The sequence below is a fragment of the Cololabis saira genome, chromosome 13, assembly GCF_033807715.1.
Source record: "Cololabis saira isolate AMF1-May2022 chromosome 13, fColSai1.1, whole genome shotgun sequence".
Taxonomy (NCBI): domain Eukaryota; kingdom Metazoa; phylum Chordata; class Actinopteri; order Beloniformes; family Belonidae; genus Cololabis; species Cololabis saira.
The window spans coordinates 46065214-46209392 of NC_084599.1; the positions used below are offsets into that span (position 1 = coordinate 46065214).

Genomic DNA, 144179 nt, shown 5'->3' on the forward strand with positions numbered 1-144179 from the left:
AAGACTGAGTGTCAGAAAGACTGAGTGTCAGAAAGACTGAGTGTCAGCGTAAACTTTCAGTTTGAGCAACTGGAAAAACATCTAAAATGGGAAAGAGAGAGATACACTTCAGGTAGAGCTTTGACAGGACTATTGCACACACACACACACACACACACACACACACACACACACACACACACTCATGTACACACTCACATATACATGCATACATACATACACATAGCCACACAGATACACTTCCACTTCTCTGTCACTCCAAACCAAAGACTCTGGTTCATCTTGGAAGTAACTGGAAGTTACTCGTGTCATTTGTTGATGTTTTTTTCCAGGATTCTGATTGGCTAGCATGACTTTATCTTCTCGTTACACTGCCCCCTGTAGGTTTGGCTGCTCATAGCACCTTAACAGATATTTATGCAGGTTCCTGGAAATGATGGGATTTTTAAAAACGTAGACGGAGAAATATCCGTTTTTAAGAAATTTTGAGAAAAAAGATGAAATTTTAAGAAAAAAGTCAAAATTTTGAGAAAAAAGTTGAAATTTTGAGAAAAAATTCAAAATTTTGAGGAGATTCGAAATTTTGAGAAAAAAGTCGAAATTTTGAGAAAAAAGTCAAAATGTCGGTAAAAAAGTTAAAATGTTGATAAAAAAGTCAAAATGTTGAGAAGTAACTCCACCTCTCTGTCACTCCAAACCAAAGACTCTGGTTCATCTTGGAAGTAACTGGAAGTTACTCGTGTCATTTGTTGATGTTTTTTTTCCAGGATTCTGATTGGCTAGCATGACTTTATCTTCTCGTTACACTGCCCCCTGTAGGTTTGGCTGCTCATAGCACCTTAACAGATATTTATGCAGGTTCCTGCAAATGATGGTATTGTTATAAACGTAGAGGGAAATATCCGTTTTTGGAAACGTGGCCTCAGTCTTTCTGACGCTCAGTCTTTAACCCGCCGTCAAGTTGCATCTGTGACGTCATGAACATTCCCTCTCTAGAAACATGAGCAGCAGATTCATTCCAGACTGTGTTTCCTCCTGCAGCTGGAGAAGGAGCTGACGGCAGAGCGGCTGCAGGAGTGGACGCTCCGGGACAACATGGACGTCCACTCGGAGGTGCTGGTCCACCTGCCCCGGTTCCGGCTGGAGCAGGACTACGAGCTGAACGAGCCGCTGGCCCGGCTGGGCGTGACCGACCTGTTCTCGGCCCGGGCCGACCTGTCGGGCATGAGCGGCGACGGCGGCCTCTACCTGTCCACCGTGGTGCACAAGGCCTTCGTGGAGGTGAACGAGGAGGGCACGGAGGCGGCGGCCGCCACGGCCGGCATGGTGGCCTTCTGCATGCTGAGGGAGGAGCACTTCACCGCAGACCACCCCTTCCTGTTCTTCATCCAGCACAACAAGACCAGGACCATCCTCTTCCTCGGCAGGTTCTCCTCGCCCCAGTAGAACCAGAACCAGAGGAACAACAAGACCAGGACCATCCTCTTCCTCGCCCCAGTAGAACCGGCCGAGGAAGACGCTGGATAGAAAAACTTGCAAGGCTGCAGTTTATTAACACATAAAGCTGTCACTGTGATGCTTTGTCAGTAGGAAATCACTTTATATTTTGTCTGCTTTTGCACTGGTAAGTAATAGCTGTTTATTCAAATAAACACTTGAAATGACTTCCTATTGTTTGTGTTGTTTGTTGTTCAATTTGACAAAGATAATTAATTAAAACAAAGGATAACTTACTTAAAACGTGCGCCTTAAGCGGGAATCGAGTGGTATGACTTTTATTAGCGATTGGTGCGCACGTTTTTGCGCAACGCGCGACAACGTGCGCTTTTTCGACCATTCCGGAACGCATTGGGAGAACTTTGGGGCCTCACTACTCGCACACTGTTGCTCAAAAAATTCTAAACCGATTTAGAAAGTTGTAGGCCCTGAATTTAACTACAATCCTGTGAATTTTCAGAGCGATCGCACAAAAAGTACAAAACTAATGGGGAGATTTTCCCATGTATGTGTGTGGCGCAGAATGTCACACTGTGGGCGGGAGGAGGTAAAAAAGCCAAAATTCACCTTTTTTCTGAGTCAAGTATCTTTCTCATACTTGCACGTAGAAATGTCATTCAAACTTCAAAACATAGGAAAATCTCTCTTCTCTCTCCAAACCTGAAACAGTTTTTTCCTAAGATGTAAACTTTTCAAAATATGAGCGCTCAAGCGAGGACTGGAAATCACTTTTTTGTCAAATCTAGAGTGCGGATGTCTGTTGCTAGAGTGTGAGAAACAGTAAAAAATAACCCACATTTTTATTTGTAACTCGAGCTCACGGCCAAACCGTAAAAAGGAGACCAATAATTTTTGGTCAGAATGTAGACATAGGTGTTGGGATTCATAAAATGTGACTTTGACAGGCGGGGTATGCACAACATTTAAACGGGGGCGGCTAAAGTGGCACCAATATCTGTCTCAGTCCCCATTGACCGCAATGTAATCAAACGTTTTCTTCAAAAGAATCTCACTCTGTCTTTGCACTGAACTTACTCACTCATTTTAAGGAATAACCAGGGGTGAAAGTAGATTAAAGTTCTTGCTGGTCCTACAACCTTCACCTTGTTCTCCTCTCACCACCAGCTTCTTCATCCCTGAACACGCATTACAGTTTTTAACGCCTGTACGGTGTAGAAATTAGAAACACAACACTGTGTAGGCCGATAGTAAATGATTGATTTAAATGGTGTAAATAAAGGCCAGTCTGGACCAAGGATTGTCACAGAATCATTTGTAAATGTTGACAAAACTTTCAAAATCATAACAATTTGTTTTGTTTCAAATTAGAATAAATTTACAGTTAAATTCATCAGGAGCTGAACAGTTAACAAGTCTGTCTTTGAATTTTCAGAACATTGGGCACATAAATGAAAAAAGAGTAAAAGATGAGTAAAATATATCTAACAATGTGTGGATTGAAATGGAAAATAACTTCTTAAGCATTTTTTTTATCAAAGCAAAATACTTAAAATATTTAAAAAAAAACTTCAACATTTTTGACGCTTTTTTCTTTTTTTCCTGAAACGAGGAATGAAAACCAATCACAAATATCATATTTGTGATTATTTGGCGTGTGATTATTTACCAGCACGGCAAGTATTCATTTTAACTTATACCTCTGCAATTTCCAACATATGAAAATAAATAAAGCAAGTCTTTCTTTCAACTTATATTTTTGCATATTCCAACTCTGTTAACTTATGTTTCTGCATATTTCTACAAGAAATAAAGCAAGTCTTCTTTTTGTTTTCCTTATCATATGAAAATGAAATTAAATAGGAAAGCATCTCCTGAATGAGTGTAATGTCACTATCGTTCAACTTAATGAACATTCCATCAAATGAAAAGTAACACAAAACAAGTATGCAAGTGCTTCCTACAAATAGATGAAATAAAATACAGGAATACAAAATTAAATTATGCATATGCATTTTTCTGTTTCATCCAAACTGCACTGAGAAAAGCAGTCGCTCCTTTTTTTGTATTTGTTTTATTTTTTTACTTTGTGTAAAACCATATTTGAGGTGAAAACGACGGCTGCATTTTACTTTTGGCCACCAGGGGGCAGTGACAATGCAGAAATACATACATGTAGTATCATTTCATATTAATTATTATTAATAATTATATATTATTATTATTATTATTATTGCAAATAGCAGTTCAAATGACTTGATCTTTGTCTATTTTCTGCCTGAACTGAAATACACAGTAAATTATAAGTGTTATCTCAGAACAAGCTACGGCAGGGGTCACCAACCCTGGTCCTCGAGGGCCGGTGTCCTGCATGTTTTAGATGTTTCCCTGCTTTAACACACCTGATTCTAATTAATCATCGTCATCAGCTTGTCATCCAGGGCTGCACAATTCTGTTAATGACACAGTCACTTGTATCATGGTGCAATGAAGCAGAAACATCTAAAACCTGCAGGGACACCGGCCCTCGAGGACCAGGATTGGTGACCCCTGAGCTACGGTATATGCAGATTTGGGTCAGAATTACAAATATAATTAAAACACGTCGTCTTTGCTAATTAATGAAAAGATAAAATCCCAGACAGGCAAAAAAATAACTACATCAAAACAAAATTAGACATAAAGCAGAAGTTGATTAGAAAATGGGAAAATGCAGAAATACAGATAACCAGAAGGAGACGGAATAAAGAACATGACACAGACTTAAAGGTTTTTATCTTACAGCTGTAACAGAACAAACTGTAAATGATATGAAGGATTGTGTGCATGTGTAGGCTATTTTTTAATGATTTATTGGTTTTAATCAGTTATTTGTTTTATTTTATGTTGTGTGTAAATGTTTTATATACTATAATATTTATCTATTTATCTTTTAACACTGACTGATGGCACTTTTAATATCATTGTTAAATAACAATGACAATAAAGATCTAATCTAATTTAAGTAGTGTTTAGTATATCCTTATACTGCCGTTTATAACATTATACAAGTATTTATTAATTTATAAATATATTCAGTAGCAGAGAAAAGATAAGTTTACATTTTAAACACCACCGAAATGTGGACACTAAAAAAAAACATAAAAGATTGAAACTCAATTCAGCAGAACGACAAAACTGCTCCAGGTAGAAATGTATAAATAACTAAATATAATATAAATAACTAAACATGGATGCAACAAGATGCAAAACAAACAAGCAACTGATCCACCAGAAGAAAAAAGCTAACTTTTTTTTGGTAAAAAGGCTCGGCGTCATAATCTTAGGCTTCAGTCTGACCTTTTGGTCCTTGGTTTTTAATTGTATATATATATATATATATATATATATATATATATATATATATATATATATATATATACCAAAAATTATATCTTTTTTTGTATTACACTCACTATTTACGCTTGTACTTTGGGTTATTTGTGTTTTGAAAATTGAAATGACCAATAAACTAAACTAAAAAACTAAATAATAAATAAGCTTAACAAAATAAAAATAAGGTGACAAGGGCTGATGCCAAGATACACTTGGAACATGCAACAAAACATCTCCGTGTTTTTGACTTTTTGACTGTTTAATGGTCTTACATTTCAGGACAAAAGGAGAAAGGGACATAAATTGAAGAGCAAAATCGATTCAAACATTAAAGATTTATTTTTTTATTAACATATAGTACAAACAACAACAAAAGAGAACATTTTAGTTACAATGATGTGTATCTAGGTGTGTGTGTGCGTGTGTGTGTGTGTGTGTGTGTGTGTGTGTGTGTGTGTATATAATATAATGAAAGTAAATAAATAAATTAAGAATGTTAATTTGAAAAATAAATAAATAAATATATCATTATCATATATATAATATAGCACGATATAATATAAAGTAATATATGTAATACTATAATAGCATATAATAATATAATAATATCCTAATATAACATAATAATTTTTATAATATTGTAACATATAACAAAATTATATCACCATACTATAATATATAACAATATAATAATATAGCATCCCATGAGATCTCATCACATTATATAATAATACACTATAAAACAATATATCATGATAATGCCAAGAATAATTATTAGAATTGTTCATAAAGCGAACATTAAAGATAATGCGCTTGCCAAAATAAAATACCTATGCACCGCTCTTATTCTGGAGGGCCGTACCGGAAGCCGTGTTTCACAGAGGAAACATTTTCCACCTTGACACCGGTGTTTTACTTCCGGTCTGAACTCCGCTGATTCCGGTGAGAAACTGTTTCTTTCTTCCTCTAATTTAACTCAGAACTGCGGTGTTTTATCGGTTATTTTAGGAAAGGAAACCGTGACTGTGAAGTTGTCGGTATTTTAGGTATAAAATGTGCTGAAGTTGGTTTAAATGACGGGGAAACTTGGTGGTTTAACTGGTTTTACTGGTGAAGATTCCTCTGGTTTAAGGTCGAGGTTTGTAGGAAAAGATTATTCAGGATGGGTTATTATTATTAATTATTTTAGGAGGGGTTAGACTGTTTCCACCTCTCTCTGGTGTAAAATGTTTTCCTAATGGTGCAACTTTACCTGAGAGCTGCTGTGCAAACATCAGGTGGAGGTGACTACTCACCTGTGGTCACGTGACGACTCACCTGTGGTCACGTGACCCTGCAGGAGATCAAAACCCGTCCTGAAAGAGATTAAACTACCACCAGACTGGTGTGTTTAGAATAGAATAGTAGACTTTATTGATCTCCCAGAGGAGAAATTCAGTTGTGCAGCCAAAACACACACACTTTATACAAAAAAATTAAAATAGAAATAACCAATAAATAGTTAAATAATAAAAAGAGCAATATAAAAAGTAGAAAAAGAGTATGTACAAGAGAGAGAAAAAATTGTAAACACCAAAAAAATGGATAATATTTACAAAAAATGTACAAATATTTTAGAAAATATTTGAGGTTTGTGTCCATTTGTTCCTTCTGTGTGTAAATGTTTGTTAGTAATTGTTTCTGGCAGGTTAAATTACCAAAATGAAACTATTTTATTATGTATTTTTCTTTAATTTAACCTTTATTTAACCAGTAACAGCCCATTGAGATCAAGGATCTTCCACCAGGGTGACCTGGGGCCTGTACTACGAAGCGGGATTTGGGGTTAGCGAGGTAACTTCAGGTTTAACCCTGGGTTTTCAGGACTACGACGGTGGTTCACTTCTTATCGGGGTACATCGCCATGGTAACTTATGCTGAACCGCTAACCTGCTCCGGAGCAGGTTATGTTCCAGATACAGATCGCCGGGTGTAAAAGCACCGCCCACTGACCAATCAGCTCTCTTGGAAAATGACATGCCCTTTCGAAGAGAATGCAGTGGAGCTCGGTGCGCGGATCGTGAGAGGATCCCTCCGAAGAGAACGCGTATTCAGGGACCGCCAAAACCCCTTTGCTTTCCCTGATGAGTACCTGTATGAACGATCCAAAAAAAAAGGAAAAAAAGAAAAAAGAGGTGGAGGAGAAAATAAAAAATAAATCAATCAATGAATAAATAAAACAAATCATCACCCAAAATCCGATGTACAGTCAATCCAAAACTAATACCAATTAAATAAATAAATCAAGAAGAAATCAAAAAGAAGATGCATTTGTAAGGGGATAGCAAAAAAGGGATTTTCAATTTCGTCCCTCGAACATTCTGAGAAGTCACTTTAAAATACTAAACACCCCCCTCCTGAAAAAATAAAAAATTAAATAAAATAAATAAAAAAACCCAATTCTTTGGTACAGCATCAGCACAAGTTATCGGTCAACAACAATAGTTATAGAACCAATATATACAGGACTGTCTCAGAAAATTAGAATATTGTGATTTTCTGTAATGCAAACACAAAAACAAAAAAATGTCATCCATTCTGGATTCATTACAAATCAACTGAAATATTGCAAGCCTTTTATTATTTTAATATTGCTGATCATGGTTTACAGTTTAAGATTAAGATTCCCAGAATATTCAAATATATGTTTATATCCCTATGAATTTACGCATTTATACAGTCAGCGATCTTTTGCCAGCTGTCTTTCCTGCATTTTGCAGCTGCAACTGTGTTGCTTTTTGCCTATACTCATCATATTTCTGTAAAATTATTGTTTGCTCTTCGCTACTGAAATAAGCGGCTCTGACAGCGGACTTCTCCATGCTTGCGATTGGTCATGCGCTGAAAACACCGCCCCTTTTATGTGCACGCGCTCATATCCAGATTGGAGAAACCTGGGTTGATATACCGAGTTGATAACCACCGTCGTGTGACCGCTTAGCGTGATTGCAATTGTCCCGCTTAGTGAATCTGGATAAGGAAAAGATATCCTGGATATGTTGAACTTGCTTCGTAGTACAGGCCCCTGGCCAGGAAGCAGCAGCATGTCCAAATAAATAAAATCACAAGGTTTAAAGACAGAATACAAAACAATAACAGAGGAACAAAGTAGCAGTAAAATGATAAAGTGCAGATGTTTAGGAGTCACAGTTTCATACATTTTTCATATATAAATACCGTATTTTTGCGACCATACGGGCGCCGTGTGGAAAGGAGTACCCTCAGTTGTGTCTGTCATTTCTGTATTTAAAACACAGACACGGCGCACCGAACGTAAAGGAGCCGTCTACACACACACACACACACACACGCGCCGCAGAACACACACACAAGCACACAAGTGTGCGTATTTAAAAATAGAGCGGGAGTAAAACTTAGTTTGATTGTACTTTATTTCAGTTTTTACATTAATCAAACCCATCGAAGTCTCATCCTCTGTTTCTGCATTAAAGAGCTCCGCTAAATCAGCTGTGCCAGTCCCAATTCCTCGCTGTCAGAGTCTCTTTCTGTGCCGTGCGGCGCCTCGGAAATGCCGGCTTTTGCAAAAGCTCGCAAAATAATCCCAGCAGACACGTTAGCCCACGCATCAACAATCCACCTGCAAACTGTGGCATAACTTGCCCGGCGCTGCTTTCCACTCTTGGTGAAACTGTTCTCCCTCAGTCATCCATCTCTCCCACGCCGCTGCAGCCGTAAGGCTGATTTATGGTTCCGCGTTAAACCGACGCAGAGCCTACGCCGGAGGGTACGCGGCGACGCGCACGTACGGTGTGCGTCGTACCGTACCGTACCGTATCGTGCCGCGTACCCTACGGCGTAGGCTCTGCGTCGGTTTAACGCGGAACCATAAATCAGGCTTCACTTTGAGCGGCCGGTGTTCTGCCAATTTCTGCTACCTGCCGAGAAATGCTACTTTTTGGTTCTGCGCATGCGCACAGTCGATTTTCAAAGTTTGCATCATTTCTTGCACGATGTAAAATGGATAATATGGGATGTTGAGTATTTGATCCTTCAAAATAAACTACCCATGACATGAATGCATTACACTTTGTGAACATTATACGATAAAGAGAAGAAAAACAACAATTCTATGGTTTTATTTGATATTCATTCAGCCATTGGCCTTTATTTAACCAGGCAGGTCATTAAGAACATTATTATTTACAATGATGACCTGGCAAGAGACAAGGAAGTGGTTTAGGGAGTAAAACACAGTAAAATTGTAGCTCTACAAAGGTAGAAAACCCTTAGGTAACATTTTTTGGCAAAGCAGCAGAAATTGGCAGAACACCGGTTCACACCGGCGTCCAGCGGGTGGAATTCCTTCCTTCCTTCAACTGGTTAGAGTTGAAGTTGAAGTAACATTTATTTATTGTTCAGGGATAAAAGCCAATAAATAGGTTTTGAAAGTTACATTTGCTGTCAAGTTGTCATTTGTGTACGCCGTACATTTACGCCGCCGCCGCCCGCCCCCCAGGAAGCATGCCCCCACTGCTGAAAAAGTTCCTAGAGGAAACACAAAAGAGAAGACAAACGGCTAAACCAACAAATAAAAACATCAACGCCAGGAACACGTTAATGATCTTAAACACACACGTCCTGGAGCTGAAACTACACCCAACAAACAAGTTCACCCTCAGAAACACCTGCAGGAACTAAGTCTACTTTTACCTTTTGGTGACTGTTTAAAACAAACTCAAACTCCGGGCCACGGTGCAGATGTTTAAAACAAACTCCGGGCCACGGTGCAGATGTTTAAAACAAACTCCGGGCCACGGTGCAGATGTTTAAAACAAACTCCGGGCCACGGTGCAGATGTTTAAAACAAACTCCGGGCCACGGTGCAGATGTTTAAAATAAACTCCGGGCCACGGTGCAGATGTTTAAAATAAACTCCGGGCTATGGTGCAGATGTTTAAAATAAACTCCGGGCTATGGTGCAGATGTTTAAAATAAACTCCGGGCTATGGTGCAGATGTTTAAAATAAACTCCGGGCCACGGTGCAGATGTTTAGAATAAACTCCGGGCCACGGTGCAGATGTTTAGAATAAACTCCGGGCCACGGTGCAGATGTTTAAAACAAACTCCGGGCCACGGTGCAGATGTTTAAAACAAACTCCGGGCCACGGTGCAGATGTTTAAAACAAACTCCGGGCCACGGTGCAGATGTTTAAAACAAACTCCGGGCCACGGTGCAGATGTTTAAAACAAACTCCGGGCCACGGTGCAGATGTTTAAAACAAACTCCGGGCCACGGTGCAGATGTTTAAAACAAACTCCGGGCCACGGTGCAGATGTTTAAAACAAACTCCGGGCCACGGTGCAGATGTTTAGAATAAACTCCGGGCCACGGTGCAGATGTTTAAAACAAACTCCGGGCCACGGTGCAGATGTTTAGAATAAACTCCGGGCCACGGTGCAGATGTTTAAAACAAACTCCGGGCCACGGTGCAGATGTTTAAAACAAACTCCGGGCCACGGTGCAGATGTTTAAAACAAACTCCGGGCCACGGTGCAGATGTTTAGAATAAACTCCGGGCCACGGTGCAGATGTTTAAAACAAACTCCGGGCCACGGTGCAGATGTTTAAAACAAACTCCGGGCCACGGTGCAGATGTTTAGAATAAACTCCGGGCCACGGTGCAGATGTTTAAAACAAACTCCGGGCCACGGTGCAGATGTTTAAAACAAACTCCGGGCCACGGTGCAGATGTTTAAAACAAACTCCGGGCCACGGTGCAGATGTTTAGAATAAACTCCGGGCCACGGTGCAGATGTTTAAAACAAACTCCGGGCCACGGTGCAGATGTTTAAAACAAACTCCGGGCCACGGTGCAGATGTTTAAAACAAACTCCGGGCCACGGTGCAGATGTTTAAAACAGCCCGAGCCTCCGCGTTTTACATGATTGGGTAAAGAATTCCATTCTTTCATTCCTCTATACAGGACTGTACGTTTTATGGCATTAGATCCAACCTTAGGTTTGTAACATTTACAAGTGATGCTTTCAGAAACAGGGTCTTTGTTGACAGATGGTCTGAGTTGTCGGCACATGGTCGTCTAACCGTGGTCTGATGATGGTGATGGTGATGATGATGATGGTGTGATGATGGTGTGATGAAAGTCGTCGTCTAACCGTGGTGTGATGATCATGATGTGATGATGATGATGATGATGATGATGATCATGGTGTGATGAATTGTCTGTCCAGATGAGCCGTCAGGGTCCGATGAAGGTTCTGGTGACGGGCGGGTCCGGCCTGGTGGGGACGGCCATCCAGCAGGTGGTGAAAGAAGAGGGAAGGGATGGAGAAGAAGAGTGGATATTCCTGTCGTCCAAAGACGCCGACCTCACGTGAGAAACCCCCTCCGTTTATACGTGAAGCTTCTGCTAGTGCTAGGTTGTATACCGGTTCATACCGGTCCATACCGGTTCATACCGGTCCATACCGGTCCATACCGGTTCATACCGGTTCATACCGGTCCATACCGGTTCATACCGGTTCATACCGGTTCATACCGGTCCATACCGGTCCATACCGGTCCATACCGGTCCATACCGGTTCATACCGGTTCATACCGGTCCATACCGGTCCATACCGGTCCATACCGGTTCATACCGGTTCATACCGGTTCATACCGGTCCATACCGGTCCATACCGGTCCATACCGGTCCACACCGGTCCATACCGGTTCATACCGGTTCATACCGGTCCATACCGGTTCATACCGGTCCATACCGGTTCATACCGGTTCATACCGGTCCATACCGGTTCATACCGGTTCATCATACCGGTCCATACCGGTCCATACCGGTCCATACCGGTTCATACCGGTCCATACCGGTTCATACCGGTCCATACCGGTTCATACCGGTTCATACCGGTCCATACCGGTTCATACCGGTCCATACCGGTTCATACCGGTTCATACCGGTCCATACCGGTTCATACCGGTTCATCATACCGGTCCATACCGGTCCATACCGGTTCATACCGGTTCATACCGGTCCATACCGGTTCATACCGGTCCATACCGGTTCATACCGGTTCATACCGGTCCATACCGGTTCATACCGGTTCATCATACCGGTCCATACCGGTCCATACCGGTCCATACCGGTCCATACCGGTCCATACCGGTCCATACCGAATACGGGTGTTTATTTTTCTTATGATATGAATGTTTCATATACCGTAATACCGGTGAGTTTGTACAGTAGCTACACAACGTTGGGAACGTAGCGCTACACTACGCTAGCGCCGCTGGACACGTTTGTGAGGGGACTGTTTAGCAGCAGTGATGACCGATTGTTCGGTAACCGAAAATGGAAAAAAAACACTTTGGATGTTCGGTGGAATAAGTGGGAAAAAAACGAACAATTAATAACGGCGTTGTAAAATAAGGAAATAGACTGGCCGCTCCCGTAACGGTTGCACCACAAACATAAATCGTTGGCCAACCAAAAAGTAACCCCATAAGAATTTTACCAACATTCACCAGGAGGTGGAACCAAAACAACATAATGCTGGAAATTAAAACATGTTCAGTTTTTTATGTTCAATAAATATTTTCTACCTTGTAATTTTGTAAAAGATTTTTTTCTTTGAAAAGCCTAAATCACATTTATTTGATTTATGCATCCTCCTCATGACAGTAAAATAGGCCATTCTAAGCCAATTTACTGCAGCAATTCCTTTCCAAATCACCCAGTTGTGCATGAAAAAAAACATACCGTGATATACCGTGAAACCGATATGATTTTGAAAAATACCGTGGTATACATTTTTGGTCATACCGCCCAGCACTAACTTCTGCACTAAACCTGTTCCCCACTTCTTTGAACCAGCGCTGGGGATCCATTCAAGTGTCAAGAATCAAGAATCAATTCAACTCTGATTCTTAAGATTCAGAATCCATTATCAAGATTTGATTGATAATGTTATTAAAACAGTTTTTTCAGCTTATAAACATATTTAAAGGTAAAAACATGCCGCTAGTTATTCTGGTGTCCAACAAAACATTCCCTTTTTTTTGGGCATAAACTAAAAAATACCAAAAGTTGTAACGATGAAAAAGAATCGATCTTTAGACAAACGAATGGATTTAGAAAACAGATGTTTCTCAACACAGTCCTCGTGCTGCTTTCCCCCCAGGAACTGTGAGGAAACGCTAGCCGTGTTCCACAAACACCGGCCCACCCACGTCATCCACCTGGCCGCCATGGTGGGGGGTTTGTTCAAGAACATGAAGTACAACCTGGACTTCTGGGTAAGAAATGGACTATTATTATTATTAGTATTATTATTATTAGACTTCCCCTGGGCCGCCCAGCCGCTCCCTGCGGTTGAGTTTACAGTTTTTCACAATAGTTTAAACACATTTCCTGATAAACTACCTCACTTTCTCAAAACTCTAAACACAAAATGCTAAATCCTACACAAAAGCACACTCTACCCAAAAACAGTGTTAACTCTTCACTAAATGGTATTTCCTTCTCAAACACAAACACATACATCATTTGAGTAGACATTTCTAAGCACCCACTGAACACTGATGTGCAGAATGGAAGACACTATAGTATGAATGGAAAACACTAGATGAATGAATGAATGAATGAATGAATGAATGTCTCAGTAGAATCATTCATTTGTATGTTCAGTGTTTCACCTTCAGCTGTTGGATGTAATATATCACCATATATTAGGGCTGGGCGATATATCAAGATTTTAATATATATCGATATATTTTCAAACGCGATATGGTACGAGACAATATCGTTTATATCGATTTAAATATATATATTTTTTTTATGATTTTGATATAGCTTATTTTGTGACAAATTGACTTGAATGTTTTATTTGAGATTGTCACAAATGTTTTGTTATTTGCACAACTGTCAACCTCAGTGGAAAAGTCTGCCTGTTACTGTCTACATTGTATTAATTACAGTGTATTTTAATTTAATTGTTATGCAGGAAAGGGATATTTGTTTTATTTTATTCAAGAAGCATTTTTATTCTATATATGCAGGCAGTTTATTTTTATTTAATTAGTTTTATACATGTTGATATTGTGCAGACCTCTGTTAATAAAGGAACCTGTGTGACATTTGGCACGAGGCTTTGTATTAAAACTGACTGTTTTTTTAAGAAATGAAGCTAACAGAGATGCTAACAGAGATGCTAACAGAGATGCTAACAGAGATGCTAACAGAGACGCTAACAGAGACGCTAACAGAGACGCTAACAGAGATGCTAACAGAGATGCTAACAGAGATGCTAACAGAGATGCTAACAGAGAAGCTAACAGAGATGCTAACAGAGATGCTAACAGAGATGCTAACAGAGATGCTAACAGAGATGCTAACAGAGATGCTAACAGATATGCTAACAGAGATGCTAAGAGAGATGCTAACAGAGAAGCTAACAGAGAAGCTAACAGAGATGCTAACGGAGATGCTAACAGAGATTCTAACAGAGATGCTAACAAAGATGCTAACAGAGATGCTAACAGAGATTCTAACAGAGATGCTAACAGAGATGCTAACAGAGATGCTATGCTATAATGCTTTGGGGGAAACCACAATTATGTCACAGAAAAAATATCAATATATATCGAGTATCAACATTCAGCTAGAAAATATGGAGATATGACTTTTGGTCCATATCACCCAGTCCTATATATATATATATATATATATATATATATATATATATATATATATATATATATATATATATATGAATGTCTCAGTAGAATCCTGCATTTGTATGTTCTGTGTTTCACCTTCAGCTGTTGGATGTAATTTATCACCATATAGTATTCTTATGTATAGGCTACTCAAATAGAAAACAACACAATTCTTTACTGTAACAACAAATACGTAATATTTTACTGTATTTGGACTCTAAATGTGTAAGATCCCTCCTCCTCTTACTCTCACTCCTCACCCTCCTCCTCCTCCTCACCTCTCTCAATATTGACCATCCATTGTTCTCCAAACAAACCAAACCTGTGACCCTTTTATGGCAAATTGCTGATTGCATATCTCACAACAGCCTTTGGAGTTTAGAAATGTGATTGACTGTGTGTTCTGTGTGAACAGCAAGAGAGGGAATTCAGGAAGAGTGTGCAGGATATTGGGAATTGTGTGTAGTGTTGTGAGAAATGTGTGGTATGGAATGGGGACTTGAGTCTAGAGCAGTAAATGTGTTGGAGTTCAGCAGGAGGTTCAGCCACCTGAAACATGAGTTTCAGGTTGTGCACGTTGTGTCTGATGTTCCAATAAATGTGTTTAAACAATTGTGAAAAACTGTAATAACGTCCTCCTTCCCCCAGAGGAAGAACGTCTTCATCAACGATAACGTGCTGCAGGCGGCGCACGAGGTGGGAGTCGTCAAGGTGGTTTCCTGTCTGTCCACCTGCATCTTCCCGGATAAAACCTCCTACCCCATCGACGAGACCATGGTGAGATCCCTCATGAAGCCTTAAATAAACGGGAAATTACCTTTCTTTTTTTTTAACAATATCTTTATTGATTATTCACACACAGGATATTATTATAAAGGACATTTCACAACAAATTTTGACTTAAAGGGGACTTATTATGGCATTTAATGTCTATTTCAAACAGGCAATCATTGTCTTAAAAACAAGCTTTTGGTTGTTTTTTCTAAATAAATTAGAAATTCAGTCTCTGATCCATGTCTTTATTTTCCCAGTCTCTAACCTCATTATCTATGCAGGATTCTGAGTGGGCGCATCCTATGGAGGAGGAGCGCCTCGTGAGCAGGCTTATTATTTATTCTTCCGTATAAACTTCGGCGTGTAACTAGTCCTGCAGCTTTGAGAAAACGTGAAAAGTAAAAACGTAGAAACGTGCGCCCTAATCGGGAATCGAGTGGTATGACTTTTATTTATATGGTGCGCACGTTTTCGCGCAACGTGCGAAAAAGTGCGCTTTTTGGGCCATCCGGAACGCATTGGGAGAACTTTGGGGCCTCACGACTCGCACACCGTTACTCGAAAAATTCTGAACCGATTTAGAAAGTTGTAGGCCCTGAATTTAACTACAGTCCTGTGGATTTTCAGAGCGATGGCACAAACAGTTTTCGCACGAAGTGAAAAAACTTTTCCAAATTTCCAAACTAATGGGGAGATTTTCCCATGTGGCGCGGAATGTCAATTCCGAAGTAAGTGGCTGGTTTATTCCGATTTTAAATCCGAATAGAATAATTCCTTGATCATGCATACACACATTCAAAGAAAAAATAAATACAAATTCAGAATCACTATTTCCATGTAAACTCCAAGGAAAATAGTTTAATTCTGAATGATTTAATTGGGAATTATTAATTCCAAATTAAAAAACATCATGTAACTGTGGCCGTTGTGCCATAACTTTGATCCGAGCAGCGATTGTAGCTGCATCCGTTTTCTTCCAATTAAGAGCAATAATCGTTTTCTCGTCAGATCCACGACGGCCCGCCGCACCAGTCCAACTTCGGCTACGCCTACGCCAAGAGGATGATCGACGTGCACAACAGGTGAGCCGTCGCCGCAGGGCTTACTTCCATCTTTGTGTCCTGCAGGGCTTACTTCCATCTTTGTGTCCTGCAGGGCTTACTTCCATGGTTGTGTCCTGCAGGGCTTACTTCCATCTTTGTGTCCTGCAGGGCTTACTTCCATCTTTGTGTCCTGCAGGGCTTACTTCCATCTTTGTGTCCTGCAGGGTTTACTTCCATGGTTGTGTCCTGCAGGGCTTACTTCCATCTTTGTGTCCTGCAGGGTTTACTTCCATGGTTGTGTCCTGCAGGGCTTACTTCCATCTTTGTGTCCTGCAGGGCTTACTTCCATCTGTGTGTCCTGCAGGGCTTACTTCCATCTGTGTGTCCTGCAGGGTTTACTTCCATCTTTGTGTCCTGCAGGGCTTACTTCCATCTTTGTGTCCTGCAGGGCTTACTTCCATCTTTGTGTCCTGCAGGGCTTACTTCCATCTTTGTGTCCTGCAGGGCTTACTTCCATCTTTGTGTCCTGCAGGGCTTACTTCCATCTTTGTGTCCTGCAGGGCTTACTTCCATCTTTGTGTCCTGCAGGGCTTACTTCCATCTTTGTGTCCTGCAGGGCTTACTTCCATCTTTGTGTCCTGCAGGGTTTACTTCCATCTTTGTGTCCTGCAGGGCTTACTTCCATCTTTGTGTCTTGCAGGGCTTACTTCCATCTTTGTGTCCTGCAGGGCTTACTTCCATCTTTGTGTCCTGCAGGGCTTACTTCCATCCTTGTGTCCTGCAGGGTTTACTTCCATCTTTGTGTCCTGCAGGGCTTACTTCCATCTTTGTGTCTTGCAGGGCTTACTTCCATCTTTGTGTCTTGCAGGGCTTACTTCCATCTTTGTGTCCTGCAGGGCTTACTTCCATCTTTGTGTCCTGCAGGGCTTACTTCCATCTTTGTCCTGCAGGGCTTACTTCCATCTGTGTGTCCTGCAGGGCTTACTTCCATCTTTGTGTCCTGCAGGGTTTACTTCCATGGTTGTGTCCTGCAGGGCTTACTTCCATCTTTGTGTCCTGCAGGGCTTACTTCCATCTTTGTGTCCTGCAGGGCTTACTTCCATCTTTGTGTCCTGCAGGGTTTACTTCCATGGTTGTGTCCTGCAGGGCTTACTTCCATCTTTGTGTCCTGCAGGGCTTACTTCCATCTTTGTGTCCTGCAGGGCTTACTTCCATCTGTGTGTCCTGCAGGGCTTACTTCCATCTGTGTGTCCTGCAGGGTTTACTTCCATCTTTGTGTCCTGCAGGGCTTACTTCCATCTTTGTGTCCTGCAGGGCTTACTTCCATCTTTGTGTCCTGCAGGGCTTACTTCCATCCTTGTGTCCTGCAGGGCTTACTTCCATCTTTGTGTCCTGCAGAGCTTACTTCCATCTTTGTGTCCTGCAGGGCTTACTTCCATCCTTGTGTCCTGCAGGGCTTACTTCCATCCTTGTGTCCTGCAGGGCTTACTTCCATCTTTGTGTCCTGCAGGGTTTACTTCCATCTTTGTGTCCTGCAGGGTTTACTTCCATCTTTGTGTCCTGCAGGGCTTACTTCCATCTTTGTGTCCTGCAGGGCTTACTTCCAGCAGCACGGCCGCTGCTTCACGGCCGTGATTCCCACCAACGTGTTCGGCCCCCACGACAACTTCAGCATCGAGGACGGACACGTGCTGCCGGGCCTGATCCACAAGGCCTACCTGGCTCAGAGTGAGTCCCTCGGACCTGAATACAGTCAGGTGCATGTGCCATACGGGCCGTTAAAGAACAGGAATACAGTGAGGTGCATGTGCGATACAGGCCGTTAAAGAACAGGAATACCGTGAGGTGCATGTGCGATACTGCTCTCATATACTTGTATTCGCTAAAACTCTCCGATACCACACACTACTTCATTGTTGTTGTAGTTACTGATTAGCTCCTCTAGGGGGAGATGTTGAGCCGCAGTCAGCGGTGATGAGAAGAGATTGATACATGAGGGAGACTGGCAGCGCCGTTTCAGGCAAGATAGCTACAATTAATGCAGCCGGACGTCAGCAATTGGACATATTTCAGAATAAGAGACGACGACAGAAGCAAGGCAGACTGAAGCTACGTGCTAATGCTAAGGTGTCAAGAGGAGGAAAGGAGAATACGTCGTTTAATACCAGCAACTTGATAAAACATCTGAAGACGCGTCATAAAGCTGAGTATACAGAGTTTGCTAATGCTACTGCAAGACACAACAGCAACATTAGCTCAGGTTCTACAAAAGAGACAGACAAGAGACAACCGTTAAAATAACGGCGGCTTTTTTTTGAAAATTTTATTGTGTTTCCAGAGGAGGAGAAGCCCCTGACGGTCTGGGGTTCTGGTACCAGTACCGGTACCAGACCCCCACACCGTGGTTCTGGTTCTGTTTCCAGAGGAGGGGAAGCCCCTGACAGTCTGGGGGTCTGGTACCGGTACCAGTACCGGTACCAGACCCCCACACCGTGGTTCTGGTTCTGTTTCCAGAGGAGGGGAAGCCCCTGACAGTCTGGGGGTCTGGTACCGGTACCAGTACCGGTACCAGACCCCCACACCGTGGTTCTGGTTCTGTTTCCAGAGGAGGGGAAGCCCCTGACGGTCTGGGGGTCTGGTACCAGTACCAGTACCGGTACCAGACCCCCGGACCGTGGTTCTGGTTCTGTTTCCAGAGGAGGGGAAGCCCCTGACGGTCTGGGGGTCTGGTACCAGTACCGGTACCAGACCCCCACACCGTGGTTCTGGTTCTGTTTCCAGAGGAGGGGAAGCCCCTGACGGTCTGGGGGTCTGGTACCAGTACCGGTACCAGACCCCCACACCGTGGTTCTGGTTCTGTTTCCAGAGGAGGGGAAGCCCCTGACGGTCTGGGGGTCTGGTACCAGTACCAGTACTGGTACCAGACCCCCAGACCGTGGTTCTGGTTCTGTTTCCAGAGGAGGGGAAGCCCCTGACGGTCTGGGGGTCTGGTACCCCGAGGAGACAGTTCATCTACTCCCTGGACCTGGCCCGGCTCTTCCTGTGGGTTCTGAGGGAATACCCGGAGGTGGATCCCATTATCCTGTCTGGTGAGTCCTGGTTCTGGTTCTGGTTCTGGTGGGGGGACGGTGGTCCTGCCATGGGGGGGTTTAATCTCCGGTTTCTCCGGTTTAATCCGCCGGTTTCTCCGGTTTAATCTCCGGTTTCTCCGGTTTAATCTGCCGCTTTCTCCGGTTTAATCTCTGGTTTCTCCGGTTTAATCCGCCGGTTTCTCCGGTTTAATCTCTGGTTTCTCCGGTTTCTTCCGCCGGTTTCTCCGGTTTAATCCGCCGGTTTCTCCGGTTTCTTCCGCCGGTTTCTCCGGTTTCTTCCGCCGGTTTCTCCGGTTTATTCCGCCGGTTTCTCTGGTTTAATCCGCCGGTTTCTCCGGTTTAATCCGCCGGTTTCTCCGGTTTAATCCGCCGGTTTCTCCGGTTTAATCTCCGGTTTCTCCGGTTTAATCCGCCGGTTTCTCCGGTTTAATCCGCCGGTTTCTCCGGTTTAATCCGCCGGTTTCTCCGGTTTAATCTCTGGTTTCTCCGGTTTAATCTGCCGCTTTCTCCGGTTTAATCCGCCGGTTTCTCCGGTTTAATCCGCCGGTTTCTCCGGTTTAATCTCTGGTTTCTCCGGTTTAATCCGCCGCTTTCTCCGGTTTAATCCGCCGCTTTCTCCGGTTTAATCCGCCGCTTTCTCCGGTTTAATCTGCCGCTTTCTCCGGTTTAATCCGCCGGTTTCTCCGGTTTAATCCGCCGGTTTCTCCGGTTTAATCTCTGGTTTCTCCGGTTTAATCCGCCGGTTTTTCCGGTTTAATCCGCCGGTTTTTCCGGTTTAATCCGCCGGTTTCTCCGGTTTAATCCGCCGGTTTTTCCGGTTTAATCCGCCGGTTTCTCCGGTTTAATCCGCCGGTTTCTCCGGTTTAATCTCTGGTTTCTCCGGTTTAATCTCTGGTTTCTCCGGTTTAATCTGCCGCTTTCTCCGGTTTAATCTCCAGTTTAATCCGCCCCTTTCTCCGGTTTAATCCGCCGGTTTTTCCGGTTTAATCCGCCGGTTTTTCCGGTTTAATCTCTGGTTTCTCCGGTTTAATCTCTGGTTTCTCCGGTTTAATCGGCCGCTTTCTCCGGTTTAATCTCTGGTTTCTCCGGTTTAATCTCTGGTTTCTCCGGTTTAATCCGCCGGTTTCTCCGGTTTAATCCGCCGGTTTCTCCGGTTTAATCCGCCGGTTTCTCCGGTTTAATCCGCCGCTTTCTCCGGTTTAATCCGCCGGTTTCTCCGGTTTAATCTCTGGTTTCTCCGGTTTAATCCACCGCTTTCTCCGGTTTAATCCGCCGGTTTCTCCGGTTTAATCTGTGGTTTCTCCGGTTTAATCCACCGGTTTCTCCGGTTTAATCCGCCGGTTTTTCCGGTTTAATCCGCCGGTTTTTCCGGTTTAATCCGCTGGTTTCTCCGGTTTAATCTCCGGTTTCTCCGGTTTAATCGGCCGCTTTCTCCGGTTTAATCTCTGGTTTCTCCGGTTTAACCCGCCGGTTTTTCCGGTTTAATCTGCCGGTTTCTCCGGTTTAACCCGCCGGTTTCTCCGGTTTAATCCGCCGGTTTCTCCGGTTTAATCCGCCGCTTTCTCCGGTTTAATCCGCCGGTTTCTCCGGTTTAATCCGCCGGTTTCTCCGGTTTAATCCGCCGGTTTCTCCGGTTTAATCCGCCGGTTTCTCCGGTTTAATCCGCCGGTTTCTCCGGTTTAATCCGCCGGTTTTTCCGGTTTAATCTCTGGTTTCTCCGGTTTAATCTCTGGTTTCTCCGGTTTAATCGGCCGCTTTCTCCGGTTTAATCTCTGGTTTCTCCGGTTTAACCCGCCGGTTTTTCCGGTTTAATCTGCCGGTTTCTCCGGTTTAACCCGCCGGTTTCTCCGGTTTAATCCGCCGCTTTCTCCGGTTTAATCTCTGGTTTCTCCGGTTTAATCCGCCGGTTTCTCCGGTTTAATCCGCCGGTTTCTCCGGTTTAATCCGCCGGTTTCTCCGGTTTAATCCGCCGCTTTCTCCGGTTTAATCCGCCGGTTTCTCCGGTTTAATCTCTGGTTTCTCCGGTTTAATCCGCCGGTTTCTCCGGTTTAATCTGTGGTTTCTCCGGTTTAATCCGCCGGTTTAATCCTCCGGTTTAATCCGCCGGTTTAATCCGCCGGTTTCTCCGGTTTAATCCGCCGCTTTCTCCGGTTTAATCCGCCGCTTTCTCCGGTTTAATCCGCCGCTTTCTCCGGTTTAATCCGCCGCTTTCTCCGGTTTAATCCTCCGTTTTAATCCGCCGCTTTCTCCGGTTTAACCCGCCGGTTTCTCCGGTTTAATCCGCCGGTTTAATCCGCCGCTTTCTCCGGTTTAACCCGCCGGTTTCTCCGGTTTAATCCGCCGGTTTCTCCGGTTTAATCCGCCGATTTCTCTGGTTTAATCTCTGGTTTCTCCAATTTAATCCGCCGGTTTCTCCGGTTTAATCCGCCGGTTTCTCCGGTTTAATCCGCCGGTTTCTCCGGTTTAATCTCCGGTTTAATCCGCCGGTTTCTCCGGTTTAATCTCTGGTTTCTCCGGTTTAATATCTGGTTTCTCCGGTTTAATCCGCCGGTTTTTCCGGTTTAATCTCTGGTTTCTCCGGTTTAATTCGCCGGTTTCTCCGGTTCAATCCGCCGGTTTCTCCGGTTTAATCCGCCGGTTTCTCCGGTTTAATCCGCCGGTTTCTCCGGTTTAATCCGCCGGTTTCTCCGGTTTAATCTCTGGTTTCTCCGGTTTAATCTCTGGTTTCTCCGGTTTAACCCGCCGGTTTCTCCGGTTTAATCCGCCGGTTTCTCCGGTTTAATCTCTGGTTTCTCCGGTTTAATCTCTGGTTTCTCCGGTTTAATCCGCCGGTTTCTCCGGTTTAATCCGCCGGTTTCTCCGGTTTAATCTGCCGGTTTAATCTCTGGTTTCTCCCGTTTAATCCGCCGGTTTCTCCGGTTTAATCCGCCGGTTTCTCCGGTTTAATCCGCCGGTTTCTCCGGTTTAATCCGCCGGTTTCTCCGGTTTAATCTCTGGTTTCTCCCGTTTAATCCGCCGGTTTCTCCGGTTTAATACGCCGGTTTCTCCGGTTTAATCCGCCGGTTTCTCCGGTTTAATCTCTGGTTTCTCCGGTTTAATCCGCCGGTTTTTCCGGTTTAATCTCTGGTTTCTCCGGTTTAATTCGCCGGTTTCTCCGGTTCAATCCGCCGGTTTCTCCGGTTTAATCCGCCGGTTTCTCCGGTTTAATCCGCCGGTTTCTCCGGTTTAATCTCTGGTTTCTCCGGTTTAATCTCTGGTTTCTCCGGTTTAATCCACCGGTTTCTCCGGTTTAATCTCTGGTTTCTCCGGTTTAATCCGCCGGTTTTTACGGTTTAATCTCTGGTTTCTCCGGTTTAATCCGCCGGTTTCTCCGGTTTAATTCGCCGGTTTCTCCGGTTCAATCCGCCGGTTTCTCCGGTTTAATCCGCCGGTTTCTCCGGTTTAATCTCTGGTTTCTCCGGTTTAATCTCTGGTTTCTCCGGTTTAATCCGCTTGTTTCTCCGGTTTATTCCGCCGGTTTCTCCGGTTTAATCCGCCGGTTTCTCCGGTTTAATCCGCCGGTTTCTCCGGTTTAATCCGCCGGTTTCTCCGGTTCAATCCGCCGGTTTCTCCGGTTTAATCCGCCGGTTTCTCCGGTTTAATCCGCCGGTTTCTCCGGTTTAATCCGCCGGTTTCTCCGGTTTAATCCGCCGGTTTCTCCGGTTTAATCCGCCGGTTTCTCCGGTTTAATCCGCCGGTTTCTCCGGTTTAATCCGCCGGTTTAATCTGCCGGTTTCTCCGGTTTAATCTCCGGTTTCTCCGGTTTAATCTCCGGTTTCTCCGGTTTAATCTCCGGTTTCTCCGGTTTAATCCGCTTGTTTCTCTGGTTCCAGTCGGGGAGGAGGACGAGGTTTCCATCAGAGAAGCAGCAGACGCCGTCGTGGAGTCTCTGGGATTCACAGGGGAAGTGGTCGTATCCTTTCATCAAGTTTCCTGCTGCTTTATTCTCTGATCTTGTTTCAGATTCAACATCACGCCCTCAGATCCAGCTCAGCACATTTAATACATTTAATACAGCTGCTACTGCTAATACTATTACAGCTACTGATGCTACTGCTAATACTATTACAGCTACTGATGCTACTGCTAATACTATTACAGCTACTGCTACTACGATACACGATACTGAGGTCACGATAACGATACGATATTATAGCAGTATTTTTTTAACAACCTTGAATGAGGAACATATGACTGGAAAAAATGGTCTTTTATTTGAAAGACACAAAATACAAAACAATACTGTGCGTTTGCCGTATTGTTACAGTTTGTAATGCTTTATAACTGTTTAAGTTTTAAAGAGAAAGCCAGGCCAACCATTTTCCACAAACTGAACTAAAAGTAAATGTCAGGTTTGCATTATGATCTTCAGTTTCAGACAAGTACAAATATTTAGACACAAACTGAATAGTTTCTCTCATGTATGATTTGACTTTTTTCTTTTCCAGAAATTGAACTAAAATTAAACTATGAAAAGTCCCAAACTGCATGTTGCTAGCGTTAGCCGCGGTGCAGGGCAGGGTTCTCTTACAATGTTTGCAGATTGTTTGCGTCTTGTCAGCCACTCGGTCGCCGTTTCTATCCACAATTGGAAATCCAAAAAGCCGCCGTAGCGGTGACTTAAATGTGGCGGGGGCGTCTTCTATAGTCCAGCGGTTTAGCTATAAAACGTACAGGAATCGTTCAGTTTGTGATACAAGCATGACATTTGGTACAAATAGCCAAAGGTTTCCCCAAAAGATATGGACGTGGAGACATCGTGAATTTTCAACATGGACACAACTGTTTTCTAATGAGTCTACACTCATCTTTCTTTCTCTTTTTCATCTTTTTCTCCTTTCTCTCTTTTTTTCCTCTTTTTGCCATATTTTTTTCCTATTTTTTCATCTTTTTCTCCTCTTTTTCTCCTTTTTTCAGCTTCTCTTTTTTCCCTATTTTTTCCATCTTTTTTTCTCTTTTTTTTCCTCTTTTTTCTATACCCAAAAGATATGGACGTGGAGCCAAGGAATAGAGGAAAAAGAGGGACAAAAAGATGAAAGATGAAAAGATGAAAAAGGAGAAAAAAAGAGGAAAAGAAGAGGAAAAAATATGGAAAAAAGAGGGAAAAAAAAGAAAAAAAAGAGCCAGGGCAAACTGGTAACAAATTTCAACTAATCACTCATTAGAAAACACTTGTTTCTGGCGGCCATTTTAAAAAATGGCTGCCATGGGCGCCATGTTGGAAATTCACGATGGCTCCACGTCCAATTATTTTTGGAATGCCTTTGGCTACGTGTGTACCAAAGTTCATGCTTGTATCACAAACTGAACGATTGTTTTGGTTCTCTCCTGCACTACTATTGCTACGTTGTTCTCCGTTCTCCTTGTAAATCCTACACTCCACTGAAACAACAAGCGTTGGAAAGAAGGGAGAAGGTTGTGCGGCGCAGATTAACCACTCACGAGCTCAGAGCGCCCTCTGGTGTTAAAACAAAATCACTACATTGAGAAAGAAATCAGCGTCTGCTTGTACTGACCGGATCAATTTGTCCCAATATCGCGCTGCAGTTTGTAGCTCCACGACACGTATCGTGATGTTTTGGTATCTTGAAATTTCAATATATTGTTACACCCAGAGCTGGTATTAACGAGTTACATTTACTCCCTTACATTTACTTGAGTAAGTTTGGGGAAATGTTGTACTTTTAGGAGTAGTTTTGAATCACTATACTTTTTACTTTTACTTGAGTAGATTTGTGAAGAAGAAACTGTTCCTCTTACTCCGCTACATTAGGCTACGTTGAGCTGTTACTTTTCTTTTATCCCTTTTATCCGCGTACGCGTCAATCTCATGACATCACTGGGTGATTCTTTGGGAAAAATGTTTTTTTTGCATGTTTTGTCACATTTACACATAGTGCGGGAGAGAACCAAAACAATCGTTCAGTTTGTGATACAAGCATGAACTTTGGTACACATTAGCCAAAGACATTCCAAAAATAATTGGACGTGGAGCCATCGTGAATTTTCAACATGGCGCCCATGGCAGCCATTTTTCAAAATGGCCGTCAGAAACAAGTGTTTTCTAATGAGTGATTAGTTGAAATGAGTTACCAGTTTGCGCTGGCTCTTTTTTTCTCTTTTTTTCCTCTTTTTTCCATATTTTTTTCTCCTTTTTCATCTTTTCATCTTTTTGTCCCTCTTTTTTTCCTCTTTTTCCTTGGCTCCACGTCCATATCTTTTGGGGATAGAGGGAAAAAGAGGGGAAAAAAAGATGAAAAAATATGGAAAAATAGGAAAAAAAGAGAAAGAGGAAAAAGAGAAGCTGGAAAAAGAGGGGAAAAAAAGATGAAAAAATATGGAAAAATAGGAAAAAAAGAGAAAGAGGAAAAAGAGAAGCTGGAAAAAGAGGAAAAAAAATGAAAAAATAGGAAGAAAAATATGGCAAAAAGAGGAAAAAAAAGGAGAAAGATGAAAAAAAGAGGAGTGTATACTCATTAGAAAACAGTTGTGTGTCCATGTATCTTTTGGGGAAACCTTTGGCTATTTGTGTACCAAATTTCATGCTTGTATCACAAACTGAACGATTCCTATACATTTTATAGCTAAACAGCTGGATTAACAGACTCAAACACACACAGAGTTTCTATGAGTTCATGTTTGTTCTAGTTCTGGTTAAAAAAGAAAAATACAAAGGCTGGACATTTGGTGCTACTTGTGCTTAATTTATTTTTTTATTCTGTTATTATTTATTAAAGTACTTGAATTTACTTTAAGATTATTTTAATTTAAGCTATTTTTTATTTTTTATTTATTTTATTATTTTATTGATTTTATTTGCCTGAAGATGATTATTTTGTACTTTTGTCTGTTTGAATGGTTGTGTTAAAAAAATAAATCAGACGTTACTCAACAGTTACTCAGTACTTGAGTAGTTTTTTCACCAAGTACTTTTTTACTTTTACTCAAGTAATTATTTGGATGACTACTTTTACTTCTACTTGAGTCATTATTCTGAAGTAACAGTACTTTTACTTGAGTACTCTGATTACACCCCGACCGTAGAGGAGGTTTGGTTTTTATCCGCTAGCCTTCAGGTCGACGCTTTCCTTCACCGTTGTGTTCAGTACGACACCAGCAAAGCAGACGGCCAGTTCAAGAAGACGGCTAGCAACGCCAAGCTGCACCGCTACCGTCCAGACTTCCAGTTCACGCCCTTCAGACAAGGTGAGATCAGAACTCCAGGTTCACCACGCCCCGGGTCATGGGCCAGGCTTCCATTTCAGTTAAACACTCCCAAGAAAACTACAGGACACACATGATGCATTTTGTTGTGCCACTGTTTCAGTTATCAAGAGTTATTAATAAAGTAGATTACTTATCAAATTGAATCATCAAAACTACTTAATCAAGCATCCATGACCGTTCATGGCGTTGCTCAACGCTGAGCTTATCTCAGGGTGCTTGCGCAAGTCTTAATAAGTATGGAAGTATGGAATTTTGAAACATTGTTTTCCAGACCTTGAAAAGTCTTGAATTTTGTGTGAAAGTCTTAATAAAGTATGGGGAAAAAATGTATGGTAGAATTTTACAGTATGCTCAAAGGCATTGTGAAATGAGAAATAGAAAGGTAGGCTATAAAACGTATAATTTTACTAACTAGTCACGTACTCTCTTCGCCTAATGGAATGATATCCAATCAACGCTTGCTTAGCCTACTCTGGAACATTTCGTGATGTCACTGCTGAGGTCGATTGACACAGCTAGCCTAGTAGTCAACAGAAATGGGTCGTTGCGTGTTTTCGAATTTATGGCTACAACACCTGAAATTTAAGGACTGGATTGCACCGGACCCTAAATCAAACACAAAAGCATATTGCAAATATTGCGCAAAGAGCCATCTTTGGTGAGCCAAATTCATGTACTTGTGATTTTCATGTTTTGAAACGTTTTCATCAGTAAAAACATAATTTACTGTGAATAATGCATTCGTTCATCGAATACTAGCCTATAAAAAATTCTAACAAACATTTCTAATAAACACAATTGGTACAATCTCAACCAATGAAGTAGGCAGTAGGCACACAAGTATACAAGTACGTAAAGTTAAGGTCTTGGGGAAATAAATATCAGTTTTAAAAAAGTCTGGGAAAAGTCTGGAATTTTAATTTGGAAAAAGAGCAAGCACCCTGTATCTGACTGGAGCTGGGTTTTGTAACTAAGCACGTCTGAAAAGAATAGTACCAGTAGTACCAGTAGAACAAAGTCATTACGATCCAGTGAAGTGGATGCAGCAGTAGACAAAGAAGAAGATAAACAAAAACACTTAAGCTAATAACACAGTTGTGAAGGGATCAGCAATCCAGCTCACAGCGTAAACTAACTTTTAAAGTGTGTTACTAAGTTTTCTCTGCCCAGAAACAAAACAGCTTCTTATGGGGATCTTTGTAGTTGAAGAAAAAAAAAGTGGTTTGGTCTGGATGAGGGGACGGCGGCCGGGTGAGGGGACGGCGGCTTGGCTTCCTTCAGGTCCAGGTCGGTCCAAAGGCGTTCACCTCAAGGCTGCAAGGTCCCTGGTTCGGCTTTCTGGGCTCGGAACCTCGTGGGTCACTCGTGCAGCGCTGCAAAACGGACGCTCCTTCGGTCACGAAAGGAGAAAGCCGGCCCTTGGCTGGTCCTGGTGGTACAGCAGACCTGTAGGGAAGAGGAAAGGCAGAGAAGAGAGAGAGAGAGAGAGAGAGGGGGGTCTTCTCTTTTATAGCTTCACCCAGGAAGTCCATGCTCCTTCCTGCAGCTTGGTGTCCTTGTCCAATCAGAGTTTGGTCCCTTAGAAGCCACATATACAAATCCTGGCTGAGCTTGTGTCCATGGGCTTTTTCCGTTGCTCCAAGCCGTGTGGCCACTGTTGTGATCGAACTGATCACCCCGGGTTTGTTGATTGAGCTGGAAAAGTTCAAGAAAGACACAAAGACTGGGATATAATTAAAGAGGTTCCTCTGCAGAGGGAGACCAGCAGAACAGGCTCCGCTTCTACAATCGTCCTGCTAGATCTGCCCGCTCGGTGTGTGAGGCTGGTTTATTACTCTTAGAGAAAGGGGGGGGGTATATAGGGGTAGACTACCCTGACACCCGTTGGACCCGCCCAGGGGATTATTCTGCCCCTATGTTGGGCTCAGGTCTGATGTCCGCTGCTGCGCCAAATCCAGCCGGATCTGGGGTTCTGATCTCCGTGGGGGTCCGGTGTTGCCCACTGCGACCAGTGACATCACGTGTCACCTTTCCTGTGGAGTCGGACGACGTGGGAGGTCCGTTCTGGGTCCTGTCCACCTCGGCCCCGAGCATTTTCCCTCGATGACTCTCAGGAGAACCCCCTCTGTCTGTGCGGTCGGTGTCCGTCCGTCCCCGACCTGTTTGAAGTAAGCAGAGACCAAACTTTGCAGTTCGGAGAAGTAAGCTTTCCGACCAAGTTGGTATTAGTCAGTCTCCTTCAAGTAGGGCGCGTTCTGCGGCCCTAGAAACAGTTGTCCAGTCTGTAGTTCGTACGGGGTCGGTCCGTGGCCCGTGTTCACCGAGATCCTCATGGCCGTCAGGGTCAAGAGTAGCACGTCCATCCATGTCATTTTGGTCTGTGCACAGATTTTTGCCAATTTAGTCTTCATATTTGCATGTCCCATCCGGCGTTTTCCAAACGCCTTCATGATCTCACCTACTGCACAATACTCAACTCCAGATGATTCAATACATTATTTTATAATTTTATACAGATAGGTGTGGAGCAATAATTGTTTCTTTACGAACATTAGTGATTTCTTTCCCCTCGGGCACTGTATGTACACCCACTTCAACAATCCAGACCTGCAAATTACTCTGTTAAATCCTTTACGCGTTCAGGGGGTACTTAGGATTGTCCACTCAATTAACATTTCCTTTGTGGAAAAAAATGGCATTTCTAGGCAACAAAAAGTAAAAATCATTAGCTCACACGAAACTACGGCATATTGGCCCCAAAATACTAGCCAATGATCAAATTAATTATTGCAAAAAATGAAAAACATATTCCTTCTTGTTAAGCTCCTTCGTAGTTCACTGTTGAATGTTACATAAAGACATATCTTCGCACAGAATAAAGTTGAAATGCCTCATCAGTAACAAAACAAACAAATGACACCTTGAACACTTTTTGTAGAGGAATAACAGCCGTCTGACTGATCTCTCCTGGCTCTCTCACAGCTCTGAAAGAAACCTGCGATTGGTTCGTTGCCAACTACGACTCGGCCCGGAAGTGAAGTCTCCGCTGGGCCCAAGTCTCTTTGTGAAGGTGGTGGAGGAACAAGACGGTGGTGGAGGAACAAGACGGCGGTGGAGGAGGAACAAGACGGCGGTGGAAAATGGTGGAGGAACAATACGGTGGTTCATCTGCTCCGAAGATGAAGGAATCTCCTGGTTTAAACCTTGAAATCACTGTTTGCTGAACAAAAACTGGTTTTAGACCGAGTCTCCAGTCGTGACCAGAGCTGGTGGACCAGAACCATCTCAGCTGCTGGACCAGAGCTGGTGGACCAGAACCATCTCAGCTGCTGGACCAGAGCTGGTGGACCAGAACCATCTCAGCTGCTGGACCAGAGCTGGTGGACCAGAACCATCTCAGCTGCTGGACCAGAGCTGGTGGACCAGAACCAGAACCATCTCCTGCAGCTTCCCCTCCGACTGTAATCTGTTACTATTTGCCTTAAATCAGGTGTCTGAGCAAATTAAAACCCCAGTAATCAATATTTCCTTTTCTAGACAGCTGATATGTTTGTTCTCTTGATCCTCTGGTTATAGATAATCAGATTACATGGTTATCGACGTCATTTAAACTTATTTAAAACTAAAGCTGGTATGTGCTGGTGCTTTGGGTTTTTCTACGAGGTCAATGTTTTGGTCTGAAACATCGTGGGTTCTGAACCTGGAGGAGATGTGGGGAGTTGGTGAAGAAATAATTTATTTAAAAACAACAAATAACTTTACAAATTAAGAGCTTGGTTAAAAAAAAGCAGTAAGTGCATAAAAGCAAAGATGAGGAAGTTTCTGCAGAGACGTCGGTGGAGGGACCAGGTCTCAGGTCCGGTCTAGTCCAGGCCCGGCCCGGGCTGGTGGACCCGGGCTAGTCCAGGCCCGGCCCGGGCTGGTGGACCCGGGCTAGTCCAGGCCCGGTGGACCCGGGCTAGTCCAGGCCCGGCCCGGGCTGGTGGAGCCGGCAGAACTCCTGGCCCAGAACCGCCCTCTTCTTGCAGGCCTTGCCGGTCTTGGTGAGGCCGTTGCAGAGCTGGCGGCCCGACATGGAGCTGCAGACGAGACGGAGACGGTTTAGTCCTGGTTCTGGTTCAGGTCGGGACTGACGGGTTTATTCAGACACGTTTACAGAAGGTTCTACTTTAACTGTGTGGTGTTTAACTCGTATCACTGTCACTTTTATACCTTTTCTTTCAAATAAAACAAGTTTGTTCCTAAATCCTGACTCTTTTCCTTTAAGAACGTTGATGAGTTTACAGGCGTTAGCAGCCGTCGCTACATCACCCACGGGTTCTGGTCCAGGTCTACAGCAGAGTTATTATCGTTCACAAAAACTAACGAAATAACGAAAACTAAAACTTAATTTTCGTTTTTATTCAGTTCAGTTAACAAAATTGTTTTCTCAAAGACAAAAACGATAACTAACTGAAACTATATTGCGTGTTTAGAAAACGAACTGAAATTATAGATATAATTTCCTCCGTTTTCATCCCTGTCAATATAAGACTCTTGGTTTGATCAATTTATTCTGCTCTGGCCGTTTATCTCCAACTGGCAGCTACGGCACCTGAACGCCTCCCGGTCCGTGACGTCAAAACTAAAACTAAGCATTTTTGAAAATATAGAAACTAATAAAAACTAGCAAACCCACACTAAAAACTAATTAAAACTAACTGAATTGAGGGAGAAAGTGTCAAAACGAAATAAAACTAAACTAAAATGAAAAATTAAAAACTATTCTAACCCTGGTCTACAGGACTTTGTGAACATTGCTGATTAGGGATGGGAATCCAGAACCGGTTCTCAGTGTTTCAATTCCTTGGAATCGTTTGCCTTTTTCGCAAACGATTCCCTTATCGATTCCAGTCGGCACGAATTACGTCACCAAACACGTTGCGCAATGTGTGCATTCGCGCCCAGCAGGAAAACGTCTTGCATCCCTGCTGAGACAGGCACCGGGGGAGTGGATTCGACTTCCAGCCCCTACAGAGACAAAACCATATATGGACTTCCTGATCCCTCAGGGGTGGTCCCAAAGCTTAAGGATCACACCTCTGACTGTCTCTCACTGGGCTGGTTTATTCCTGTCATTGTCTATTGAACTTTTGTATAAAAACCCTGTGGCCAAATCAATCTGGGTCGGCATATCAACCAGACTTTGGTCTGTGTAGATCCGCCCACCGCCGGATTGCTGAATAAAAACTCACTATACCACAAAGCGGACTTCTGAACTGGTTTGATAAATTCCTCAACACCTCATCAGCAGGGAAGAGAATCAGGCCAGAATAGATGAATGTCACCAGCAGTTACTAAGTTTGTGATGTTGAACATGTTACTGGACATTCTTGTGTAATTGCCACAAAATAATTTATTGTATTTAGTTAATTTCTACAGAAGAATATTTATTTTATTGTTATTTTATATTAAATGCATATTTTATATTACTAATAATTTTGTGGGGACCCCCTGGCACCATGGAGGAGCCCAAGGCAAAGTTGATACTAAAAGTTTATACTAAAATTGTTTGTTCTCCTTTTTTCCAAATGAGAATCGATAAAGAATTGAATCGTTAAGCAGAATCGAAAATGGAATCGGAAAAAATGGTATCAATTCCCATTCCTATTGCTGTTAACGTGGACGTGAGCGGCTCTACGTGTAGAACTGGACCTTCACCGACCCGTTGCTGAGCACCGACAGCACCGACGGCGCCGGGCTGGCGCTCCTGGAGTCGCAGGTGAAGCCGTGAGAGTCGTTGACGGCGTCAAAAACTCCCCCCAGCATCTTTGTGGGGACGTCGTCCCCCGGAGCCTAAGATAACGGATACAGATCATTCCCAGAGTTAAACGATAACAGATACAGATCATTCCCAGAGTTAAACGACGACAGATACAGATCATTCCCAGAGTTAAACGACAACAGATACAGATCATTCCCAGAGTTAAACGACAACAGATACAGATCATTCCCAGAGTTAAACGACAACCGATACGGATCATTCCCAGAGTTAAACAACAGATACAGATCATTCCCAGAGTTAAACGACAACAGATACGGATCATTCCCAGAGTTAAACGACAACAGATACAGATCATTCCCAGAGTTAAACGACAACAACAGATACGGATCATTCCCAGAGTTAAAGATACAGATCATTCCCAGAGTAAACCCTCCAGATCTCCCCGTAACAAACGATCCGATTGGCTCACCCCGGGGAAAAGGGGCGGGGCCGTAAACCTGGGCGTGGAGTGGTTGAAGGAGACGAGGAACCGCGGATCCTGCAGCTTCCTGGGCGGGGGCGACACGGCCGACACGCTGAAGTCTCCTGGACCAGGAAACGGTAGAAACTGCTGTTATCTTACTGGAATAAGCTTTTAAAAGCGTTATTTTACTGGAATAAGCTTTTAAAAGCGTTAATTTACTGGAATAAGCTTTTAAAAGCGTTAATTTACTGGAATAAGCTTTTAAAAGCGTTAATTTCCTGGAATAAGCTTTTAAAAGCGTTATTTTACCGGAATAAGCTTTTAAAAGCGTTATTTTACTGGAATAAGCTTTTAAAAGCGTTATTTTACTGGAATAAGCTTTTAAAAGCGTTATTTTACCGGAATAAGCTTTTAAAAGCGTTAATTTACCGGAATAAGCTTTTAAAAGCGTTATTTTACCGGAATAAGCTTTTAAAAGCATTATTTTACTGGAATAAGCTTTTAAAACAGTTATTTTACTGGAATAAGCTTTTAAAAGCGTTATTTTACTGGAATAAGCTTTTAAAACCGTTAATTTACTGGAATAAGCTTTTAAAAGCGTTATTTTACTGGAATAAGCTTCAGATAAAACTCTTACCTGATAGAAAGTCGTCTTTCTCCAGCAGGTCGTAAACGGTTTCCTTCTCCTCTCTGACAAGAAACAGGACAGTTTATTTATCCACCGTATCAAACCAGCCCCCGGGTCTGGCAGTCAGAAGGCGCGCCGATTTTTTCCAGTGTCCAGCCGCGGTACTGCAACAGAAAATCCCATGCGGCCCAGAAAGCTTTTTTCCCATAGGCCGCAATAGTAAAAGAGAAGCCTCTAAAACTGTTCACAGGAACCTCCAGCTGTAATCCCCGGCAATTACTAATCTTTGTATTCTATATTTTTAAGTCATGGACTTTATATCCGTCAAAAATGTTTTATAACGGCCAGAAAAGTCAAAGAAAAGTCTCTTTCTGGGCGTGACGTCACGGATGACGTCACAGCCGTGTCCGTGCATTCCACGGATGTTTATATTAATATATATTATGTAATTATATTATATTAATACATTAATCATATATGTGATGCTATACATGTAATAATATACATTAATTAAGATATTATATTAATACATATTATATTAATACTCGCGTCATTGCCCCGGGGCATGATGGGAGGCCCCAGAGCATCATGGGAGGTGACTCAACTGCGCATGCTCTATGGGCCGCTGTATGCGGAAGTAAACCCGGAAGTCAGAGATTTTTTCGGCTTATGCGCTGGCTGAGCAGAATGCATTGAAATGAATGGGCGGCCATTTTTAGTCTCCAATCCAGTTTCTATAATACATCCATGTATCAAACTCACAACCAAACATGCTGCAACATAGAAACATGTTCTGCTTCAGATCACTGAATGTAACACTTTGGTTTCTCATAACTTTTCCACCAAACCGGTTCCAGTTCTAGTTCTGGTTCAACTAGGAACCAGCTGAGACCGGTTTGTTTTTCCACAGCTCGGGTGCTAAGAGGAGCTACGTCAGTTACGTCTCCGCTAACGCCACTCACGCCTCCGCTAACGCCACTCGCGCCTTCGCGTCTCTGCTAACGTCACTCGCGTCTCTGCGTTAGCGTGAAAGTTTTAGCAACAACCAGGTATCTGCTTTAACTGGACCACGGAGGAGCTACGTGAACCAACATCTCTAAAAGACAGCTCGTCTCCTCCTCCCATGATGCTTTGCTGCATCCAGATTCATTCTGATTTGAAAATGTCTTAATAACTCCGCCCCCTCCGCTGACGTAAGCGGTTCTTTCCTCTAAACCAGTAAAGAGTTGGTGCTAGCTTGGAATAGGGTCGCCACCCGTCCCGTAAAATACGGAATTGTCCTTTATTTGAGAAAAAAATGTTGCGTCCCGTATTGAACTAATACGAGACGCGATTTTCACTAACGCCCCATACACACGTCTGTCACACACACACACACCTCAAACCTAAATGTATCAATAATGAACAAAATAAAACACAGGAAACATTAAGGCCAGCAAAATCTTAGTGGCGGGACAACAGGACCTGCTGCGTCTGTGCCCAGATCTTTCTATGTTATTATTATTATTATATATGTGTGTGTGTGCCAGACAGCGCTGCGGGGACTCGGGCTTCACCTCCAGGTAGGAGTTGGGAATTAAAAGTTCCGTATTGAACCAATACGGACATATATTATGCCAGGCCCGGTTCTACGATGGTGCATAAGCATCAGCATTGCACCCTCAGTTTGTGTTTGCTGCTCAGTTGAAAAGACGAAAAGAAAACTGACAAATGCGCCCGCGTTAAGCCTGATTTATGGTTCCGCGTTAAATCGACGGCGTAGGGTACACGTGCGACACGCACCGTACGTTAACATCCCCGCTTATTATACGCTCTAAGCTCTAAGTGTCATTCACTCATCTCTGTGCAGCAGTTCCTGCACCAGCAAGACGCTGATCTCTGATTATGGCTCACAGTTTATGAAAACCCCAAATAAAAAATAAATTAGAGAATATTTTATGAAATCAATAAACAATTCCATCATCAAAATTATAACAAATAAAGGTTTAACATATCTTGCTTTGCATGTAATAAGACTATGTAATATATTAGTTTCACCTTTTAAGTTGAATTATTGAAATAAATGAACCTTTACACCATATTCTAGTTGAATTATTGAATTAACTTTTACACCATATTCTAGTTGAATTATTGAAATAAATTAACTTTTACACCATATTCTAGTTGAATTATTGAAATAAATTAACTTTTACACCATATTCTTCACCTGAAACAATATTCTACACCTTGGCTGATGTTACATACATAGCATAGCTATTTCAGCTGCTATATGGTTGTCTGTCTGTACAGTCATGCAAGTTCAATGCTATTAAAGAACACGTTTTTTCATATAAAATAAACACATTTTTATTCAGTTTAGAAGTTTTGGGGCTTTTTTTTGGCTCCTGCGCTGCTGAAATTGGGGCGTCCTTTATTTCAATTTTTTGGAGGTGGCAACCCTACCTCGGAACCGGAGCCAGTTCTTTGTCAGTGGAAACAGAAAGTCTGGTTCCAAACTCAGCACTGGCCCAGAACCAGAACCAGAACCAGAACTGGTTTGGTGGAAAAGGTGTATTTGTTTAAGGTTAAAGTGTCAGAAACACTTAGTGCAGCATCGTCTGCGTGTGAGACGCCTTGCAGACGGACCTCTGTGGAGTGGAGGATGCTGGGTAACGGTGCTGGGGGGATTCTGGTTCCTGCTGGTCCACAGCGACCAGGGCGATGGGCAGCGGCGCCGCAGGCTTCCCCCCGGGCCGGACCCAGGACCACAACCCGGTCAGGAACCAGTGGCCTGGAGACGGCAGAACAAACGCTCGTTTAAACACGATTAAAACACGTTTAAAACAACCACAGCTGACCAAAGGGCTGGACAGAATAAATAAGACAAAACAGCTCAAGACATAAAATGTTAAATAAAATAAGTAAAGACATAAAATAAAAGGTAACAGTCATAGTTACCATCGATCAATAAAATAAAATAATAATAATTAAAGCTGCAAGCAGCGATGAACGGGCCCTCACGCGTGCAATTTCCACCAATAAAAAGGTCAAGGACTCAAAACCGAGTCCGATGACACCACCATGACTCTTTATGTCAAACCATTCAAAAGTTATGATAGAAAGTAGGAACTATCAGATATGGACCAATCAGCTACTAGTATCACTTCCTGTTTAACGTTGAAGTTTGACGCGGCGCCACGGCCACGCCATTTCACCAAAACTCATGATTTTAATAACTTTTCATGGTTAACGTCTTCTGTGTCTCCTGAGCGAGTTTTATGTGGAACGGACAATCCTGCTAGGAGGAGTTCGTTAAAGTACGACACGTGAAAATGGAAGAAACTGCGCCAAAATTACACAATTAAAAATGGCCGGGTTCCTGCCCAACGACGCGGCCGGTTCCCTGCGTTGGTTCCTACCTAGAGATGTATTGGTTCCTACCTAGGGACGTGGCCAGCAGCAGCAGGCTCAGGCCGGCCAGGTCCAGGGCCGGCTGCTGGTTCACCTCGGCCACGGCGTTCAGGGGAACCGTGAGCAGCAGCGCCGCCCGGGAAAAGCCTGGGCAGCGCAGGAACGTCAGCAGGACGGCACCGACCACGAAGTAGCCGGCGTGGGCGACGCACGTCCACATGGCCGTCAGACTAAGACCTGAAACACACGGGAGAGAAACACTGAATCAGTTATTATTGGATCAATGTAGACGTAGAGGTAGAGATGGACTCAGACTCAGACCGGAATTATAACCAGCCTAACGCCACCTTAAAGGGATTGTGACATGAAAAACAAATTTTTCTTGATTTTTTGTGTTTTGTTGGGTGTCTTGACATCAATTACACCCAAAAAACAACGAACTTTTAACATTCAGTGTATTGTGTGCTTTCTGGGATTTTCCGCATAACTATGCAAAAACAGCTCATCTGGTTTGGTGGCGGGTCGTTACGTAACGACCCGCTAAATCACCGCCCCCTCCACCCAGCTCCCTGCCTCCTCTCCTCTCCAGCGCACCATAAAGGCTGATTTATGGTTCCGCGTTACACCGACGCAGAGCCTACGGCGTAGGGTTACGCGGCGACGCGCACCGTACGCTGAACCCTACGGCGTAGGCTCTGCGTCGATTTAACGCGGAACCATAAATCAGGCTTAACACGGAGCTGTTTAGAGCCTCTTTTGTTCTAATCACCGGAGGAAAACTGCTAAGAAGACCCGCGGCCACTGACTGGACTTAAGATAAGGAGACACTGCTGCTTGCATGCCTTTATTTTTATGATTGTTTGCTGTGGTTCGCCCTGCTGCTTTTCTGTGCATGCTTCGCCTGTCGCTCCCGGCTTAACTCTCCGACGCCGCTGTTAGAAGTCCGGTTCGGTGTGCGCACGGACTTCATCCCCGGCTGTAGTCGCCCTGTCTGGGCTGTGTGTGTGGGTGTTTGTGGTTCGGTGTGCGCGCGTGTGTGTGAAGACGGCAGAAGTTTGTAGCAGTTGGTTGGAGGAGGAGGTTTGGAGGAGGAGCGGAGCAATGATTGACAGGAAAGGGGGTAAAGGAAGCGTTTTTCACGGCGCAAAAAAACACTGTCATAAAAAGCCAGGAATGGAGTACTGGAGTGAAGTTTTTCTTGTTAAAACCTTTTAGACACATTTGAGGGATGTTGGCCAAGACTTTTAATAGTGTTAAAAGCATGTTAAAAATGATGTCACAATACCTTTAAGAACATAAAGGTTGAAAGATCTGGTGTCTCAGCAGGACCTGGAGACACTAGTCCCTGCTCGATTATTGGACCAGCGTCTTTACAGTTAAAAGGATCAGTTAGATGCAGCTCATCCAGAACTCTGCTGCTCCGCTCCTAAAGGCCCTGACACACCAACCCGACGTCGCCCACTCTCGGCCGACTGCTGTGTCGGCTGCGTCGGCTGCGTCTGGCTCACTAGACACACCGCAGATACGACACCCGACGGCGAACTAGCACGTACGTTCTGTGCATGCGTGAGCGGTAAATTCCCCTCCATACCAGCAGGCAGCGCTAGTCTGTATTCAGGGGCTCAAGGAGGAGGACAGCGCTTTTTTTTTTTCAAAGCTTTATTGAGAAAACACAAGTGCAATACAAAACAGACAAACAAAACTCTGTGGAGAATTACCGCTACTGAAATAAATCATTTAGGAAGATAAATGTTGGTTTAATGATGAAATCTAACAGTTGTAGCTACGCCTGTTAAGAAATTTGCTCAGAAAATTTCGGGATTTTTCTGCCTGCCGGTTTGGGAGCAAGATTTATGGTTCCGCGTTAAATCGACGCAGAGCCTACGGCGTAGGGTACGGCGTACGGCGTGCGTCGCCGCGTAACCTACACCGTAGCTCTGTGTTGGTGTAACGCAGAACCATAAATCAGCCTTTATTCTGGCGCGGTTTGAAAAAAACAAACGAGTGATTATGTACATTCACTGAGTGAATATTATGAAAGTAAAATATTTATGTCTCGCTAGAAATGTAATCAAAATGCATTTTTATGCAGAAACTAACTCAAAATATTGATTTTATTCATAAGAAATGGCCGCCATGTTTTTTTTTTATTCAGTCCGCAAATGACGACGAAAAGCATTCTGGGTAATTCTGGGAACAGCCAATCACAGAGTGAGCTGTTTGACCGACGGCCGACGCCGATTCAACATGTCAAGTCGGCTGAAAAGCTCCCGACGGGAGGCCGACCTGTGGCGACGTGCGGGACACACCGGGGAAACTAAAGACAGACGCACCGACGGCCGACAGTCGGCCTGGTGTGTCAGGACCTTAAGACCAACAAATACTCCTGTTCCACCGAACCGGTCTCACCAGCCCAGGTATCTGGATCAAACCGGTCTCACCAGCCTAGGTATCTGGATGGACTTTATTAAATATTAATAATTGTTGAATAAAATTATCAATAACTGATAACTGAACAGCGCCCCCCTACGTGTGGCACAACAAAATGGTGCCCCGTGTGAGGCTCTGAGTAATAACGGCATGTGACGGAATTTGTGTGAAATAAACTAACATTAATTTTGATCGGGAAAGAACATTTTTATTTTTCTTCCCCTCTCTCATTAATATCGGATTCTAGGATTATTTTAAAACTTCCTTGTTTTAATGGCAACCTCGCTTCACTAATGGTTGTTTGCTTTGTTAAGTTCTTTCATTTTATTAATTTGAATTTTATTTATTAATTTATTTTATTTAGTTCCACCGAACCGGTCTCACCAGCCCAGGTCCAGGTATCTGGATCAAACCGGTCTCACCAGCCCAGGTCCAGGTATCTGGATCAAACCGGTCTCACCAGCCCAGGTCCAGGTATCTGGATCAAACCGGTCTCACCAGCCCAGGTCCAGGTATCTGGATCAAACCGGTCTCACCAGCCCAGCCCAGGTATCTGGATCAAACCGGTCTCACCAGCCCAGCCCAGCCCAGGTATCTGGATCAAACCGGTCTCATCCGCCCAGCCCAGGTATCTGGATCAAACCGGTCTCACCCGCCCAGCCCAGGTATCCCTGGATCAGCGCCAGGCGTTCCTCCACGCGGGTCTGCGTGGCGTCCATGTAGCGCAGCATGACGCCCAGCGTGCCGTTCATGCGCTCCAGCTTGGCCATCAGGTCGGCGTAGTACTGGGCGGTCCGGTCCTGGTACTGCAGGAACTCCAGCAGGCTGGTGTCTGAGGACAGAGACACATGAGACTCAGCACAGAGTTAACGTGGACAGAAGAGCTGGTTCCTCACCGATCTTCTGGTGGATGTCCTGCGCCTGTTAAGCGGTTTTCACATAGAGGGCGCACAGCGACAGCCGCCGGCTTTCCCGTTCATTGTGTATGTGCTGCCGCTGCGCAGGGGCGCAGGGTCTGCCGCCGAGGTCGGCGGCGCGCAACAGGGCGCACGCCGCTGACTTTGCACGGCGGCAAAGGGTCTGGCGCCGTTTTCCCCACTCGTTGGGACGTACAGTAGCTACAGCTCCGTTTGCAAAATGTATCTGTCCCTGCTTTAAAGAAAAGCACTGGCTTTAGTTCTGAGGAGGAGACGAGCAGCAAGGAGGGGATGGGTCCATGAAATGTGGACATGTAGTGCTTCAGTTTGCAAAAGTATTGACACGTGGTCTTTTCATAACCATATATTGATAAATGATTCAATTGATCCTGATATGAGGCATGGAAATGCTATATTTTTGTGAGGTTAATTCAACCTTTGAACTTGTTTCTTCCTTATGAAACTGTCACATGCTTTGCTAACAGATGTCACAGCAGCCATTTCCTGATCTACTCAGGTCTTCGACTGTCCTGGTGACAGCTGACCACTGTAATGTCAGGACTCAATCACACATTATCACTTCCACCCCGTTGTTCACCGTCTAACCGTTTACTGTTGACAGTCCTAATATGGTCATTTCCTGTCAAGTTTCTTAATAAAAGCATCATGCAGAGGGGAGGAACTTGGGGAAGCTCAGGGGTTCTCAATGAGGAGTTCTCCCACGTTGCCCTGCACTCCTCTGCTCTCCCCCTCCTGCAGGAGTGCGCTAAAAACCCACTCCAAGGTAGTCTCTGTGTCTTTCCTTGTTATGAATTTATGTAATGTTGATTTGGACCCAACAATTTTATTTTAAATTAACATTTTATTGTTAAAAGAGCAAAAGAATATCACATTTCTACCACTTTTAAACACACCAGGTATGTCCAAATTCTGGGACATTTCCCTCCACTTTTGTCCCTTTTTATTGATGTCCCGATAGGCAGAGGGACCAGACCTGGAACCAGGACCAGACCTGGAACCAGCAACCAGCTCCTCACACAGACAAGATTATTCTTTCCTCCATCTTGATCGTCTAGGACAGTGATTCTTAACCATAGGGCCGCGGCCCACACTTGGGCCGCGAGCGCCCCCTAGTGGGCCGCGAAAAAAATTCTGTTTTGTAGGTTTGGGCCGCGGGGGCCGCGGGACTGCATCCCGACCATGTGGTGGCGCTAATACATTAGTCAGTTGTTACTGACTGCCAGCCGGTGGAGGAGGGAACCAAGAGGAAGAAGCGGGGGAGGTTCTATAAAAGAGGAGAATAATGCCGCGGCACGTTCCATTTACCTCGGACACTCATCTAGCTGCACGTGTACTATTAAGGCCTGTATTTACGGAGAAAATCCTTTATTTTGCACAAAATAGGTTTAAATCCGCCAGGATAAGGGATCGTTTACTTGGTCTGCGCTCAGAGTCGGCTTGGATCTGCCAGTATCAGGGATTGATTACTTGGTCTGCGCCCAGCAACGGGGAGAGCGAGCGCGGCGTGATCCTTTATTTTTATATTCTCCATCGTGGCCACAACTAAGCCCAAAGCCCGAAACAGACTCAGAGCAACTCTGGATGCTACTCTGAGAGTGAGCCTTTCCCCCATTCCACCCAGACTGGACCTGATTGTGTCTCAGAGGCCCAAGTGTCTCATTAAGAGCTGCAGATAAAAAGGAAATTGTATTTTTTTTTATATGTATATGAAAGAAAATAAAGATTCTTCTGGTTCTGCTATGCACAAATATAGTTTCATTTGCACTTTATTTCAATTTTATTTACAGTTTATTTAATTTAAAAACATTATTTTTAATGTATTTATTTTACTTTTTATTAATAATAATGGCTTGGTTTTATATAGCGCCCTTCAAGACACCCAGAGCGCTTTTTACAGAGACCATTATTCATTCCTACACATTCTCACCGGTGGTGGTAGCTACGTTTGTAGCCACAGCTGCCCTGCAGACTGACAGAAGCGTCAGTCGGCCCTTCCGACCACCACCAAACATTCAAAAACATTCACACGGGGCAAGGTGGGTAAGGTGTCTTGCCCAAGGACACTACGACAGCAACTGGTACGTAGCGGGATTCGAACTGCCGACCTTCCGATCATTGGACGACCCGCTCTACTGCCATCCATTGATTGCTTTATATGTATATATATTTTTTATTCTGAGTCCTTCCTTTTTTTATTTAAGTAAAATCTAATTATTGATCTTTTTTTATTAATAAGCCTGAACTGATTGATTTGTCCTAGTATAAATCAAGCTTGACGTGTGCATGTTAACATTGACATGTTTCATAAAAGTCTGTGATGATCATTTTATTTGACAAGGTTTTTACTTGGGCCCTGGGCCGCTCTGTACTGAAAAAATTGGGCCTCGAGGTCAGAAAGGTTAAGAACCCCTGGTCTAGGAAAATCTAGATGGCTGACATGAGGATTTCATGGACCCATCCCCTCCTTGCTGCTACTCGTCTCCTCAGTAGAACTAAAGCCATGGCTTTTCTTTGAACCAGGACAGATGCATTTTGCAAACGGAGCTGTAGCTACTGTACGTCCAAACGAGTGGGAAAACGGCGCCAGACAGGAAAAAAAATTTCCGGCCGCCAAGCAACTTGCAGCAAATATGCGCGCTGCTCTGCGCCGACTCTGCGCCCACCCCGGCGGTGTGCGCGGTGCAAACCGCGTTCTATGTGAAAGTAGCTTTACTCACCGATCTTGTGGTGGATGTCCTGCGCCTGCAGACGGACGTCCGTCAGGTCCTGAACGATGGCCTTGTGTCCGTCCTGCACCTCCGAGTTCTGGCTCTGCAGACGCTCGCTCACGTTCTCTGGAAACGGCAGGATCACAACTTCATACCAGTTTAAATGGAGCATTTGACAAATATAACCTTTCTGGGAAGCTTTAGAAACATCAGAAAAGGACGACCGGGTGTCTACAGGTTTGACTAAGTTAAATGTAAGACTTTAATACATTTTTCAAACTAAATTTAAGACCAAAACGACGGTTGCACACTTTTAACCCATATTTACATTCACCCATATTTGGAGACTACGCTGACTAAGAAATCCATCGCTGAGGTCCAGGTTGCCAGATCTGACAGGTTTCAGCCCAAACGTGACGTAAAACCCGCGGAAATAATGAAAAACCAGCCTGAATCAAACTTTCTCTATGTTAAAACCATCAATTATTAAATGCATTATAAATTTGAAGTCATAAGCAAATGAAGCTTCACAACACCACTAAAGAAGTAGTTCAGGATCCAAATAAAGACTACAATTAAGTGAGTAAATCAAAAAGCAAATAAAATAGAGTTTAATGTGTAAGTTTCTACTTTTCTCCACCATCATGGAAACGTTTCTGTTAACATTTTCTCCTAAATATTTAGTAAAAACCAGGAAAAGAAGACCAAATCCTATTCTCTATGTTAAAACTGTAAATTATTAAATGCGTAATACATTTCAAGCTTCACTTCACCACTAAAAAGTTCAGGCTCCAAACAAAGACTACAATTAAATTGAGCAGATTAATCATTTTATTGTGTAAGTTTCTACTTTTCTTTGCCATCATGGAAACTTTTTTGGTAATAATTTCTGCTAAATATTTAGTAAAAACCAGGAAAAGCAGCCCAGATTTTATCAACCCGCCCAGTCCTGGATTATTCATCCCCATTAGGCTGAAACCTGCCCAACCTGGCAACCCTGGCTGAGGCGTCCAACAACTGGAAACAGATTTATTTATACTCAAAACGATTAAATAAACTTTTTAATGATGACCGGATAAATTCCCTCTGATATTAAGACCCTTGGATTGAGATTTGAGACATTTAAAGGCCGTATTTTATCAGAAATGGACTTCCAGGACTCACCCATCTTGCTGGCGATGCCCTGGATGAGCTGGGCCACCAGCTCCTGGCCCGAGGCGATCAGCGCCTTCTCGTGGCCCAGACGCTGCAGGTTCTCCCGGAGCGAGGCCTCCACGTGGCCCTGGCCCTCGTGCAGCCGGCCCTGCTGGGCCTGCAGGTCCTGGTGTCCGTCCAGCAGCTGCTGCAGGGAGGCCGAGGTGAGCGCCTTCAGCTGCTGCTGCCCGTCCTGATGGAGAGAGACATCAGTCAGAGAGAGATCCGTCCTGACGGAGAGACGTAGACCACGTTTACATGCAGGTAATGATGTCTCCGCCCGTCCTGACGGAGAGATCCGTCCGTTGTCGGCTAGGTTCAGGGTCCTGGGGGGACCAGGTCCAGGGTGTCTCACCTTGAGGTCCTGCATGGCGTCCAGCTGGCTGCTGGCCGTGTGCATCAGCGCGTTGACCGTCAGCTCCGCCCGGCGCCGGAACAGCTGCTGCCGGACGGCGTAGCAGACGCTCCGCGCTCGGTTGCTCACGATGTGGTAGGAGGTCCAGGTGTCGGCGTCCATGCCGGCCGTGCAGGCCCGGAGGGTCTGGGGGTCAGAGGTCAGAGACGGAGGTCACGACGGTCTGGGGGTCAGAGGTCACGACGGGCTGGGGGTCAGAGGTCACGACGGTCTGGGGGTCAGAGGTCACGACGGTCTGGGGGTCAGAGGTCAGGACGGTCTGGGGGTCAGAGGTCAGGACGGTCTGGGGGTCAGAGGTCAGGACGGTCTGGGGGTCAGAGGGCGAAATAATTAGCCCTTGAGCCCCCCTGAAGGACTCAAAAGCCAAATTTAGGGGGGGTCTCAATGTTGTCAAAAAAATAAATAAATTAGGCTATATAATATAATATGATCATTAGATTGTCACTAATGGTCAATTAAATGTTTAAGAGATCACCATATCAAGTATTCACAATTCCAAACTTTTATTGGTTTAACACAAGTCCTGCACCTTTATGTATGCAAATTAGCCATGTGCGCCAGCACAGCGCAACGAGGCTTTTCCGCAGTTAATAACACGGACAGCCAGGCGCGCAACAGGTTTCGCGAAGAAAGCCTGTCTGCACTCCTGTTTGTGACCTCAACGGACCTCCTCTGGACAAATTGGACCCGGTTCCATTTGTCAGAAGCTGGATTAAAGCAGGACATCGCCTCTCTTCTTCCTGGAAACCAGGACGGAAAGCACAAGAAGTCGAGAAAAGGCACACCCCTCCTCCCCCCCGGCAAAAAAACAAACAAAAAAAAAAACTGGGTTTGTATGTGTATGCATATGTATGTGTATGCGTATGTATATGTATATATATATATATATATTAAATATAGTAACAATGCACATATATATGCCTTAGGTTTTTACCAGCATGGTATTAACCATTAATACGCGTGCAGACAAGGCATAAAAAAAGTAAAAATAAATAAAAAAAGAGAAAAGGCACATTTGGTCTATTTTAACTTAAGGTAAGAGGCCAGCCTGCTTAATATGGCCTGAACCCACCTGAGAGCTAATGTTTTTTTTTATTTTTGTTATTATTATTTTGCATTATGGCCTGTTATGAGTGTGATTTATGTGTAAGCTGCGTAAACCCACCTGTGGAGAGCCATCATGTCTCTTTTGAATTTTGCATGATGACCTGTTATGAGTGGAATTTGTGAATGTGTTCACATGTTTTAACACAGCTCCAGCTGTGTTAAAACATAATTTCCTGGATGGTTACGTAACGTTAAATAATCAGTCATCATTGTGCAGGCTGAGGATCTGTTTAAGTGCACTGATTGCACGTCTCGGGTCAGTGTTTTACCGTGTCTTGGTCAGTTTTTTACCATATCTTGGTCAGTTTTTACCATGTCTCCGGTGAGTTTTTTACCATGTCTCCGGTGCAGGGGAAGGTCTGCCGTCCCTCCGTCTCCGCCTGGCAGTTGAACAGTTCCACTCCCAGTTTGGCCAGATCTTCCTCGGAGAGGTTTCCACAGCTCGACCTCAGGCGCGCCACCACCTGGTGAAGACGAGCATTACACCACCTGCAGGACAGATCTACACCACCTGCAGGACAGATCTACACCACCTGCAGGACAGATCTACACCACCTGCAGGACAGATCTACACCTGCAGGACAGATCTACACCACCTGCAGGACAGATCTACACCACCTGCAGGACAGATCTACACCACCTGCAGGACAGATCTACACCACCTGCAGGACAGATCTACACCTGCAGGACAGATCTACACCACCTGCAGGACAGATCTACACCACCTGCAGGACAGATCTACACCACCTGCAGGACAGATCTACACCACCTGCAGGACAGATCTACACCACCTGCAGGACAGATCTACACCACCTGCAGGACAGATCTACACCACCTGGTGAAACAGAGCATTACACCACCTGCAGGACAGATCTACATCACCTGCAGGACAGATCTACATCACCTGCAGGACAGATCTACATCACCTGCAGGACAGATCTACATCACCTGCAGGACAGATCTACATCACCTGCAGGACAGATCTACATCACCTGCAGGACAGATCTACATCACCTGCAGGACAGATCTACATCACCTGCAGGACAGATCTACACCACCTGCAGGACAGATCTACACCACCTGCAGGACAGATCTACATCACCTGCAGGACAGATCTACATCACCTGCAGGACAGATCTACATCACCTGCAGGACAGATCTACATCACCTGCAGGACAGATCTACACCACCTGCAGGACAGATCTACGTCACCTGCAGGACAGATCTACGTCACCTGCAGGACAGATCTACACCTTTACAGATCTACGTCACCTGCAGGACAGATCTACACCACCTGCAGGACAGATCTACATCACCTGCAGGACAGATCTACACCTTCACAGATCTACACCTCACTGTACAACCTATCAGTGAATCTTAATAAAATTAAGTTGAAATAACTTTCAACTTAATTTTATTAAGTTGAAAGTGGTAAAGTGGTAAATTTGATCAAGTTACCATTGTTTTAACTATGTATTGTGGAGCACGACCCAGCATAAGTTTTTCACAATGCATGTACTTGTACATTCTGTGTGACAAATAAACACCTTGAACCTTGAACCTTGAACCTAACTTAAACGTTGGAAAAAGTTGTGGTCACTCATTTCCATCAGTTCAGACTCAAACATGAATTAAATGTTTGAATCTGGTATAAGATGTTTGTTTGTTTTGTGTTAAATAAACTTAAAGTTGAGTTATTTAAGTTATGACAACTGAAATTAATTGAGTAGCTAGAAGTTGTGACGACTAGAATGTGATCATTTAATTTAGAGAAATAAAACTGAGTAACTTGAACTTGAGTGCTAACATTTATGTAAAAAAGATTAAATTAAGTTATTCTGGCTTGATGCAAATTAACACAATCAACACTTTTTAAATAAGTCAAGGAAATACGACATATGAGTGTATAATACGTATTAGTTTTAAGTTCAGTTTACTGAATGAAATAGTATCAAATTTATTTAACCAAGTTACCTTAACAATAAATATTTGAGTTACTTGAACCTCAATGGAATATTTTTACACTTGAATTGTTTGAGTTAATAAACTTAAATGGTTTTAGGCGATTAGTTTCCTCAAACAGTTTGAGTTGAACTAACTTAGAGGTTTTACAGTGTACCGGTGGTAACTGCACTTATTCTGCAGGCTTTGAATGCAAAAGTACGTCTGATAAAAAATGCATTTATTTATTATGCATTATTACATTATTACTCATCAGCCAAATAAAAAAAAAAAAAAAAAAAATTGGAACTGACAAAATAATACATTCTGTAAATGTATCAAATGACCAATAGCCCCAAAAATAAAAGAGATGCAATTTAAGATTTTGAACAATGTAGCTGCTGAATTTCTGCGGAAAAGATTTAACTTTGTAGTAGAACATGTGGGTTTTGCCTAGAAGAGCATTTATTTATGGTGTATTATTCCAAACTCCTGTTATTCTGGTTTGTGCATACGCCCCTAACGTCGACTGTCCTAATTTTATGACTTCCTTATCGTCATCAATCCCATGCCTGAACTCGCATCATCTTATTTTTGGGGGAGACCTTAATTTAACTGTTAATCCTATTCTTGATAAATCAAACCCAAAAAACCTAACCCCTTCCAATATGGCTAAGACGCTTACTACACTTATGGATCAAATTGGTAGTGTGGATGTGTGGCGTTTATCACCCTACAACAAAAGAGTTCTAATTTTATTCGCATGTTTATCAGACATATTCCCGCATTGATTATTTTTTTTAGACAAAACAATTATATCCTCAGTAAAATCATGTGAATACTCAGCAATATTTATCTCAGACCACGCTCCTCTTCTCTTAGATCTGCAGTTGTCTCCAAAATGTGAAAAGCGCTTAAATTGGGGATTTAATACTGGTTTATTATCATCTGACAAATTTTGTAGATTTATTTCAGAAAAGATTTCATTTTTCATACAAGATAATAAATCTGATTCACTCTCTCCTTCGCTTCTATGGGAAACTTTAAAAGCAGTAATAAGAGGAGAGATTATATCTTACAGTGCCAGAGCAGGTAAGCAGAGGAAACAGAGACAATAAGAATTGATGGAAGCAATTTTGACCGGGCAGACCCAAACGGATTGTGAGGGTCTGTTGGGAACGTCTGGCTGAGCCCTCTGTCAGGGACATCTTCAACTCCCACCTCCGGGAGAGCTTCTCTCGGATCCCGGGGGAGGCGGGGGACATTGAGTCCGAGTGGACCATGTTCTCTGCCTCCATTGTCAACGCGGCGGCTCGAAGCTGCAGACGCAAGGTCTCCGGTGCCTGTCGTGGCGGCAATCCTAGAACCCGGTGGTGGACACCGGAAGTACAGGATGCCGTCAGACTGAAGAAGGAGTCCTACCGGGCTATGTTGGCCGGTGGGACTCCTGACGCAGTAGATGGGTACCGGCAGGCCAAGCGGGCCGCGGCTCGGGCAGTCTTGGAGGCAAAAACTCGGGTCTGGGAGGAGTTCGGGGAGGCCATGGAGGAGGACTTTCGGTCGGCCTCGAGGAAATTCTGGAGGACCGTTCGGCGCCTCAGGAGGGGGAAGCAGTACTCTGCCGGCACCATTTATGGTGCTGGTGGGGAGCTGTTGACCTCGACTGGGGACATTGTCGGACGGTGGAAGGAATACTTTGAGGATCTCCTTAACCCGACTGACATGCCTTCCACTGAGGAAGCAGAGGGTTGGGGCTCGGAGGCGTGCTCATCCATCACCCAAGCCGAGGTCACCGAGGTGGTTCGTAAGCTCCTCGGTGGCCGGGCACCGGGGGTGGATGAGATTCGCCCTGAGTACCTCAAGTCTCTGGATGTCGTAGGGCTGTCTTGGCTGACACGCCTCTGCGACATTGCATGGAGGAAGGGGACAGTACCGCTGGGGTGGCAAACCGGGGTGGTGGTCCCTCTGTTTAAAAAGGGGGACCGGAGAGTGTGTTCCAACTACAGGGGGATCACACTTCTCAGCCTCCCGGGGAAAGTCTACGCCAGGGTACTGGAGAGGAGATTACGGCCGATAGTCGAACCTCGGATTCAGGAGGAACAATGCGGTTTTCGTCCCGGTCGTGGAACACTGGACCAGCTCTATACCCTCCGCAGGGTGCTCGAGGGTTCATGGGAATTTGCCCAACCAGTCTACATGTGTTTTGTGGATCTGGAGAAGGCATTTGACCGTGTCCCTCGTGCCATTCTGTGGGGGGTGCTGAGTGAGTATGGAGTCCGGGGCCCTCTACTAAGGGCTGTCCGGTCTCTGTATGATCGAAGCAGGAGTCTGGTTCGCATTGCCGGCAGTAAGTCAGACTTGTTCCCGGTGCATGTTGGACTCCGGCAGGGCTGCCCTTTGTCACCGGTCCTGTTCATAATTTTTATGGACAGGATTTCTAGGCGCAGCCAGGGGCCGGAGGGGATCCGGTTTGGGAACCTCAGGATTTCATCTCTGCTTTTTGCAGATGATGTTGTCCTGTTGGCTTCATCAGACCGGGACCTCCAGCATGTGCTGGGGCGGTTTGCGGCCGAGTGCGACGCGGCAGGGATGAAAATCAGCACCTCCAAGACCGAGGCCATGGTTCTCGACCGGAAAAGGGTGGCATGCCTTCTCCGGGTGGGTGGAGAAGTCCTGCCTCAGGTGGAGGAGTTCAAGTATCTCGGGATCTTGTTCACGAGTGAGGGAACAATGGAGCGTGAGATTGACAGGCGGATCGGTGCATCGTCCGCAGTAATGCGGTCGATGTACTGGACCGTCGTGGTAAAGAGGGAGCTGAGTCGAAAGGCGAAGCTCTCGATTTACCGGTCAATCTACGCCCCTACCCTCACCTATGGTCATGAACTTTGGGTAGTGACCGAAAGGACAAGATCGCGGATACAAGCGGCCGAGATGAGTTTCCTCCGCAGGGTGGCTGGACGCTCCCTTAGAGATAGGGTGAGGAGTTCGGTCACCCGGGAGGAGCTCGGAGTCGAGCCGCTACTCCTCCACATTGAGAGGAGTCAGCTGAGGTGGCTTGGGCATCTGTACCGGATGCCTCCTGGACGCCTCCCTAGGGAGGTGTTCCAGGCATGTCCCACCGGGAGGAGACCCCGGGGAAGACCCAGGACACGCTGGAGAGACTATGTCTCTCGGCTGGCCTGGGAACGCCTCGGACTCCCCCCGGAAGAGCTGGAGGAAGTGTCTGGGGTGAGGGAAGTCTGGGCATCCCTGCTGAGGCTGCTGCCCCCGCGACCCGGTAACGGATAAAGCGGGAGAAGATGAGTGAGTGAGTGAGTGAGAGGAAGCAATTTTGCATATTGATAGACAACATTCGTCACCTCTTAATCCCACTCTTCAGATGGAAAGACTTAAACGTCAAACTGAATTTGATTTAATTTCTACAAACCAGGCAGAACTACTTTTAAGGAGAACAAAAGGAACCTATTATGAGTATGGCGACAAGGCTAGCCGACTGTTAGCAAGGCAATTGAAGCATCAGTCTGCCTCCAGATCAATCGCACAAATTCGGAAAGACCCTCAAACCTTAATTACAGATCCAAACGAGATAAATAATGTTTTTGCCTCATATTATTCCAATCTGTATAAATCGGAAGCTCCATCTGAGAACACTGTAATGGATACATTTTTAGATGATTTAGGTTTTCCTGTAATTAACGAAACAACTAAAAATAACTTGGATGCTTCACTTCGTTTAGAAGAGGTTACAGGCAGTCTTAAATTAATGCAAAATGGTAAGGCACCAGGCCCAGACGGCTTCCCAGCTGACTTCTTGAAGAAATTTTCTGACCAGTTAGCCCCCTTGATGCTGGACATGTTTAATGACTCTCTAGGGTGTGGCATTCTCCCAATGTCTTTAAATCAAGCTTTAATTTCTCTCATCCCAAAGAAAAATAAAGACCTGGAAGTATGCAGCAGTTGGAGGCCTGTCAGCTTGCTTAATGCCGATATAAAGCTGTTAGCGAAGATCCTTGCTGGCCGGCTGGATCCCTGCCTACCAAACATTATTTCCACTGACCAAACTGGTTTTATAAAGGGTCGGCAGTTATCTTGTAATATTCGTCGTTTACTTAACATAATAATGTCAAAATCTGTTACAGAATATCCTGAATTGGTGGTCTCTATGGATGCAGAGAAGGCCTTTGACCGCGTAGAGTGGGGTTATTTATTTTCAGTTCTTACAAGATTCGGATTTGGTCAAAACTATATTTCATGGATTAAATTGCTTTACAGTGCCCCTACTGCAAGTGTAATTACCAACTCTACTCGGTCTGAGTTCTTCCCTTAAACACGCGGTTGCCGCCAGGGCTGCCCCTTGTCGCCCATGCTTTTCGCCGTCGCAATTGAACCGCTTTCCATGCTTTGAAGAGCTCACCGCTCTTCTCTGGCATCAATAGGAATGGGATAGAACACAGAGTCTCACTTTACGCGGATGACCTGTTGCTTTATATCTCTAATCCTACTGTCTGTATTAACAAGATTCTTGATATTTTACAAACTTTTGGTTCCTTCTCAGGATACAAGTTGAATATTGATAAGAGCGAGTGTTTTCCTCTCAATAATGTGGCTAATCAGATTCCGGCTCAAGCGTTACCTTTTCAACTAAACACTTCCAAATTTAGGTATTAATTATTTCTCATAGTCTTCCTTTAATTTACAAATATAATATTATGAAGTTGGTCAAAGAGATCAAATCTGATCTTAAGAATTGGAATACGCTCCCCCTTTCTCTTTTAGGAAGAATCAACTCCATTAAGATGAATGTCTTACCCAGATTTCTGTTTTTTTTTCCAGTCTTTTCCAATATTCTTCCCCAAATCTTTTTTTAAAAAAGGAACTCGACCAGGCTATTTCATCATTTATTTGGGCAGGAAAGACCTCAAGAATAAAATATTCTACTCTACAACGAAGTAAAGAAAAAGGTGGCCTTGCACTACCTAATCTGATGATGTACTACTGGGCGGCCAATATTCAAAAAATCCATACTTGGTACAAGTTCCCAACTACAGACTGGTGTCAGATGGAAGCTCACTCTTGTAACTCAGTCTCTTTATCAACCTTAATCTGTGCTCCTCTAAATTCATATTCTGCTAAACACATTTCCAATCCAATTGTTGCATCTACTTTAAAGATCTGGAAGCAGTTTAGATGTAACCTTAAAATCACCTCTCTTTCGCCACTGATACCTATCTGTGACAATCATTTATTTCTTCCTTCGGCTCTCGACCCCGTTTTCTCTGCGTGGAAAGAGAAAGGTCTGGTTTATTTTAGTCAATTTTACATTGATAAAGTTTTTGCTCCTTTCGATACCATTAAAAATAAGTTTGACCTTCCACAAACTCATTTATTTAGATACTTTCAAATTCAAAACTTTGCTCAACATAACTTTTTTAACTTCCCTCATCAATTGTCCGAGTCGCTTTCCGATACAATTTTATCTTTACCTGTAGCTCGCAGAAACATTTCAAATGCAATCAAATTAATCTCATCATCATTTCCTTTTTTGTTGCTGCCGTTTTGCGTGTCCTGTATTTTATTTTATTACTTTATTTTTCCAATTATTATTGTCTTCAGTCAGAGTTTGATCGGTAATCGGTACTTACTTTGGGACCTGTTTATAATTACGTATTTTGCAGTGTGTGTGTTTTGGGGTGTTTATGTTTTGTGTCCTTATTTATTTTTATATTTATCTATTTTTTTTGTGTGTATGGTAAAATATAAAACGGGATATTCTGTCGAACCCTTTAAAAGAAATGGTTATTGTGTAATATAATTTACATGGACTACCCAATAAAGAAACATGTTTAAAAAAAAAGAAAAAAGAAAAAAGAAAAAAAAAAAAAAAAAAAAAAAAAAAAGAAAAAGAAGAGCATTTATTCTGCTCTTTAATCTCATCACAATCCTTGCAGGAACAGCTGCTTAAACACTGGGATTAACCGTCTTTAGACTCCTATCAAATCTTAATTTATATGGATAATCTTTAGTGATGCACCGAAATGAAAATTTGTGGCCAAAACCGAAACTAATAATAAACACTTGGCCGAATACCGAACCTGGTTCTTCGCAGTTTTTCATTTATTTTGCCAATTTTTTCACCATTACATAAATCAAATAAATGTGATTTAGGCATGCTTTTAAAAGAAAAAAATCTTTTACAAAATTCCAAGGTAGAAAACATTTGTTGAACATAAAAAACTGAAAATTTTTTATATTTCCCAGCATTTCTTAAATATTCCAGCAGACATTATACCAGCAAAGAACAATAACTTAAAATAAATAAATTAGCAAAATACATTTTTTGGCCATCTTTGAGCTTACGTTAGGCTTAACGTAAACTGTACTTTGCGTCTCTTAAAATGATGTGTGAAAAAAACCATATTGTCAAAAGCTTATATGAAACAATGTCTTTGTTTCTTAAATTTTATTAATACACTTCCCATAACCCAAGTCAGTAAATGTATCTTTTTTTCTCTCAACCCCCCAAATGTTGAATATCTGTAAATAATTGATTATTAGCTGCGTCCGAAATTCCATCCACCCTAATGATCTATCCATACTCTATAGTATGTACTATCCATACTCACTAGTATGTACTATCCATACTCATGGATTGATGGACACTAGCTGAGCAGAAACTTCCCATAATGCAATGCAGCAGTGTTTGGTTGCTAAGTGATACGTATATATGTCATAAGTATAATATTAAGTATAATAATATTATTATATAATATTCATAAATAATATTATATAATGTCATCTTGTTTCGACCAGGATAAACGGGAAAGAGCGGAGCTGCTACTGCTGCTGTTACCATGGTAACAGCAGCACTTCCTGCCGTTGTTACCATGGTAACAGCAGCACTTCCTGCCGTTGTTACCATGGTAACAACGGCAGGAAGTGACGTGTGCTCTCTCTAGTACGTCCGAATTAATGCTACTACTGATATTTACTCAAAGTGTACAGAACTTAAGTATACTTTTTAGTAAATACTGTTTAGTCTGGCATTTGGGACGCACCGCTTGTTTTGTTTCCTGTGCCTTTTATTGTACACCCTACAGAATTTTGTTCAATAAAGTTTTGGGTAAAAAAAAAATGCATTTATTTATTCTCATCTGTACGGTTTAAAATGTAAATAAAAGGAGTTAATAACTGGACAGGCTGGTCCTCACCCGGTGGTGGCAGCCGTCCAGCGGGCTGAGCTGCAGCTGTTTGGCCTCGGCCAGGAACTTCTCGTCTGCCGTCAAAACCTCAAACCCGGCGTGGGCGGAGAGGAGAGGGGTGTCGGTGGGGGGGGCGGTGGGGGGGGCAGGAGGTGCTGCAGGTGCGTCAGCTTCAGGAGGGTTTCCAGCTTCAGGAGGGGGGGGCGTCTGCCGCAGCCACTCAAACAGGCCGCTGACGGACGGACAGGCCAGGCAGACGGACAGCAGGATGAAGACGTGGACGGAGACGTGGGCCATGTCTGGATCTGCAGGAGAACAGGATTCAAGTTCATTCAGAATATCAGATCAATACTAGACAATTTCCTTGCAGAAATTTCGAGAATGCCACGGCGGGCTGCTGCCCATTTGTGTACATTATTGCATTTTGCAAATAAAATAAAAGGTGAAGGACTCAAAACTAAGTCCAATGACACCACACAGGATTCTCCATGTCAAACCATTCAAAAGTTATAGCAGAAAATAGAGACAACCAATCAGAAGAAGGGGCGGGGCTAATTTGCACCAATGAAGGTCAAGGACTCAATACAGAGTCCAATGACACCACCCATGACTCTGTATGTCAAACCAATCAAAAGATATTGGACTATAACTTATCGGCCAATCAGAAGAAGGGGCGGGGCTAATTTGCATATATATATATATATATATATATATATATATATATCCCATGAACCGGTTCCCAGCAGGACTGGGGATCATCTAAGGTCAAAAGGTCAGGGTTCAGATTTCTCCATTTTCCAGGTTCCAAGTATATAAAGTCTGTTCTGATTGAGTCATGTGACCAGTTCTGGCTGAATGAGTCAGCAGGCTGAGCTCTGGTTGCCCCGGCAACAAGAACCTTGACATGAAGAAGGTTCCGGTTTGGCTGTGAGAAAACCCCAGATTTTGCCTTGTGACAAGTTCTCAAATAACTCAGATTTGTGATAAAACCGTAGCTCCTAGCAGAAAAACAAAGCAGTACCCGGCAGATTCCGACACTTAATTTTATTCAGATATTCCTTAAAATGTGTTAGTAACGGCAGTGCGAAAACAAAGTGAGATTTTTTTTAAGAAAACTTTTAATTACATTGCAGTTAATGGGGACTGAGGCAGGATTTGGCGCAGCTTTATCCCTCCCCGTTTAAATGTTGTGCATACCCCGCCTGTCAAAGTCACATTTTATGAATCCCAACACCTATGTCTACATTCTGACCAAAAATTATCTTTCTAGCTTTCACGGTTCGTCCGTGAGCTCGAGTTACAAATAAAAATCAAGGTAATTTTTTTACTGTCCCTCCCACTCTAAAAAAATGAGAGCTCCACTCTAAATTTGACAAAAAAGTGATTTCCAGTCCTCGCTTGAGCGCTCATATCTTGAAAAGTGTACATTTAAGGAAAAAACTGTTTCAGGTTTTGAGAGAGAAGAGAAGTTTTCCTCGTTTTTGAAGTTTGAATGACATTTCTACGTGCAAGTATGAGAAAGATACGCGACTCAGAAAGAAGGTGAATTTGGAGTTTTTCAAACCTCCTTCCACCCACAGTGTGACATTCTGCCCCATTCACTTACATGGGAAAATCTCCCCATTAGTTTGGAAATTTGGAAATGTTTTTGTTTCGTGCAAAAACTATTTGTGCTATCGCTCTGAAAATCCACAGGACTGTAGTTAAATTCAGGGCCTACAACTTTCTAAATTGGTTCAGAATTTTTCGAGTAACGGTGTGCGAGTGGTGAGGCCCCGAAGTTCTCCCAATGCATTCCGGATGGGGCTAAAAGTGCACGTTTTTGCACGTTGCGCAAAAACGTGCACACCAATCGTTTCTACGTTTTTACTTTGTGTTTTCTCAAAGCTGTGGGACTAGTTACGCGCCCGAAGTTTGTCCGGAAAATTAATAATAAGATGAAACGCACACAATTAACAATAGTGCCTCTGGCTGCTCCATAGCTATGGAGGAGGCGTGCCACTTGGCGCAGCCGTGGCACTAAAAAACATTCACAATTTCATGATGAATTTCTTTGTAGCTCAGTTCTGTTGATTTTATTAAGGATCCCTATTAGCTGTTGCCGTAGCAACCAGCCAGTCTTCCTGGGGTCCACAAATTAAAAAAAAGAAGAAACATACAGAATTAAAGCTGCAGCAGCGATGACGGGCCACTCACGGCCACCGTCCCCATAAGCATATCAGAAATGACACCACCCATGACTTCCTATGTCAAACCATTCAAATGTTATGGCAGAGAAAAGTTTTCTAGGGGACGCTGTTGAGCCGTTAGGCCACGCCCATTAAAGGTATTGTGACATCATTTTTAACATGCTTTTAACACTATTAAAAGTCTTGGCCAACATCCCTCAAATGTGTCTAAAAGAGTGTAACAAGAAAAACTTCACTCTAGTACTCTTTTCCTGGCTTTTTATTACAGTGTTTTTTTGCGCCGTGAAAAATGCTTCCTTTCCCCCCTTTCCTGTCAATCATTGCTCCGCTCCTCCTCCAAACCTCCTCCTCCTCCAGCCATACGCTCACAGCGGCGTCGGAGAGAGCCGGGAGCGACAGGCGAAGCATGCACGGAAAAGCCGCACGGCGAACCACAGCAAACAATCATAAAAATAAAGGCATGCAAGCAGCACTGTCCCCTTATCTTAAGTCCAGTCAGTGGCCGCGGGTCTTCTTAGCAGTTTTCCTCCGGTGATTAGAACAAAAGAGGCGTGTTAAGCCTCATTTATGGTTCCGCGTTAAATCGACGCAGAGCCTACGCCGTAGGGTTCAGCGTACGGTGCGCGTCGCCGCGTAACCCTACGCCGTAGGCTCTGCGTCGGTGTAACGCGGAACCATAAATCAGCCTTTATGGTGCGCTGGAGAGGAGAGGAGACAGGGAGCTGGGTGGAGGGGGCGGTGATTTAGCGGACCGTTACGTAACGGCCCGCCACCAAACCACATGCGCCGTTTTTGCACAGTTATGCGGAAAATCCCAGAAAACACACAATACACTGAATGTTAAAAGTTCGTTGTTTTTTGGGTGTAATTAATAATAATAATAATAATAATAATAATGACTTGGATTTATATAGCGCCCTTCAAGGCACCCAGAGTGCTTTACAGAGATCATTATTCATTCATACACATTCTCTCTGGTGGTGGTAAACTACAATTTGTAGCCACAGCTGCCCTGGGGCAGACTGACGGAAGCGTGGCTGCCATATCGCGCCAAACGGCCCCTCCGACCACCACCAACATTCATACACATTCACACGGGGCAAGGTGGGTAAGGTGTCTAATTGATGTCAAGACACCCAACAAAACACAAAAAACCAAGAAAAATTTGTTTTTCATGTCACAATCCCTTTAATGCAAACCATTAATGCAAACCATTAAATATCAAATTTATCGCCAAGCCTGGCGATAAATTTGGTGACTTTTGGAGAACTATCAAATATGGACCAATCAGATGAAGGGTGGGCGCGCTTTTTGGCGTCTATCGTCACCACGGTAACGCTTTTGAAAGAGAAAAGTAATGTGCGTCGTCGCAGGATGGAGACGCACATTTTGATGTATAACACACATGGGTGCACGTTACGGTTCGGGCCGTATTAACTGCCAAAGGAATGGCATAAATTGCGTAAAAAATTACGCAATTAATTCAAAATGTTCAAAATGACCGACTTCCTGTTGGGTTTTGGCCATGGCGCCAAGAGACTTTTCTTTAAGTTGTGACATGATACAGGTGTGTACCAATTTTCGTGCATGTACGTCAAACCGTATTGTGGGGCTTGAGGCACAAAGTTTTCTAGGGGGCGCTGTTGAGCCGTTAGGCCACGCCCATTAATGCAAACCATTAAATATCAAATTTATCACCAGGCCTGGCTTGGTGCAAAATTTGGTGACACAATTACAAGTTCGATACAAGATAAAAAAATTACATTAAAGAAAAGAAAACTATTAAATAATACAGAATGCAAAAAGAACAAACAACAAAAACTTTACAATGTTAAGTAGACTAAGATTCTTTTTAAGAGTTAATTAGTTGTATTTGCAGCAGAGGTTTAGAGGCAGGTTATTCCACAAAGTCACTGATCTATAGATAAAGATCTCTTAAGATGATTGGTCCGACTGGAACCTCCAGTTTTATAATTATCAACTTATTTTTATTTCATCCGTTTCTCACCGTTGTTGCTGCATCTTATAATCGTCACTTGTTCAAATTCAACCACAACTTTCAAAACGTCCATAAACCTGGGCCTGTGTTTCACTAACTCACAAATAACAGGATAAACTAGAGACTGGAAGAACTCAGTTATAAACCAACATGAAATCACCAAAACTCACTTTGTTGGAGCGATGTTTTTAAATTCAGACTCTTTTTATTAGAAAACTCAGTCAGCACCAACTACACTCTTTCCTCTTTCAGAAACCCTGAAAACCCACACTATTTATCTCATTTTTTTTTCTAAGAATTATTTTTTTTTCCCTTCAGTGGCCCCAATTCTTTATCTCAGAAGTTAATCTCAGAATAGTTTATACATTAAAATCTATGGAAGAGGATTAGGGCCACTAAAGAAAAATATATAATTCTGAGAAAAAAAAAAGTCAAAATTCTGACTTTTCTGAAACCTAAAACCAAAAAAGGATTTTTAGGGAGGATTTCTTTTTTTCCATTTCGAAAAAAAAGTAAAAATTTTGACTTTTTTCAGAAACGTAAAACAAAAACAAAAAGATTTACAGATTTTTTTTTCATTTATTTAAAAAAAAAAAAAGGATTGTTTTCCCATTTATAAGGAAAAAAGCTCAAATTTCAGAAACCTAAAACAAAAGAAAAATATTTACAGGGGATTTTTTTCCCAATTCTAAAAAAAAAAAAAAGCCAAAATGTTGACTTTTCTCAGGAACTTAAAACAAAGATAATAATTTAGGTTTTTTTTTCCATTTCTAAAAAAAAAAAAAAAAAAAAGTCAAAATTTAGATTTTTTTCAGAAACGTAAAACAAAAGGATTTTTTTTAATTTATTTTTAATAAAAAAGCAAAAATTTTGACTTTTCTCAGAAATCTTAAACAAAAAAATTATAGTTTTTGAGGATTGTTTTCTCATTTATAAAGAAAAAAGCTAAAATTGTGACTTTTCTCAGAAACCTAAAACAAAATAAATATTTACAGGAGATTTTTTTTCCCAATTCTAAAAAAAAAAAAAAAAAGCCAAAATGTTGAAATTTCAGAATTCTGAAAACCCATTTGAAAAGAGAAAAGTCTGCAGGTTAATCAGGTTCTTCCCACTTTCCTGCAGGACAACCTCAGATTGAAGATGTGGATTAAAAATTAAGAAAAAAAAAAGAAGTCCTTCATAAAGTTACATCGGACTTGCATCAATTTACGATGTAGAAGAGCCGTTATTCGGAGGCATGAAGATAAATTGAATTAAACGCTCCTGAATGAAGTGAGGGGTTTGGCCCGGACATGTCTGTCTGTTCAATACCAGCAATAAACGCTGCAGAAACTCTGATAAACCAGGAATAAAACTAACACCTGGAAAACACCGGCAGTGCTAAACAGTTCCACACATTTAAACACGTTTAGAATCGTACCTGTGAAGTTTCTGCAGGAACAAACTGTCACTCCTGGAACAGCTGAGCGCAATAACACTGATCGGAACCACGTGACCCTCGCCAGCCAATAGGAGCGCAGGCGCTGGGTTTTAAGGGACGCGCTCGGGGGGCGTTCCATTCCGTACCGGCTGGGCCGGGCGGGACGGGCGGGAACATAGAGGACTGTCTCAGAAAATTAGAACATTGTGATTTTCTGTAATGAAATTAAAAAGAAACAAAAATGTCATACATTCTGGATTAATTACAAATCAACTGAAATATTACAAGCCTTTTATTATTTTAATATTGCTGATCATGGTTTACAGCTTAAGAAAACTCAAATATCTTATCTCAAAAAATTAGAATATTCTGGGGAATCTTAATCTTAAACTGTAAACCATGATCAGCAATATTAAAATAATAAAAGGCTTGCAATATTTCAGTTGATTTGTTATCAATCCAGAATGTATGACATTTTTGTTTTTTTAATTGCATTACAGAAAATAAAGAACTTTATCACAATATTCTAATTTTTTAAGACAGTCCTGTATATATATGTATGTATGTATATATATATACATATATAATATATATATATATATATATATATATATATATATATATATATATATATATATATATATATATATATATATATATATATATATATATATATATACATAACCCGATATATATTATGATTATTAATATATATACATATATAATATATATATATATATATATATATATATATATATATATATATATATATATATATATATATATATATATAAATATATATATATATATATATATATATATATACATATATATATATATATATATATATATATATATATATATATACATACATATATATATATATATATATATATATATATATATATATATATATATATATATATATATATATATATATATATATATATATTAATAATCATAATATATATCGGGTTATGTATATATATATATATATATATATATATATATATATATATATATATATATATATATATATATATATATATATATATATATATATATATATATAGTCCAGTATTTGTACTTCGTTACTTGACACCTCTGCTATTTATATTTGTCTATGTTTATATATCTATGTTTATATATCTATGTTTATATATCTATGTTTATATCTCTATGTTTATATGTCTATGTTTATATCTCTATGTTTATATATCTATGTTTATATATCTATGTTTATATCTCTATGTTTATATATCTATGTTTATATCTCTATGTTTATATGTATATATGTCTATATATCTAGTATCTCTATGTTTATATCTCTATGTTTATATCTCTATGTTTATATCTATGTTTATATCTCTATGTTTATATATCTATGTTTATATCTCTATGTTTTTACGTCTATGGGCAGGAGACGCGGCTGGATTGCCCCGCCCCTCAGCGCCGCCCCGGTGATAAGAACGAGCGTTCCCTCTCTCCGCTGTGGGTTAGGGTTAGGGTTCGTCGTCGCTTACGCTCCGGAATCGAACCGCCGCCTCTGACAGCTGGAACTAAATCAACCCCGGGGTCGCAGCGCCATGGACGGCAGTAAACCCCGCACGGACCAGGTGAAGAAAACCCGCCGGAATCACCGCCGTTATTCCCGTCACTCCGGGATAGTTTATGGTTGTAACTCCGGGATAGTTTATGGTTGTCCAGTTCCATGGTGAAAAACACGTGCGTCTTGTTTCTAATATAATCTGCCCCGATTATTATTATTATTATCATTATTAATTATTCCCCCAGCACCAAAACAGTGAGACTAAACAACCACAGAGCTCTAAATGAGAACAAATAGGCCTTAAAGATCCATGAATTTAAAAATATCATCAGTTTATCGATTATTTATTGTGACAGAGAGCGCTACAATATATTTTGCAATATATAATCGATTATTTATTGTGACAGAGAGCGCTACAATATATTTTGCAATATATAATATCTTTCTCCCCCCCACCACTAGAAATTAATCTAAACATGTCCAAGTTTCAAAATGTCTCCGTATCAGAGTGCGTTTACATGGGAAGTTTAATTCCTCTTTAATTCAGAAATTTAATCCAAAAATCCGATTTAAAATGAGTAAAAATTACCAACACATAATTCTAAATGAAAATGGCCATTCCAAAATTAAACTTAATTCCGAAGTAAGTGGCTGGTTTATTCCCATTTTAAATCCCAATGGAATAATTCTGCGATCATGTAAACAATCATTCAGATAAAGAAAAAAATTAACAAAATAAAAAAATGATAACATAAAATTTAAAATAAATAAATAAATTTAAAAAAAAACAATAAAAAAATAATAAATTATATAATAAAAACAATAAATAAAATTCAATTAAACAATAAAAAATAAAAAAATGTATCCACTCATTCCTCTTTAAATTAATCCCGGTCTTTCTTTCTGCTCGTTCCCTCCCCGTCTGTCTCCATGATCTTATATTCCACACTGGGCTGGTTTTCCTAACAAAGTTTCCAGATGCAGCAGCAGTAAACGCTGGTCAAGAGCAGAGACATTTATTTAATAAATAGAAATCATTAAAAGTACAGATGGAAACAGGAAACATCAGAATGGTGATCTTTTCAAAGTTGTAGCGGCTAAGTTAGTTTTTCTTCCGGTAGTTTAACTTCCGGTCCCCCCCCTATCCAATCAGAACCTTCCGGTCCCCCCCCTATCCAATCAGAACCTTCAACCCCCAGACCTGGAGAGGAATTGGAGAAAGACCATCAAACGTGTTTCCATGGAAACCTCCATTCAGAATTACTATTTCCATGTAAACTCCAAGGAAAGTAGTTTAATTCTGAATTATTAATTCCGAATTAAAAAACATCATGTAACCGTGGCCAATAAAGGTCCGACATTCTCCTTGGGGAAGTTTGGGAGGTTGAAACTGTGGTTGGAGCTGCGATGCAGCTCGGTTGTCCGTCCGTCTACAAGCGGTTGATTAGTGAGACAGTTCCCTGAGATGGTTCCCTGGGAGAGTTCCCTGAAGGGAGAAAAATAAATTTTGTCTCCTGAAATGCCCTGGATTCCCGAAACACGGCTTTAATCAGCCACGCACCTGCTGTTTATCATAACAAATGCTTGTTTTTCTGTGAGAGAGGAGCTAGCTCACACGGGATTTTGGTCCCATGTGAGGCGAGACTTATTTTGAGAACTTGCGGAGTAGAAAGCTATAAAGACGCGAGAGCCGGAAGTTCGGGTTCAGAGTCTGCTGTGGGTCTAGTGCACGGACGCCCAGCGCGGTTTCTTTGGCCTACTCTGCCAGGACTGTTTCGGGTCTCCAGTCCCGTGTCGAGGTAAGAGTATGAGGCCTTGGCCCTTTGTAGTTGTGTGTTAGGAATATTGCTCTGCCATTTGTGGGGGATAACTTGACACCTTGTCCTAGCAAAAGAGTAATTGTGTGTGGATGTCTTCTATGCAGATGCTTGCTTTTCTGGCTGTTAATAAAGATCCATATGTCATTATAGCAAAAGCGAGTGTGTGTGTGTGATTCATTTTGGTGCAGCCGACCACTCTAGAACCTTAAAGTGAGATTTCTCCCAAAACATTCCCTGGGACAGTTCCCTGGGACAGTTCCCTGGGACAGTTCCCTGGGACAGTTCCCTGGGACAGTTTCCTGGGACAGTTCCCTGAGATAGTTCCCTGCTCCTCCTCTCATCCCGTCTCTGGTTCCAGATCAAGACGGACCCGGACCTGGAGCTGAAGGTCGGATTCATCGGAGCAGGAAACATGGCCTTCGGCATCGTCAAGGGCGTCCTGGCAGGTGAGGGAACAAGTGGTGGTGGGAACTTGAGTTGGAAACGCAGCAGCGGTGGGAACTAGTTGTGGGAACTAGTTGTGGGAACACAGCAGCAGCAGCAGCAGCAGCAGCAGCAGCAGCGGCGGTGGTGGTGGCGGCGGTGGTGGGAACTAGTGGTGGGAACTAGCAGTGGGAACGCAGCAGCTAACGCTCTGTTCTCGACTCCTAGGGAACATTCTTCCTGGGAACGTTAAAGTCAGCGCGCCGTCGTCCAGGAATCTGGCTCGTTTCCAGGTACGTCTCCTTCATAATTTCTTTAAAATTTAATTTTTTCTTTAAAATATGAGCATTAATTTAAACCATAATGAGTCGTATCAACTTTAGAGAATGTTGTTACTGTTATATAGGGGGGATTGGGACTGGAAAGTAGGACTAGGGGGGATTGGGACTGGAAAGTAGGACTAGGGGGGATTGGAACTGGAAAGTAGGACTAGGGGGGATTGGAACTGGAAAGTAGGACTAGGGGGGATTGGAACTGGAAAGTAGGACTAGGGGGATTGGGACTGGAAAGTAGGACTAGGGGGATTGGGACTGGAAAGTAGGACTAGGGGGATTGGAACTGGAAAGTAGGACTAGGGGGATTGGAACTGGAAAGTAGGACTAGGGGGGGATTGGGACTGGAAAGTAGGACTAGGGGGATTGGAACTGGAAAGTAGGACTAGGGGGATTGGAACTGGAAAGTAGGACTAGGGGGGATTGGAACTGGAAAGTAGGACTAGGGGGGACGGGGACTGGAAAGTAGGACTAGGGGGGACTGGGACTGGAAAGTAGGACTAGGGGGATTGGGACTGGAAAGTAGGACTAGGGGGGATTGGAACTGGAAAGTAGGACTAGGGGGGACGGGGACTGGAAAGTAGGACTAGGGGGGATTGGGACTGGAAAGTAGGACTAGGGGGATTGGAACTGGAAAGTAGGACTAGGGGGGACTGGGACTGGAAAGTAGGACTAGGGGGGACTGGGACTGGAAAGTAGGACTAGGGGGATTGGGACTGGAAAGTAGGACTAGGGGGATTGGAACTGGAAAGTAGGACTAGGGGGGGATTGGGACTGGAAAGTAGGACTAGGGGGGACTGGGACTGGAAAGTAGGACTAGGGGGATTGGGACTGGAAAGTAGGACTAGGGGGGGATTGGGACTGGAAAGTAGGACTAGGGGGGATTGGAACTGGAAAGTAGGACTAGGGGGGGATTGGGACTGGAAAGTAGGACTAGGGGGACTGGGACTGGAAAGTAGGACTAGAGGGGACTGGGACTGGAAAGTAGGACTAGGGGGATTGGAACTGGAAAGTAGGACTAGGGGGGGATTGGGACTGGAAAGTAGGACTAGGGGGGACTGGGACTGGAAAGTAGGACTAGGGGGATTGGGACTGGAAAGTAGGACTAGGGGGGGATTGGGACTGGAAAGTAGGACTAGGGGGGACTGGGACTGGAAAGTAGGACTAGGGGGGACTGGGACTGGAAAGTAGGACTAGGGGGGACTGGGACTGGAAAGTAGGACTAGGGGGATTGGAACTGGAAAGTAGGACTAGGGGGGGATTGGGACTGGAAAGTAGGACTAGGGGGGACTGGGACTGGAAAGTAGGACTAGGGGGGATTGGGACTGGAAAGTAGGACTAGGGGGATTGGAACTGGAAAGTAGGACTAGGGGGATTGGAACTGGAAAGTAGGACTAGGGGGGATTGGAACTGGAAAGTAGGACTAGGGGGATTGGAACTGGAAAGTAGGACTAGGGGGGGATTGGGACTGGAAAGTAGGACTAGGGGGGACTGGGACTGGAAAGTAGGACTAGGGGGGATTGGGACTGGAAAGTAGGACTAGGGGGGACTGGGACTGGAAAGTAGGACTAGGGGGGACTGGGACTGGAAAGTAGGACTAGGGGGACTGGGACTGGAAAGTAGGACTAGGGGGGACGGGGACTGGAAAGTAGGACTAGGGGGACTGGGACTGGAAAGTACGACTAGGGGGGATTGGGACTGGAAAGTAGGACTAGGGGGGACGGGGACTGGAAAGTAGGACTAGGGGGGACGGGGACTGGAAAGTAGGACTAGGGGGATTGGGACTGGAAAGTAGGACTAGGGGGGATTGGGACTGGAAAGTAGGACTAGGGGGATTGGGACTGGAAAGTAGGACTAGGGGGACTGGGACTGGAAAGTAGGACTAGGGGGGATTGGAACTGGAAAGTAGGACTAGGGGGACTGGGACTGGAAAGTAGGACTAGGGGGGACTGGGACTGGAAAGTAGGACTAGGGGGGATTGGAACTGGAAAGTAGGACTAGGGGGGACTGGGACTGGAAAGTAGGACTAGGGGGATTGGGACTGGAAAGTAGGACTAGGGGGGATTGGAACTGGAAAGTAGGACTAGGGGGATTGGAACTGGAAAGTAGGACTAGGGGGGACTGGGACTGGAAAGTAGGACTAGGGGGGACTGGGACTGGAAAGTAGGACTAGGGGGGACTGGGACTGGAAAGTAGGACTAGGGGGGGATTGGAACTGGAAAGTAGGACTAGGGGGATTGGGACTGGAAAGTAGGACTAGGGGGGGACTGGGACTGGAAAGTAGGACTAGGGGGATTGGGACTGGAAAGTAGGACTAGGGGGGACTGGGACTGGAAAGTAGGACTAGGGGGATTGGAACTGGAAAGTAGGACTAGGGGGGACTGGGACTGGAAAGTAGGACTAGGGGGATTGGGACTGGAAAGTAGGACTAGGGGGATTGGAACTGGAAAGTAGGACTAGGGGGGGGATTGGGACTGGAAAGTAGGACTAGGGGGATTGGAACTGGAAAGTAGGACTAGGGGGGATTGGGACTGGAAAGTAGGACTAGGGGGACTGGGACTGGAAAGTAGGACTAGGGGGGACTGGGACTGGAAAGTAGGACTAGGGGGACTGGGACTGGAAAGTAGGACTAGGGGGATTGGGACTGGAAAGTAGGACTAGGGGGGACTGGGACTGGAAAGTAGGACTAGGGGGGATTGGAACTGGAAAGTAGGACTAGGGGGATTGGGACTGGAAAGTAGGACTAGGGGGGATTGGGACTGGAAAGTAGGACTAGGGGGGATTGGGACTGGAAAGTAGGACTAGGGGGGATTGGGACTGGAAAGTAGGACTAGGGGGGACTGGGACTGGAAAGTAGGACTAGGGGGGACTGGGACTGGAAAGTAGGACTAGGGGGGATTGGGACTGGAAAGTAGGACTAGGGGGGATTGGGACTGGAAAGTAGGACTAGGGGGGATTGGGACTGGAAAGTAGGACTAGGGGGGACTGGGACTGGAAAGTAGGACTAGGGGGACTGGGACTGGAAAGTAGGACTAGGGGGGACTGGGACTGGAAAGTAGGACTAGGGGGGACTGGGACTGGAAAGTAGGACTAGGGGGGATTGGGACTGGAAAGTAGGACTAGGGGGGACTGGGACTGGAAAGTAGGACTAGGGGGGACTGGGACTGGAAAGTAGGACTAGGGGGGATTGGGACTGGAAAGTAGGACTAGGGGGGATTGGGACTGGAAAGTAGGACTAGGGGGGATTGGGACTGGAAAGTAGGACTAGGGGGGACTGGGACTGGAAAGTAGGACTAGGGGGACTGGGACTGGAAAGTAGGACTAGGGGGATTGGGACTGGAAAGTAGGACTAGGGGGATTGGGACTGGAAAGTAGGACTAGGGGGGACGGGGACTGGAAAGTAGGACTAGGGGGATTGGGACTGGAAAGTAGGACTAGGGGGATTGGGACTGGAAAGTAGGACTAGGGGGGACGGGGACTGGAAAGTAGGACTAGGGGGATTGGGACTGGAAAGTAGGACTAGGGGGATTGGGACTGGAAAGTAGGACTAGGGGGGACGGGGACTGGAAAGTAGGACTAGGGGGGACTGGGACTGGAAAGTAGGACTAGGGGGGATTGGAACTGGAAAGTAGGACTAGGGGGACTGGGACTGGAAAGTAGGACTAGGGGGGATTGGAACTGGAAAGTAGGACTAGGGGGATTGGGACTGGAAAGTAGGACTAGGGGGGACTGGGACTGGAAAGTAGGACTAGGGGGGACTGGGACTGGAAAGTAGGACTAGGGGGGGACTGGGACTGGAAAGTAGGACTAGGGGGATTGGGACTGGAAAGTAGGACTAGGGGGGGACTGGGACTGGAAAGTAGGACTAGGGGGGGACTGGGACTGGAAAGTAGGACTAGGGGGACTGGGACTGGAAAGTAGGACTAGGGGGGATTGGAACTGGAAAGTAGGACTAGGGGGGACTGGGACTGGAAAGTAGGACTAGGGGGGGATTGGAACTGGAAAGTAGGACTAGGGGGACTGGGACTGGAAAGTAGGACTAGGGGGACTGGGACTGGAAAGTAGGACTAGGGGGATTGGAACTGGAAAGTAGGACTAGGGGGGACTGGGACTGGAAAGTAGGACTAGGGGGGATTGGAACTGGAAAGTAGGACTAGGGGGGATTGGGACTGGAAAGTAGGACTAGGGGGGACTGGGACTGGAAAGTAGGACTAGGGGGGATTGGAACTGGAAAGTAGGACTAGGGGGGATTGGGACTGGAAAGTAGGACTAGGGGGGATTGGAACTGGAAAGTAGGACTAGGGGGGATTGGAACTGGAAAGTAGGACTAGGGGGGATTGGAACTGGAAAGTAGGACTAGGGGGATTGGGACTGGAAAGTAGGACTAGGGGGATTGGGACTGGAAAGTAGGACTAGGGGGGGATTGGAACTGGGCCTAAGACTAGCTGTGTTTAAGGGCAGAGCTAATGGGGATCCTTACAGATAAACAATGATGGGCCGGTGTGGTAACCATGGTGACGTGGTAACCATGGTGACGTGCTTGTCCTGCAGGAGCTGGGCGTGGCCGTGACCCACTCCAACCAGGACGTGGTCTCCGGGTCAGACCTGGTGTTCGTGGCGGTGAAGCCTCACCTGGTTCCGCTGGTTCTGAACGAGGTGTCGGGTCTCGTCACCAACAGACACGTGCTGGTGTCGGTGGCCGCCGGGGTGACGCTGGCGGCGCTGGAGGAGGTGACACCCCCAAACCACCCCCAAACCACCCACAAACCACCCCCAAACCACTCCCAAACCACCCCCAAACCACCCCCAAACCACCCACAAACCACCCCCAAACCACTCCCAAACCACCCCAAACCACTCCCAAACCACCCCCAAACCACTCCCAAACCACCCCCAAACCACCCCCAAACCACTCCCAAACCACCCCCAAACCACCCCCAAACCACCCCCAAACCACTCCCAAACCACCCCCAAACCACCCCCAAACCACCCCCAAACCACTCCCAAACCACTCCCAAACCACCCCCAAACCACCCCCAAACCACCCCCAAACCACCCCCAAACCACCCCCAAACCACCCCCAAACCACCCCCAAACCACTCCCAAACCACTCCCAAACCACACCCCGTCCCGCCTGTTATGACTGGACACGTGTTCAGACCTTAATCAGGTTCCGTCTTGTGAGATCGGCATATTATATAATTGGAGTTTTCCAGGACATTTTGGACAGCACGTTTTCAACAAAACTACCCCATGTCTCATTCACCTGTAAGCGAGGCAGGTCTTAGGGGGGGGCAGGGGTGGGCTGTGTCCACCCAAACGTGCATCCTGCCCACCCATTCAAAGTTATGGGGATCCTTTATTTTTTTATAATTTTATTTTTTATAAATATTAAAAAATATCCCAGAATATCTGTACCGTTTCTGATTGGTTGGGCACTGCGCATCATTTTTAGACACAACAATGAACGCATACCGCAAAAGTTTACCCGAAGTCCCAGGAAAATGAGCACAACAGAGAAGTTCAGAACAGCAGACACTGAAGGCTGATTTATGGTTCCGCGTTACACCAACGCAGAATGGTGCATGTCGCCGCGTAGGGTACGCCGTGCCCTACGGCGTAGCCGTGGCCCCAGAGCCTGCAGCGCTCCGCCACCCGCTCTCCGCTCTCGCCGGGATGGAGACGCCTCCATCCCCACAGACCCCCATACTGCTTCCGAGTCGGAGCTGCTGCCGCGCTTCAGTGCGGCTTCACGTGTCCCCGCAGGCTGCTGCTGCTGCTGGGCGGAGAGTCCTGCAGCAGCAGCCCGGACTAACGGCTCTGCTCCCCGCTCTCACACACAGCGGGGACCGAGCTGCTCTGGATATAACTACACATAATAACTATATACTGGGGTCCGTGGCAGAGGGGAGGGAGGGGGGGGGGTTACACTGGGACACTGTGAGCCCAGGAGGGCCCGTGGGAAGTGGACACGGGGGGGCTGGAAGCGAGTGCGCGCATGGGACGGAGGGGGATATTATATAATTGGATCAAAACAAATAAAATGATTCTAAATCAGGGGTCTCCAACCCTGGTCCTGGAGAGCACCTATCCAACATATTTTAGATGTTTCCCTGCTTCAGCACACCATGATACAAGGAGCTGTGTCAGCAACAGATTGACGTGTCTCCTGGTTACGTGTCTCATCGTCCCCTCAGCTCCTCTCAGTATCTTGTAAAAATCATGTGTTTTATATTTGTTTTTAAACTGGTTTACTGGTTTAAAGTGGTCTCTGAAACTGTAACCATGGTAACGAGTGTCCTCGTCCCCCCGCAGCTGCTCCCGGAGACGGCCGTGGTGCTGCGGCTGATGCCCAACCTGCCGTGCGTGGTCCAGGAGGGGGCGCTGCTGTTCTGCCGGGGGTCCCGGGCCCCGCCGGAGGCCGGGTCCCTGCTGCGCTCGCTGCTGCGCTGCTGCGGCCTGGTGGAGGAGGGACCGGAGTCCTGGCTGGACGTCCACACGGGGCTGAGCGGCAGCGGCGTGGCCTTCGTGAGTTAAACCGGTGACATGGTCTCAACATTTGGACTTTTTTCTCAAAATTGTACTTCAGCATGAATCTCGACATTTCGACTTTTTTCTCTACATTTTTCGACTTTTTTCTCAACATTTCAACTTTAATAACAAAATTTTGACACTTTTTCTCAACATTTCGACTTTTTTCTCAAAATTGTGTTAGGTCCCTAAATCAACATACATAAATTCATAACTTAGGAAAGACACAGAGACTGTGGAATGATTTTTAAGGCCTTCTGCGCAGAAGGGAAGCAAAGTGGGAGCCCTGCAGAGCAACATGGCTCTCTGTGGCTCTCGACCAAATGCTTGCTGGCTCCTCCTTTTGCATCAGCTTTTATTGAGAAAACTGTGACAGGAACATTACCATATAAGGATAGTCAGCAGTTAAATAGACAGACAAAGAACAGACGTTGGGGTCACAAGACACACATGTGACATTTTCAGTTAAAGAGGAACTAATCTGGGATGTCAGAGCAACAGACATCTTTAAAAGAACACAAAGGTCAAATGGCTCCCTGACTAAAACAGGAACTTCATGGGGGTCTTTAACAGATGGTCCAACTGATAATGGGAAAGTTGTGGGACAGCCGACCCCCCTGACAGAACTCAGGAAGTGCTGCCCTGTCGTCTGTTAACATGTGATAGGCATGTGGAAAACAGGCAGTTCTCCAAGCTCACCTAATAATAAGCCTGATTCTGATAGTTTAATAAGGACAAACTAGTTCAAAAAGGTTGATTAACCTCACAATTGTACTTCAATATTAATCTCAACATTTCGACTTTTTTCTCGACATTTCAATTTTTTTCCCGACATTTTTCAACTTTTTTCTCGACATTTTTCAACTTTTTTCTCGACATTTTTCAACTTTATTGATGAGATTTTGACTTTTTCCTCAACATTTTGACTTTTTTCTCGAAATTGTACTTCAATAATAATCTCGACATTTCGACTTTTTTCTCAACATTTCAACTTTATTAACAAAATTTTGACTTTTTTTCTCGACATTTCGACTTTTTTGTGTGCATAATGGAAAAAAAATCTTCCTCCTCTAAATTATTATTTTTATTTTTCTCCTGCCTGGCCCTGATACTCTTCTGTACATTTGTCTATTTACTGGACAGTGAGCGAAATAGCAGAGTCAAATTCCCTGTTTGACCTGACTGGACCAATAAACCTGGTTCTGGTTCTGGTTCTGATTCTGATTCTGGTTCTGATTCTGGTTCTGATTCTGGTTCTGATTCTGGTTCTGGTTCTGGTTCTGATTCTGGTTCTGGTTCTGATTCTCCTCCTGCCGTGTCTCTCGTGTGCAGGTTTACCTGTTTGCCGAGGCGTTGGCTGAAGGAGCCGTGAAGATGGGGATGCCGAGCGCGTTGGCCAGCAGCATCGCCGCCCAGACTGTTCTGGTCAGTTCTACAAAGACATATTTGAACAAACATATTTGAACCATTTTCAGACAATAAAATAACTGAAAAAATGTTGTTACTTGAAAATTTTTAAATATGTTTATGTAAAATATGCTTTGTTGATGAGAAAATATGTTTCTTATTTTTGTGAGGGGGGATATATATTGTTTTTCGGCACTACCTTGTTCTCTATAGCTGATATAACATGAATTACTCCTATGTGGGATCAATAAAGTTCGCGTGTGTGAATTAATAAATGAGATGTAAAACGTACATTTCTCTGTAGAAAGGTGCTTTATGAAAATAAGTCCATTTACTTGTATTAGTTTACAGTCTTGAACATCCAATATGGCGGCGACGTTGACGTATCACAGCAGCTCGATGGGGCGTCTACGTAGATGTCTATGGGTTAAAGTATATGAAAACTTTAGTGACTGAGTCATGTGACCAGTTCTGGCTGAATGCGTCAGCAGCTGAGCTCTGGTTGCCCCGGCAACAAGAACCTCGACTTCGGAACCTTCCGATTTGGCTGTGAGGAAAAACCCAGATTTTGGCTTCTGACAAGGTTTCAAATAACTCTGATTTGTGAGAAAACCGTAGCTCGTAGCCAAAAATCGAAAACATCAAGAGAGACACAGAACTCAGCAGATTCTGTGAATCTTTAATGAATATCTTATTCAGATATTCATTAAAATGAGTGAGTAAGCTCAGTGCAAAGACAGAGTGAGATTCTTTTGAAGAAAACGTTTGATTACATTACAGTCAATGGAGACTGAGACAGGAATTCGCGCCGCTTAAGCCCCCCCCCCCCCGTTTAAATTTTGTCCATACCCCGCCTGTCAAAGTTACATTTTATGAATCCAAACACCTATGTCTACATTCTGACAGAAAATTATTTGTCTCCTTTTTACGGTTAGGTCATGAACTCAAGTTACAAATAAAAATTCAGGTAATTTTTAAAGGCTTCTCACACTCTACCAACCGACATTCCGCACTCTAGGTTTGACGAGAAAGTGATTTCCAGTCCTCGCTTGAGTGCTCATATCTTGAAAAGTGTACATCATAGGAAAGAACCGTTTGGTGTTTTGGAGAGAAGAGAAGTTTCCCTCCGTTTTGAAGTTTGAATGACATTTCTACATGCAAGTATGAGAAAGCTAGGTTTTTTTTACGCCCTCCCATCCACTTTGAATGGGTTTTTTTGGGAATAACTTTGGGAAAAATGGGAATTTCAACACCAAAAGTCATAGCACACTATTCCACGAGCCGCACGTTTTGATATATGATGCGCCTGTGTCCTCTGAAATCTGTAGGAGTAGCGAACCGAAATCTGTCCAGAAAAAGGAATAAATAAAAAACATGCAGGATAACAATAGAGGCCCCGTGGCGCTAATAAGCTTCAGCTTGGAAAAACTCCTTTCTGCTTCCGCTACTGTCACAGCCGAAATTATTCTCTCCTCCATGTTGATCGTCTCTGATCTACAACCCGTTTTTTTCTCCCTCCAGCACCTTCTTTCCTATTGGACACCGCCGAGATGTCGTCACAGGGCGCACGGTGAAATAAAAAAATGTTAAATTCGCATGCAGGCAGGCACGACGCCAACGCCGCGGCAGGCGCGACGCCAACGCCGCGGCAGGCGCCCTCTATGCCCCTTTCACAGAGAGGGTGCAAAGCGGCGGCCACGCCGGCTTTCCCATTCATTGTGTATGTGCTACCGCGGCGCAAGAGTGTCCAATCTCGGCGCGTCCAATAGGAGGGAAGGTGGTGGAGGCTGCGCTGAGTCTACTCCCTACCCGGCGGTGGGCGCGGCACAATGCTGCTTCTATGTGAATTATTTTTCGCCAAAAGGTGCGCCCCCCCTTCATCTGATTGGTCCATATTTGATAGTTCCTACTTTCTGCCATAACTTTTGAATGGTTTGATATAAAGAGTCATGGTGGAGTCATCAGACTTAGTTTTGAGTCCTTGACTTTTATTGGTGAAAATTGCACCCGCGAGGGCCCGTTCATCGCTGCTACAGCTTTAATTTTTACTCTTTTTTTTTTTACCTTTCCCTGCATGTGTGTGTTGAGTTACTGCTGCTGCACAAAGTAAATTTCCCCATTGAGGGAGAAATAAAGGACAATCTTATCTTATCTTATCTTATCCTGCAGGGAGCCGGGACGCTGCTGAGGGATTCTGGGAAACATCCGGCTCAGCTCCGGTCGGAGGTTTGCACGCCGGGCGGGACGACCATCTACGGGCTGCACGCGCTGGAGCAGGGCGGCGTCCGGGCGGCGGTTATGAGCGCCGTGGAGGCGGCTACGGAGCGGGCCCGGGAGCTGGGGGCCCGGGGGGCCCCAGGGGGGGCCCGGGGGGGCCGGGGGCGGCCATGAGCGCCGTGGAGGCGGCTACGGAGAGGGCCCGGGAGCTGGGCCGGCGCGGCGGCCCCTGCGGCCCCCCGGCCTCCAGGAAGTGACGGCTGCAGCCGCACAACGAACTCTAACTGAAGAAGAAGCCTGACGTCAGACTGTCCTCGGCGTGAAACTGCAGGACAAGAAAAAAGACACGAACTACGGAATATTAGGAGTATCAGGGCCAAGCAGGAGAAAAATATCTGAGCGGGGAAGTTTTTTTTTTTATTGTGCACTTTGAGAAAAAAGTCGAAATGTTGAGAAAAAAGTCAAGATTTTGGGAATAAAGTCAAAATTTCGAGAAAAAAGTCGAAATGTCGAGAATAATGTTGAATTACAATTTCAAGAAATAAGTTGAAATGTATTTCAACATTAATCTCGAAATTTCGACTTTATTCCCAAAATTTCGACTTTTTTCTCAAAATTGTATTTCAACATTAATCTTGACATTTACACTTTATTCTCGACATTTCGACTTTTTTCTCGACATTCTTTTCTCACAGTGCACAATAAAAAAAAAATCCCCCCTCAAATATTTTTCTCCTGCAGGCCCTGATAATCTTCCGTGCACAAACACTTGTTTTCTATCTTAATTATTTTTCCAATAAGTGCGGTTTACATGAGTCTTTTCACGGTTTGATGTAATTGAACTGTAAGTTTCTGTTTCATCTGGAGTTGATCAGAAAACCTTCGGCCTGATCGTCACGCACTAATAATCCAGTCTCTTCATTTAAGACGGTAATTCAGGTAAAGCAGAACCAGGAAGTGGAACCAACACTAGTGGATTATTAGATTTAAAGATCCTGATTTACCTGAAAAACTTCCAGCAGTTCTCGGTTCTAACGTCTCCCTGGGGTTTTACTGGATCTTTACGTGCGTGTAAAGCAGAGCTTGAAGTCGGACTACGTGTCTAAAGTATGAACATAATTGTGTAATAAGAGTATATTTTATTTAGATGAAGCTTAAACGTAAGTTTATGAGTGATTACAGTCGTTCTGCTGTCATGTCTTCATTTCTGTCCCAAGTGTTCACTGCTGAATTTGTACGACACAAATACAGAGTTTCTGCCGCCGAGCGTCTGGGATTCATTCATTCATTCATTCATGCATTCATGCATTCATTCATTCATTCATTCATTCATTCATTCATGCATTCATTCATTCATTCATTCATTCATGCATTCATTCATTCATTCATTCATGCATTCATTCATTCATTCATTCATTCATTCATTCATTCATTCATTCATCTTTCTGCTCTGAAGCTGCACGAGTTATAATCAACTCAGTCTTTAGTTATAGAGGTTAAAACAAACCAAAGTGCTGCACAGCTAAAAACAGCTGAATAAAAGATGTACAGGACTGTCTCAGAAAATTAGAATATCCTCATAAAGTTCTTTATTTTCTGTAATGCAATTAAAAAAAACAAAAATGTCATCCATTCTGGATTCATTACAAATCAACCGAAATATCTCAAGCCTTTTATTATTTTAATATTGCTGATTATGGCTTACAGCTTAAGATTAAGATTCCCAGAATATTCTAATTTTTTGAGATAGGATATTTGAGTTTTCTTAAGCTGTAAACCATGATCAGCAATATTAAAATAATAAAAGGCTTGTAATATTTCAGGTGATTTGTAATGAATCCAGAATGGATGACATTTTTGCATTACAGAAAATAAAGAACTTTATCACAATATTCTAATTTTCTGAGACAGTCCTGTGTATTACAAAGATAAAATAAATGGAATAAGATGAGTGTGAAATACAAGAATACAATGAAGTAAAAAATAAGAATATAGAATATTTTTTAAATAACATTTTCCAAAATCCACTAAAACTAATGAAAAGCCAGGGAGAAAAAGTGTTTTTTAAAGCTGATTTAAAATCCTCAAGTGAGCACTGGGAATTAAATGATCCATTTAAAACGGACCAAAGAATTCAGCTTCGTCAGAAAATCAGGTCATGACAGTTAGTGACGTTAGAATCCTCCCATTTCCTTTCTGATCCGATACCGGGTAAAGTTCAGGCTGGTATCGGGGAAAATACACCTAAAATAATACAAATAAATAAATAAAATACAACTAATGTGCCTGATAAATCTAAAAACAATGTGTATTTTAGCTTAACAAAACATCAGAGTCACTTATTTAGCTATTTATTTTAAAGGCAGAACTTTACTGAGGTGGCTCCTCACTCACGATACAGCCCAGTGTTTGAAAAAGGTGTTTCTATCACTAAAAAAGACCCTAAATAGAATAATAAAACCAAAAAATAAATAAGAGATTAATAAACAACACTTCGAGAAAAAAGTCAAAAATGTCGAGAATAATGTTAAAGTTCAATTTCAACTTTATTCTCGAAATTTCGACTTTTTTCTTGAAATTTCGACTTTATTCACGAAATTTTGACTTTATTCTTGAAATTGTATTTCAACATTAATCCCGACATTTCGACTTTTTTCTCGAAGTGCACAATAAAAAAAATCTTCCTCTCAAAAATCTTTTTTTTCCCTGCATGGCCCTGATACTATTCTGTATAATGTTGAAGTACAATTTCGAGAAAAAAGTCTTTATTCTCTTTACTTTATTCACGAAATTTCGACTTTATTCAAAAAATTGTATTTCAACATTAATCTCGATATGTCGACTTTTTTCTGCACAAAAAAAGTGCATAATAAAAAAAAAATCTTCCCCTCTCAAATATTTGTTTTCCTGCATGGCCCTAATACTCTTCCGTAGAAAATACTAGATGTGGCGCTTCAAATTAAATTAAATTAATATATTTTTTAAATATATTTACAATTATTTTTCAATTTTCAATTAAATTAATTATTTTTTCTAATTTATGTAAAAATGTATTTATTTAAAATTATTTTTCAATTTTAAAAGTTTAAATTAAATCTGATCCAGATGTAACAGCGGATCACATTTATATTCATCGAGGCCAGCGGTCTAAACCCAAAATGTTTTAGATCCGTATTGGACCAAAAACTCAAAAAACTAATATGTCTGGAGCCGCAAAAAATGAAAAGTCTTGTATCAGAATTAGAATGAAGGAACACATGCTGCATGTTTCTATATTAGTTAGAACTGGGGGAGATTTATTTTTTAATTATGCACTTCGAGAAAAAAGTCGAAATGTCGAGAAAAAAGTAAAAATGTCGAGATTAATGTTGAAGTACAATCTTGAGAATACGACGGAATATCAGGGCTGATGAAGAATTTTGACAGCTTGGCCCCCTGCAGGGGGAGGTCGCCCCAGTCCTACCTCCTGAAGGGCTTTGAACTGGACTCAAGACCTTTTGAGGAAGCTCCAACTTGCTACTCAACTTCCTACCCCCCGGGCAGATCCCGACACCTGGAAGTTGGTTCAAACAGACATGAATCAAGAGAGCACTCCATGGGGTGATTTGGAGGTCTGTGACAGTCATGCCAAATGTCTGATAATGACATTTGGCCCGATTCACATCCGACTGTAAATTACTTTTTGTCTCTTGCCTGATTCGTGTATTCCTGCATTTTTTGTTAAACTCCTTGTAATAGAATCTGGTTACAACGTCACTCGAGTCCCAGGGGAGTGCCGAGACTTCCAGCCCCCACAGAGACAAAGACCATACGGACTTCCTGATCCCTCAGGGGGTGGTCCCAAAGCTAAAGGATTCACACATCTGACTGGCTCTCACTGGGCTGGTTTATTCCTGTAACTTTTGTATAAAAACCCTTTGACTGAACCCATCTGGGTCGACACACCAAATACAGACTCGATCTGCGATGGTCATGTCGACCGCCGGCTTAACTGATTAAAACCTCTCTATACCACGAGCGGACTTCTGAACTGGTTTTTGATAAATTCCACAACAGGGCCAAACTAAGACAAAAAAAATAAAAAATGGAAATTACGAGAAGTCATAATATGAGAAAAAAGTCATAATGTTGCGAGAATAAAGTCGTAATATGAGAATAAAGTCGTAACATTACAAGAATAAAGTCGTAATTTATGAGAATAAAGTCGTAATATGAGAATATATAATTTGAGAACTCTAACAGGAAGAGCATCTTCTCCATGTGTTAAAATGAGGAATATTGAGCATCTTGTGAAGTTCTATTTATATATAATATATTTAATATTACGACTTTCTCGTAATATTACGAATTTATTCTCAAAATATTACGACTTTATTCTCGTAATGTTACGACTTTATTCTCGTAATTTCCATTTTTTTTGTCTTAGTTTGGCCCTAATACTCTGTCGTATGAGAAAAAGTCGAAATGTCGAAAAAAAATTCAAAATTTCGAGAAAAAAGTCGAAATGTCGAAAAAAAATTCAAAATTTCGAGAAAAAAGTCGAAATGTCGAAAAAAAATTCAAAATTTCGAGAAAAAAGTTGAAATGTCGAGATTAAAAAAGGAAAAAGGAAGAAACAGAGGAAAAAAAGAAAAAAAAAAAAAAAAGGTGAAACATTTGATAAAAAGCTCCAGGAGCCACCAGGGCGGCGCTGAAGAGCCGCGGGTTGCTGACTCTTTTTTTTTTTTAACAAACTTTATTCAACATTTCAAAAGTACAAAATTCCTTTGAGGAAACATTAATTTGCAACTGAAACATAAGTTCACAACACACAAGCGAATATGTAACTATACATTTTTTTTCCAAGATAATCTTCTAGATTAAATAAAAAAAAATATAAAATAAAATAAAGTAATCACAAAATAAAATAATCACAGGGGTTGACATTTCAACAAAAGTGTTTAAGTGTAGCAAGATTGTAACTTAAAGAGCAAGAGACTCTAACATGGTTTCACATAAATCATTTATAGACTGATTTTATTTTGAAAGTACCTTAATAGATTTATATCACTTTTTATTTCGTTTTTAAAACAGACTATGGAGGGTTTGATGTTTTTCCATTTATTTTTATGTATATAATATTTACCCAAAATGAGAATTATGTTCACCATCTTGGAAGCTTCTTTGACAAACCGTCCATATAAATGATCACCTGAAACTACAGTTGTTGATCCCAATCTTTAACCAGAATAAACATCTTTAAAAAAGCTTTGAGACCGAACAAGAAAAGAATAAGTGTTCAATTGTTTCGTGTTCTGTTTTACAAAATACACAAGGATCTACGTGAAAATTAAACCTTCTCCTTAGGGTTTCAGCGGCAGGATAAATATAGTTTTAAACTGAATTTCTTTTGCTTTGGCTGAAATTGTCCATTTAAGAAAACTGCTGTTTGTCTTTGTTAACGTTACTTCATTATCTGTTATCTTTATTTTAGTTGATTTTTTGATATCATTGAATAGCTTTTCCTTAAACACATTTCCAACTACTTTGTTATTACATTTTCTTTCACCAAATTTCAATTCACCGACTTTTAAATCAGGCAGTTTGACAATAACACTTGAGTGTGTAAGAATATGTTTTATCATGAAATTCAAGGGAAGTGGAATATAATATAATATAAATAATAATATAATAGCTCTACAGATTTTATTGAATTCTCTAAAAGAGCAACTTAAACTAAACTTTTCTACAAATATATTAAATTGCAATAAATTGCCATTTACATCCAACAAGTCAGTAACATATAGGACTTTTTTATCTTCCCATTCTTGTTTAAAGGGATTGTGACATGAAAAACACATTTTTCTTGATTTTTTGTGTTTTGTTGGGTGTCTTGACATCAATTACACCCAAAAAACAACGAACTTTTAACATTCAGTGTATTGTGTGCTTTCTGGGATTTTCCGCATAACTGTGCAAAAACGGCGCACCTGGTTTGGTGGCGGATCGTTACGTAACGGCCCGCTAAATCACCGCCCCCTCCACCCAGCTCCCTGTCTCCTCTCCTCTCCAGCGCACCATAAAGGCTGATTTATGGTTCCGCGTTACACCGACGCAGAGCCTACGGCGTAGGGTTACGCGGCGACGCGCACCGTACGCTGAACCCTACGGCGTAGGCTCTGCGTCGATTTAACGCGGAACCATAAATCAGGCTTAACACGGAGCTGTTTAGAGCCTCTTTTGTTCTAATCACCGGAGGAAAACTGCTAAGAAGACCCGCGGCCACTGACTGGACTTAAGATAAGGGGACAGTGCTGCTTGCATGCCTTTATTTTTATGATTGTTTGCTGTGGTTCTCCCTGCTGCTTTTCCGTGCATGCTTCGCCTGTCGCTCCCGGCTTAACTCTCCGACGCCGCTGTGAGCGTATGGCTGGAGGAGGAGGAGGTTTGGAGGAGGAGCGGAGCAATGATTGACAGGAAAGGGGGAAAGGAAGCGTTTTTCACGGCGCAAAAAAACACCGTCATAAAAAGCCAGGAATGGAGTACTAGAGTGAAGTTTTTCTTGTTACACTCTTTTAGACACATTTGAGGGATGTTGGCCAAGACTTTTAATAGTGTTAAAAGCATGTTAAAAATGATGTCACAATACCTTTAAATAAGGTCTGTTAATAGTGAGGGTTCTGTTATTCCACTAGGGGGAGCTTTGCGGGGTGAAATCATTTTCCAGTAGAGCAGTACTTGTTTGTGGAAATTAGACAATTTGATTGGCAGTTTAGTTATTTCAAAGTCACATCTCAACAAAAATTATAATCCTCCAACATGTTGGATAATATTATTTGGTATGTGGAACCATATGGACTCAGGTTGAGCCAAGTTAAAAGCTTTAAATACACCAATCATGGATTCAAAATCAGCAGCTTTCAATCCACCATTTTTATATATTATATTCTTTAACCATCACAGAATTCTTAAGGTAGTGGGTCTTGTTTTTCCAGATGAAATTAAAAATGACAGAATTTACCTTTTTAATCATAGGAGGAACATAAAGAGATTGACAGTTTACTAGTTTTGATTTGCCTTCTGCTTTTGTCAGTAGATTCTTCTGAGAATAGAGAGATCTCTCATAAACCAGTGGTTGAGAGATTCTTTCATACCATCTATTTTCTCTTCTATGTTTTGTTTTTCTCTCTTATTTCTGTCTTTAGACATTGTTAAACCAGGTATTTTAATTCCGTTTTAACAGGGATGGAGCTTATATTTATCTCAGCACAAGGATGAAGAGGGAGTATTTCACATTCAGACCTGAAGCTTTAGAAAAGACTGATATTATATTTAGGGCTTTTTCAATTATACATTTATCCTTTAGAAAGATTACTGTGTCGTCTGCAAATTGACTTATTCTATAATCAAAATCAAAAATGCTAATTCCTTTAATTTGAGGGTGATTTACAATTAGATATGCTAGCATTTGTGTACATAAAATAAATAATTTGGGCGACATAGGACAGCCTTGTCTAATTCCACGTAAGATATTAGTTTTTGGTCATTCCAGGGTTGAGGGAGATATAACTGTAGATATCATTATAAAACATTTTAATAAACTTGCAGAACCTTCTCCAAATCCGAATTTATTGAGCACTGTAAACATAAAATCATGTTCCACGGTGTCGAATGCTTTGAAAAAATCTATGAAAAGCACAAGACTATCTGATTGAATAAATGACTGGTAATCAATCATATCCAGAATCAGTGGAATATGGTTGTGAATATATCTTCCCTTTATAAAAGCTGATTGATATTCTTCTACAAGTTTTCCAAGTATTACCTTTAGGCGATTTGCATAAACTAAAGCAAGTAATTTGTAATCGTTGCATAGTAAGGTTATTGGTCTCCAGTTGTCTAGCATCTAGTACCCGCGCTGTTCCTAGACCACGCCCCTCCGCTAATAGACCACGCCCCGCTCAGAGACCACGCCCCCCGCTCAGAGACCACGCCCTCCGCTCCTCCCGGTCTCTCCTCCGCAGAAACACGTTTCATCCTCCGCTTCATCCTCCGCTGGTTCCTCCAGAAACCTCCAGAAACCTCCAGAAACCCGCTGCTCCGGCTCCAGAACACAGCAGTAAGTACCGCCCAGCGGGCTGACGGAGTCCCGGGGAGAATTACAGGAAACTGTCTTTAAATGAAAGAATAATTCATGTATTCACGTGTGGGAGGAGGAGGGTGAAGCCTGATTCATGGTCCCGCGTCACGTCGACGCAGAGCCTACGGCGTAGGGTACGAGGCGCCGCGTACCTTACGCCGTAGCCTACGCCGTAGGCTCTGCGTCGACGTGACGCGGGACCATGAATCAGGCTTTAGCTCCGTGTTAGCTCCGTGCTGCTAGCGGTCTAACCCGGTTCCGGGTCGGTTCCGGGCTCGGTACCGGCCTGCGGGGCCTGTCAGCTCCTGTTTGGGTCAGAACCGGTACCGTGTGTTTTATCTGAGGAGTTTAAACGCGTTTGGTTCCTCCTGGAACAAGAATCTGTGGTAAATTATCATTTAGCTGCTAGCACATGTGCGTCATGACGTCACGCTGCTGGCACATGTGCGTCATGACGTCACGCCGGCTGCAAGTGATTTAAATTGTTTCTATTTTACATCAGAGTGAAATTATTATAGTTCATAAAAGCATTAGAAATGGAGTTTATTCACCTTGAAACCCCCGTTTCCTCCGTAAACTCCACAGATGCAGCATCGGTGGATGAAGATCAATTAAAATATCATTATATTGGGGCGTGAAATAATTTCACTTTATAGAAAATCATTTTTTAATAAATTATGAAAATATTATGATAATACTAATTCATAATATTCATTCATTATTATTCATAATATTATATCAAACATTTTTAATAAATAATTAAAGGCTGCGACCTTTCAGAAATAGAAATAAGGGACGCCCTGATTTCAGCAGCGCAGGAGCCAAAAAAAAGACATCCCAAAACTTCTAAACTGCATAAAAATGTGTTTATTTTATATGAAAAAAACGAAATGCTTTGATTTAAAGTTTAAAGTGCTTTAATAGCATTGAACTTGCATGACTGTACAGACAGACAACCATTAGCAACTGAACTAGCCTCCTATGCTACGTATGTAACATCAGCCCAGATGTAGAATATAGATACAGGTGAAGAATATGGTGTAAAAGTTAACTTATTTCAATAATTCAACTAGAATATGGTGTAAAAGTTAATTTATTTCAATAATTCAACTAGAATATGGTGTAAAAGTTACTTTATTTCAATAATTCAACTAGAATATGGTGTAAAAGTTTATTTATTTCAATAATTCAGCTAGAATATGGTGTAAAAGTTAATTTATTTCAATAATTCAACTAGAATATGGTGTAAAGGGTTAATTTATTTCAATAATTCAACTTAAAAGGTGAAACTAATATATTACCTAGTCTCATTACATGCAAAGCAAGGTATGTTAAACCTTTTATATGTTATAATTTTGATGATGGAACTGTTTATTGATTTCATAAAATATTCTAAAATGTATTTTTTATTTGGGGTTTTCATAAACTGTGAAACATAATCACCAAAATCATAACAAAGGCTTGAAATCTCTCACTGTGAATGTAGTGGAGAAATAGTATATTTGTTTCACCTTCGGTGGAATTTACTACAAATGACATTTTACAATATACTAATTTTCAGACCTTCATCTGTATATTATGACATTAATAAATAAGAGCATAATAATAAATGTCCGTATTGGTTCAATACGGACTTTTAATTCCCAATTCCCCCCCTGACCTGGAGGTGAAGCCCGAGTCCTCCCTGTCTGGCACATAGAAAGATCTGGCACACACACACATATATATTCACACGTTTCCTCCGTAAACCCCACAGATGCTCTGCAGCATCAGTGGGAGAAGATCAATTAAATGATCTCTCTGGTATTAACTCAAACACCATTTATTCAGCCTGGTTTTCTAAAACACCACAGATTTATCTTTGAAACATCAGCCGTTCCTGCCCCGCCCACGGTTCTGGGGCCTCATTCCTCCTGATCAATGACCTGATCAGATCCATCTGCCTGCTGGCAGAATCAATCACAATCAATCCTGATCAATGACCAGAGCAGCTGTTCTCCTGGGCTGCTGAGAGCTGCATCATTAGGTCTAAAAGAGATTTACACCTCAGGAAAACGCAACTAAGTAAATAAAAAACTAAAATAACATAATGACTGCTGTATATGGGGATGTCTAACATATTTCATTATATTTCCTTATCATTCAGGCTTTAATTGTTCTTTTGAATGTAATGTTTGATTTGATTCTTTGGTTTCTTTATTCAATTTGTTCCATAAACTGATTCTTTCACAGAAACCCAACGTTCCATCAGTTTAGTCCTGAATCTTGAACCTTTTAACTTAAACTTGCTTTCTCTTTTTTCAGATCTTTTCTGAATGTTGATTGGTAAAGTTTTTTATGAGCCTTAAACATCATTTGCAGAATACTATAATCTACTAATTCATGAAATTTCAACAGTTTTAACTGAAGGAATAAATATATAATTATAAAATATAAACAGTATATATAAATTGGAATGAAAATAAAAGTAATGCAGGATGGGAAAGAAAGAAAAAAGCAGGACATCTTGTTTTTATTTTCCGTTGCTACTGAGAGCCTGAATGTGATGGAGTCAGGTACAGATGATAAATGAGACACATTAGTGGATATAAGTACAAGTTATATTAACTTTTATGGGTTTTCCAGCTACTTACTGTATGTTAGAGGAATCTCCATCATGCTGACTCAGCGCTGACGTGTCGTATCCGTGGCTGCATGTGGAGCAGATTAAACTGCTGAGTCTCATCTGGATACCACGGAAACTTATACAGTTATAGTTAAAAACATCTGGTTACCACGGAAACTTATACACTTAGAGTTAAAAACATCTGGATACCAGGAAACTTATACACTTACTTAGAGTTAAAAACATCTGGATACCAGGAAACTTATACACTTACTTAGAGTTAAAAACATCTGGATACCAGGAAACTTATACACTTAGAGTTAAAAACATCTGGATACCAGGAAACTTATACACTTAGAGTTAAAAACATCTGGATACCAGGAAACTTATACACTTACTTAGAGTTAAAAACATCTGGATACCAGGAAACTTATACACTTAGAGTTAAAAACATCTGGATACCAGGAAACTTATACACTTAGAGTTAAAAACATCTGGATACCAGGAAACTTATACACTTACTTAGAGTTAAAAACATCTGGATACCAGGAAACTTATACACTTATAGTTATAGTTAAAAACATCTGGTTACCAGAGAAACTTATACACTTATAGTTATAGTTAAAAACATCTGGATACCAGGGAAACTTATACAGTTACTTATAGTTAAATAAAACAAATCCCAGATCAAGTTTCAGTGATTTCCACTGGTGTTGTCATTTGAAGTAAATGCAGTTTGACTAAAACGACTCGTTTCCACCACACACCATTCAAAGCTCTGATTACACACTGATAAATTCTCATTCAATGGACTGATTGCATTCGAACCGGGTGTCGTTTCCCCCCGAAGCCTCTTTAAATCTTTAAATCCTCTTAAACTACAGACCAGAAATTCAACTTTAGCTCTTTTGCTCCGAGCGTTTTGGAGTTTTTTAAGTTTCATTGGGAGGATTTTTCCATATTCAGCAGTTTAAGAGACTGAAGGTGAAACTGTTAGGACTCAGATTCTATTTCCCTGAATATTCACAATCTGACTTGTGAGTGTTCACTAAAAACTTTGATGCTTTTCTTTTTGAGCTTTTTTATCTCTTTTTTCCCCCCGACACATTCAATTCAATTCAATTTTATTTATATAGTGTCTAATACAACATATTTGCCTTCAGGATCTTTCCTTTTCAACTATGACTACTGACTCTAACACACTAGAGTTTACACTACCTAGAGATTTACCAACACCAGCTAGAGGTTTACTAAACACTAACTATAGGCTTTACTAAACAGAAAGGTTTTAAGTTTAGTTTTAAAGGTGGAGGTGGTGTCAGCCTCCTTAACCCAGATTGGAAGTTGGTTCCATAGTAATGGTGCCTGATAGCAGAACGCCCGCCCTCCAAATCTACATTTAGATACTCTAGGAACTACGAGTAAACCTGCACTCTGAGAGCGGAGAGCTCTGCCAGGAACATAAGGCTCTATCAGCACACATGTTTATGTCGTGTATCAGCTCTTGTTTATGTCGTGTATCAGCTCGTGTTTATGTCGTGTATCAGCTCGTGTTTATGTCGTGTATCAGCTGGTGTTTGTCGTGTATCAGCTCTTATTTATTGAACAAGGTGGTGATTTGTAACATTTCTTTTCCAACGGCTCTCGGTTAACTGGATGAAAAGAACGCGTTGAGTGTTTGACTTTGACGCTGAGTTGAGCTGCACATCTTTACCGAGGAAGGTGAGTCGGTCAGAGCTCAGGTCCTGGTACATGAAGTATGATCAAGTACTTGGAGTACTGGTACTATGAAGTACTTCCCAAACCATCCTAGCGTGGTGATGCATGCTAACTGTTTTATTTTTGAACTCAGTAATGCAACATGATGAAATGAATAGACTTGTAGTCAAGACGCCTAAACCTAAACCTGGACCAGGACTAGACCAGGACCAGAGACTGTAGAGACTAGGGGTGTGCAAACAAGGGGACCTCACGATTCGATTCCATTATTGGGGCCACGATTCTTGGATTATTGTGATTTTTAATGCTTTTTTCCATACAAGATTGATTTTGTCTTCATCTGTGGCTACATTTGTAAATAAATAGCCAATCAATGAACTCAGTTCCTCTAACAACACTCATTAAGTAAATAACAAGGTTTTTGGAACATTTGTATTTTTCAAAGATACAAAATAATGTATTGTATGACTATGTAAACATTGTCTCTTGGACTTCCTTAACTTTGACCAGGGAAAGCTGCACTTGCATGAGAGCGCCCTCTATTGGTGGAAACACTGAAAACGGTCAAGCCCTGGATTTAATGAGTTCATTAATTCAAGTAAACTAGATATGAACTTAGTGTAAACATATCTGCCATATTTACAGTGAACAATAAGAAATGTGCATTCTTGAAAATGAAATGATTCAGCAGCTTATTCAGTCTGGAATCTGGATAGGATAACTAAAAAAAAAAAAAAAAAAAAAAAAAAAAAATACATTAAATTAATGGATTCCAAATCGTCACGTGACGCATCGCGATGCATCGACACATCGATGAATTGCACCCACCTCTAGTAGAGACCAGGACCAGGACGGGTCTTACAAACTACAAGTCTATAAATGCATCAATGTATTTCAGTGTAAAAGCAGCATGACTATTGCTCATTGTGTTTCCATAACCTGCTTGAGTTTGATCATCCGCATGTTTTCATGTCGTCGTGTTGTGAAGTTTAAATACTTGTTGGTGAATGTTGCTCCGTCTGCTCCATAGCAGTAGTTACAGTAGGAATTAACCCCCAGGACACCAGGGGGCGCCGTCAGTCGTCGTCTGCCTGCATGCTTCTTCTCCTTCTCCGTTCAAGAGGAATTTCTGTCACCATTGGGACAGACAATAAAGTATTCTATTCTATTCTATTCTTAGTTGGGATTAACAGCCGCCATCTTTCTGCAGAGTTGTACTGCGCTACGACTAGTCGGTGATTCGTAGGACTAATCGGCAGATTACTCAACTGCCGGTTACATACATTTCCAAAAGTGTTCACTCACCTGCTTCCACTCGCATATCCACTCTGGTGACGACCCGTTCTAGATCTGTAGGGGTTAATGTCGGCCCATCCGTAATCACAGCTCTGTCCACGAGGTTGAGGAGTGTGTTGATGGGAATTTCTGACGAGACAATATCGTTTATATCGATTTAAATTTTTATTTTTTTTTTAAATGATTTTGATATAGCTTATTTTGTGACACATTGACTTGAATGTTTTATTTGAGATTGTCACAAATGTTGTGTTATTTGCACAACTGTCAACCTCAGTGGAAAAGTCTGCCTGTTACTGTCTACATTGTATTAATTACAGTGTATTTTAATTTAATTGTTATGCAGGAAAGGGATATTTGTTTTATTTTATTCAAGAAGCATTTTTATTCTATATATGCAGGCAGTTTATTTTTATTTCATTAGTTTTATACATGTTGATATTGTGCAGACCTCTGTTAATAAAGGAACCTGTGTGACATTTGGCACGAGGCTTTGTATTAAAACTGACTGTTTTTTTAAATGAAGCTAACAGAGATGCTAACAGAGATGCTAACAGAGATCTAACAGAGAAGCTAACAGAGAAGCTAACAGAGATGCTAACAGAGATGCTAGCAGAGAAGCTAACAGAGAAGCTAACAGAGAAGCTAACAGAGATGCTAACAGAGATGCTAGCAGAGATGCTAGCAGAGATGCTAGCAGAGATGCTAACAGAGAAGCTAACAGAGATGCTAGCAGAGATGCTATGCTATAATGCTTTGGGGGAAACCCCAATTATGGCACAGAAAAAATATGGATATATATCGAGTATCAACATTCAGCTAGAAAATATGGAGATATGACTTTTGGTCCGTATCGCCCAGCCCTATAATCACCCCAAAGGTGTTCTGAGGCCGGTCCGGTTCATCCACCCCAGACTCTGATCCAGGTCTTTATTAGAGATGAACCATCAGGATTCTGATGGCTCATCACCAAGATCAGTATCTGCAGATCACCGATTACAGCGTGAAATCCTTAAATTCGTTAATATTGCTGTCTCATGTACAGTGTTGGGTGTAACGCGTTACTTTGTAAAGCGTTACAAAAGTACAAAGTAACGCGTTACTTTGTAACCAGATTACATTCTCCAGTAACGCAGTAATGTGCCGCGTTACAGTTGTAATTTGGGTAATCCCGTTATAGATACTCTAAGACAAAAAAATTACGTTACTTTAGTTAATTTAAGCTTTTCAGCTACATGTAGAACGGGAGAACAGAAAAGAAAATCAAACTTGCCTTTCATGCGTCTTCACGCGTTGCACAACACTTGTCTGATTTAGGGGATTTGACGTGATTTTACGTGATTTTACGGGATTCTACGGGACTTCGGGTGCTGATCTGGGCACTGCAGTAATAAGGTTCCAACTACAGGACTGTCTCAGAAAATTAGAATATTGTGATAAAGTTCTTTATTTTCTGTTATGCAATTACAAAAACAAAAATGTTTTAAGTTAAATGTTAAAATGTTTTAACAGTTTAAGATTAAGATTCCCAGAATATTCTAATTTTTTGAGATAGGATATTTGAGTTTTCTTAAGCTGTAAACCATGATCAGCAAGGTATAAAAATGAGGAGATGAGAAAGTGTCATGAATTGTTTTATTGCCGGCTGAGTCAACGGGGAGTGGCTGGTTGGAAGTCCGAAGGTTCACGACGGCGTCACGGCGTGTGCTCTCCGTTGGTTTAACGCAGAACCTTAATCCAAGTGTAGTTTACTAACCTGAGCTTTATTGTGGTAATAAATGTGTGTACATCACTCTCTTGGAGTTGATACAAGTTGTAAACTATAAACCTTAGTTTTCCTTTTAGAAAAAGGAATTAAATCTTAAAATGAATTATGAAAGCTTCGTGAAAGCTTTAGCGATAGCATCCGCCGCGTGTGAGGAAACTCTTCACACTAGAATCCAGATGTCACTGGTGAAGCGACTGACACGACTGTCGTCCTGCGTGAGGGTTTGGATGTGACTGTTAATAGTCTGCAATAACTCCGGCGGACATTCATCAGTGAAATATTTACGTCTTGGCAGCGCGTACCGCAGATCCGAGCTGCTAACGACGCGTTTAAACCTGACATCTTCTACAACAGAAAAGATGATTGATATGAATCCATTAGTGATGCACCGATTGTTCGGTAACCGAAATTGTTCGGCCGAAAATGGCAAAAAAAACACTTTCGGTGTTCGGTGGAATAAGTGGGAAAAAAACCGAACAATTAATAACGTTGTTGTAAAATAAGGAAATAGACTGGCCGTCCCGTAACGGTTGCACCACAAACATAAATCGTTGGCCAACCAAAAAGTAACCACATAAGAATTTTACCAACATTCACCAGGAGGTGGAACCAAAACAACATAATGCTGGGAATTAAAACATGTTCAGTTTTTTATGTTCAATAAATATTTTCTACCTTGTAATTTTGTAAAAGATTATTTTCTTTGAAAAGCCTAAATCTAATGTATTTGATTTATGCAATGGTGAAAAAATTGGCAAAATAAGTGAAAAACTGTGAAGAACCATGTTCGGTATTCGGCCAAGTGTTTATTATTATTCTCGGTTTCGGTTTCTGCCACAAATTTTCATTTCGATGCATCACTAGAATCCATTACCTATTTTATTTTTCTTGCTGTTTTTGCTGTCGTTTATAGGTCTCTACGTTCAGCTGAGTTAGCAGCGTTGCTTCACGCTCCTGTCCTTTCTCTGCTTTAGCGACAACTTTGAAAACTCAATATTCTCCTCTATGTGAGAAACTGTCAAATGTCTCATCACCTTCGTTGTGTTGAAATTCTTTTGAAACATTCCTCTTCGGGCATCTCCTTTGCAAACTGCACATTTGTATAACTCCCATACCGGCGACCACATTTTCAGTGTTTTGTAAGAGATGGCCACGCCCCCTTCCGGAGACTCGGTCGATTGTGATCGGTTTCCAATCGATCGGTGCATCTCTACTGACAGTTGAGCGGAACATTCAGGACTGGACTTGTTACACGAGTTCCTGAGATCCGTTCTTAGACTAATGTGTGTGGAGGACGTCTGCATGCCCAGGTGCTTGCTCTTACTCACCTGTGGGATTGATCTGATCACCTGTGGGATTGATCTGATCACCTGTGGGATTGATCTGATCACCTGTGGGGTTGATCTGATCACCTGTGGGATTGATCTGATCACCTGTGGGATTGATCTGATCACCTGTAATGATTTGGATCGGTGAGTGAATAAGTTTGGAAATGTAGTGTCGTAGTTAGCTGGATGTCTTCCAGTCTTCTGCATGCTGCCTGCTTTCCTCAAGACTTGTCTGTAGATCAATATTCTAGTCTACGGAAGAGAATTAGGGCCAGGCAGGAGAAAAATAAAAATAATATTTTAGAGGAAGGTTTTTTTTCATTATGCACTTCAAAAAGTTGAAATGTCGAGATTAATGTTCGAGTACAATTTTGAAAAATAAGTCGAAATGTTGAGAAAAAAGGTGAAATTTTGTGAATAAAAATTGAAATGTTGAGAAAAAAATGAAATTTTGTGAATAAAAATTGAAATGTTGAGAAAAAAGGCAAAATTTTGTGAATAAAAATTGAAATTAATGAAGTACAATTTCGAAAAAAAGGTTAAAGTCGAAATGTCGAGATTAATGTTGAAGTATAATTTCAAAAAAAAAGTCAAAATTTTGTGAATAAAGTTGAAATGTTGAGGAAAAAGGCGAAATTGTATTTCAACAATAATCTCTACATTTCGACTTTTTCTTGACATTTCGACACACAATAGAAAAAAATCTTCCCCTCTCAAATATTTTTTCTCCTGCATGGCCCTGATTCTCTTCCGTACTAATCTTAAAAGATGACGTTGATGACCCGCATCTTTTTTCTTAAAAAAGATAAAAATTTGCCCCTTTGTCCCCGTTTTCCTGCCTCTCTGTAACTAATCCCAAAGCCTGTACCTGTTCTCTCTGTGTTGTTTCCCCCGCCCCGGCTCAAAGATGCCTAAGAAGTCGTCCCCGTGTTTGGATCAGCCGGAGCCCGGCCGGCCCCCGGTCGGCCCGGCGGATCAGTCAAAGCTGGAGACGGAGGGCAGGAAACAGAGGAACGGAGAGACGACGGCGTCCTCGTCCCCGGAGAGCGGCAGCGTGAACGGAGACGTGAAGCGCAGCGGCAAAAGCCGCCGCCGCAGGAAACGCTCCTCCAACCCCGACAACGGCCCGGAGGGGAAAGCGGAAAAGTCGAAGAACAACGAAGAAGAACGAGCCGACAAACGCGCCGGCCGGCCGTCCGATAAGCGCGACGTGCTGATGAGCGGGCTGAAGTCGGAGTGCGCTCACGTCTGGCTCGAGCGCAGCCTGTACGAGCGGGCGGAGAGTCTCTACCAGCGCTGGCTGGCTAGCTCGTCCAACGGGGCGACCCGGCCCTCGGGGAAGTTCTCAAACTCAAACTTGCCGGCCAACAAGAAGACCTTTGAGCGGGTGGACCACCGCTTCGTTGAGGAATCCGCGCAGCCGTCGGTTCCGAACTCCCTCAACCTCCCGCCGCCGTCCGGCCGCACGAGGGCCCCCAGGACCCCCGACGATGGTTACCAATCTCTGGCCCCGACTCCAGCGACTCCAGCGACGCCGGGTACTCCTATGACTCCGGTGTCCGGTACTCCGGCCGTGCGGCAGTCGATCAACGGGCTGCCGCGGATCGCCGCGGAGCTGCTGCGCGGCGTCTGGCTGGACAAGCCGCGGTACGACCGCGCCGAGGCGGCCTTCTACCAAAACCTGTACGGAAACAACTCCTCCAAGAGGGCCGGCGGCCCCCCCAGGAGCAGCGGGCCCCCCCAGAGCCTCGTGGAGGAGGAGGAGGAGGAAGATGAGGACACATCGGAGGAGGGAAAGCCGACGGCGGCGGCGCCGCCCGCGAAGGCGGACGTCTTCCACGCTCTGCTCCCCATCCAGGAGGAGGAGGAGCCGGCCGACGCCGCGGACCGGGACGAGGCGGCGGGCGTCCGCCACTTCCTGCACCCGGACAGCGAGCGCGTCTGGACGGACAGGCGGCACTACGAGGCGGCCGAGAGCCGCCTTTATAGCCGCCGCGGCGGCGGCGAGGCCAAGGCCTGTCCGGCGAAGAGGAGTCGGAGGTCGGACGCCTCGTCGTCGGTCCCCTCCCCGGCCCCAAGGGACAAGTATGACCAAACCGGGAACACTGAACCGCTCCAGACTTCATTTACTTTCTTTCCTTTAACCATCCCGTGTTTCCCTCCATCCTGAATGCACTCTGGTCCGTCTGCACCTGTTTTTTATCGGTTCATTTCCGTTTGTGTTCCCTCATTGGTTCTGGTCGGTTCATTTCTCCTGAACGAGTGTGAAGCATCATCGTTTTCTACGTTTCTTTAACCATTTGTTGTGTTGGTTCAGTCTGTCGGAAGCAGATGAGACATCCAGTTATAGTTTTGACGTTAGAATGTTAAGATTTTATCACCTTAAATGGACGATAGTTGAGTTTCTTCTCCTCTTTCTTCAGTCTCATGTCCTCACATCCCTCTTTTCTTGTCGTTCCTTGCCGTGTTTTCTGTAGGAAGATGAGTGCTCTGGACTTCCTGGCCCAGGAGAGGATCTGGTTTGATAAACCGCGCTACGACGAGGCAGAGCGGCGCTTCTACGAGCGAGTTAACGGCTCCTCGCCACAGGTAACCGCCGTATCCGGGTCAGTCACCACATCTGGAGAAACACGACCCAAAAAAAGGGACTGAAATGACGAGGCCTGTGTGGGAAAAATGGATTCTCCAATTCTAGATCGACTCATATTTAGTTTAGGCACTCCTCCTCCATAGCAATGGAGGAGGAGTGCAGGATAACAACAGTGCCTCTGGCGCAGTGCCGAGGCACTATTGTTATCCTGCATGTTTTTTTTTATTTTTTTTATTATTATTCATTTTCCGGACAGATTTTGGTTCGCTACCCCTACAGATTTCGGAGGATCCAGGCGCATCATATATCAAATCATCGGGAATAGTGTGCCACTACTTTTGGTGTTGAAATTCCCATTTTTCCCAAAGTTATTCCCAAAAAAATGGCCCAAAAAAACCCATTCAAAGCGGATGGGAAAAAGTTTTTAAAAAAAAGCCAAAATTCACCTTTCTAAGTCACCCAACTCTCTCATACCTGCACGTAGAAATGTCATTCAAACTTCAAAACGGAGGAAAACCTCTCTTCTCTCCAAAAGATGTACACTTTTCAAGATATGAGCACTCAAGCGAGGACTGGAAATCACTTTTTTGTCAGATCTAGAGTGCGGGTGTCAGTTTCTAGAGTGGGAGAAACAGTAAAAAAATAACCTGAATTTTTATTTGTAACTCGAGCTCACGGCCAAACCGTAAAAAGGAGACACATCATTTTTGGTCAGAATGTAGACATAGGTGTTGGGATTCATAAAATGTAACTTTGACAGGCGGGGTATGCACAACATTTAAACGGGGGGGGTTAAAGCGGCGCCAATTCCTGCCTCGGTCTCCATTCACTGTAATGTAATCAAACGTTTTCTTCAAAAGAATCTCACTCCCGCTTCACACTGAGCTTACTCAATCATTTTAAGGAATATCTGAATAAAATTAAGATTATCAGAATCTGCTGGGTTCTGTGTCTCTCACGATGTTTTTGTTTTTTGGCTTCGAGCTACGGTTTTCTCACAAATCAGAGTTATTTGAGACCTTATCAGAAGCCAAAATCTGGGTTTTTCTCACAGCCAAACCGGAAGGTTCTGAAGTCGAGGTTCTTGTTGCCGGGGCAACCAGATACACGCCCAGTAAATACCACAGTAAATACCCCCCCCACACACACGCACACGCACACACAGTTAATGCTATATCTTTTGAATGGTTTGACATAGAGAGTCGTGGGTGGTGTCATCGGACTCGGTATTGAGTCCTTGACCATGATTGGTGAAAATTAGCCCCGCCCCTTCTTCTGATTGGTCGATATGTGATATTCCAATAACTTTTGTATGGTTTGACATAGAGAATCCTGTGTGGTGTCATCGGACTTAGTTTTGAGTCCTTCACCTTTATTGCTGAAAAATGCAGCAATGTACACAAATGGGCAGCAGCCGCCCCTGGCACTCTCCACATTTCTGTGAGGAAATTTTAGTAATTCCTTTTCCTCCCTTTTCTTTATTATTACATTTCCGCCTGGTGAACTTTAATCCCAGTAGTCGGGTCATTTACTTCATGAATGCACGTGGTGTGATCATAAGAACGATCATAATAAAGATTCGTAAAGGCCATAAACACTCCGGCAGGACGGAGCTCAGGACTAAACATCTTGATTGTTTTCATCTGTTAAGTCCCATAATTATTCCTTGTGTGTGCGTGTGCGTGTGCGTGCGCGTGCGCGCGCGCGTGCGTGCGTGCGCGTGCGTGCGTGCGCTCGTGCTATATATATATATATATGTATGTATACAGAGTTGTTTTTATTTAAAGATAAATGTGAGCTGGGTTTTACGGAACTAAAAGCTTTTATTTTATGTATTTAAAGATAAATGTGAGCTGGGCGTTACTGAACTAAAAGCTTTTATTTTATGTATTTAAAGATAAATGTGAGCTGGCGTTACTGAACTAAAAGCTTTTATAAATGTGAGCTGGGCGTTACTGAACTAAAAGCTTTTATAAATGTGAGCTGGCGTTACTGAACTAAAAGCTTTTATAAATGTGAGCTGGCGTTACTGAACTAAAAGCTTTTATAAATGTGAGCTGGGCGTTACTGAACTAAAAGCTTTTATTTTATGTATTTAAAGATAAATGTGAGCTGGGCGTTACTGAACTAAAAGCTTTTATAAACGTGAGCTGGGCGTTACTGAACTAAAAGCTTTTATAAACGTGAGCTGGGCGTTACTGAACTAAAAGCTTTTATAAATGTGAGCTGGGCGTTACTGAACTAAAAGCTTTTATAAACGTGAGCTGGGCGTTACTGAACTAAAAGCTTTTATAAATGTGAGCTGGGCGTTACTGAACTAAAAGCTTTTATTTTATGTATTTAAAGATAAATGTGAGCTGGCGTTACTGAACTAAAAGCTTTTATAAATGTGAGCTGGCGTTACTGAACTAAAAGCTTTTATTTTATTTATTTAAATATGAATGTGAGCTGGGCGTTACTGAACTAAAAGCTTTTATAAATGTGAGCTGGGCGTTACTGAACTAAAAGCTTTTATAAATGTGAGCTGGGCGTTACTGAACTAAAAGCTTTTATAAATGTGAGCTGGGCGTTACTGAACTAAAAGCTTTTATAAATGTGAGCTGGCGTTACTGAACTAAAAGCTTTTATAAATGTGAGCTGGGCGTTACTGAACTAAAAGCTTTTATAAATGTGAGCTGGGCGTTACTGAACTAAAAGCTTTTATTTTATGTATTTAAAGATAAATGTGAGCTGGGCGTTACTGAACTAAAAGCTTTTATAAATGTGAGCTGGGCGTTACTGAACTAAAAGCTTTTATTTTATGTATTTAAAGATAAATGTGAGCTGGCGTTACTGAACTAAAAGCTTTTATAAATGTGAGCTGGGCGTTACTGAACTAAAAGCTTTTATAAATGTGAGCTGGCGTTACTGAACTAAAAGCTTTTATAAACGTGAGCTGGCGTTACTGAACTAAAAGCTTTTATAAACGTGAGCTGGGCGTTACTGAACTAAAAGCTTTTATAAATGTGAGCTGGCGTTACTGAACTAAAAGCTTTTATAAATGTGAGCTGGGCGTTACTGAACTAAAAGCTTTTATAAATGTGAGCTGGCGTTACTGAACTAAAAGCTTTTATAAATGTGAGCTGGGCGTTACTGAACTAAAAGCTTTTATAAATGTGAGCTGGCGTTACTGAACTAAAAGCTTTTATTTTATTTATTTAAAGATGAATGTGAGCTGGGCGTTACTGAACTAAAAGCTTTTATTGATCTGATAGTTGTTTTTATTTATTTAAAGATAAATGTGAGCTGGCGTTACTGAACTAAAAGCTTTTATTGATCTGATAGTTGTTTCCTTCCAGGATGTCAGTTCCAACAACATCCTGCAGGACATCGCTAGAGCCCGGGAGAACATCCAGAAGTCTCTAGCAGGGGTGAGAAACAAACGCTCCCTCTTTATCTCCTTCTTTACCTCCCTCTTTATCTCCCCCTTAATCTCTCCATTATCTCCCCTTTATCTCTCCTTTATCTCTCCTCTATCTCTCCTTTACCTCTCCGTTCTGCCACTTCACCAGTCCCTCATTGATCAGGATATTGAAAGTTTGTAGGATTATTTCTACTAGTTCAGCTTCACCATCACTTTATTCTCTCTTTAAAAATCTTATCTTTAAAGAACAAAATATTCTTACATTTGAATGAACAGACTTGATCATCCCGAGCGTAAACGCTGCTCTAACTCTCACTTCCTGGTTAATTAACTTCCATATCTTCACCATCGGCAGCTTTATAAGGTGCAATATCAATGAATGGGACTATTTTCATACATAAGGCCACCGGGTTTCAAAGCGTGTGATAAAATATATAAAGCCCAGGGATTAAAGTTCTCCGTCTCTAGACGGATTTCCGTCAATTCGAAAATTAGAGAAAAAAAAAAAAAAGAACAAAAAAACATTTGCACGTGCATTATCATGTTAAACCTGAATTATGGTTCTGCGTTAAATCCACACAGAGCTATGCCGTAGGCTCTGCGTTGGAGTAACGCTGAACCATAAATCAGCTTTTAGGCATTAAACTGGCGCTATTGTAAACCAATTAAGCGAGCCAGAGCCTTGGTATTAGCCAATCAGGAACAGAGGGGGGCGTGTTGGATCAAGGGGGGTAGTCTGTCTGGGGGAGCAGTCGCGCCGTCTCCCTCCTCTCCCCGCCGCCGGAGGCGTGGTCCTCCGGCCCGTCGCGCGGGGCCTTCGTCCAGCAGCGTCCCCGCGTCGTCGGGCGGGGGTTTTTCTGCGGGACGGTGTCCGGCGCCGCGCGGAAGGCGGACCGGTGGGGGGGATCGGGTACGGCGGTCGGCGGCGGCGACTCTGGATGCGCGCCGGGCCGTTCTCGCAGATCTCCCCAGCTGCGGCGCCCGTCGGGGACCCGTTAACGCGGCCCCCGGCGGGTCTCCTCTAGGTTTACCACCTTTCAGAAATAGAAATAAGGAACGCCTGATTTCAGCAGCGCAGGCGCCAAAAAAGGGACATCCTCAAAACTTCTAAACTGCATAGAAATGTATTTATTTTATATAAAAAAACTAAATGATTTGATTTAAAGTGCTTTAATAGCATTGAACTTGCACGACTGTACAGACAGCCAACCATACCAGTAACTGAAATAGCCTATCCTCCTATGCTACTGTACGTCCACATCAGCCCAGATGTAGATATAGCTATAGGCAGTACTGGAGATGAGGGGGGATGGCATCCCCTCCTGAAATAAAAACGGTCCAAATCATCCCCCCCTGAAATAAAAACGGTCCAAATCATCCCCCCCTGAAATAAAAACGGTCCAAATCATCCCCCCTGAAATAAAAACAGTCCAAATCATCCCCCCCTGAAATAAAAACGGTCCAAATCATCCCCCCCTGAAATAAAAACGGTCCAAATCATCCCCCCCTGAAATAAAAACGGTCCAAATCACCCCCCCCTGAAATAAAAACAGTCCAAATCATCCCCCCTGAAATAAAAACGGTCCAAATCATCCCCCCTGAAATAAAAACGGTCCAAATCATCCCCCCTGAAATAAAAACGGTCCAAATCATCCCCCCCTGAAATAAAAACGGTCCAAATCATCCCCCCTGAAATAAAAACGGTCCAAATCATCCCCCCTGAAATAAAAACGGTCCAAATCACCCCCCCTGAAATAAAAACGGTCCAAATCATCCCCCCTGAAATAAAAACGGTCCAAATCATCCCCCCCTGAAATAAAAACGGTCCAAATCATCCCCCCTGAAATAAAAACGGTCCAAATCATCCCCCCTGAAATAAAAACAGTCCAAATCATCCCCCCCTGAAATAAAAACGGTCCAAATCATCCCCCCCTGAAATAAAAACGGTCCAAATCATCCCCCCCTGAAATAAAAACGGTCCAAATCACCCCCCCTGTAAAACTGCCATCCCTCCTTTCCATCCCTTATGTCATTTCATCAATGAATGTGGTTTTACTGCTATTTCAACATTTAGAGTCATCGCCAGAAAAATAACTTATTTGACAATTTTAACCTGTTTCAAGTACATGTTCACTTGAAATAAGTAGAAAAATCTGCCAGTGGGACAAGATTTATCTTCTTATTACAAGCAAAAAAATCTTGTTCCACTGGCAGATTTTTCTACTTATTTCAAGTGAAAATCTACTTGAAACAGGTGAAAATTGTTCTTTTTTCCAGTGATGAGTCTTGTTTTAAGTGTAATGAGATTTTTTTACTAAAATGAGACATTTTAACTAGAAATAAGACAAATATTCTTGTTAAGATTGTGAGTTTTTGCAGTGATCCATGTTACTTATCCTGTGAAGGACAGAGTCATATTGATAAGTTCAGAAAAGTGTTTTTTATTGTTGTGTTTTGATGTATTTGATGTAAGCCCAGTGGATATTTAAAGCTTACAGAAGGCTGCATTTAACTGCTGCTATGTCATTCCTGCAGTATTTCTGCAGCTGTTTTGGTCACTGCTATTATTTGTAATATATTATATTATTTGTAATCAGCACAAATTATCTGTCCCCATATGATCAAATCCACCATCCCCCCCTGTTTTTTTTTTTTTTACAACTCGAGTACTGGCTACAGGTGAAGGTCAGAACATTAGAATATGGTGTAAAAGTTAATTTATTTCCATAATTCAATTAAAAGGTGAAACTAATATATTACATAGTCTCATTACATGCAAAGCAAGATATCCTAAGCCTTTATTTGTTATCATTTTGATGGTTGAATTGTTTATTGATTTCATAAAATATTCAAATTTTTTTAGATTTTTTATTTGGGGTTTTCATAAACTGTGAGCCATAATCACCAAAATTATAACAAATAAAGGCTTGAAATATCTCACTTTGCATGTAGTGGGAAATAAGATATTTGTTTCACCTTTAGTTGAATTTACTACGAATGAAGTTTTGCAATATATTCAAATTTTCCGACCTTCACATGTAGATTATGACATCAATAAATAAGAGCATAATATATGTCCGTATTGGTTCAATACGGAACGCAACTTTTAATTCAAGGGATGGGTGGTGACCCAAGTTACGTAACTTTGGGGAGCAGAATCTGAACTGCTCGTAGATCCACATCACACTGGACGATCATCCGGGCGGCTGTACAGACACTGCAGAATTTGGTTTATTTCCTCCTTCTCTGAGTTGGCATGCTGAGGGGAGACCACTTTATATATGTTAAAGCAAGAAAAAACCTGGTTTTCACAATAGGTGCAGTGCATCGATGGAGGGGGAATACGAACTGGCCTGAAAAAAAAATTTCAGTCAAAAATATATTTTTTGCTTTAATCCCTGATAAAGCCAAACAAAACAGTCTGGTAACTTTATTCAACTCAGAATCTCATTCAGTTGTAACTAAAACTGAAAAATACATTTTAAATCATTAGTCTTCCAGGAATCCACTAATAAAAAGTGGAGTCGTACTCCGTCCTGGTCTCTGATTGGTCCGTCGTTGCCAGCGATAGCAACACCTGAAGTTGGTCTGAGGTTGGAACATTTGATTATGTTGTGCCACAAGTAGATGCTGTTTCAGTTATCAAGAGAGTTATTAACAATTGTCCTTCAACAATTATTAATAATTAATAATAGGGTAGATTATTTATCAAATTGAATTATCAAAATCACTTAATCGTAACGGGGCAGCACCTGGCCGTTACCAGGAAAATGATAACTGCAGCAAAATCAGTCTCAAGATTAATTATTGAAGGATGAAATCCGAACTCTGGCTCCGGCACCCAACGTAGCGGCAAATATGTGTAAAATAAACAAGCACGACTTCTTTCAATCAGAATTTATTTACACCAGTGTCAAAAGGTAAAGCAACACTTGGAATAAAGTCTGATGGCCATAAAACGGCCATTCCGAATTAAACTTAATTCCGAAGTAAGTGGCCGGTTTATTCCGATTTTAAATCCCAATAGAATAATTCTGCGATCATGTAAACACTCAAAGAAAAAAACAAAGAAAAAAAAAGTTTAAATGAAATATAAAATAAATAAATAAAAAATAAAAATAAATGAATAAAATTAAATAAAAAATAAAATAAAAATAATAATACAAAATAATTAAATTAAAATAAAATAAATAAATACATTAAAATAAAAATGTATCCACTCATTCCTCTTTAAATGAATCCCGGTCTTTCTTTCTGCTCGTTCCCTCCCCGTCTGTCTCCATGACCTTATATTCCACTGGGCTGGTTTTCCTAACAAAGTTTCCAGATGCAGCAGCAGTAAACGCTGGTCAAGAGCAGAGACATTTATTTAATAAATATACATCATTAAAAGAACACATGGAAACAGGAAACATTGTGATCTTTTCAAAGTTGTAGCGGCTAAGTTAGTTTAACTTCCGGTAGTTTAACTTCCGGTCCCCCCCCTATCCAATCAGAACCTTCCCAACCCCCAGACCTGGAGAGGAATTGGAGAAAGACTGTAGGAACAAAAAAGGCCGCTGAGGCCGCTTGCTGACGCGTCACTCAAAGAATGGGAAAAAATAAAAGTCAGTTGAATTGGTGCTTAAACTGGTCCAGGTTTATTGTAACAAAAATCACTTGGCAGCAATCGATTATTATAGTGCAAAAATAAACTAAACAATGAATATTTGCGTGGCTGAAGCAAAGCAAAAACGGTGACGGTCAACAAAAAATATATCAGCCTACGATATGAACGCTTTCGTTTGTCTTCCACCCGCCACCACACAATCAAACCAACCCACCAACAAATTAAAGCCACACCTATAAGCCCCAACATGATGACGTAACACAAGTATAATTTCAACGTATCCATAACTTAAACTTAAAGTACCATTATAATTAAGCAAATCAAGAATGTTATTTTTAGCTGCTACAAAGACCATCAAACGTGTTTCCATGGAAACCTCAATTCAGAATTACTATTTCCATGTAAACTCCGAGGAAAATAGTTTAATTCTGAATTATTTAATTCTGAATAATTAATCCTGAATTAAACCCCTCCTTTAACCGTGGTTCCTTGTTTGACCTTGTTTGACCTCTGTCTCCGGTTCGTCCACCAGCCGGTCCAGAACAGCAGCAGCGCGGCGGAGCAGGCCGAGCTCGTCTCCCGTATCAAAGGTCTGGAGCTGGAGAACAGCACTCTGCACAAAGGTGGGCCGTCATTCTTTTATTCATTTAATATTATATTTTAAAGCTTGAAGACGTTTTCCTCCTCTGGACCAGGATTGGGTTCTGTTCATCATGCAGTGGCGGCGGTGCATTTCACACTTCACTGATGTCCAACTGAGTCCATAAATACCGTTCATTAACCAGCATTTCTAACTGCAGGACTGAGGAGAAGTTAGAAACACACTGAAGATTATGGTTCTGCGCTAAACCAACGCAGAGCAGTCCAAAACCTGAGCAGATCAGGAAGTGGCTGGTGTGACATCTGTTAACAAAGCATGTGACAGTTTCATAAAGACAAAAACTAGTTTAAAGGTTAATTAACCTCACAGTCGGCTGTATTAGTTGCGGCGACGGATTCACTATGTCTTTTCATACTTGGTCTTCAGGTGTGAATAAGGTTTGTCGTGTTGAACAAAGACCTGTTCGTTCCTCCACGCCAAATCTCCGCCTGGCAAACATTGTACTTGGCTGTTGGGCTGCCTTCGCTTTCAAGTTTATAGTGTTTAGTTTTATAGTTCAAGTTTATAGTGTTTCCACGCTTCAGACATGGTCTCTGTTTATCTATTCAATTCAATTCAATTTTCAGCAGCAACAGCAGACATCCACGTAGGCAGGTGGAAGCAGCAATGGTTAACCGGGGGGGGGGTGGGAACACAGGCCAGAACGCAGCTCCCGAGGCTCCAGCCTGCAAACATGCACAAAAGAGAAAAAAGGGGGGGCCGGCACAAGAAACTACAGGAACAATGGACAAAAATGATAGCTATGAGATATTTATAATAAATAAAAATGGAAATGGAGAAGAGAGGCAGGGAAGAGGAGAGGAGAAGAAGGGTGAGAGGCACCGCCCAGCGGATCATGTCGGTGCCCCCTGCAGCATAAGCCTATAGCAGCATATCTACCACCAAGCTATATTTGAGACTAACTATTATAGTCTTGTTCTATAGCTGCAACTATAACTACTGACTCTAACACACTAGAGTTTACACTACCTAGAGATTTACCAACACCAGCTAGAGGTTTACTAAACACTAACTATAGGCTTTACTAAACAGAAAGGTTTTAAGTTTAGTTTTAAAGGTGGAGGTGGTGTCAGCCTCAGCCTCCTAATGGTGCCTGATAGCAGAACGCCCGCCCTCCAAATCTACATTTAGATACTCTAGGAACTACGAGTAAACCTGCACTCTGAGAACGGAGAGCTCTGCCAGGAACATAAGGCACTATCAGGTCTTGTAAATACTGCGGAGCTAAGCCGTTTTGGGCTTTATACGCAAGTAATAACATTTTAAATTGGATTTGGATCTGAGTGTAGGGTGGTGACCGTGTTTCTGATCTTCTGGTGTCTCTGCAGTGGTCGGGGATCTACGCGCCGCTCTCTCCAAACTGGAAAGTCGAGTCGCCGTCCTGGAGAAACCTCCTCCGTCAGCAGCAGCTGCTCCAGTCGCCTACACAAACGTGAGTCCAACATCCTCCACAAACGTGGGTCCAACATCCTCCAGCATCCATATCTCCGTCTGCATCTGTCGTTAATTTAATGTTAACTCTCCAGGGAAACGTTGTCCAGAAGAAGACTCCGGTTAAAGATGAAGAAGAGGAGGAGGAGGATGATGATGACGACATGGACCTGTTTGGCAGCGATGACGACGACGAGGCGGAGAAACTGAAGGAGCAGAGGATAAGAGAGTACGCCCAGAGGAAGGCCAAGAAACCCGCGCTCATCGCCAAGTCCTCCATCCTGCTGGACGTCAAACCGGTGGGTTGGTTCTGCTGATTCACGTGTGTGTGTGTGTGTGTGTGTGTGTGTGTGTGTGTGTGTGTGTGTGTGTGTGTGTGTGTGTGTGTGTGTGTGTGTGTGTGTGTGTGTGTGTGTGTGTGTGTGTGTGTGTGTGTGTGTGTGTGTGTGTGTGTGTGTGTGTGTGTGTGTGTGTGTGTGTGTGTGTGTGTGTGTGTGTGTGTGTGTGTGTGTGTGTGTGTGTGTGTGTGTAGCGATAAGTCGTGAACTTCCCTCAGAGCTGCTCTCAGCCAATGTCCTTGATGTTATCAGACGGCTCGGTCAGTTCTGAAACAGGTACACAGATGTTCCTGAGAGGGGAGGGCTAGTGGGGGCAGAGTCACCTGTTTACATTCCACCAGGGAGATTGTGACTGGAGCAGCCGGCCAAACTGCTCTGTCAAGGTCAGATTATAGAATCAACAATTATATTGAAAAGAAACAGGCAGATTCCAGTAATTTTCCGTCTGCCTTGAGTCTCTGGTTCATCAATGACGACTCCAATCAGACGAATTTGTGATCACCTTCCTCCTGTAAAATGCTATTGGTCTCGAGTAATTAAATAGTCTTGATTAAAGTCTTTTTACACCTTAATGTAGGGCTGTTCGATTTTGCCCAAAAATAAAATCTCGATTTTTTTTTTTCTCTCAAAATCCGATTTTCGATTGATTATTTTGTGAATTGACAAAAGGCAAAGAAATGATTTCAAATATGCTGTTTTTTTATTGAACATTTGCCCCATTGGGCTTTAAGTGCAAACTTTGCTCTTATTAAACCAAAAATGAATGAATAAAGTGCAAAACTCTGTAAAATAAGTTGAAAAAGTTTTTAAAAATATAATAAAAAATAAAGTTTTATCTCTGAGGGAAAAATCGATTTTACGATTTTCACGTTTTAACATCGTTCTAATTACATAATCGCGATTACGATTTAAAATCGATTAATCGAACAGCCCTACCTTAATGCTGTATTAGAAAACAGAAGGGCTAATAAAGCATTTAACCTTTTTACTTGAAACCTTTGGGAAGCGGCCGCTCGGCAGAAAAAGTTCTTAAAGTTGCTGCAAAGATGGAACTGGAGGAACTGGAGGAATAAGAACTGGCCTGAAAAAAGATTCTCCAAAATATTTTTTTGCTTTAATCCCTGAAAACGGAATGTGTTAAAAACTAAATCTGATCCTCTTGACCCCAGTGGGACGATGAGACGGACATGTCCCAGCTGGAGGCGTGTGTGCGGTCTGGGACATGAACTAATAACCGTCTCTCTCCAGTGGGACGATGAGACGGACATGTCCCAGCTGGAGACGTGTGTGCGGTCTGGGACATGAACTAATAACCGTCTCTCTCCAGTGGGACGATGAGACGGACATGTCCCAGCTGGAGGCGTGTGTGCGGTCTGGGACATGAACTAATAACCGTCTCTCTCCAGTGGGACGATGAGACGGACATGTCCCAGCTGGAGACGTGTGTCCGGTCTGGGACATGAACTAATAACCGTCTCTCTCCAGTGGGACGATGAGACGGACATGTCCCAGCTGGAGACGTGTGTCCGGTCTGGGACATAAACTAATAACCGTCTCTCTCCAGTGGGACGATGAGACGGACATGTCCCAGCTGGAGACGTGTGTCCGGTCTGGGACATAAACTAATAACCGTCTCTCTCCAGTGGGACGATGAGACGGACATGTCCCAGCTGGAGACGTGTGTCCGGTCTGGGACATGAACTAATAACCGTCTCTCTCCAGTGGGACGATGAGACGGACATGTCCCAGCTGGAGACGTGTGTGCGGTCGGTCGTAGCCGACGGGCTGCTCTGGGGGGCCTCCAAGCTGGTGCCGGTCGGCTACGGCATCAACAAGCTGCAGATCTCCTGCGTGGTGGAGGACGACAAGGTGGGGACGGACCTGCTGGAGGACGAGATCACCAAGTTTGAAGACCTGGTGAGTACCGTTTACCAGGAACCATTTAAGACCTGGTGAGTACCGTTTACCAGGAACCATTTAAGACCTGGTGAGTACCGAGACGTTTACCAGGAACCATTTAAGACCTGGTGAGTACCGTTTACCAGGAACCATTTAAGACCTGGTGAGTACCGTTTACCAGGAACCATTTAAGACCTGGTGAGTACCGTTTACCAGGAACCATTTAAGACCTGGTGAGTACCGTTTACCAGGAACCATTTAAGACCTGGTGAGTACCGTTTACCAGGAACCATTTAAGACCTGGTGAGTACCGACCGTTTACCAGGAACCATTTAAGACCTGGTGAGTACCGTTTACCAGGAACCATTTAAGACCTGGTGAGTACCGTTTACCAGGAACCATTTAAGACCTGGTGAGTACCGTTTACCAGGAACCATTTAAGACCTGGTGAGTACCGTTTACCAGGAACCATTTAAGACCTGGTGAGTACCGTTTACCAGGAACCATTTAAGACCTGGTGAGTACCGTTTACCAGGAACCATTTAAGACCTGGTGAGTACCGTTTACCAGGAACCATTTAAGACCTGGTGAGTACCGTTTACCAGGAACCATTTAAACACCGGATCATCAGGATAGGAAGCTGCAGCTGAGTTTTAGTCTGTGGTGTAGAGAGTTTTAGTTTTTTTCGTGCGATTTTTCGTGCATTTTTTCGTACGTTTTTTCGTGCGTTTTTTCGTACGTTTTTCGTACGTTTTTTCGTGTGTTTAATCGTACGTTTTTTCGTGCATTTTTTCGTGCGTTTTTTCGTATCTTTTTTCGTACGTTTTTTCGTACGATTTTTCGTACGTTTTTCGTACGTTTTTTCGTACGTTTTTTCGTGCGTTTTTTCGTGCGTTTTTTCGTACGTTTTTTCGTACAGTTTTTCGTACGTTTTTTGAGGCGTTTTTTCGTACGTTTTTTCGTGCGTTTTTTCGTACGATTTTTCGTACGTTTTTCGTGCGTTTAATCGTACGTTTTTTCGTGCGTTTTTCGTACGTTTTTTCGTGCGTTTTTTCGTACGTTTTCTTTTTTTTTAGTCTGTGGTGTATTTAGTTTTAGTCTGTGGTGTATTTAGTTTTAGTCTGTGGTGTATTTAGTTTTAGTCTGTGGTGTAGAGAGTTTTAGTCTGTGGTGTAGAGAGTTTTAGTCTGTGGTGTAGAGAGTTTTAGTCTGTGGTGTAGAGAGTTTTAGTCTGTGGTGTAGAGAGTTTTAGTCTGTGGTGTAGAGAGTTTTAGTCTGTGGTGTAGAGAGTTTTAGTCTGTGGTGTAGAGAGTTTTAGTCTGTGGTGTATTTAGTTTTAGTCTGTGGTGTATTTAGTTTTAGTCTGTGGTGTAGAGAGTTTTAGTCTGTGGTGTAGAGAGTTTTAGTCTGTGGTGTAGAGAGTTTTAGTCTGTGGTGTAGAGAGTTTTAGTCTGTGGTGTAGAGAGTTTTAGTCTGTGGTGTAGAGAGTTTTAGTCTGTGGTGTAGAGAGTTTTAGTCTGTGGTGTAGAGAGTTTTAGTCTGTGGTGTAGAGAGTTTTAGTCTGTGGTGTATTTAGTTTTAGTCTGTGGTGTAGAGAGTTTTAGTCTGTGGTGTAGAGAGTTTTAGTCTGTGGTGTAGAGAGTTTTAGTCTGTGGTGTAGAGAGTTTTAGCCTGTGGTGTAGAGAGTTTTAGCCTGTGGTGTAGAGAGTTTTAGTCTGTGGTGTAGAGAGTTTTAGTCTGTGGTGTAGAGAGTTTTAGTCTGTGGTGTAGAGAGTTTTAGTCTGTGGTGTAGAGAGTTTTAGTCTGTGGTGTATTTAGTTTTAGTCTGTGGTGTAGAGAGTTTTAGTCTGTGGTGTAGAGAGTTTTAGTCTGTGGTGTAGAGAGTTTTAGTCTGTGTTGTAGAGAGTTTATTCAGTAGCCGGCGGTGAGCAGACCTACAGAGCGTGTCTGGGTTGGTGTGCTGACCCAGAGTGGTTGGAATCATGACTTTTATACAGTAAGTTCAAAGTAGAAAAGGCAGGAATAAACAAGCCAAGTGAGAGACAAAAAGCAATTAAAGGGTATTTACAGTCAGATGTAAATGTCGTCCTTGGGCATTTGTCATGAATATCATTCAGTTGGAAACTACCCCATAGGGTGTTGTTGATGGATGTGCTGCTGGTCTGGGGCTCGTGTTCCATATCAAGTTAAACGTGAGAGAGAGAGAAGCTTTTTAATGTTGTTAGTTTGTCTCAGCAGAGTAGAAACAGAAAAGTATCTACTCTAGTTCGACCCTGGTGGGAAGAACCGGTAGATGAGAGAGAGACGGAGACAAAATAACGGTAGACGTCTTTATTTCTGCTATTTCTGCTTCAGACACTGAACACGACCAACAACAAGCATCTTAAAACCTTATTTTGGCTTCATTTCCAAGACAAAAACAATGTAAAATAAAAAATTTGCATTAGTGTAAATATTAAATTTAAAATAAGAAATCTGCATTAGTGTAAATATTACATTTAAAGTAAAAAAGCAGCATTAATGTAAATATTACATTTAAAATAAAAAATCTGCATTAGTGGAAATATATCATTTAAAATAAAAAAAATCAGCATTAGTGTAAATATTACATTTAAAATAAAAATAAAAATCTGCATTAGTGTAAATATTACATTTAAAATAAAATAAAAAATTGCATTAGTGTAAATATTACATTTAAAATAAAAAATCAGCATTAGTGTAAATATTACATTTAAAATAAAAAATCTGCATTAGTGTAAATATTACATTTAAAATAAAAAAAATCTGCATTAGTGTAAATATTACAATTTAAAATAAAAAAAATCTGCATTAGTGTAAATATATTTAAAATAAAAAAAAATCTGCATTAGTGTAAATATTACATTTAAAATAAAAAATCTGCATTAGTGTAAATATTACATTTAAAATAAAAGATCTGCATTAGTGTAAATATTACATTTAAAATAAAAAAAATCTGCATTAGTGTAAATATATTTAAAATAAAAAAATCTGCATTAGTGTAAATATATTTAAAATAAAAAAATCTGCATTAGTGTAAATATATTTAAAATAAAAAAAAAATCTGCATTAGTGTAAATATATTTAAAATAAAAAAATCTGCATTAGTGTAAATATATTTAAAATAAAAAAATCTGCATTAGTGTAAATATATTTAAAATAAAAAAAATCTGTATTAGTGGAAATATTACATTTAAAATAAGAAATCAGCATTAGTGGAAATATTACATTTCCAGAATAAGAAGTAATAATTATAGTAATTGTAACGTGCAGCTACAGTGATGGTCTGGTGTTACATCAGTTTATAAACACGACCTGTTCACTAACGTGAAATAGACGGTTTTAAAGTTAAGGCTTTATCATAAACATTTGCACTTTGGTGACAGTTTTAAACCTTTTCCAGGTGTTTTTCATTGATATTTTGGTGTTTACACAGAAAATGTCCATTAACTAATAACTTAAATAAGACATGCTATCATAGTACTGTAAATATGTATAAATAATATGTAAAACACTCGTAAAGCCTCATGGCCGACAGCAGCACGGACACGTTTAGCTGTTAAAACTGATTGTTTTTAGATAATAATTGTCTCAGGATGAATTTATACTTGAAGCTCCTGAGATGACGGATGTTCCGGTGGATTTGAGGCAGAATGGTCTTAGGCGTTGGCAGGGGTGGAAAGTAACAAATTACATTTACTCACGTTACTGTAATTGAGTACTTTTTATGAGTAATTTGTAATTTTCTAAGTAGTTTTTGAAATATGTAATTTTTACTTTTACTCGAGTACATTTTGACCCAAGTATTTTACTTCGCTACATTTGAACCCCCTCACGTTACTGAGTACAAAATTTATGGTGAAAATCTTGTGGGCATTTTATATGGGTTTATTGTGAATAGCAGGATCCGGGGGGCATTGGGCACTTTATTTTGTGTTTGAATACTACTAAAAGGATCATGTTACTGAGCTCAGCTGAGCTTTTACAAGTGTGGATGTGTACTTTAATATGCCTCGAAGTTAATTAAAACAACTTGTGCTGGATTTGATTCGTGACTCATCCTTTTTTTGCATTAAGTAACTGAAAGTAACTTTTACTCAAATTACATTTTAAATGAAGTACTTTTGTACTTTTACTCGAGTAAATTTTTAGATGAGTACTTTTACTTTTACTTTGAGTAGAATTTAAGCAAAGTAAAGATACTTTTACTCAATTACAATTTTTCAGTACTTTTTCCACCTCTGGGCGTTGGACAGATGGAAGGAAGTCCTGACAGATGTTTAGGAGGTTTAAACTCTGTAACGTCGGCCGGGGACGAGGCCACGTGATGAGCTTTTATTGTGAAAGGTGACGTCCCGTTTCCTGTGTTTCAGGTCCAGAGCGTCGACGTAGCAGCTTTCAACAAGATCTGACCTCCGTCTCCTCCGTCTCCTCCGTCCTTCTGCTGGTTCTACGTTAATGATGATAATAAAAAACTCTGCACTGAAATCTGTTGAACGTTTGGTTTGATTCAGAATCTGGTTACATCAGTTCTACTCACACCTATACATACGTTTTTATATCTATATAGATATCTATCTAGATATCTATATAGATATCTCTAGATATAGATATCTAAATATATCTCTAGATATAGATATTTAGATATAGATATCTATATCTAGATATAGATATCTAAATATATCTCTAGATAGATATCTATATCTAGATATATTTAGATATCTATGATCTAGATATCTAGATATATCTAGATCATAGATACACACACACATGCACATTTATTCACACATGTTGGGGTTGGTGTGTGTCTATTTATCTATTTATCTATGCCATAAAAACAGGGAGGGGGGAGGGCCAAGTATCGATTGACACCGACCCCCCCCCCCCCCTCCCGAACTACGTGTCCTTGTCAAATGTATTTATTAAGTGTTGAATGTGCAGTGTCTATTTTGCTGTTAAAACCGTGAGGCGGGGAGTGCCGGGCCACGCGGGACAATGCCCCCCACGACCCGGGCCCTTCGCCTATGTGCGTATGAAATCGTGTAGGGGGGGAAGGAGGGGGAGCGGAGGCCGAAGCCAGGAGGCAGGACCAGCAAAGCCGGCCCTGGAAAGACGCCCACGCTCCCCCACCGGCCATCCAGTAGACGGGGGCCGGCCCTCCGAGCCGGGCCAGGGCCCCACCGTACCTCCACGGGCGCCCCCGGCGCCGCCGGAGCCCCCAGACGGAGGGGGAAACAGTCCAACATCCTCCCATTCATACTGACAACATAAGACAGACACCTGGGAATGGTGCCACCCCGCCGCCGTGCCCGCCCGTGCACCCCCCGGCCTGGGGAGGCCCGATCCCCGGACCCGGCCCCACCCCCCCCGGGAGACCAGAGGCTTTTTCTCTTGAATATTTTGTTCTAATCATTTGTTTCAGATGTACTGGAATTATTTTCTGTATAACATTGAATTTGGTTCAAAAAGTCTTTTTTCAAACTTGAGTCTTGAAAAAGAGGATCGTCTTATATTCGGGTCAATACGGTAACTATAGATAAATATGTATTTATACACTCACCTCCTCCATCAGTTGGGGGTCCAGAACCAGACCGAGGCCGCGTCCCCCAGCCAGACTCCCGGGACCAGCGGCTGCTGGAACCGGGTCTGGACCTGGACCAGCAGCCGGACCCGGGTCGGGTCAACGGTCCGGTCCACGGCGTAGAACCAGAGCCGGCCCCGGTCCTGGTCCAGCAGGACCCCGACCCGGCGGGGGGGAGTCCCCGGTCCGGGGGGCAGAACCACCCGCTCCTCCTGCCCCCCGTGGGCCAGAACCAGGCCCGCCGGGCCCAGCTCCAGGCTCCACGAGGACCGGTTCTGGCCCAGACGGCAGGAGTCCGACGAGCCCTGGGGGGGACCAGAACCAGACGTTAGGGGGCAGAACCAGAATAACATTTTTATGCAGGACTGGAGATCGGCTAAGGTCAAAGGTCAGGGTTCAGATTTCTCCATTTTCCAGGTTAAAGTATATTAAGTCTGGACTGATTGAGTCATGTGACCAGTTCTGGCTGAATGAGTCAGCAGCTGACTGCTGGTTGCCCCGGCAACAAGAACCTCTCTTCAGAACCTTCCGGTTTGGCTGTGAGAAAAACCCAGATTTTGGCTTCTGACAAGGTCTCAAATAACTCTGATTTGTGATCAAACCGTAGCTCGTAGCAGAAAAACAAAGACATCGTGAGAGACACAGAAGCCGGCAGATTCTGATAAACTTAATTTGTATCTATTCAGATATTCCTTTAAATGAGTGAATAAGCTCAGTGCGAAGACAGAGTGAGATTCTTTTGGAGAAAACGTTTGATTACATTACAGTGAATGGAGACTGAGACAGGTATTGGCGCCGCTTTAGCCCCCCCGTTTAAATGTTGTGCATACCCCGCCTGTCAAAGTCACATTTTATGAATCCCAACACCTATGTCTACATTCTGACCAAAAATTATTTGTCTCCTTTTTACGGTTTGGCCGTGAGCTCGAGTTACAAATAAAAATCAGGTCATTTTTAACAGCTTCTCCCACTCTAGCAACCGACACCCGCACTCTAGATTTGACGAAAAAGTGATTTCCAGTCCTCGCTTGAGCGCTCATATCTTGAAAAGTTTACATCTTAGGAACAAACTGTTTGAGGTTTGGAGAGAGAAGAGAAGTTTTCCTCCATTTTGAAGTTTGAATGACATTTCTACGTGCAAGTATGAGAAAGTTAAGTGACTCAGAAAAAAGGTGAATTTTGGCTTTATTTTATAACCTCCTCCCATCCACAGTAGGCTTTTGTGACATTCCGCGCCACACACATACATGGGAATAAAAAGAAGACTTGCAAGGTTTGCAAAACTTATCACGGGATCACGTCGCTAATAACGAGCATTTGAGGAGAAAACACGTCGGAGTGTTGAAGGAAACAGACTCGCCTTGGTAAAACATTAGGCGTATTTTGGCTTTAAAAGAGCTTTAACGTTATGCCTGACTGTGCCTGTATTTTAAATTAAATGCATGTGCCCGAAGAAGTTTAATAAAATATCTATTTTTTTTTAAGTGCCGTCTTTCTGGTGTTTATCGTAATTAAAGCAACTCATACTGGGAGACTTCCGGTGGCGCCATGCTGTAAACGTGCGGAAAAAGTGCTCCGATAGAAAACAAGTTAACTAGCTTTTCAAGACTACAGACGTGGCAGAAAAAAGGTGGAAAGATATGGCTACGACCACAGAAAGGGGAAAGGATAAGGAAAAGAAGAAGAAAGAACTAAATAAAACTTCTACCGCCAGCGCTAAAACACAGCTAGCACCAGCAATGAAGGCTAACGCGGATGATAGCGGTGAAGAACCAGAGCAGGGCTCGCTGATCCTGGAGGAGCTGCGCAGGCTCAGGCAAGAACATGCTGCTGCAGCTAATGAAAACAAACAAGCGATGGACAGAGTAGAGACCAGCATTAAAGACATAGTGGAAAGAACGGCTGCGTTGGAACAACGATCCACACAAGCAGAAGAACGAGTGAGTGCTACAGAAGACAGGACTACTCGTTTAGAAAGAGCGGTCGCCTTTCTACTTCATGAAGAGGCGAAACTGGCTGCAAAATGTGAGGACCTGGAGTCGAGGGCAAGGCGCAATAATGTACGGATACACGGCATCCCGGAGGGAGCCGAGAAAAACGATACCATTGGATTTGTAACTGGTTTTATCCGTACATCTTTGCAAATCTCAAGCGACATGGACATTCACATAGAAAGAGCGCACCGCTCCACGGCTCCGAAACCTAAAGAGGGGGCCCCCCCGCGGGTGATCATTGTGCGGTTCCTGGACTACAGGGTGAAGGACCACATCATACAGACAGCGTGGAAACAGAAGACTACCTACAAGGGACAAACCATCTACTTTAATCAAGACTACACCGCGGAGATACAACGGAGGAGGAAGCAGGTGCGGGACGTTGTCAAGAAACTAAAGGAGAAGAATGTGAAAGCTCAGTCTCCCTACCCTGCACAGCTGAAAGTGTTTCTAGAGTCTGGGACCAAGACTTTCAACACGCTGGCTGAAGCTGCACCCGCGCTGAAGAACCTGGGGATCCACGTCGAGGAGGAGGAGGCGGAGAAACTACGGAGAGTGATGACGCAAGGCACCTGGGAGACCGCATCTAGGAGGAGGGAGGGGGGGACGCAGCCGCGCATCACGGAGGCGGACCTGCGTTTCCTCACAGACATCCAGTGATTTCACTGGGATTTGTATGGTAAGGGCCAGAGATAAAGCTTGAACTGACTACATAAAAGCTGTGATCTTATGCCTACATGGACAGTTAAAAAATGACCTGCCAATAACAATAACAGTGAATATTTTATTAGAGCTAGATAATTCAATTTACTATATCGGACTTTTCAGTATGGAGCAACACCGCTGCTCTTTTTGAGTTTGAAGCAACTTTCAACAACAACCAAGAAGTTGCAGTACACATAGTGTATTTCCCCAGAGAGATTTTGCCACATCTCTCTGGTTATGGGACCTTTGGAAGTTTTTTCTGTTTTGGATTGTTACTGTATTATTATTACGAGAGAGATGTTTCTTTTTTCTTTTTTTTACGGTGTGTTCTACTCTGTTTTAATTGTTAGGAGGTATAAATACATGGGCTTCGACTCTAACCAATATGAATAGCTTGAATCTTGTGTCATATAATGTCAATGGCTTAAATCATCCTATTAAGAGGAAGAAGATACTGACTCAGTTAAAGAAACTACAGTGCTCAATTGCTTTACTACAAGAAACACATCTGGCCAGGGATGAGTATAAAAAATTGAGAAGGGACTGGGTAGGCCAAGTATTTCACGCTTCACATGGTAAAAGAAGAGGTGTGGCCATACTAGTTAACAAATCTCTGCCATTCTCTGAGAAGAATGTGGTAAAAGATGATAAGGGGAGATATGTAATGGTTGTTGGCTCTATAGGAGAGATGACTATTTCTATCATAAATGTCTATGCCCCAAATGAGGAGGACGGGACGGTCTTTAAGGAAATAGCTAATGTAATTGCAAAGGATGGAAAGGGGATGTTAATAATGGGAGGAGATTTTAATACGGTACAGAATGGTAAATTGGACAGGACACCACCAGAGGGGGGGCCGAGTTCAAAGAGATCCAAAATATTAAATAGTACTATTCAGGAGTTAGGTCTTGTTGATCCATGGAGACACAATAATCCAAAGGGGAAGGATTTTACTTTTTATTCAAATCCACATGGGAGCTACTCGAGAATAGACTTTTTCTGTGTGTCACAACAGCATATTCACAAAGTATTAAATTGTGGCATGGAAGCCATAACTATAAGTGACCACGCTCCCATTACATTAACCATAGATACAGGATATGACTCTTTTTTTAGATACTGGAGACTTAATGTGTCACTTCTAGCAGACGAGACGGTGGTACAGGAAATAAAACAAAGTTTAAAAGAATACTTTAGACTAAATGATAATGGTGAGGTTTCACCATCAACTTTGTGGGAAGGGGGGAAAGCAGTCATAAGGGGAAAGATAATAAAAATATCATCGAGGCTGAAGAAAGCTCGTTTGAGACAGCAAAAAGAGCTAGAGAATAAAATTAGAGAACTAGAGTTGGAGCATAAGAGGACATCAGATGACTCTACATTTCTTGAGCTGCAAAAAAACAGATGTAAATTAAACGAATTGTTAACATTCAAAGCAGAGGGGGCTTTGCGTTTTATAAATCAAAAATATTATGAAATGGGCAACCGATCTAGTCGTTTGTTGGCATTCCAACTCCGAAAAGCTCAAACCAGCAGGATAGTTTCAAAAATAAAACACCCCGTTACTAAACAAACAGTGCTAAAACCTAAGGAGATAGCTGAAGCTTTTGCAGATTACTATAAAAATTTGTATGATGACTCGGGATCTGACTTCATAGACAGGAAAACACAGTCATTCCTTGAAAAATTACACTTACCATCTCTAACAACAGAAGAAGCTGCTGAGATGGTGAAGCCAATTTCATCGCAAGAATTATCCGATTCTATAAAATCTCTTAAAAATAATAAGTCTCCCGGCACAGATGGGTTTCCGGGGGAATATTATAAATGTTTTGCAGAGGAGATCATACCGGTGTTGTCTGGTGTCTTTAATTATGCTCTAACGTCGGGTCACCCACCATCTACATGGTCAGAAGCCATTATCTCAGTCCTGCACAAGGAGGGCAAAGACCCAACATTGTGTGAGGGATATAGGCCCATCAGTTTACTCTGTAACGATTTAAAATTATTAACAAACATACTGGCACAGAGAATGCAGAAGTGTATATCAAAACTAATTAAACCAGATCAAACTGGCTTTATACCATCTAGACAAGGAGCTAATAATGTTAGGAGAACATTAAATCTGATATCATGCAATAGAAATAACCCTCAGCCTACCATGTTACTTAGCCTGGATGCCCAAAAGGCATTTGACAGGGTGAGATTTGACTTCCTATACCATACATTAGCAGCCTTCGGGTTTCATTCTACCTTTATAGACTGGGTAAAAATGATATACAAGAACCCCAGGTCACGGATCAGAGTGAACGGATGTTGCTCAGAATTCTTCGGCCTCAAAAGGGGGGTCAGACAAGGCGACTGCTTGAGTCCACTTTTATTTGCCACAAGTATTGAACCGTTGGCCGAATCGATAAGACAAAATAAAGATATAAAGGGAATTAAGGATGAAGGGGGGGTTGAACACAAGGTTTCATTATTTGCAGATGATTTATTAGCGTTTATAGGCGAACCGTCCTCCTCTGTACCAGCTCTTTTGAAAACTTTAGATGAATATGGGGAACTTTCAGGATATCTAACTAATGAATCCAAATCCATAGCTATGATGGTTTCAGGTACTTGTCCAGCAGAGCTGGAAAGAAAGGTGCAATTTAAGTGGACCAAGAAAGGGTTTAGATACCTGGGCATTATTATCACTCCTACCACATCACAGCTATATGTAGAAAACTATGGGAAACTAATGACTGAAATAAGGAAAGACCTGGATAGATGGGAAATTTTGCCCTTGAGCTTGATGGGGAGAATAGAGACTGTGAGAATGAATGTATTGCCAAGGCTGTTGTTTTTGTTCCAGTCCTTACCTATAATGGTTCCAAGTTCTACTTTTAAATCTTTAGACACGATCATCTCCAAATTCATTTGGCAGAAGAAAAAAGCTAGAATCAAGTTTAAGACACTTCTTTGTGTAAAAGAGAGAGGAGGGTTAAATGTACCTAACTTTAAAAAATACTATTGGGCAGCTCAGCTCAGAGCTATGGTTATGTGGATAACCAGAGACACTGACACACTGTGGGTGGGAATGGAACAGAGCTCATGTCAGAAGGTTCCTTTGGAGTCGCTTCCATTTCTTAATGATAATGAACTGAGGAAACTCAAGATCAGTAATGAATGGATCAGGGGGACATTGAAAGTCTGGTCAATGGTGAGAAAGAAACTTAAATTGTCACATTCTATTGGTAGGGCCACTAAGATTGCTATGAACCCAGACTTTTTACCTTCTAGTATGGACTCGGGGTATAACAAATGGGCTAGGAAGGGACTGATATATATTGGTCAAATGTTTAAGGGTCAAACCATGAAGTCATTTGAGCAACTAACCCAGGAGTTTGACCTTCCAACTCAGGACTTTTACAGGTTCTTGCAGCTGAGGCACTATCTTCAGAAGCATGAGGAATGGATGGTTATTAGTGGAGATCCATCTAAATTAGAGGAGCTATTCATACTTTTTGCAAAAGAAAATACTAAAAAAGGGATTATATCAAGGATTTATAAAGCCATAAACCAGGAATCAGATGGTGATAATATGGGGGTCAAAGAAAAATGGGAATTGGAAGCGAACATTATAATTACCGATGACCAATGGGAGGAAACATTTAAGGCGGGACATAAACTGACTAATAGCCCATTATGGAGGGAATTTGACTGGAAGGTGAAGATGCGGTACTTTGACGTCCCTGTCATCACATCAAAATATGGCAAAATGTCTGAGCTGTGTTGGAGAGGATGTGGTCTGGTTGGGGACTTCACTCATATATTTTGGGACTGCCCAAAGCTTGCTGATTTCTGGAAGAAGGTTGAGTTGGAGATTAAGCAGATTCTGCATGTGGATTTTACGATGGGGCCGGCCTTAGTCATACTAGGTATACTTCCGGAGGATATGATGGAGAGAGATCTGGCTTCTCTACTGAGAACTCTGCTTTTAGTTGCTAAAAAATGATAACAGTCAACTGGCTGAAACCAGATTCCCCAAGCATGACACACTGGAGAGAGAGGATAAGACATGTGTATGTGATGGAGAAAATTACAGCAAGATTGAGGCTAAAAACCAACCAGTTCAGTGACCGCTGGGCGCTAATAACAGAAGCATTGAAAAAGCTATGAACACTTCCTATTAACCTTTTGTTTTTATTTTTCTCTCTCGACTTTTATTTCTTTATTTTTTTTGGTTTATTAATTTTAATTTCTTTTCATGTCTTTTATTTCATTGTACACGATTGCACCCGTTCTGTTAGTATCTGTTAATATTGATAAAGAGTGTAAATGTGTATTAATCTGTTTGTGTTCAATAAAAAAAAAAGTTAAAAAAAAAAAAGCAACTCATACTAAATTTAAAGGCAGTCACTTTCAAAATATTGTTGAGCGGCGTGTACCCTCCCCCTCCTCCCCCCGACCAGAGGTTGCCAGGTAGGCTGCAGAATGCAGCAGGAACGTAGGCTGCGATAATTAGAGCCGAGCTGGCAACCCGGATGCCGAAACAATACTGACTTGGTGATTGGGAGATAGGTGGAGGGTGGAGCTTCAGAAACAATACTGACTTGGTGATTGGGAGATAGGTGGAGGGTGGAGCTTCAGAAACAATACTGACTTGGTGATTGGGAGAAAGGTGGAGGGTGGAGCTTCAGAAACAATACTGACTTGGTGATTGGGAGATAGGTGGAGGGTGGAGCTTCAGAAACAATACTGACTTGGTGATTGGGAGATAGGTGGAGGGTGGAGCTTCAGAAACAATACTGACTTGGTGATTGGGAGATAGGTGGAGGGTGGAGCTTCAGAAACAATACTGACTTGGTGATTGGGAGAAAGGTGGAGGGTGGAGCTTCAGAAACAATACTGACTTGGTGATTGGGAGATAGGTGGAGGGTGGAGCTTCAGAAACAATACTGACTTGGTGATTGGGAGATAGGTGGAGGGTGGAGCTTCAGAAACAATACTGACTTGGTGATTGGGAGATAGGTGGAGGGTGGAGCTTCAGAAACAATACTGACTTGGTGATTGGGAGATAGGTGGAGGGTGGAGCTTCAGAAACAATACTGACTTGGTGATTGGGAGATAGGTGGAGGGTGGAGCTTCAACATAAACATCAGTTGAGGGCTGCAACTCCTCTTTTTAAACTGGAATATCCTGGCTTGAGTGCTGTTGTCAGTGACATAAGTATTTGAAATGAACATGATTTTTAAATGTCTGTTGACATATCGGGGTCATTTTATGATTCGTTTTATTATTGCTCTTACATACAGCTCCTTTAAGTAAAAATTACTAATTATCCGATTAGTCGACTAATCGTTTCAATAGTTTGTGACTAGTTGACTATTAAAATAGTCGTTAGTTGCAGCTGTAGTTCTCAGGTCAGACCCAGCACCAGAACCGGAACCGGCACCGGAACCAGAACCGGACCCACCTTCCTGCCGATGCTCTCGTACGCGACCCCGACCGCCACCTGCGACCCGGTCCAGTCCAGCTCCCAGTACCGGCGGCCCGTCAGGGCCTCGCGGGCCAGAACCTGGACCCAGCAGTCGAACCGGTCCGGGTGGTCTGGGTAGTCCTGGACCCGGCCCGTCCTGGAGGCCCGGCGGTTCCGGTCCGACAGCTGCAGCTCCCGGTGGGCGGTGAACGGGTCCAGAGAGAGCTGGACCAGAACCAGAACCAGAACCAGAACCAGAACCGGGTGTTAGGGGGCAGAACCAGAACCAGAACCAGAACCAGAACCGGGTTAGTGGGCCGTTAGTGGGTTCTGTTCACACACTTATATACACTCACACATGCTTTTTTATATCTATAGATAAATATAGATATCTAGATATCCGTCTATTTACAGGACTGTCTCAGAACATTAGAATATTGTGATAAAGTTCTTTATTTTCTCTAATGCAATTACAAAAACTAAAACATCATCCATTCTGGATTCATTACAAATCAACTGAAATATTGCAAGTCTTTTATTATTTTAATATTGCTGATTATGGTTTACAGTTTAAGATTAAGATTCCCAGAATATTCTAATTTTTTGAGATAGGATATTTGAGTTTTCTTAAGCTGTAAACCATGATCAGCAATATTAAAATAATAAAAGGCTTGTAATATTTCAGTTGATTTGTAATGAATCCAGAATGGATGATGTTTTTCTAATTGCATTACAGAAAATCACAATATTCTAATTTTCTGAGACAGTCCTGTAGATCTAGATCAGGGTTCTCAACCCCTGGCTCTTTAGCGCCGCCCTAGTGGCTCCTGGAGCTTTTTCAAAAAAAAAATTTATTTTTATTTTATTTTTTTCCTTTTTTTCTTCTGTTTTTCCTTTTTTTCTCTCTTTTTTCTTTTTTTTCTTCTTTTTTCCTTTTTTTTTCTTTTTCCTTTTTTATATAGACAATTCAAATTTTATTCTCAAAGTGCATAATGAATGAAAAATATCATTCTAAGGCGGATACAAAATTTGCTTTTTTTGCGGCTCCAGACATATTTGTTTTTAGTGTTTTTGGTCCAATATGGATCTAAAACATGTTGGGTTGCAACCCCTGAACTAGATATAAATATATATATATCTATATCTATCTATATCTAGATATAGATAGATATAGATATATATATATATCTAAGTAGATTAGATATATCTATAGGGAACCAGAACCAGAACCGGGTTAGTGGCCCCGGCCCACTAACCCGGTTCTGGTTCTGGTTCTGGTTCTGGTTCTGGTTCTGGTTCCGGTTCTGGTTCCAGCAAGGTCCACTCACGCTGCAGCAGCTGGTTCCGGTCCAGAGGAGCCTCGTCCACGCAGGAATCCGGGGATTCTGACGGACCTGAGGAGAAAAACGGGAGAAAATCATCAAATAAACTTCAATATAATTAAAGCTGCAGCAGCGATGGACGGATGAACGGATGAACGGATGAACGGATGAACGGATGAACGGATGAACGGATGAACGGATGAACGGATGAACGGGCCCTCGCACGTGCAATATTCACCAAGAAAGATCAAGGTCTCAAAACTGAGTCCAATGACACCACCATGACTCTCTATGTCAAACCATTCAAAAGTTATGGCAGAAAATAGGAACTATCAAATATGGACCAATCAGCTTCTAGTATCACTTCCTGTTTAACGTTGAAGTTTGACGCGGCGCCACGGCCACGACATTTCACCAAAACTCAGGATTTTGATAACTTTTCATCATTAACCTCTTTTGAGTCTCCTTAGCGAGTTTTATGTGGAACGGACGATCCTGCTAGGAGGAGTTCGTTAAAGTACGACACGTGAAAATGGCAGAAATTGCGCTAAAATTACATGATTAATTCAAAATGTTCAAAATGGCCGACTTCCTGTTGGGTTTGGGCCATGGCTCCAAGAGACTTTTCTTTAAGTTGTGACATGATACAGGTGTGTACCGATTTTCGTGCATGTACGTCAAACCGTATTGTGGGGCTTGAGGCACAAAGTTTTCTAGGGGGCGCTGTTGAGCCGTTAGGCCACGCCCATTAATGCAAACCATTAAATATCACATTTTTCACCAGGCCTGGCTTGGTGCAGAATTTGGTGACTTTTGGAGCACGTTTAGGGGGAAAAAAGACCCTCCTTTAGTTGGAAGAAAAACAAGGAAAATAAAAAACAATTCCTACAGATACAATCGGGCCCTAGCACTGTCAGCGCTCGGGCCCTAATAAAAATGGTCTTGACGTCTTGAAAAAGGATGAAGACGTTGCTGCAAAACACGTTTTCAGGAATCTCCAGATCTGGGTATCAATGGATTTTCAAAATAAAACCAAAAATGAAAAAGCGTGTTTTCTCAGCATTCGTTTCTTCACTAAAATGAAAAAAACATAACTTTTTTTTCAGTTTTCGATTTCATGCTCAAATGAACAATGGAAAAAACGGATAACGACTGTTTTATCCATTATTGATCTGAAGCAAGTTCAGTGAAGCGGAAATAACCGCAGGGTCTTTGAAAAGTCTTAAACTCCATTTTCCTAAAATAAGGCCTTTAAATGTCTTAATTTGTCTTAAATCTCAATCACTGGGTCTGAAGTTGTGAGTGAATTTATCCGTCATCATTAAAGTTTTCTTACACTTTGAAAAGGAAACGTTTATTTTAATCATTTTGATGAGAAATAAACCTGTTTCCAGTTGTTGGACGCCTCAGTCAGGGTTGCCAGGTTAGGGTCAGGGTTGCCAGGTTGGGCGGGTTTCAGACTAATTGGGCTGAATAATCCAGGACTGGGCGGGTTGATAAAACCTTTTCCTGGTTTAACGCAGAGACGTAATGACGTGGCTCAACTTAGCACCGAGTTATGGAAAAACAAACTCAGCTGGGGCCTCATTTATAAAAGAGTGTGTAGGATTCAAACAAAAAGTGCACGTACGCTCAAAAGCCGAAAATGGCGTGCGCAAAAAAAATCCAGATTTATAAAACCGTGTGCACGCAATGTTCTCTTTATAAATCCCAGTCCAGCTGGAAGGTTGAAGGTGAATTCTCCTCATATCCCGCCCTCTACACGCCCACTTTATACCATAAATGGGCAATGCAAAGTAGTTCATGACTGTATTTGCATATGAATGAGCTGCTGAGCATGTGCAGCGCCACCTGCAGTCTGTTTGGGTCAGGATGAATGAGACGTGTCGAGCCACCAGGACACTAAATTTCACGGAGACTGAGATGGAGATGTTGTGGATGAGGTGGAGGACAGGAAAACCACATTATTTGGTGGTCACAGTGGTGGCATCACTAACATCGACAACGTCGTTGCTGCTGTAAACGCCGTGAGTGCCACGGACAGATCTGTGGTTAAGCGATAGCGCTGAAACGTCAGATTTTCATATTATGAAGCTCAAGAATGAGATCAAGTCATATTTAGGCAGAAACAACTTTTCATTAACTGTATTTGGCCTTCAATCAATTTTTGGCAGGTGAAAAGACCCATTTTCAGGGAGAAATCAGATTCTGGCAGGTAATCACGGCACGACACCGGCACGGCGTGTCCTGCACCGCGGCTGCAGCAGCAGCAGCACCAGTACCAGTACCAGTACCAGCACCAGCTTCAAACACAGAGGTACACGATCAGCGCTATTTTATTATAAGTCTGATATGTGATGACATTATGAAGGAAGAAAAAATAAGTTTTGTGTCCTGAAATGTCCGTCGTTCTCAAAAAAGTCATATCAGCTGTGCACCTGTTGTTTATTGTAACCGTGAGAGAGGCGCTTGGTTCACACGGGAAGCTCAGTCCCGTGTTGGCCAGGCCTTAGCGTGAGAACTGGCAGGCGGGGGTTGAACGGGCAACCCCCTCCGCGAGAAAGGTATAAAGACGGGGGGCAGCCGGAAGTTCAGGGAGAGTCTGCTGTGGGTTTGTGCACGGACGCCGAGCCGGGGTTGATGGCTGCTCTGCCAGGACTGTTCCGGCTCTCCCAGTCCTTCTGTGTTAAGGTGAGAGTTTAGGCCAAGTCCCTTGTGATTGTATGTTGCTCTGTCATTTGCGGGGGATAACTTGACACAGAGTTATCCTAGCAAAGGGCAGTTGTGTCTGAGTCTTTTGTTTGCACTGCTTGCTTGCTAATAAATGTATTAATTATAGCAAAAGCGAGTGTGTGTCTGATTCATTTTTGCACGGCCGACCGCTCTCGAACCAGAGATTTCTCCCAAAACACAATATGAAAAGTATGACATGAATCTGGCTTCATTTCACCACCTCACCACCTGCGTCACCAGTCCCTTAGATCTTCAGAATGTTCCTGCGCTAGGATCAAAGTTAGGGAAAGATACGCACATTTTCCCATTACGTTTTTTTTTTTAAATCCCAACCTTTGCGTAGAAGGTGTGTCTCATCTTTCCAGCCCTGTTTTGTGCTGCAAGCTTTAGAAATGAGGCCCTTTGTTCCCAAGTTGTTAAGTTAAGAACCAGAACCAGCTCTGGAACCGGTTTGGTGGAACAGGCCCATGAGAGACTCACCCTTGCAGGACGGTCCTGGTTCCGGTTCTGGTGGTTCCACCACCAGGAGACTTGCAGCTTTAACTGTGGAGACAGATCAGAACCAAGTGAGAGGAAGTCCTGGTGCCGCCCCGACCCGCTCCGCCCCGCCCCAGTAGAACCAGTACCTGCGTTAGCGACCCGCGGCAGATCAGCGTGGTACAGGTTCTGGATCTGGTCCTTCAGGTCCAACACGGCCGTCCTGACGGGTCCGAAGGAAACGTGAGGGTCGACCCTCAGAGACCCGCCGGGCCCGGTACCGGTACCAGAACCACCGAGGGCCCGGAACATCTGCAGGAGGAAACACCGGATCAGACACGGACGACGTTTCCATCAGTCAAAACTGGGGTTAAGGTCAATATTCTGGTTCCTGAAACATTGGGAATAATGTTTTTCCATGCTGAGCTAACAGGGTTATCCCTGTATCCATGGTAACAGGGATAACCCTGTGAAGTTAATCAAACTTCTGAACTAGTTAGTCCTCATGAAACTATCACACGTTAACAGATGACAGGGCAGCCCTTCCTGAGTTCTGTCAGGGGGGTCGACTGTCCCACACCTGTCTCATTGTTAGCCTGGACCATCTATTAAAGACCCCCACGAAGTTCCTGTTTTTGTCCAGGAAGGCATTTGACCCCTTGACCTTTGTGTTCTTTTAAAGACTTTAAGCTAAAGATGTCTGTTTCTTCATAGCAAGCCTCTTTAACTGAAAATGTCACATGTGTGACCTTTTTAACCCCGATGTCCGTTTCTCCATCCGTTTCCTCCCATTGTCCATTCACTGTTCCTTATATGGTCACGTTCCTGTCAAAGTTTCTCAATAAAAGCTGATGCAAAGGAGGAGCCAGCGAAGCATTTGTCGAGAACATCCAAGAGAGCCATGTTGCTCTGCAAGCTCCGACTTTGCTTCCCTTCTGCAGAAGGCCTTAAAAATCATTCTAACAGTCTCTGTGTCTTTCCTTGTTTATGTTATGTTGATTTGGGACCCAACACTCCCTGTATCCATGGTAACAGGGTTATCCCTGTATCCATGGTAACGGGGTTATCCCTGTATCCATGGTGATTAATCATTGATCTGGATCAAACCAGCGACGCATGGAGAACATGATGACACAATTCCCCTCATTTCTGCTTCTTCTTCCTGGATCCAATTCCAAAACAACAATAATAACTAGACACAAAATTCCCTTGAAATTTTGAAGCACCACGGGAATACTGCCGGATGATTGTGATGACATTTCCTATATCAAACCATTCAAAAGTTATTGCAGAAAATAGGAACTATCACATATCGACCAATCAGAAGAAGGGGCGGGGCTAATTTACACCATTTAAGGTGAAGGAGTCAAAACTAAGTCCGATGACACCACCCACGACTCTGTATGTCAAACCATTCAAACATTATGCCAAAAAATAGGGACCATCAAATATCGACCAATCAGAAGAAGGGGCGGGGCTAATTCAGGCCAATGAAGGTCAAGTACCGAGTCCGATGACGATAATAATAATAATAATAATACATTTCATTTGTTAGGCCTTTCAGGGCACTCAAGGTCGCCGTACAGCAATCAGAATACAAAAACACAATTTAAACTATAAAGAACAGCAAAGTTTGCAGCAGAACACAAAAGACCACGTAAGTTTAGTCTTAAAGAAAAATAATAAGAAGATTGATTCCAAACTAAAACTTCTACAAATATCTGTTAAGTACGAACAAAATCATTTTGGGTAAAATGTGAAAAAGAAAAAATATAAAAAAAAAAAATATTCGAACACCGGCGTTAAAAACTGGACGTCCATCTGGATGTCCGGTTAGTCCGGTTAGTAACCGGTTAATCCGGTTAGTCTGGTCAGACCGGTCCAGCCCAACATGTTACTAAATACCACGTTTATCAAAGGATTTGCAGCGTTTGTTTTATTTGCAAAGCCTTACTTACTTACTTACTTTTATTTTCAGTAATGTCTCGGCCACGGCTTTACATGACCCAATATTCAGGTTTAAAAGGAGTAACCCAGGGCTCATATTCAGGTTTTTAAAAACCGGAATATGAGCAAATTCTGGTTATTCAAAGGGGTTATTGGTGTTTACATGACCGTGTAACCGGGTTATTGATCATATTCAGGTTTTAAAAGGGTTATTGATGCTGGAAACACAGTCCTGGTCGTGCGCTAGCCGCCGCCGCGGCGTCGCCCCCCCCCCCCTCACCTGGTCCCCCCCAGACCGGGTCAGCTCGGCCCGGTTCTTCTTCAGGTCCAGGACCTGCTGCTGCAGCAGCTCCAGGTGGTTCTGGACCCGGGCGGCCTCGGCCCGTTCCTGGGCCCGGATCAGCTCCTTCACCTCCAGCCGGCGCTGATCCAGGAACTGGACAAGGTCCTGGAAGATCCTGCTGCTGTCCTTCACCGCCGCCTTGGACCGGGCCTAAAACAAGAAATAAAATAAAATGAAAACATTTTTATAAAATTTAAAACGAAAATAAATAAAGAAAAAAACTGTGAGGTTAATCAACCTTTTTGAATTAATTTGTCTTTATGAAACTACCAGAATCAGAATCAAGTCAGGTCAGAGAGCTGACTGTGTTTTAGACATGCTTATGTTACCAGTTACAACAGCCACTCCCTAAACTACTCAGGGGTTTGGGCTGGTCCACAACTGTCTCATGGTCAGCTGGATATTCTGTTGGAAAACCCTCAACAGAAAGGATGTCTGTTTGCTCTGCAGAACATAGATTAGTTGTTCTTCAACTGAAATGTCCTGTTTATCTTTTTGTGTCCTCCCATTGTCCATCCACTGTCTACCATTGGTTGTCTTAAAATGGCCATGTTCCTGTCAGTTTTACCAATAAATACCTGATGCAAAGGAGGAGCCGGCGAGCATTTGTCAAAAGCATCCGAGAGAGCCAGAGAGCCATGTAGCTCTGCAAGCTCCGACTTTGCTTCACTTCTGCGCAGAAGGCCTTAAAAATCATTTCTAACAGTCTCTGTGTCTTTCCTAAGTTATTAATTTATGTATGTTGATTTAGGAACCTAACAAAACAATAACAAAATAATTCTGAATAATTAATTCCGGATTAAAAACATCATGTAACTGTGGCCACTGAAAACGGACCGAGTCGGTTTACTCACAGAGAAATCCCGCAGAGCTCGTTTCCCGTCCTGGATCTCGACCTCCTTCTCTTTAATCTGGGCAGAAATCCGGGTTTCATCCAGAACATCCTGAAACAGACCGGGTCAGAACCGGGTCAGAACCACGGACCGGGTCAGAACCACGGACCGGGTCAGAACCGGGTCAGAACCACGGACCGGGTCAGAACCATGGACCGGGTCAGAACCGGGTCAGAACCGGGTCAGAACCGGGTCAGAATCACGGACCGGGTCAGAACCACGGACCGGGTCAGAACCACGGACCGGGTCAGAACCACGGACCGGGTCAGAACCACGTCAGAACCACGGACCGGGTCAGAACCACGTAGGCAAGGCAAGTTTAATTTTTATATCACAATCCAACACAAGGTAATTCAAAGTGCTTTACATTAACATTAAAAGTGGCAAGACACAAATAAACAGTAAATAACAAATAAAATGAAATAAAATGATAATAAAAGAGGTAAAATAATAAAAGCAGCAGTTGTTAGTCAGTAAGGGCAGTAGATCCAGCAGGTTCATCTCATTCTTACAATGGCAACAATTACTGGGGGCCCGTCCGGGAGCCACATTTCGACTTTTTTTCCTCAACATTTCGACTTTTTTCTCAACATTTCGACTTTTTTCTTTTCCAGAAATTGAACAACTAAAATTAAATAAATAAATAAAAGTAAATAATAAACTGTGAAAAGTCCTTTCAGTCAGATTTTGGTCGGCGGGTCGAGGTCGCCACGTGATCCCGCTGCACCAATAGGATGTTACTAGTAAACAATATATTCATATTTGTAAAGGACCATATATTGATTCATAATTTGCTTAGTTGATATATTTTTTTGTATGCATTTAATATGATTTGTGTGTAAATTGACAGGAAATCTGCCCACATTATTGAAAAGGTCCGGTGGGCCCCGCGGTTTGGATTTTTTAGCTTGGCTTTCATGGCAGCCGGTGTACAACTTAAAACTTCCCTGGGCCTTTCATATAATATCCACTCTTCTTTGTTATCCGTGGCTCTGTCCCAAGTCAGTCCATACATTCTTTATAATATAAATGATGACGAATGGACAATCACCTTTTGATAGTCCATACGTATGAGAAGAAAGGAGTTCCTTTGTTTGCATTCCTTGGAGAGGCAGCGAGGTACGATGTTGTGTTTTCTCAAAATTTAGATTTTTTTCTCGAAATTTCAACTTTTTTCTCGACATTTCGACTTTTTTTCCTCAACATTTCGACTTTTTTTCTCGACATTTCAACTTTTTTCTCGTCATTTTCCACTTTTTTCTTTTCCAAAGAACTAAAATGAAATAAATAAATGTAAATGATATATTGTTAAACCAAGGTGGAACCATCCTCACCGGTCTGTCGGTGCTGCCGGGCTGCACCGAGGAAATGTCGAAGGTGGCGTGATGGAAGCCGTCGTAGGCCGGCGGCGGCGAGGGCGGGACCGGGGGCCCGTCCGGGACCGGGGGCCCGTCCGGGAGCTGCAGGTCCTGCAGGTTCTCCAGGTTCTGCAGGTCCTGCAGGTTCTCCAGGTTCTCCAGGTTCTGCAGGTTCTGCAGCGTCTGGGCCAGCAGCAGGTCCGGTTCCAGCGCGGGCCGGGGCCTGAACGTGGCCCAGCACCGCGGGCAGCTACAAACCGCCTGGCCGTCCCAGCAGCCGCTCAGGCAGCGCCGGCAGAAACTGTGGCCGCACGGAGCCGAGACCGGGTCCTGGAACCGGGACACGCAGATGGAGCAGCGGAACCGGGACTCGTCCATCACCGCTGGGGGGGAAGGGGTTACAGTTAGAGTTACAGACTAACGGAACGTACACGAGACAAAACCAAACAGGAACATATCAATAATAATAATACTTAAATACAGTACATGTGCAGACTAGGCCTGTGTTGAAAAAGATTTTCTGATTCTAAATCGATTCTGGCAGCACGGTGGCTTAGTGGTTAGCGCTGTTGCCTCACAGCAAGAAGGTTCCCGGTTCGACTCCCAGGCCCAGCAGGGCCTTTCTGTGTGGAGTTTGCATGTTCTCCCCGTGCTTGCGTGGGTTTTCCCCAGGTACTCCGGCTTCCTCCCACAGTCCAGAAACATGCATATTAGGTTAATTGAGGATTCTAAATTGCCCGTGTGAGCGTGAGTGTTGTTGTGAGCATGGTTTGTGTGTCTATATGTGGACCTGTAATTTTTTTTTTTTTTTTTTTTTTTTAGTTATCCTATCCAGATTCCAGACTGAATAAGCTGCTGAATGATTTCATTTCTTATTGTTAATTGAAATATGGCAGATATGTTTACACTAAGTTCATATCTAGTTTACTTGAATTAATGAACTCATTAAATCCAGGGCTTGAGCGTTTTCAGTGTTTCCACCAATAGAGGGCGCTCTCATGCAAGTGCAGCTTTCCCTGGTCAAAGTTAAGGAAGTCACAGAGACAATGTTTACATAGTCAGAAAATAAAAAATACATGTCAAATGTTCAAAAAACCTTGTTATTTACTTAATGAGTGTTGTTAGAGGAACTGAGTTCATTGATTGGATATTTATTTACAAATGTAGCCACAGATGAAGACAAAACCAATCTTGTATGGAAAAAAGCTTTAAAAATCACAATAATCGAATCGAAAATCGTTATAATCCAAGAATCGAAGAATCGAAGTGTCACCCCGGCCTCTCACCTGAAATGAGCTGGGATAGGCTCCAGCAGACCCCCGTGACCCCGCAAGGGATAAAGCGGGTATAGATGATGGATGGATAAATCGATTCTCATATTAATTCCTAAAAATTGATTTTTTTTTTCATCATTACAACTTTTGGTATTTTTTTTGTTTATGCCCAAAAAAGGAATGTTTTGTTGGACACCAGAATAACTAGCGCCATGTTTTTGCCCTTTTAATATGTTTAAAGGTATGAAAACATTAAAGTTTTAAGTTATAATTGCATAAATTGTCTATATTTCATTACTTTTTATAGTGTCTTGGAGTCGCATTTGCATAAAATGCAAAAACCGAATTCTCAAAAGTTAAAAATGGAAAAAAAAAAAAATGGAAAAAATAAAAACTGCAATACTTGCTGTTGAATCAACCACTGAGTATAAATATAATATATTTAATTTTCTCAGATGGCAAAAATAAGAACTTTATTGATCCCACATAGGAGTAATTCATGTTCTATCAGCTATAGAGAACAAGGTAGTGCCGAAAAACAATATATATCCCCCTCACAAAAATAAGAAAAATAGAGAAACATGTTTTCTCATCAATAAAACACATTTTAAATTTTTTAAGTAACAAAATAACATATTTGAACCATTTTTCAGACAATAAAATAACATTTGAACCATTTTTCAGACAATAAAATAACATTTGAACCATTTTTCAGACAACAAATAACATTCTTATTTTTGTGAGGGGGGATATATATAGTTTTGTTCTCTATAGCTGATATAACATGAATTACTCCTATGTGGGATCAATAAAGTTCTTATTTTTGCCATCTGAGAAAATTAAATATATTATATTTGGTGCCTAAGTATATTAGTGCGTGTGTGAATGAATAAATGAGACGTAAAACGTACATTTCTTTGTAGAAAGACGCTTTATGAACATAAGTCCATACTTGTATTAGTTTACAGGTCAGTGTTGCCTCATCCAAGATGGCGGCGGTGACGTTTCGCAGCAGCTCCGTGGGGCGGATACGTTCATATCTCTATGGATAAAAGCCCGAAACCCATTTTAAATAAAGAAATAAACCAATAAACAGCGGTTAAAGCTGCTGATTCCTGCTCGGAGCGGCTTTAATGGTCCTGTAATCTCCATAACTGTCAGAGAAACTGAGAATAAGGAACCTTTGACTGACCTGGAGGTTTGTTTGTGTTCCTGAGGATCCGCGGATGAACAGGAAACAGCAGGAGGAGGAAGATGAAGAAGATGGAGATGAAGCAGCCCCCGGGTCTGGCAGTCAGAAGGCGCGCCGATTTTTTCCAGTGTCCAGCCGCGGCACTGCAACCAAAAATCCCATGCGGCCCAGAAAGCTTTTTTCCCATAGACCGCAATAGTAAAAGAGAAGCCTCTAAAACTGTTCACAGGACACCTCCAGCTGTAATCACCACCAATTACTAATCTTTGTATGCTATATTTTTAAGTCATGGACTTTATATCCGTCAAAAATGTTTTATAACGGCCAGAAAAGTCAAAGAAAAGTCTCTTTCTGGGCGTGACGTCACGGCTGTGCCGTGCACTCGCAAAGCGCGGTCGTGTGTGTCTCGGGAACGAGGATGGCTGAAACTAAGCCGTTCGGCGGAATAATCACTCAGAAACACATTGCATTGCCAATTTGCACCAAACAGAAATGTTTAATAGCAAGAATAATAATGGTTTGTCATTCTTGTACTTAAACATTTCCGTTGTAGCCAACGGTGGTTTGTGAAAATAAGATATCAGGCAGGAATAACACAAGTCTAAGACCCTGTCCACACGTAGCCGGGTATTTTTAAAAACGAATATTTCCCCCCCTCCGTTTATAAAAACATTTGCATCCACACATAACCGAAGATCTGCGTTTTCGACCACATTCATAAGCATTCTAATGATCCTGTAGATCATCTGCGGCTCCGCGGAGGCGCAGGTGTGGGTGTTTCCACTGAGATCCTCCTGCACACACACACCTAACGCACTTCAAATATGTATTCTTCTGTTGCTCTTTCATTTGGAGGCAGCGCCCTGCACGGGACTAAATGAGGGTCAATATTAACAAAATGAGCTTGTGGCGTGAGATCCCCACCTCACAATAAAACTGACCTCCATCAGGTTTGAGCAAACGTGCAGGGAGAGAGATGTGTCGTAGTTGTTGCGACGGTGCCGTGGAGTTTTAGATGTCATGTGTTTAACATCATCTTAACCCTTAATCCTCAGCTTATTTTATGACAGTGCTCCCGGGGAAGCTGCACCTCCGCAGCTCCGCGGGCACTGCGAAGCCGGGCAGTGCCCGCAGGGCAGTGGGCAGTGGGCAGTCCGCGGCTCCGCGGCTCCTACGCCGTAGGGTGCGCGGAGCCGCGGAGCCTACGGCGTAGCCTCTGTGTAACGCAGTAAATTAACCACATTTAAACATAATATTTGACACATTTAAACATAATACTTGACAAAACTTGTAATACAAAAAATATTTGTCTTAATGTAAGTAATAAACTTGGGAAGTTTCATGGTGATACCTGCTATTTACATTTTTATCCTATTTTAGCCTATTAACCTGGGGTGTCTCATCTTAAATAAAAATGACTCGTTTTATCTTTAATTAAAAAAAACACACAAATGAACCATGTATAGTCTATAACCATGACTTTGAGAACAGCATCGGTTGATTTGCCCTATAAATCCCTAATTTCATTGTGTACATCTATCATTACCGGTCTGAAGGACTCATGAGCGCGCAGCGCTTGTCCAGAGCGCGCAGCGCTCGTTCACATTGCCCCGGGGCATGATGGGAGGCCCCAGAGCATCATGGGAGGTGACTCAACTGCGCATGCTCTATGGGCCCGTGTACCAGGAAGTAAACCAGGAAGTCAGAAATTTTTTCGGCGGATGCGCTGGGTGAGCAAACTCCATTGAAATGAATGGGCGGCCATTTTCGATCCGGTATCCAGTTATATAATACATCCATGGCTTATGCGCTGGTTGAGCAGAATGCATTGAAATGAATGGGCGGCCATTTTTAGTCTCCAATCCAGTTTCTATAATACATCCATGAGATGAAGCTGCAGCGACTCCTGCCGGTCAGACACGGAACCGCCTGCTTTCTGCAGGACTTCAGTCATTGAATTGAATTTGAATTGAAATCTTTATTTCGAGCATAAAATAATCATAAAAATAAAAAACTATTTACACAAAGAATCAGAAAAAGAATACAAATAAACAGTTATTAAACAAAATCATTAGGAAATAAACCTTCATGCTCGAAAAGGAGGAAGTAAAAACTTATGAGGGCCTAACGCTTGTTTCTATTTCAATTTTACTCGAATACAAAATAAAAATAAAACAATATATAACAGCAAGCTTTACTTTATCAAAAAATATATCTATTACTACATTATAAAAATATTACAGCATTTCATTACAATATTATACCTGACCATTATAAATATTATACCTGAGCATAATAAATGATATACAACATATAAACATATATATATATATATATATATATATATATATATATATATATATATATATATATATATATATATATTTATAGAGAAACACATATACACATGCACATATATATCTACACACACATATACAGATATATATATATATATATATATATATATATATATATATATATATATATATATATATATATATATATATATATATATATATATATATATATATATATATATATTGGTTAAATCCTGCATCACATGGAGACGGTGATGCTCGAGGGTCCTGTTGTCATGGAGACGGTGATGCTGGTCCTGTTGTCATGGAGACGGTGATGCTGGTCCTGTTGTCATGGAGACGGTGATGCTGGTCCTGTTGTCATGGAGACGGTGATGCTGGTCCTGTTGTCATGGAGACGGTGATGCTGGTCCTGTTGTCATGGAGACGGTGATGCTGAAGGGTCCTGTTGTCATGGAGACGGTGATGATGAGGGTCCTGTTGTCATGGAGACAGTGATGATGAGGGTCCTGTTGTCATGGAGACGGTGATGCTGAAGGGTCCTGTTGTCATGGAGACAGTGATGATGAGGGTCCTGTTGTCATGGAGACGGTGACGGTCATGGAGACCCCCCAACAAACCCCCCCCCCCCCCCCTCTAAAGTTCAAGTTAGCCCCAAATCACTTCCTGTAAATCCCAACATGATTTATTCTTCTTTATGTTTCCTAACACGAGCATCATCCTCTACTTTCTTCTTTTTCTGTGTTACAGTGTTTATCCTGTTCTTCTTGGTTTTTTTAGTATTTTTTTAGTATTTGTGTATCTACATCTCTATTAATATATATTGATTTATAGTTATATAATATGTCGATATATAGATTTATAGTAATCTTTATGTATATAATTGGAGGTAAATATATGAACCAGTATATATAGCATATCTATTCTTATATAGTTAATCAAGTATATTGTTATATCATTCCTGTCTATTGTTCTCTATTATATTGTAGTATTATTTTAAAGTAATGTAATACTATACATTATAATTACTTCTATTAGTACATACATACATAGTAACAACTAAATGCTGGGGTTGTTTTGTTTTCTTTTTGTTTGCTTTGATTTGTTTTGATTTTGACTATATTTAAATATACATATAATTGAGTATTATATCACTATATTGAACAGTTATTAAAGTAGGTATGTGTGTTTTATAAGTAAGTTTATTGAAACTCTTGTTCTATGTAAATGTATGTAGATTCAGGACTGGATAAGTGTTTACTTCAATCCTACTCTGTTTGGAACATGTTGGTGGATCCGTGAGGTCTGACCAAGTTTCTGCTTTTTTACTTTTTTGTACTCTTTTTTATTAACATGCATGTTCGAAATAAAATCTTCAAATCAATCAAATCATAACATTATTATAATTTCGAGCGCTAACTTGAACGTTGCAGGTTAATGAGCATTCTCCCGACAGCTTCCTGCAAAATATTTCACAATAAAAGCATCTTAAAGAAATAAAGGGGGCTCTTAATTTGAAAAGGATGCAGATCCTGTTACGTTGGTGTGAACTTCAACAATGCAAACAACATTTTTAATTAAAATACAAGGAATTCCACTTGTGGAGAGTAAAACCAGGTCATGTGACCCTCTGTAGTTTAGTAGATAAAGGTCTCTGTCACGTTTGAGTAAAATAATCTTTCTATAAATGTCGGAGGATCTTTAAAACTAAAAAATATAAAATAATCATCCTGGACCTGTTGTAATTCCACCCCGGACCCCGGTTTAGAACAAGTGCGTTAGATGAGAAGAATTCAGAATTATCTGATGTTCATGATTCATATAATGAAGCAATGGAGGAGGAGCACTATTGTTATCCTGCGTGTTTATTTTTCATTTTCCGGCCAGATTTCGGTTCGCTTCTCCTACAGATTTCAGAGGACCCAGGAGAATCATATATCAAAACGTGCGGCTCGATCGGGAATAGTTTGCTATGACTTTTGGTGTTGAAATTCCCATTTTTCCCAAAGTTATTCCCAAAAAACTGGCCAAAAAAACCCATTCAAAGCGGACGTAAAAAAAAAAGCCAAAATTCACCTTTTTTCCGAGTCACCTCACTTTCTCATACTTGCACGTAGAAATGTCATTCAAACTTCAAAACGGAGGAAAACGGAGGAAAACTCTTCTCTCCAAAACACCAAACAGTTTTTCCCTAAGATGTAAACTTTTCAAGATATGAGCACTCTCCAAATTTCTGCGAGGAAATTTTCTAGTTAGTGCTACGGCTGCAGCAAGAGGCATTCCTCCTCCAAAGCTATGCATTGGAGGAGGAATGCCTCTGGCAAAGCCAGAGGCACTAATGTTATCCTGCGGGTTTATTATTATTCATTTTCCGGACAGATTTCGGTTCGCTACTCCTCCTACTGCGCGCTTACCCCCATCCGGAATGCATTGGGAGAACTTTGGGGCCTCACCACTCACACACCGTTACTCGAAAAATTCTGAACCGATTTAGAAAGTTATAGGCCCGGAATTTACCTACAGTCCTGTGGATTTTCAGAGCGATGGCACAAATAGTTTTTGCACAAATTTCCAAACTAATGGGGAACTCATTTTCCCATGTATTTGCACGGCCCCATTCAAAGCGGATGAGAAAATGTCGAGAGAAAAAAAAAATCACCTTTTTTCTGAGTCACCTATCTTTCTCATACTTGCACGTAGAACAGTCATTCAAACTTCAAAACGGAGGAAAACTTATCTTCTCTCTCCAAACCTGAAACAGTTTTTTCCTAAAATGTACACTTTTCAAGATATGAGCACTCAAGCGAGGACTGGAAATCACTTTTTTGTCAAATCTAGAGTGGAGCTCTAATTTTCTAGAGTGGCAGAGACAGTAAAAAAATTACCTTAATTTTTATTTGTAACTGGAGCTCACGGCCAAACCGTGAAAGCTAGAAAGATCATTTTTGGTCAGAATGTAGACATAGATGTTGGGATTCATAAAATGTGACTTTGACAGGCGGGGTATGCAGAACATTTAAACAGGGAAGGCTAAAGCTGCACCAATTCCTGCCTCAGTCTCCATTGACTGCAATATAATCAAACGTTTTCTTCAAAAAAATCTCACTTTGTTTTCGAACCGCCGTTACTAACACATTTTAAGGAATATCTGAATAAAATTAAGATTGTCAGAATCTGCTGGGTTCTGTGTCTCTCACGATGTCTTTGTTTTTCTGCTAGGAGCTACGATTTTCTCACAAATCTGAGTTATTTCAGAACTTCTCACAAGGCAAAAGCTGTGGTTCTCTCAAAGCGAACCCGGAACCTTCCTCATTTCGAGGTTCTTGTTGCCGGGGCAACCAGAGCTCAGCTGTTGACTGATATATACTATATATACTATACTATACTATACTATACTATACTATACTATACTTTACCCTGGAAAATGGAGAAATCTGAACCCTGACCTGTTGACCTTAGATGATCACCAGTCCTGCTGGGAACAGGTTCATGGGATATATATGTATATTATTGTTATTATACATATTATATATACAAATTAGCCCCGCCCCTTCTTCTGATTGGCCGATATGTTATAGTCCAATAACTTTTGAATGGTTTGACATAGAGAGTCATGGGTGGTGTCATTGGACTCAGTATTGAGTCCTTCACCTTTATTGGTTGTAAAATGTACACAAATGTGCAGCAGCCCGCCGTGGCACTCTCCAAATTTCTACGAGGACATTTTCTAGTTATTATTATTACATTACTCATATATTCTAAGGGCGCTGATGTTCCCACAAGTTAACACTTTTTCAAAACAAATAAAAACATGTGAAACACAGAAGGAGCAGAGACAGAATCAGGTCACAATCAGTCTGTTTTTATAAGATAACAGTCGACGGAGGAAATGATTGATTCCTCGATTACAAAAAGGTACAGTAGGAAAATAAAAGATAAATGGATCATTCTGTTACAAAAGTTAGAAACATGTTAGAAAAAGTCGCAGGTTCAAATCCTTCATCAGCTCCTTCATTCGTGTTGTTCTGATCCAGCAGAGAAACTACAGTTCTGCTTTCACCTGGTTCTAGGAACTAAACTAAACTAGTTAACGAGAACCTCCTTCATCAGAGAGACGGGGGGAGACGGTCGCCGTGGCGACGGCAGAGAGACAGGAGGACTCGTCTGACTCATCTCTGACTCGTCTCTCGTCTCCGATTCGTCTCTTCTCAGTTTCTGATCTCAGAAATACGACAGCTCAGAGACTTGATCCGGATCAGATCCAGATCAGATCCGGATCAGATCGTTGCACCGCTACGTGAAGGAATGACTAATCCAGCTCTCAGGAGACGCCGGCTCACATTTACTATATTAACTTTGGTAAAGAGAAGAAGAACACGCCCCCTCTCCGTGGCTCCGCCTCCTCTCGCTTAAACTAGGCGGCCAAACGCCGCTAAACTCTGTCTTTGGTCACGTTAATCACATCCCCCTCTCCACTGACATCATCACCTCTTGTTTAGCCCCGCCCCCTCTCTGACATCATCACCTCCTGTTTAGCCCCGCCTCCTCTCTGACATCATCACCTCCTGTTTAACCCCGCCCCCTCTCTGACATCATCACCTCTTGTTTAGCCCCGCCCCCTCTCTGACATCATCCCCTCCTGTTAAGCCCCGCCCCTCTCTGACATCATCACCTCCTGTTTAGCCCCGCCCCCTCTCTGACATCATCACCTCCTGTTTAGCCCCGCCCCCTCTCTGACATCATCACCTTCTGTTTAGCCCCGCCCCCTCTCTGACATCATCCCCTCCTGTTAAGCCCCGCCCCTCTCTGACATCATCACCTCCTGTTTAGCCCCGCCCCCTCTCCGCCCTCCCAATAACGTGACTAAAGTCAGTCATGTGACTGTTACACTTTAGCAGCAGCAGCTGTGGTTGTAATAATTACATCACGTCCCTTTAAACTGCTCGTCAACGACAGAAACATTTATTCAGTCTCTTCATTTCCTTCTTGTTCCTGACCGCTGTCCCGATCAGGTGACGACGACGTCAGAACTCTCCACACGTCCAGAAAGATTAAAAAAAGATATAAAAAAACAGTTCTGGCTCTGGCCGGTTCCCTTTTGGCTGCAGGTGTTCTTGGTGCAGGATCCTCTGCCGGTGGCGAAGAGCATCTCTGAATGCAAAACACCGGATCCTGCAGTGTGGGAGTGAGGGGGGCAGGGTAACGGCCCCTTTTGGGCGGGGGAGAAGGTTCGTCCCTCAAGACTCCTCTCCCTGGCCCTGCCCCTTTTCAACCTTTCCCCGACCCTGCAGCCCAACCTGGGACTTGCTGATTGGGCCGGAGCTTCAGGAGCTGCATGCTGGCCTGTGGTCCCCACCCCTGGTCATCCCGCTGCTGCTTCCACCTGCCTGCTGTGCTGCTGACGTCCCTGACTCCCCCAGTCTGGCCTTCGGGAGGAGGGTCCCCCCTTATGAGCCTGGTCCTGATCCAGGTTTCTTCCCTCCTAAAGGGGAGTTTTTCTTGCCACTGTTTGGCTTAAGGTTTTTCTCCCACTAGGGGAGTTTTTACCTGCCATTGTTTATATAATAATTGCTCCGGGGTTTATGTTTATGCTTATGTTTATGTTCATGTTCTGGATCTCTGTAGAGCTTCTAGAGACATCTGTTGTATTAGACGCTATATAAATAAAATTGAATTGAATTGAAGTGATTGGTTAGGGGACGGGGGGGCAGAGCCTCTGAACGACCTCCAGGGGGGCGGAGCATAGACATATAAACGTAGACGCCTCATAGTTGCAGCTATAGAACAAGACTATAATAGTTAGTGTTTAGTAAAGCCTATAGTTAGTGTTTAGTAAACCTCTAGCTGGTGTTGGTAAATCTCTAGGTAGTGTAAACTCTAGTGTGTTAGAGTCAGTAGTCATAGTCGCAGCTATAGAACAAGACTATAATAGTTAGTCTCAAATATAGCTTGGTGGTAGATATGCTGCTATAGGCCTATGCTGCAGGGGGCACCGACATGATCCGCTGGGCGGTGCCTCTCACCCTTCTTCTCCTCTCCTCTTCCCTTCCTCTCTTCTCCATTACCATTTTTATTTATTATAAATATCTCATAACTATCATTTTTGTCCATCGTTCCTGTAGTTTCTTGTGCCGGCCCCCCTTTTTTCTCTTTTGTGCATGTTTGCAGGCCGGAGCCTCAGGAGCTGCGTGCTGGCCTGCGGTCCCGGCCCCCCCCCCCCCCAACCCCGGTCATCCCGTTGCTGCTTCCACCTGCCTGCGGTTTTTCTCCTTTATTCCTTTTTTTCTTTTTTCCTTCCTTTTTCCTTTCCTTTTTAATCTCGACATTTCGACTTTTTTCTCAACATTTCGCCTTTTTTCTCGCCTTTTTTCTCTCGAGATTGTACTTCAACATTAATCTCAACATTTCGACTTTTTTCTCAACATTTTGATTTTTTTTTTCACGAAATTTCGACTTTCTTCTCGACATTTCGACTTTCTTCTCAACATTTCGACTTCTTTCTCAAGATTGTACTTCAACATTAATCTTGACATTTCGACTTTTTTCTCGAAGTGCATAATGAAAAAAGAAATCCCTAGTTCTAACTAATATAGAAACATGCAGCAAGTGTTCCTTCATTCTAAGGCTGATACTAGACTTTTCATTTTTTGCGGCTCCAGACATAAGATAAGATAAACCTTTAATAATCCCACAGAGGGGAAATCTGCATGTTATGATACAGGACGCTGTCACACATTAAAAATACGTACTTTTATGCTGAAAGACTCATCTACTGCATTAATGAATGTGTTTTTCAGGACTTGATTATTAACTTTATTATTCATTTGCTCCAGTATTGTTATGCATATATATATATATATATATATATATATATATATATATATATATATATATATATATATATATATATATATATATATATATATATATATATATATATATATAAGAAGCTAAATGATTTTGAATGATGTAATGTACTGACCATATGAGGGAGGGAAGCGGAGAGGGGTGTGTTGTTGTATTTATTTATTTATTTATTTATTTTTTCTTTCTTTCTTATTAATTAATAATAAGTTAAAAAAGGAGGAAATATTGATATTTCTATTGTTCTTGTAAATCTGTTTTTTCTCTTATTGCCCTCAATAAATATATCTATAAAAAAGAATAAAAAAATAAAATAAATCCAGGTCATTCCAGGGTCTTACGACAGCAGAGTGAGTGAAGAGACGCTGGATTAGGTTCCAGCGTGTCATGAGGCGTCTACGTATATATGTCTATGGGGCGGAGCCTCTGAAGGACCTCCAGGGGGGCGGAGCCTCTGATCGAGCACCAGGGGGGCGGAGCCTCTGAACGAGCTCCAGGGGGGCGGAGCATAGACATATATACGTAGACGCCCCATCGAGCGCTGAGCCGTACGTCAGCGTCGCCGCCATATTGGATGTTCAAGACTGTAAACTAATAAAAGTAAATGGACTTATTTTCATAAAGCGCCTTTCTACGAATAAATGTACGTTTTACGTCTCATTTATTCATTCACACACGCACTAATAAACTTGGGAAACAGTTAGGCACCAAATATAATATATTTAATTTTCTCAGATGGCAAAAATAAGAACTTTATTGATCCCACAGTAATTCATGTTATATCAGCTATAGAGAACAAGGTAGTGCCGAAAAACAATATATATATTCCCCCTCACAAAAATAGTAAAAATACAGAAACATATTTTCTCATCAACAAAACAAAATTAAAAATTTTCAAATAACAAAATAACATTTGAACTTTTTCAGACAATAAAATAACTGAAAAAATCTGAAAAAATTGTTCAAATATGTTATTTTGTTACTTGGAAAATTTTAAATATGTTTATGTAAAATATGCTTTGTTGATGAGAAAATATGTTTCTCTATTTTTCTTATTTTTGTGAGGGGGGATATATTATATTTGGTGCCTAACTGTTTTCCAAGTATATTAATGCATGAATTTCTTTGTAGAAAGGCGCTTTATGAAAATAAGTCCATTTACTTGTATTAGTTTACAGGGCAGTCTTGAACATCCAATATGGCGGCGACGTTGACGTATCACAGCAGCGGGGAAAACCACTCGATGGGGCGTCTACGTTTATATGTCTATATCTCATGACCTCCCCCGACCCCCTCCCTCACTGGAAGGACAGCAGGTCCGGGTTCACCTCGCCGTCGCCCCCGTCCCGACTGCAGGGCGCGCCGTTACCCAGCAGCCCCTGCTCCCCCAGACTGGTGCCGTTACCCAGCAGCCCCTGCTCCCCGTTACCCAGCAGCCCCTGCTCCCCCAGGCTGGTGCCGTTACCCAGCAGCCCCTGCTCCCCGTTACCCAGCAGCCCCTGCTCCCCGTTACCCAGCAGCCCCTGCTCCCCGTTACCCAGCAGCCCCTGCTCCCCGAGGCTGATGCGGTGCAGGGTTTTCCCCGGGCGGGGGGTGGAGGCCTGCCGGGACTCGGACCCGGGAGGGTTTTTGTGGACGAGGTCGGGGACGGAGAGCCGGAGCTCCTCCCCCCCATTTCCTCTGGTGATGTCATCGTTGCCGGGCGTCTCCTCCGTCTCCGTCTCCGCGGCGGCGGCAGCTCCGTCCTCGTCCCCGTCAGGACCCGGAGCCGCGCCCCCCTCCGCCCTCCCGGGGTCGGGGGGCAGGAAGGAGGCGTCGGGGGGGTCGGGGGACGACACGACCGGGTCGGGGGGGTCGGGGGACGACACCACCGGGTCCGAGGAGATCATCATGTCCCGGGTCGTCTTCAGCGCCCGCGGGAGACGCTTCCTCCCCGACGGCGGCGGCGGCTCCAGCCGAGGGAAGGAGTCGAAGGAGAGACTGAGGAGAGGAGATGAGAAGAGGAGACAAGGAGAGACTGAGGAGAAATATCAATTATTCACCTGGACTGAGCTGCAGCCTCGTCTACAGATTCATCCTTTCTTTTTGTGAAGTTAATCAAACTTTTGAACTAGTTTTTGTCCTTATAAACTATCACATGCTTTTGATATACTCAAGGTTACGACTGTCCTGGGAACAGCTGACCCATTGTCTTTTGGACACATCTGTTCAAAGTTCCTGTTTTAGTCCGGAAGGCATTTAACCCCAGTGGCCCATTGCTTTTAAAAACTTAAGCTTCTGCATTCCAGATTAGTTCCTCTTTAACTGAAATGTCACATATGTGACCTTTTTAACCTCGATGTCTGGTACCTCCGTATGTGTTTTCTTCCAATTGTCCATTGTCTGTCTATTCACTGACAGTCCGAATATGGTCATTTCCTGTCCAGAGTTTCGCAATAAAAAGTTCTCCATGACGGCCTCGTGCCCTGCACTCATTATGAATTTATGTAATGTTGATTTGAGGACCTAACACTTTTCTCTGTACAGAGGTGAAAACCCTCTTGTAGTGATTTACAAAGGTCACTCTACTGTAATGTCATGACTCAATCACACGTTATCACTTCCACCCATTGTCTGCTGTTACCTGTCCATATAGGGTCACTTCCTGTCAAGTTTCTCAATAAAAGCATCATGCAGGAGGAGGAACTTTGGGAAGCTCAGGAGTTCTCAATGAGAGTCTCGTTGCTCTGCACTCCTCGTTTCCCCCTTCTGCAGAAGTGGTTAAAAGACCATTCCAAGCAGTCTCTGTGTTTTTCCTCGTTACGAACTTATGTAATACTATTTTAGACTTTTTTTTTTTTTTTAGACAGGCCCTGATTTAGACCTAACATTTTCTGGTGCCGAAACCCGGGACCCAAGATCTGTGGCGTCGGGACGACGTGGGATCAAGTGGCCGCCCTAAAACTGTTGACGGCCGTTCCGACTTCAGGGACGAGGCCAATAGGAAATTGGTCCTGCACCGATCCGAGGCCCGGTGACGGGGCCCGGTGACGGGTCCCCGAGCCAGGAGGGACCTGATATTGGTAAGAGAAACTCCTCTCAAAATACCTGGGGTATTAAATGTGTTAAAGTATTTTATGGTAAAATACGAGGG

The 144179-nt window shown here is 42.6% G+C and overlaps 6 protein-coding genes across 13 annotated transcripts in view; 4 read left to right on the top strand and 2 right to left on the bottom strand.

Moving 5' to 3' along the window:
* LOC133458718 (leukocyte elastase inhibitor-like) overlaps positions 1-1665 on the top strand; it is a 17353-nt gene extending 15688 nt beyond the window's left edge. For all 3 annotated transcript variants that reach the window (XM_061738911.1, XM_061738912.1, XM_061738913.1), the window contains one exon: positions 1042-1665. In XM_061738911.1, the coding sequence (XP_061594895.1) occupies positions 1042-1446 (405 nt within the window). In that variant the 3' untranslated portion in view covers positions 1447-1665. The remainder of the gene's footprint in view (positions 1-1041) is intronic.
* Positions 1666-5717: 4052 nt separating this feature from the next.
* LOC133458721 (GDP-L-fucose synthase-like) lies at positions 5718-30982 on the top strand. 2 transcript variants are annotated; one of them, XM_061738919.1, is made up of 10 exons: positions 5718-5772; positions 11081-11223; positions 13025-13139; positions 15210-15338; positions 16344-16417; positions 17973-18106; positions 19336-19467; positions 23343-23422; positions 26616-26715; positions 29719-30982. In XM_061738919.1, exons 2-10 carry the CDS (start codon positions 11081-11083, stop codon positions 29772-29774), a joined length of 963 nt encoding a protein of 320 aa, XP_061594903.1. In that variant the 5' UTR covers positions 5718-5772; the 3' UTR covers positions 29775-30982. The 2 variants fall into 2 exon arrangements, with proteins under 2 accessions (XP_061594903.1, XP_061594904.1); XM_061738920.1 differs by having other exon boundaries at positions 5747-5775; positions 11078-11223.
* On the bottom strand, positions 30318-60597 carry bmb (brambleberry). Its single transcript, XM_061738921.1, has 13 exons — positions 60522-60597; positions 54923-55218; positions 46109-46237; positions 44607-44792; positions 44222-44444; positions 43067-43183; positions 40064-40243; positions 37012-37218; positions 36217-36361; positions 33601-33653; positions 32970-33085; positions 32441-32571; positions 30318-30815 (listed from the first exon to the last, which is right to left on the bottom strand). Exons 2-13 carry the CDS (start codon positions 55208-55210, stop codon positions 30695-30697), a joined length of 1896 nt encoding a protein of 631 aa, XP_061594905.1. The 5' UTR covers positions 55211-55218; positions 60522-60597; the 3' UTR covers positions 30318-30694.
* Positions 60598-61992: 1395 nt separating this feature from the next.
* pycr3 (pyrroline-5-carboxylate reductase 3) lies at positions 61993-76206 on the top strand. Its single transcript, XM_061737329.1, has 7 exons — positions 61993-62137; positions 64249-64336; positions 64542-64606; positions 69197-69376; positions 70961-71173; positions 72509-72601; positions 74753-76206. Exons 1-7 carry the CDS (start codon positions 62108-62110, stop codon positions 74972-74974), a joined length of 891 nt encoding a protein of 296 aa, XP_061593313.1. The 5' UTR covers positions 61993-62107; the 3' UTR covers positions 74975-76206.
* A 6567-nt stretch (positions 76207-82773) lies between these two features.
* Positions 82774-111072, top strand: eef1db (eukaryotic translation elongation factor 1 delta b (guanine nucleotide exchange protein)). Of its 5 annotated transcripts, XM_061738914.1 has the most exons (10): positions 82777-82898; positions 87189-87246; positions 92543-93720; positions 94113-94224; positions 97564-97635; positions 102770-102860; positions 104227-104330; positions 104425-104628; positions 106390-106584; positions 110958-111072. In XM_061738914.1, the coding sequence occupies exons 3-10, from the start codon at positions 92543-92545 to the stop codon at positions 110994-110996; spliced, it is 1995 nt and encodes a 664-aa protein (XP_061594898.1). In that variant the 5' UTR covers positions 82777-82898; positions 87189-87246; the 3' UTR covers positions 110997-111072. The 5 variants fall into 5 exon arrangements, with proteins under 5 accessions (XP_061594901.1, XP_061594898.1, XP_061594900.1 ...); XM_061738916.1 differs by lacking the exons at positions 106390-106584; positions 110958-111072 and adding an exon at positions 105916-105988; XM_061738915.1 differs by lacking the exons at positions 106390-106584; positions 110958-111072 and adding an exon at positions 105837-105960.
* Positions 111073-120265: 9193 nt separating this feature from the next.
* On the bottom strand, positions 120266-129776 carry LOC133458838 (E3 ubiquitin-protein ligase TRIM65-like). The gene is made up of 9 exons (XM_061739037.1): positions 129657-129776; positions 129375-129509; positions 128002-128091; positions 127085-127297; positions 125007-125169; positions 124861-124923; positions 121654-121719; positions 120684-120697; positions 120266-120550 (listed from the first exon to the last, which is right to left on the bottom strand). Exons 1-9 carry the CDS (start codon positions 129774-129776, stop codon positions 120266-120268), a joined length of 1149 nt encoding a protein of 382 aa, XP_061595021.1.
* Positions 129777-144179: the final 14403 nt, after the last annotated feature.

Excerpts from the sequence above, each read along its gene's own strand:
- LOC133458721 (XM_061738919.1), top strand. The coding sequence starts at position 11,081 with ATGAGCCGTCAGGGTCCGATGAAGGTTCTGGTGACGGGCGGGTCCGGC. Across the intron at positions 19,468-23,342 it reads GGATCCCATTATCCTGTCTG|TCGGGGAGGAGGACGAGGTT; the intron begins GTGAGTCCTGGT and ends CTCTGGTTCCAG. Across the intron at positions 23,423-26,615 it reads GATTCACAGGGGAAGTGGTC|TACGACACCAGCAAAGCAGA; the intron begins GTATCCTTTCAT and ends CGTTGTGTTCAG.
- bmb (XM_061738921.1), bottom strand. The coding sequence starts at position 55,210 with ATGGCCCACGTCTCCGTCCACGTCTTCATCCTGCTGTCCGTCTGCCTG. Across the intron at positions 36,362-37,011 it reads GCTGCTGGCCACGTCCCTAG|GCCACTGGTTCCTGACCGGG; the intron begins GTAGGAACCAAT and ends TGCCGTCTCCAG. Across the intron at positions 33,654-36,216 it reads GCATCCTCCACTCCACAGAG|AGAGGAGAAGGAAACCGTTT; the intron begins GTCCGTCTGCAA and ends GTTTCTTGTCAG.
- pycr3 (XM_061737329.1), top strand. The coding sequence starts at position 62,108 with ATGGACGGCAGTAAACCCCGCACGGACCAG. Across the intron at positions 64,337-64,541 it reads CGTCAAGGGCGTCCTGGCAG|GGAACATTCTTCCTGGGAAC; the intron begins GTGAGGGAACAA and ends CTCGACTCCTAG. Across the intron at positions 69,377-70,960 it reads CGCTGGCGGCGCTGGAGGAG|CTGCTCCCGGAGACGGCCGT; the intron begins GTGACACCCCCA and ends GTCCCCCCGCAG.
- eef1db (XM_061738914.1), top strand. The coding sequence starts at position 92,543 with ATGCCTAAGAAGTCGTCCCCGTGTTTGGATCAGCCGGAGCCCGGCCGG. Across the intron at positions 102,861-104,226 it reads GAACAGCACTCTGCACAAAG|TGGTCGGGGATCTACGCGCC; the intron begins GTGGGCCGTCAT and ends GTGTCTCTGCAG. Across the intron at positions 106,585-110,957 it reads TCACCAAGTTTGAAGACCTG|GTCCAGAGCGTCGACGTAGC; the intron begins GTGAGTACCGTT and ends CCTGTGTTTCAG.
- LOC133458838 (XM_061739037.1), bottom strand. The coding sequence starts at position 129,776 with ATGGACGAGTCCCGGTTCCGCTGCTCCATCTGCGTGTCCCGGTTCCAG. Across the intron at positions 129,510-129,656 it reads GCTGCTGGGACGGCCAGGCG|GACCTGCAGCTCCCGGACGG; the intron begins GTTTGTAGCTGC and ends GAGAACCTGCAG. Across the intron at positions 124,924-125,006 it reads GCCGCGGGTCGCTAACGCAG|TTAAAGCTGCAAGTCTCCTG; the intron begins GTACTGGTTCTA and ends CTGTCTCCACAG.